Below are 144,179 nucleotides of genomic sequence, written 5' to 3'. Positions count from 1 at the left end.
TTCTTCTTGTGCTAACATGCGAAACTGGCCATCTACTATCTTGTGGAAATTGATCATATACTCTCTCCTTTTGTGCCAATTATCTTCGTTATCAGGGGAGCGACTTCTAACAACAACAAAGGTACCAAAAGCTGCACCCAGCATGTTCAATTAATAAGAAAAAAGAAGGTTGAGATGTTCTGATATAGAACTTGACATAGAACATAATTCTATGTAGATTCTGCAGAGAAAAAAACCTCCCATCCCAAGCATTCTAACCCAAGGTTACATTCTTGGAAGTGTCTGAGATACTAATTACGTGCAAAATAAGGAAAAGGGAGAAACTATATCGAAAGGGGAGATGAGGTGCACATGACCCTCCATTAGAAATTTTAAGTGAGTAAAAGAATTCCCTTCATTAGAAACTTTAAGTGACAAAAGAATTATTTTATGACTACAATGCTCCTACTTTAAATTTTCAAAAAGAAACAAATCCTCTCTATATTATTTATTGAAATATGGACTACTCTAATTTTTCTAAAGAGCACAAAGAGAAATGCGCACCTATTTTCTGTATCTCTTGAATCACATTCTATGTACACTGAACATATACCATCATACACAAAAGTATCTAAGTGGTTCTTGTGATTAGCAGTTAGCAAACTTAAAGAGCAGAGCAATTCAAAAGGGTAACCCGGAAGCATTTTACCATATTCCACTAGAAACAGATTTAGATTATTCATTCTGAATTGGCATGATAAGATGATAACCACAGAAGCAATAGTTATACATTTAACTAACTGCAAATTACTTAAACTACAAGAAAATACCAAGAATTTAGTCCGCAGACAATAAAAACCAACAAATCACCAAGAATTTAACCTTGTAAGATTTAATATCAAGATCAATAAAAATAGATTTGTTGCCATTTTTTCATATAGGAGTCCAATGAGTTACTACATTAAAAGTTTTAAGTAAACTAAGCACTGGCATAAGGTCTAAACAATTCTTGGAGACAAGTGAGCAATGAGATGCAAAAAATAAATTTTGTTTGGTGGTCCCCAAGTAAAACATATATTGGATGGATACTTGTTCTGTTATCTATCTATCTATCACAACTTTGCATCTTTAGGAGTCACAATTGCCTCAGGTAGTCCAACAAAGGAAAAGCAATTACCAAATTATTCCGACTGAGCATTTAGAGCTACAAATACATTATATATAATCAATGTTTCTTCCCCTGACATAAGTACTAGCGAATAGCTTTCTAAAAAAAGAATTCATTACTTGTTCAAAACAGGAATTACAAGTAACTACTATATCATGAGAAACCAAAACATACTACAGATCAGTAGAATAAAAGTATCCAAAAAAGATCTGAAGATTGTCTAGCATGTACTGCCAACCAGTTGGCTATATATGTCTTCCTTATAGATGTGTTTGACTTTGTAAAGTCGCAGTGAGGGAGCTCAATATGTGAAAGATAGTTCCAAAAGTGTTGCTCGGTCTCCGCAGCACTTTGTGATTGTCTTTACTAGTGTTAAAACGACTAGAAAAGATAATTTGAACAATTATAGTCATATTTTGTCAGTTGCCTCCACCTTTTTTCGTAGTTTGCTAAAGATCCAATAGGCATATCTAAAAATCAGTTTTAGTAAGCAACCCTAAATGCTGTGGCCCTATACAGAACTTCCAAAATAATTATCCTATATCACTCATCAACATTGTCAAGGACAAAACCTTCCAAGTACAAAGAGCTCTTCTATAACAAAAAACATTCACTCAATCACAAATATCATCGACATGGCTCAGAATAAAGGGAGAACAGTTGATAACATGTAAAGACTGATAAATTCATTTCAGATTTTTAACTGTTCAGAAATATGTTCAGTACCAAGACCGATCTGTGAATTTAGGAAGTGCATCATATTATGGATTAACTCTTTCCAATCAACAGATGTTGTCACCCTGCAAACTGATGCTAACCACCATGCAAGGTAGAAATAAAGACCACATTATCCTTTTCCTCCAGCTCAGTGTCGAGGCTGCCGCATAGTTCCCAGTCACAATCGTTTATGAGTACCAGCACACCCGGTCTCCTACACACCCAACAACCAAACACCACTCACTAACTCAAGAAACGAAGACAACGAAACCCTAACTTTACACAAACACATCATCAAAATTGGATTTTTCTCATCTAACAGAAAAACTTACACCGAGTCTCCTTTCATAAACATCTCTGGCCGTTCCTTGATCAAATTCGACTCGACCCAAACCAATAGGTCACGCATCGTTAGCTGCGAGTTACGCCACCCACAAGATCACGAGCTATAATGATCTTAAAATGACGGCAGCGAAATGATAGATTCGTACCTTGTCCTCTCCGGGCTTTGGTTTCACATCTACGCTGTGGATCTTAGTGGATTGGCAAAGGAGCTCCAGGCCGCCGCTAAAAGCGAAGCAAATTGGGAAAAGGATGAGATGAAACCAAGTAATAGAAACCAAAACAAGAAGCAGAGGTGAAAGAAAGATACCCAAACTCCAGAGTGAGATGCATTGAAGCTAATTGGACGAATCGATTGGAGGAGAGAAGACGAGCGGAGAACACGAAAGGCGAGAGGCGATTGAGATAGAATTGGGTTTAGGGTTCCCGATCCCTGTGACAGAGGCCCACCGAAGTAGCCTGCGTAGAACGGAAATAGTCTTATATACTCAAGAATATTAGCAATAACAAATTCGGTCAATAAAACAATTCATAAGTCATTATCAACAAAGATTAACTATTATTAATAATTATTATTATTACGAGGAGGCCAAATGGAGCTGTCGGGAGAGAAAGAAGCTGAGAAGGGAAGAAGCAGACAGAGACAGTGAGGACGGTTCGGGTGGTTGAGGGAGGGAAGCTGTCGGGCAGGCTCCGTCTAAAAGGGAGGCTCGGCGGCTATGGTGCGGAGAAGCAGAGAGAGGGGGTGAGGATTTCAGCAACGGACTGATCGCAGCAGAGGGCTGTCGGGGGAGAAGCACGGAGGAGGAGGACGACGACGACGAGGCAGGAGAGCGACAGCGGGAGGGAAGGAGAGGGGGTAAGAAGCACGGAGGAGGAGGAGGGAGGCGGGCTATCGGATGGCGGCAGCGGAGGAAGAGGAGACAGGAGAGGCGGGAGGCACATTTCCGGAGAGAAAAGAAAGAGGAGGTACGTTCGTGAGGCGGTAGGAATCGCCGGAGGGCTGCCTTGCGCACGGATGCCGATCGCTGGCCACCGTTCGCCTTAGCAGGAGGAGGATTGCCGATTGGACGGATTAGGTTTTGCAGCGGTCGAGCCGGGCGCGCGGGGGAGTGATGGGGGCTCAACAGGGTCCGACCGAACCGACATCAACAAACGCCCAAATCGATTAGGTTTAGGCGCGCCTGGGCCTCACCCAAATAAAGAGGCCCGACCGAACCCAATATAGCAGAAAGGAGCTGATTGATGCCCTGTTAGGGTTTCATCTTCCCCAGGTAACCCAAGTTTCTCATTTGCGTTAATTGTGGTCTGGTATTAACAATCCCGCAAAAGGAGAGTTAATTGTGGGTTAAAACAGTCACAATATTCGTGCTAATTCAGGGAATACACCATTTACGTCACCAAACCAAAAAGAGGATTAATGTTAGAAAACTGGGATAGAATAATAATATTCGTATCATACTTGTTTATTGTTCACAATATCAACAAGACTCTCATCATATCAAATGGAATTAAAGATATATGTATGTAGTATGTGTTCTAAGAACCTACCCACCCTGTTGTTTGACTTATTCTGATTTATGTATGAATTTGCAACCTTTTTGTTTTTTTTTTTTTGTGTCTTTTAAATGCTAGTTGAACCATCTCTTGTATGTATCAAGAAGACTTTTTGCTCGTAGGGATGTTATGCTAGTAAGTCTAAATCTATTATTTCTTTTATTTATGTTGACTTAACTGCTACTAACTCTGTCACTGCTGGCTTGCTGCGAAACTCGCCTCGAGTGGGTGTTATTGATGGACACGATGATATGATAGATTCATTTTTCTTTCCTTTTATTTAGTGAAGGCATGTTTTGTACATGCAATCATTTCTAAAAATCTGATCAGATATTACTGTCATGATTAAGCTCTGTGAGATGGAGTTTTTACTGTGTTCTTGAAGCTAACAGTTGCTATCAAGCATCTTGAATTCAGATTTTTTTTTTCTTTTTTATAGGATAAATGATAAAAACAGGTTTTACTTTCATGGTTAATAATTAAGGGCTATGAGATGAGATGATGGTGTTACTGTCTTCTTCTTTAGCTTAGTGTTGCTATCAATCATTTAAATTTAGGTGATGATTTGCTTAAGTCGTTCCACATAGGAACAACCTAAGTGCAACCTGCTCGAAAAGAATCTATAAAATAAAATTTTGATTAGTCCTAATGCCTCAGACAGAACACTCGAGTAACAACAAATACTTTGAAGATAACAAAAATAGGACTTTAAATAGTAAAAAAAAAGATAGTTACAAATCTAGCAATGATAGATTAACTAGGCATGCGGTCATTTGGCAAGCTTAGGCACGATCCATGCACACGCTCAAGTTTTCTAAATTGATCATCGACATCCAAATTTTATCTACTCTGCTTGCCTTCAAAATGTTTATTGTTTTTCTTGAAGTGTTACACATTTATCGGTCCGGACTTATCCATCAATAGCTTTTAAAATTAATTAATTTGTTATTTTATAGATCCTTTCGACTTACCTGAAGTTGTCCTCTGAGCTGATTCTTTATGGACTATGGTAAGAATGCCTCATGACATAGCTAATATAACAAAGATAAATTTAGCTAAGATAAACCTAGTTTTATACGATAAATTCAACACATTTGTGTTAAGTAACTTGATATTTGATGATGACAATTGGTACTGATGGATTTGCTATTGTATTTGAAGCAGCAAAAATTTAGGAAAGAGACTCACGAGTACAATATGTTAGATTATATGATCTAATTAAATTAGGATAAAATATATTAATGATCTAATTAGATTATTATTATTTTTAGACCCTTTACTCTTGTCTGTATAATGATAGGACCTTATAAAGATTTAATCATCTTTTTTTGATAAAATTATAATGCTACTTCCTATAGATCGATTGGTAGATTGACGATATGTTACTTCACATCCAAGGTATTTTATTTTATCTCGAGAGGTACACATAATTTATTTTTAATCTATGATATTTGATGATTTATTTTTCATTATTATAGTTTATGCTTACACAAAAATATATAATTTCTTAATTTATTGTCAATCTTTATGTATTGTTAGTATCTATAAAATGTATTCATGGTAAATTATGAAATTGTTGGTGGGATTAAACCTCTTGCTTCCGTGAAACCTAAAATAAAAAATGAAAGGAAAAGGAAGGTTATTCCAAAGGTTTGATCTTTTTTAATTGTACTGCTGGATACTATTAGGTCGTCCTGAAGACGACCATGCTTCAAATTTATCAGTTTTTTCGCTTTTGGCCAAACTTACTCATTCAGCAATTATGAAGATGAACTAAATTGTTTTTGTATACTTGAACATTTAACCATTCAGATGGTATGTGTTTTTGTATTTTTTCCACGCTCTATATGTTTTAGGAAGTATAGACAATGCCAAATGATCGTCCTTTGCATTGTTTTTATACATGCTAAGGCGCGTAATTCAACCCCATGTTATGGATCGTTCTTCACCTTGTTCATTTATAGATAACTCAACCTTTTATCATGACCTGTTTCTCATTATTCCCATATGTTAAGTCAAATATCATGTGCACATCGGTACCAACTTGATGTCACATTCGACATCTAGTGATTCTGACGCATCAACCAAAGGTCTCTCATTTTATTAACATAAGTCTGCATGTGATGACTATAATGCTCAATAGTTTGACGAGTGTGTTTATAATGAAATAAAAATCGATGCTTTTACACAATTATCCTATGGCTTACCTTCTGATTATTTGAGATTCTTATAAAAAGTTCTTAGGTGCTTTCCTTAGATTATATCTAATAATTTAAATATCTTAATTGCTAACTCATCGAATAAGTCTATATTAGGCATACTATCAACATAGTTTTTGTTTTTTTATGTTCCTTTATTGAGCCCTCTCACCTCCTAACATCGACTTTATGACAAGATTAGATGTTGGACTCAGGTTAACTTCGAACCTCTGATATGTAAAATATGTAATGAGAATTAAGGCTTTGTTAGAGAATATAAGTTTTATAAGAACTAAAGTTTTATCTACTCTCATATGGACCAACCCCAAAAAGATAAAATTATGTAAAATCAACCCAAAATAGATAATTCCTTGTGGTCTTTATAACTTATCCAAAAGGTTTTGAGGGATAAGATAAAATCATGTGAGATCCATCAAAGCGGGCAAGCCTCTACGTTTGTTGATGAAGATCAATAATAACTTAGCAATATACTTATACAAATATATAATTAATATATTTATGTCCAATAATTTACTGGTAAACTGTAGTTTTTATTATACAATTATTTGCTTATAAGATTGAAAGTTATTAATTATTATTATCTATTATTTATGATTATACTGAGGAAAGAACATGTATATCTAAGAGATAGTTGAAATAAATCAAATAATTAGAGATGATCCCGACTCATTTTATATTGGATGCTAAGTATCATGTTTTAGCTTTGTGTATATTATGAACAAATAAGGAACTAATTCTTATATGATGCTAATTATTATCTTAGAATATGAATTATCCATGTTTTAAGTGATGCTAATTGTCATATTAGAACATCAGCTATAATTTTTTTCAAAATAAATAAAAATTTTATTAAGTATTTAAGTGGATATCTCCAAAATCGAGAACTCCGAAACCAATATCTCATGTAACTTGTATTTGATGAGATATAAAGAGAAATAAATTTTATATAGGAACAAATACTAGTAGGTCATAATAATACACAACGGAATTAAATGAAAATCACAATAAAATAGAATATCAAGATTTACGTAGAAAACTCGTTGAAAAATCATATGGCAAACTAGAAATAATTCACTATAAGAATAATGAATATACAAATCTTAATATTTTGCCTAAAACCTAGGCAACAATCACAAGAGAATAATTGGGATACAAGGATTATATTATTGTGCACAATATTCAAATTCTTTCAAAGTAATTACAGTAAGAATCTACTATATATCTGATCTAACCTGAGATGAGAACACTGCCTAGATGATTGAGAACAATCTTTCTACGTTGTCTTTGTCTTCTTCCCTTTCCTTCTTTTTGAATTATGTTGCTGCTATAGTTTTTTGCTCCTACTATTATAGTTTTCTTCTCTATTTTCCCGGTCACCACACCCTCTTTATTAGATCTAGGGTTAGGTGAAAAGGGGCATGAGCTATGGGTCGTTAAAGCCTACTATGGGCTGAACTTGTGGGTTGTCAGCCCAACAATCTCCCCCTTCAGCCCATAAGAAAGGTTGTCTTATGACTCCTCAATATGATGCCATGTTAATCAACTATTAGCATATCTCCTGTCTTTTGGTAAGGTCTTTGTCAACATATCTGCTCCGTTGTCATATGTGTGAATTTTCTAAAGCTGCAATTACTTCTCTTGCCTTTATGGTGGAGAGAGCAATATACATTTGTAATCTGGATTGCCATGACACAGCTCCCTCTGTAAAAATAAGTATAAAATCTAATATAGACTTCCTCGTATCAATATCTCTTGATATATTTACATCTGTGTAACCTATTAACACAGGTGGTCCACCTCCAAAGCTTAAACAAACCTCAGAGCTCCCTTTAAGATATCTAAAGATCCACTTCATTGTTGCCCAATACTATTTGCTTGGATTTACAAGAAATCTGTTAGTAACACCCACTACATATACAATATCCGGCCTCGTACATACTATTGCATATATTAAACTTCTAACTACTGAAGCATAAGGAACCTTTTGCATTTTCTCCTTCTTCTCATCACTTGACGGACTTTGTTCTGATCATAACTTGAAGTGACCTATAATAGAAACACCAATTAGCTTTGTATTGCTCATATTAAATCTTTTCAATACCTTTTCGATATATTTCTTCTATGACAAACAAATATTCTTATTTTTTTTGTCATGAGAAATCTGCATGCCCAATATTTGTTTTGCTCGCCTCATGTTCTTTATTGCAAAAACTCATTCAGTTCATTCTTCAACCTGTCAATTGTAGATATATCTTTTTTAAGGATAAACATGTCATTAACATAAAGTGTGAGAATAATAAAATCCTCACCAAATCATTTGATGTATACACAATGATCTAAAGCTATTCTTTTATATTTATTTTTAATCATAAATGAATCAAACTTTTTATATCACTGTCTTGGAGCTTACTTCAGCACATACACATACAAGCTCTTCCTCAACTTGTAGACAAAATTTTCTTTACCTTTGACTTTAAAGCTTTCGCTCCATATAAATTTTCTCCTCTAAATCACCATAAATGAAAGATGTCTTTATATCTAATTGCTTAACCTCCAAGTCCTGGCTAGCAGCAATACCAAGAGCAACACGAATAGAAGATATTTTAACAACATGAGAAAAAATCTATTCAAATTTAATACATTTCTTTTGATCAAAGTCTTTTACAACCAATCTAACTTTGTACTTTGGTTAAGAATAATATTCTTAGGTCTTTAACCTAAAAACCAACTTGTTCTTCAAGGCCTTCATTCCCTTTGGTAGTTACACAAAATCATATGTGTGATTCTTCTGTAGAGCATCCATTTCTTCCTATATAACAACTAACCACTTTTTTTTCTACTTATTTTCGACTGCTTTCTAGTAACTCTCTGGTTTACCTACATCGATAAGCATCACATACTCATTTGTAGAGTATCTTTTGGAAGGTTGACGTTATCTAGAAGATCTTCTCAACTGAGGTTCTATGAGAAGTTACTTTCCAACTTCTTCTTGCTGAATATATCCTGCAGTAGGTAAATCAATATCGGGCTCTACACCATCTTTCTACACATCTCCCCCATCACCTTGATATATTGGAGGAGTAACTGGGTCACAATTTACTAATCCTTCTATTGAAGCTTTGGTTGGTGCATTTTTCTTCAAATCCTCAAAGATTTGATCCTAAAAAAAGATCACATCTCTACTTCTAAACACCTTCTACTTTTCTGGATCCTAAAGCTTGTAACCAAATTAATCATGTGAATAGTCAAGAAAAATATATTCTTTTGTCTTACCATCCAGCTTGGACCTCTCATTGTTTGGAACATGTGAAAATGCACGACAATCAAACACTTTCAAATGCTTGTAAGAAAATCTTTTCCTAACCATGCATGATATGCAACATTAGCATATAGGGCTGTATATGATGATAAGTTGATCACATCAACTGTAGTCCTCAAAAGTCTTATCTTAAAACTTTTTATGTAGCTTAGCCTATGAAAGCAAACATCTGATCTTTTCCATGATGATGTGGTTCATCCTCTTTGTAATTGTATTATGCTAAGGTGTACTAGGAACTATCATCTTATGTTGGATGTTATGTGACCAATAATAATTATTAAATAATCCAGTGTACTTACCATTATTATTTGATCGTATTTCAATTACCTTTTTGTCTCCCTTTCAACCTTGGCACGAAACTCTTTGAAGACGTTAATAACTTGATCTTTTACCTTCATAACATAGGCTAAAACTTTTATGAAAAAATCATCTATAAAAGTGACAAAATAAAAGTGCATCACTAATACTAGGAACATTAATAGATCTATTAGGAGTTTTTGTCCTCAAATGATTACATACATCTGTATAGACATAGTTTAAGGCATGCATTTTTCTAGATAAAATAGGACTAGCAAATAAAATTCTATGATGTTTACTAGTCAAACAATCAATATAAGGGTTCATATGTGTACATTTGAGGTCTGGTAATATCTTTCTCTTGGAAAGAGCTTGCAGCCCCTTCTCGCTCTTGTATCCTAGTCGCCTATGCCACAACTCCATGCTGAAGTCTTTCTCTACAGCATTTAACTGCTCACCACAAGCTTTGGTTGCAACCTGTTTAAGGTGTGACATTTCTTTCCACTAGCTATAATAAGAGAACTCTTACTGAGCTTTCATTATCCTCTGTGAAATATGCTATTACAGTCTTCATCATCTAGCCTTCCACTTGAAATTAAATTCAGCCTTAAGTCAATCACATGCTTCACATCCTTAAATACCAACTTGCAGTCAAGGTTGATCTTTATATAGATATCACCTATGTCAATGATATCTGCCGTGTCATAGTTACCCATCTTGACAACACCAAAATTTTCAGACTTATAGATAGAAAAAACTCCCTCTGTGGTATAGCATGATAAGAAGCACATGTGTCAATCACTGACTCAAGATCCTAACACATATAAGAAAAAATATCATCAGAATGAGATAAAATCAAATAATCACCACTCTACATAGTACTCTCTTTTGGCTATATAGATTCCACTTCTTTTTCCTTTTTTTTTGCTTTTCTTAGGTTGCTTGCATTGGTTCTTATAATGTCATTTCTCATCAGAAAACAATATCTTTTCTTACTCTTAACTTACTTCTACCCATATGTGAACTGCTTCTATCCTTGAACTTTGACCTTTATTTGTTCTCTAAGATAATGCCTGTGAATCAATCTAAGATGTTACTGAGTTCTTTCTTTTTAACTCCTCATTCAATAAACTGCTTATTACTTGACTCATAGTAACAACGCAATTTGACACAGAATTACTGAGGAAAATCACAAGTGTCTCCCAACTTTCTAGTAATGAACTGAGAAGTAACAATACCTACAACTCATTATCAAAAGACATATTCATAGAGGATAACTGGTTAGTGATATTCTGTATTTCATTCGAATGCTCAGCAATAGAAGCACCTTCTTTGTATTTCAGGTTCATAAGTTTTTTGAGCAAGAAAGCTTTGTTGCTAGTTATTTTTCTTCCATAGAGACCTTCTAACTTTTTCTAAAGAGAATATATAGAAATTTAAGTAGAAACATGGTGAAAGACACTATCATCGAGTCACTATCGAATAAACTTGACTATTTTTTTATCTAACCTCTTCCACTTATCATCTATTATAGTTGTGGGCTTTGCACTATCCCCTTGCAAATGTCTATATAAATCTTTGCAATACAAGAGATCTTCCATTCTTAGTTTCCATATCATCCAATTGTTTCTATTTAAGCTAATCATACGAGAAATACTATCCACCTCAATGTTCAAACATAAAAAATTAAATCACCAAAACCCTGCTCTAATACCGGTTGATGGATATAAAGAGAAATAAACTTTGTATATGAACAAATACTAGTAGGTCATAACACGTAGTGCAATTAAATGAAAATCACAATCAAATATAACACCAAGATTTACTTAGAAAACCCCTTCAACATGAAAAGTAAAAGCCATGAGTCAAACTAAAGATCACTATAAGAAAAATGAATATACAAATCTCAATCTTTTTCCCAAAACCTAAACAACAATTTTAAGAGAATAACTGGGATACAAGGATTACATCACTATACACAATATTCAAATTCTCCCTAAGTAATCACAACAAGAATCTATTATAGATCTGATCTAATCTGAGATGAAAATACTACATAGATGGTTAAGAATAGTCTCTCTGCATTGTCGTTGCCTTCTTCTCTTTTCTTCTCTTATTTTTCTATCATTTTCTTCTTTTTTTGAATCACATTAGTAATCACAACAAAAATCTATTATAGATCTGATCTAATCTAATCTGAGATGAAAATACTACATAGACTCTTTGCATTGTCTTTGTCTTCTTCTCTTTTCTTCTCTTATTTTTTTTATCATTTTCTTCTTTTTTTGAATCACATTGGTGTTGTAGTTTTTTGCCTCTATAGTTTTCTCTCTATTTTCACAATTACCACACCCCCTTTATTAGATTTAGAGTTAGATTAAAAGGAAGTGGGGAGGCTGTTAGGCTAAACTTGTGAGCTGCCCAATAGTATTTTGGTTCTCTAGTATATGGTGCTAATTGTTTTGCTGCTTGATTAGCTTCTAAAAACATATGATAAGTAGAGAAATTTAAAAAAATACTTATATAATACCAAATATTTCTAATAATATTTAAGATACTCAAAATAATTCCTTTGTTTAATGTCTGACCCCACTTGCATTGGTGTCAGTCTCATCATCTTTCCTCTGAGCAACACCTATCTACTTCATATAACAGAAATGATAAAAAGCTATAATTAGATAGGACAAATGAACTATCTGACGCTAATTCTACTAAGTATCTTATCATCTTAGAACTATGCAACAGATGGACAATAATCCAAAGACAATTTCGAATTTGAATAAAAATATGTATTGCTCCATTCATACTTGTGGCAAAACTAGTACTTGACTCCGAAACTGACAATACACCCAAAAAAACTCAATTAGAAATTCTAATGTCCCAATGGATCACCTTAATCAAGCTTAATTCCTTATATAAGCATATTTATTAATACTTCCAAATGCTTTTGTCATGGAAATACACATTCTCATCGTACTTTCGATTCCATGATCGAATCTTTGATGGTCTGTAAACTGATCAACTTAGTGGCCGTGTGGAACATGTCATTGGTTACGTTTGCGTTGTTGACCCGTCCATTAGAGGGGATAGTCGCGTTGCGCCCGCAATACATTCCCCTCAAACCCCCGACGATACGCACGAGAGAGAGAGAGAGAGAAAGAGAGAGAGAGATGGGGATGTTGGGGACGGTGGTGGCATATCCGGAGGAGGTGTACCCGCTGGTGAAGCTGAAGCTGGCGGCGGATCGGATACGGCGCCAGATCCCGGCGGAGCCACACTGGGCCTTCTCCTACTCCATGCTCCAGAAGGTCTCCCGCAGTTTCGCCCTCGTCATCCAGCAGCTCGGCCCGCAGCTCCGCAATGCTGTACGCCCCTTTCTTTCCCTACCCACCCCCTCCATTCCCCTCATTCCTCCCTTCTTTGAATGTGAATCCTCCGTTTCTTGACGTCGTATGATCATGTATCCCATCTCTTGATATGCGGAGGCTTCTGCCTCTGAAGATCAATTTGTTATGGATTTGTTTTCTGCCTCACGAGATCTGAATCCGGTCTTCTCATTTCCTATCCTTTTCAGATTTGATGTTGATCTATAAATGTGTGCCGATTTACAATATATATTTATGGATTTATGTCGGATGTCAATGTGCCATCACGCTGGATCTCCTTTTTTGGTTTTGATGTTAATTTATGGATATGTTCTGATGTCGAACTGCTACAACATCGAACCCTTTTCAGGTTTCTCGTGAGGTTGTCCTGTCGGTGATATATAAGCCTGCTTGTGATGTTGGTCCGATAACAGTTAGTCAAGGATGTTAGAATGATACATATAGGATCGACCAATCAAGAATCTAAAAGATCACATAGGGCATTCTCTTGTAGCAGTTACTCAAGGATGTTAGAATGAGAAATAGATAGGATCGTTTAAGCATTGAAGTAATAACATGGGATATTCTCTGGTAGTAGTAAAGGATTTTAGAATGAGAAATAGATTTTTGGGTACTGGACCTGTTTCGGCAATCAGTCAGACCAGTATGTACCAATTTGTTCTGGCATACAGACACATGGTATATCGGTATGGGCCGGTGTTTTGGCTAGGAAGAAAAAGAGGGAAAATAGGAGGGGATGGTGGAGGAACAAAGGAGGAAGAAAGAGGAAGGAATAAGGAATAAGAGGAAACAGCGGAGGAGAAAGAAGAAGAAGGAAGAAGAAGAAGAAAGAAGAAGAAGAAAGAAGAGGAGGATAAGAAGCAGCAGCAGCATACCTGGGAAGCAGCGGCTCCAGTGGCATCGTACGCTAGAAGAGGGAATGATCATTCGATTAGTTTCCTTGAAATCAACTAGAATGAACTTATCACACCTTCTGTTTTCTCTGTGATATCCTCTTACAAGTAACCTCTAGTCATAGCTAGGGGTTGTCACTTGCAGGCTAGTACTGAAATTTAGTACTTTATGTGTTTGGTTACTTTTGAGACAGAATTATCATTAATCACTGTAATATCAACACAGCACGAACAAAGCTTAGCCAAATTCACTAAGATCACAAAGACTAACTCAATACTTCATCTCTTTTTTGCTAAATGGAAAATTTATCATCACAAATTTTAGGTGCTAAACTACTTACTAACAAAGCAATGCAAAGTTTGACTATGTGGTTCTTCTATATGGAACATGTCTATGAAAACAAAAGTTCCAGTAACTATGCCAGCAATCCTCAGGGATCCCTTCTTTTAATTCTCTCCGAGCAAATGTTCCAAAATGTGGTTGCGGTTATGCAACCTCCAAGCACAAGGTCTATGCAGCCTAAAATAAAGGAATATTTCTAAAATGCAGCTGCATGAAAGGTGGCATAATACTAGGTTCATGTATGCAATTCATGAAGCCAAGTACAATTCTATGGTTCCTTTTTCTCATTTATGCCACTATAATTTACTAGTATTGTTGTTATTAGTATGCAAAAATAAATGGGCCATCATTCTATCATATTAATCTCTAGTCTTATTTCAAAGTTTTTTTTCTTTACAGATAAACATTACTAATTAATAAATTATAGTTGAGGCAGTTGCCCCTGTAAAGTTGATAATAGCACATATCATATGCAATGCTATATCTTCTCTGAAAACCGGGTGATTGTTAGATAAAGATATCAAGATGTGAGGACTTGGTTCCCATTATCTTTGGTTCTCTACATATTTTTCCATAAGCATGATATTTTTGCCCTTTTTCTGTTTAATGAAGTACATATGGTTTAAACTTGTGAGATAATTTGATCCATTTCATAATCTAGCTAATTACTTTTTCCAGTGTCTTAGAGATTGTTTTGAGTTGTTACATACAGATTTTCCTACCTCTTGTCTTGTATGTTTGGAGTATATTGCTGTTCACCCTTTATAATTGTGTGCAATATACTATATATCCGGTAATGTATATATATGCTTATTTTTGTAGCTAAAACCTCTCACCTTTATGTTTGTTGAAATACATATGGTTCAAATTTGTGGGAGAATATGATCCATATCATAATCTAGCTTATAACCTTTATTGATGGCTTAGAGATTTTCTTTGAGTTGATGCATATGGATATTCCTAACTCTTGGTTTGTATGTTTGGATTATATTGTTGTTCACCCTATATAATTATGTGCATTATACTATTCTTTGTGAATGCATCATATGTCCAGTCATGTATGTACATGCTTATGTTTGTAGCTAAAACATCTCACCCTAATGCTCACTACTACAGGAATTCTAAATGCACCATGAAAAATGCTCTTGCTCATAAATCAACTTGAATGACTTTCTATGAAATGCAAACACAATTGTAGAAGAGAATGCATTATTTTAGTTAAACATTAGAAACAAAACCATCTTATAATGATAATCCTTGAGAAAATTCAGGCATTTAATATACTTCTTCAGCTTGGTTCAATTCATGTTTATACAGAGGTGTCTGAAATTCCTATAATTGCATTATATGGATTTTGCCTAAAGTCTTTAGCATCTAATTTCTTTATCTGCCTGGTAAGTTAATGCGTTTTTTCATGAAAGGCACTTGTTCCTTATGATGTGTACTTTTATATATAGGTTGGTTAATTGGCTTCAGTTGTATATGAAATTTGTTTGAGTTTGAAAATTAATGGAGATTAACTTACACTATTTGATTGTTGAAATGCTTTATGATATTCTGAAGGGCACTAGATCTGGATTTTGAATATATTGTGTGAACATCGCAAACAATTTCCCTAAATATGAAGGTTATCTAGGCCAAACTTGTGTAGATAGTACAAATTTCTATTGCCTTAAATGGAAATGCAAAAAAATTTTCCTTAACACGACCAAGAGACAAAACCTGGAGATAGAAGGTTCTATACTTCTATGTATAGCCTATTTATTTTAATTGGATAGAGTTGTCCCATAAATGACATGATTTGTTCTTGCTTAAGCTTAGATATTTACCTCGGCTTTGTATAAGGAAACAGTGTGACATTTGTGATAACTATATGCAGTATTTAGTTACCTTCTTTTTCTTCTTCTTAATTGTAGAGGAATACTTGAACATTTGCAATTATAGTTGGGGGGCCTCAAGCAAATTATTTATTTTTTATTCCTAAACTTTTTCGCTTGTTATATTAGTCAATTTTTGTTGCTTTATATAATTGGCATTTTTTTGGTCTTTATTCCTCTAAAGGCCTGATCTTAACACAAAGGATTCAAAACAACTTCTTACTTTCTTAGTCTTTTAGTTTCAATCTGAAAATTATGGTGTTAAATTCTTTTGCATGAATCAATTGCATCTTTCATATGACTTGCAGCCTCCATTTCATCTTCCCAAATTTTATAGCATAAACATGGTAAACTCAGTGAATCAAGTCCTTGTGAATCTACTGATAATTTCCTTGTGATGATTGTACTTTAATTTTCCTTGAGTGCATTTATGATTCTTGATAAAATAAATATAACAAAACTTATTTATAGCTCAAGAAATTATGAAACATCACAATGAAATTCTTTCATGCTCTTATGATGCTTTTGCTCGGGACTTATCTTGTGAACGTTGACCTATAAATGATTGAGAAGATAAATGCCAGCTCTAGACCTATCTGTTTATATATCAATATTGAGTACTAGATTATGGTTAACTATCTTAATTTTCCTATGGTCTTATTTCTTTTATTTTAATTTGTGACTCTTTTATTTTTAAATTGTTTTCTTTTTTTGAAAAATAGTTTGTCATGGTTGATGTATTTAATAACTTACGTTCGTCTTTTGTAGGTTTGTGTTTTCTATCTAGTTCTCAGAGCTCTGGATACTGTTGGTTCGTTCAGGCCCCTTTTATTTTACAACATATTTGTTCTTGCTGAAGTGTGTATCTATCTTTCATATCTGGAGGAGGTTCAGTGACTTAAGATTTTTTATCCTTGTATCTACTTTTTACCACTATCTGGTTAGATGTGCCAATATTGCTGACTAGAAAATAATTTGCCCTTGTAGAAGAAGCACATTATTATGCTGCAGAGAGAACATGAATCTAGGAATCATTTTCAAATCGCCAAACACTACAGTTTGCTAAAAGAAGTCTACTTTATTAAATAAGTCAAATTCATGGTTGACCTAGTGAAGGTAATTAGCAAAATTGGCCAAATGTCTTTAGAGTATTGATTTTCATAACTAATGGCAGTAAAATATTTCTGTGAGTTTATGAACATGAAAAAAGCAATGGTTCTTCTAACTTTATTAACTTCCCTGTACTAATACCCATAAATTAAAGTCCAAACAATTTGGGATTAGCTAATAGACTAAGAAAAGACTGAAGGTTTTCCCAGGAATGGTTCTGAATATGCAGTTCTTTGGTGTCTTTTCTCTTCAGATAAGACAATGATAAAACATGAAAAAAATTGCAATGCATCAGAAAAAGGGTTCTTTGCTAACTTTATCCTTTTTCTTAAACTAACATTCTTAACTTAAAACCCAAACAAATTGGTTTTAGCTAACAGGCAAAGAAAATAATTGTCAAGACTTTTCTAGGAGTCGTTGTGTATGTAGCAGTGATTTCAATAGGCGCTCAAGCGAGGTGAGGCGAGGCCCGAGCGTCTCGCTTCATGTCCAGGCACCTCGCTTCAAAGAGGCGTCGTTTGGGCGCTCGCCCGAGCCCAAGCGCCGGGCACTTCGAGCGAGCGCCTGGGTTAAACTAGGCAACCGAACCATATTTTTAGGTTTGGTTGGTCTTTGGTGCTTTAGTTGGTTCAATCGAACCAACTAAATCATCGATATCAGGCTCCCTCTCGCGATTTCCCCGACTCCCCTAACCCTAACACTCGCGATTTTGCCGTCGAGATTTCTTCTCCGCTGTCGCTGCTCTCTGCTGCCGCTGCTACTGTCGCTGCTCGCCGCTACTATTGCTACTCGCCGTTGCCACAATCGCTGCTTGTCGACTGCTCGTCGCTGCCACAATCGCTGCTCGCCACTGCTGTCGTCGCTCGCTGCTGCCGCTCGCAGCTCACGCTCCTACTCCCGCCGTCGCTTGTCGCTCCCGCTCCCGCTCCAGCTACGGCTATCGCCTGCTACCGCTGCCGTTGCCTCAGCAGCCTCGGTCTTCTTACACTCTTCTCACTATACTGTTAATAGTATATTAACAATATACTACTAACTGTATACTAAAAATAATATTTTTATTTATTAGATTAATAATATATTATTTTGATTTTAATACAATTAATTTTTATTTATTTTATAGTATATTTTTTATTTAAAAAATAAAAAATATATTATTATGATTTATTTATTTATTGTGATTTTGTACCCAATTTTCTTAATTTAATAGTATAATTTTTTTTATTTAAATAATTATATTTATTAATTATATTATATATTTTTATATTTTAGCGCCTCGCTTCGCTCAGGCGAGCGCCTGACACCTCGGACGTTTTTGGACCTTGGCGCATTTTGGCACCTAGCGCTTTTTAAATCACTGGTATGTAGTTCTTTGGTGTCTTTTACTCAAAAAATGAGGATGCTGAAATCTAATAAACCGCCTACATATTGATTTATTTATATAAGCTTATAAAATATAAATGAGTTCTCAACAGACTTTCAACTTAATTGGATATCATTACTGCATTATTTGTCATTTCTTTCAAGTTTCTGTTTGAGGATCTTGTGTCTTTTCTTTTTCCATCGAAAAGGAAAAACAACATTGTGGGAATATATTGGAAACAGCGACAACTGAATACAAGAAATATAACATGCTTACAGATTAAAGCTTCTGCATAAAGTACAAAATAGGCTTCCAAATTAATTTGGCTAATCTTACTATTAGTTACAATCTGCCAATAAAGTTATAAACTACAATATTCTGTGATTGCTAATCTGCACCTATGCATGGAAGGCATGTTCGCTTTCTTTAAATTCTTCTCATTTGCAATTAGCCTAAAATCATGTGACCATCTCTTAGCTTTTATGGGTATTGCAGAGGGTTTTACATTTGTCAGCTTGGTATATTCCTGAGAGATATCGTAGGTTTACATGTAACCTATATTTTAACAAATTGCAGAGGATGATACTAGCATACCTTCTGACATCAAAGTGCCGATTCTACAGAATTTCTATCGCCACATATATGATCGTGAATGGCATTTTTCATGTAAGTACTTCTAATAGAATGTTTTTAACCTTTGAGCATTGCTTGAGCTAAGATGCCAAAGTTTCCGTATATCATTAACTTTTGCATTACATTCCATATCTTGTTTCGAGGAATGTGTTCGGAGTTGCAGAATCTGTCAAGTGAATTTTTTTTTTTTCACTACATTGATGAATCCTATTAGTCCACTTGGCTCCTAAATGGATCTTTTTTTCTATGTGCATCTTATTGCTAAATATCATTTACAGTCTTACATAATGCTATGAAGTATGGACATGCACTACAAATAAAACAGATACGGATATCTGGAGGCCATGAATCTTGCAGAAGGAAACAACATGACAATTAATATACATAGTCATATAGTTTGTAAGCCATGGTTTTAAATCTCGATACTGGCATACCGGCGACACATGGTACGCTGGCATACCAGTCGGTGCCAAGAAGGGGGAGGAGGTGAAGAAGAATAAGAGGAGAAAAAGAAGAGGAGGAGAAGTACTAGAGGCAATGAGCATTGAGACATTAGGTGGCAGCGGTGAGCAGCAGGTGGTGCGTGACACAAACAGCATGAGCATCGGGTAGCCACGGATGATGTGAGCAGTAGACGACACAACAAGAATAGGGATTAGGAGAAAGGGAGAGAGAGGAGGGAGGTTTAAAGATTGTTGCCACTGTCAAAATCTAAAGAAATTGAAATGGACTGTGCAAAATTGAAAGGGGCTATTGGCTTAAATTAACCCGTACGAGCTCATTGTGAAGCATCTCTTGCCTATGGCAGTCATAATGCACCTTTAATGCAATAGCTTTTGCAATACTTATAACATGCCCTTGACCCTTGCTGTAGCCATAATGGCTGCTACTGCAGAGTTGGTCATGACCACTTTATAAAACCATCTTGTACTCTTAAAAGGGTATTTATGATAGTTTCTGAGTTTAAAAAATTATATATGCTTTTTCCTTTTCAATGTTTAAACTTGAAAATATTGTTCAATTATATATGCTTTTTACTTTTTATTAATCTATGGAATTTTGATTGTTATATATGAAAATATATGTTTTTTTTAAATTTAGATAACTTATGATAATCATATATGTACCTTATAATAAGAACTAAAACCATTCACATAGAATAAAATTTCACAAAATTACTTTGCATATGTACATAGAGGGTGAGCCTTGGTGCCACCATAAGGTTGCTCTATTGTGGCCTGAGCGATCAGGAGCTGACTCATCGAAACAACCTCATTAGTTACAAGGGTAGTATTGTGCATGGATCTAAATCTTGTGTGTACCAATAGATACTATACATGTACTTAAACCTTTGTCCATATCGATAGTATGGACTAGTATGCAGATCAAGTGATTTCACTCAATCCAATCTTAAACTAGGCTGCCATCTGATGAGCTCACCATACTGTGCATATGATATAGTAAGCAGACTGGTGTGTATTTGTATCAATCAGTAATCTACTACCTGGTATTGGTACTATTTTTTTTAATTTTGGAAGTCATGAATGTCTTTCCTTCTTTTTTTCCCTTTTTCTTCTCTCTTTTTCTTTTTTTTGTTAGGCACTCTCTGTTCGTCCACCACATTGCCGTTGCCACGTCATCTTCTGTGCATATTTTTTGCCACTGCCTCCTCCTCCTCCTCCTCCTCCTCTCTCTCTCTCTCTCACACACACACACACACTCTATAATTTTTTTGAAATTATTCATATTTATTGCAAGTTAAAATTTTAAACTATATAAAAAGATAGTGTATCAAAACATAAATAATTATAAATGATTCACATTTCATAATATATATGTTAAGGTGTCTAATAACTAGTTATGAAGTGTACAACAAGTATCAGTGTCCTAGATGAAGACAACATAGACACAGATTGTATTTTAAATTATTCATGCTTCGTTGACTCATATGCACCATGGTACAATGGATTGGCTGATCTAGGTTTACATTGGTTTATTCAAATCAAGGTATGCAATATCTTATCGTACCAGAGTTTCGACGTTCGCTCGGTACGGTACGATATTGTATACCGAGCGGTATACCACTCGATATATATATATATATATATATATATATATATATATATATATATAATTCGGCGACGTCGCTGAAGCGACGTTGCCTCTCTCTTCTCCCACGCAGGGCGATGCCGCCTCGTATATATATATATATATATATATATATATATATATATATATATATATAAAAGGCGACATCGCGTTGCCTCGACGACGTCACCTTTTCCTTCTCCCACGCGGGGCGACACGACGTCGCCTCGTTTATATATATATAAGGCGACGTCGCATCGCCTCGGTAACGTCACTGAATAAGGCGATGCGATGTCGCCTTTTATAAAATTATTAATATATATATATATATATATATATATATATATATATATATATATATATATATATATATATATATATATATATATATATATCGTTTTGTCCGGTAATGGGCGATCCGTGTACCGGTCAGCTAACGGACCAATACGTACTGTCCGTACCGGATGGTATTATTCGAAATTGCATACCTTGATTCAAATTTATTATAATATATCTTGATGGTTATGTACTGGTTTGAGATTTTAATGCATGGTAGTGCATACTTTTTGACTCTCCTGACTCCACATTTGATGGAGTTTTATTCACTAGGTCCCTCCTTTATTTTCATGCATGTACATAATTTTATGAGATTATTCATATTTATTGCAAGTTAAATGTTTAAACTATATAAAGAAAATAGTGTATTAAAGCATAAATAATTATAGATGATTCACATTTCATAATATATATTTTAAGATGTCTAATAACTAGTTAAGAAGTATACAACAATTATCAGTGTCCAAGATGGAGACAACAAAAACATGGATGGTATTTTAAATTATTCATGCTTCATAGACTCAAATGCACAATGGATTGGCTGATCTAGGTTTGCATTGATTTATTCAAATTTATTATAATATATTTCTTGACAGTTATGCTGGGTTGCCACTCGCCATTGCAGTAATCAGGAAGTCCCTAGTCCCAATCAACTCAACAAATTCCGACCATGGAAAATGGATATGAAAAAAGTAGATACAAAAATAGGATGTAAAACAGCACTGATTCAAGAAGATCCAACCAAATTTAGCAAAGTAGAGGAGAGTAGAGTAACAAAAATTGCCAGATGCCACCATTTTGATGGAGGCTACTCTTGTCATTGTTGTGGAATTGTTGGTATCGTCACTGGATTCACGATCACCATAAGATGTGTAAGGATGGGGGCAGGAATATACATCTTAATAGTCAACTTGTACTTGCATTGCCTATGACCATCAATATATAATATTATGTTATTATCATCCATTTAAAATTAGATCCATTGAACAGGATCCTCACCTGTTTAATTTAAAGGCAACTCTAAATCTAAATTAACTTGAGCAGATATCCTATTTTGTTCAAGCAAGACTGATATTCCATTTTCAAAATTGAATAAAAGTTGAGTACTAAGAGAAAATCTCTCATTTTAAAGTTCATTTTTTCTACATGCTAACATACATACAAACATATATACATACATATGTATATATATATGTGTGTGTATATATATATATATATATATATATATATATATATATATATATATATATATATATATATATATATATATATCAAAAATAGAGCCAAAATTTAATATATATGATTTTTTATTTGATTTTTTTGTTGCCTATTTCAATGCCATCAATCTACTTTGGGTAATCTCGATTTTTGATCCTACCTCAGTCTTGATAAACTTCAGATACATTGGTAAGTTTTCTCCTTAGGTTTCTACCTTTTTTTTGGAAATTGTCAATCAATTAAACTTCATGAAATTTGACTTTAAAAGTTGATTAATTTCTGGAAACTAGAATAATTAATATGTAAACTGAATTTACTAAAAAGAAATTAAAATTCTTATTCCAGCAAATCCTCTTTTTTCTTTGTCCATTGTAAATTTGTTGGAACTTGTAATATTGTAGCTAGATTAACGAATGAGATCAGCCAAGGTTTTGATAAGGTTCAAGCAAGTGGAAGTTTGCTGAATCGGCTATCCTCAAGATTCCAATTCTTTTTCCTGGCTTTTCCTCATATGTTTATTAATAGTGAATTCCATTCTTTATCTTTTTGGACATATATAATAAGTGTCAGATAACTTGGATGTGATATATACTAGGTCCTTACATATATGTGTCAAGTTGGATGTTTATGGATTGCTAGCATCGATTTTTGTTCAAGAATGAAATGTTATTATAACTGTCCATATTTGGTTCATTCTTCAGAATCATATTATATAGCGGAGATGAAATAGGATGAATTGAGATGATATTTTGTAAATACATAATTATCTTGAATATATCAATCATTTCTTTAATTTTGATTTTTTTATTTTCCGAAGGGACAAAAGAAACATCAGAACTGTGCTTTTCTTAAAAAAGTCAATGAGTGTCAGAATGGTTTAACTTGGGTTCATGGGTTTGACTTGACCTATTTGCTAGCCTTGTACCATTGAGAAGTATTCATATTGGATCTCATGACCTTTGTAACGACACAACCAAGTAATATGATGCTTTTTCTTATTGGCCTTGTATTGGTAAGAAACATATTATGTGTGACCTATTTGGTCTGTAATTATGTTTTAGATGCTTAGCTATGTACAAAACCGTAAGTTACTGTTTGAAACTTATCAAAAGGACTATGCAAGATATCTTTAGTTAATTTATTTAGAGAAGTACTTATTTCTGTGGATCCATATCATATTCTTGGTACTATTTCTAATCATGTCTTTCTTATTAGGTGGTACAAAGGACTATAAAGTTCTGATGGATAAACTTCATCTTGTCTCAACTGCTTTCTTGGAGCTGGAAAGAAGGTCATTTTGTTTTAATATGTTTAATCTATTTACATGAGAACAAAGTGTTGTCATAACCAAGTTTACTTTCTTTTGTCATATATGTGATTTCTACTACTTATATATGCTTGTTTGTCTGGAAAATTCAGTAAACATTTATGATATATGAACACTCACATAAGCTCATGGCTCAAGCTCTCACAGTTCATGCTTTCATGGCATATCCCAATAAATATATGACATATGTGGCTATCTAGGCAAATATATTGGACTACAAGGCATTGAATCGATGATACACAAGCTACACCACACAAAAAAATTCAAGTAACATAAAAGTGATTTGCTCAAACATCTTTGATCCCTTGAATTAGAAGAATCAATTGGTGAAGATTTGGTTGTATCACTTCCCTTTCTTAGGTGGGAAGCAAAAATGATCAGTAAAACTTTTTCTCTTTGGATCAAGTCATTCGTAGAATTGACTCTTGACTAGCACCCTTTAAGCATTGTGGTTCCTGAATATAAAGGCCCTCTGTCCCTGACATGCATTATCAGTTCTATTCTACGCTAGTGGATCTATCTTCAGGTACTCAAACTAAAAAAGTTTTATCTGCACATATCTACTGTGAACCAGCTGTGTTCTTGAATTAAGTTGATTTTGATATCATTCTTACATGGACTTACTAATGCTTAAATAATGCTAATGGATATTGAGTTTTTTTATTTTGAATTAGACAATTCTTTTGCCACTATTCTAGTTTTTAAAACTGTTATCCTGTTCTGTTGGCATTTAATTGAGTTAGCTTGTTATCCAATGGAATTCTTCATATGCTTTTAGCTTACATTCTTAAAACTTTTGCATATATTAAAAATCGTCACTCTATATACCATAATATATAAATGTTATATGACATAAAATTAAGAAAATACTCTCTCTCCTAGATAAATTGATTTCATTTTTTATGCTACCAATTCCATTGCTTTTGTGGCACCCAGTTATCAAGAGGCAATTGAAGATATTACCAAGAGAATGGGTGCAGGAATGGCAAAGTTCATATGCAAGGAGGTGTGTAGTTAATGCTGCAATATACCCTACATTCATGAACTCACACAAACATACAATATAGTCACTTGTATATTGCATTTCAAATATGGTTTTGATCACAATATGCTACACAGTTCTTATCTAATTATTATTAGTACTTGGATTGGTAAAAAACAAAATACATTTTCCAAGTGATGCAAAATTTATTTTAATATTTTCATTTGTTGATGCGAGTGGAAAAGTATTGTTTTTATATTTTAGTGACATCTTCGATTAATGTGAAAGATGAAATTATATTTGTTATTGAAGGAAATCAATTTATTTCAAGATAAATTGTTAAGGAAATTAGTTTTCACATTATCTATGAACTTATTAGTCATTAAAGGATAGACCTCTCCTTGTTGTATATTATTTGCTGATGATATTATTTTATTTATAAGATTAAAATAGAATTAATTCTAAACTTAAGCTATGAAGGCAATCCTTAAAAACTAAAGGTTAAATGTTTTAATTAAGTGGGACTAAAGTTGAATAAATAAGATGTGATTTTAGTAATACTAGTTACAGACAAAAGGATATAATTAAGTTGGATGGGCAAGAAGTTCCATTAAGTAAGTGTTTAAGTATCTTGAATCAATTATTCAACAAGATAGATAAATTAATAAAGATATTATTTATAGAGTAAAAACAGAATGATAGTTAGATTTTAATATTCGAAATAGGATAAGCTTAAACAAATGTCATACTAGTAATCATTTCATCTCTTCTAACTACTGCATTTAAAAATCTTCTCATAAAAGAAATCTTTTAAGTTGCAATGATATGTGCTTAAGATATTCTCAAACGTAGTACTTAGAAGAAGTGAAATGATTACGATTAGTAATATGAGGAGAGATAGGGGAAGAATTAAAAATATTTTAATAACAATTATAAATAAAAGATTTAATACTCTTAACTTACCTAAATGTATGATTTGTCATATATCTCAATGGCAGCAAATGATAATAGTTGGGATTTTATGGCTTTGTTGTTGGTTGTATTAATTCTTAAGGAATTGCTATGAGCATTTTCAGTTATGTTTAGCTATTTCAAAATTTTATAATATAACTCTGCCATTGGAGCTAATAAATTCTAATGGGCTACCATATTGTGGGATTTTGAGTTAAGTTTTTGCTGCATTAACATATTATATCTTCTGATGAGATTCTTCATTGTGGAATTAAAGTTTAAAAGTTTCTTTATCATTGTTTTAGAAACTGATGATATTAAACCAACAGCCAAGGATCTATTCACTCTTGAGCCATTACAAATTTGTCTAGGCAGCCACACAATAATCAAACTGGTTCAAAACATTTTCGAATTCTAAAAATAAAAATTGAAGAAACGAATATGCATGAACTTGATCCATTAATATAACTAATCTTTGCTCAATCATGACAAAACTTTAAAATCTTAAGAGAAAAACAACCTGAAGTACCCAGTAAAAATTATCCAGAGATAAATGGAAATTTCTTGCAAAATTGTATATTGGGTAATTCACACAGTGCAGGAATAAGGTAGAAGTTGTTCTTCTGTTTGGTGATAGATATAGTGAAAGTAATTGTTGCCTTTCATGTTGCACTAGTAAACTTGTGGTAATGCCCTAACTACAGTGGAAGTTGTTCCCTCTGGGACATTGCTATAGTCAACTCATGTTTCTGCAATCATTAGCAACAGTAATAGCATTGGATACCATCTGTTATGATTTCCATCTTTCAATGACACAATAGTTTTGACCTCCTATCGTTGGAGTTCTGTTATTTTCAGTCAGATTAGGATGTCTACACTCAGAACATATGATGTTATCATGGTATACTGAGGCAATGGTATACATCTGATTGGAGACACTATAATGCAGGTATTACAATACAGAGCCATATATACCAAACTTAAAATCATTTTAGTTTTCCTTAGGTCTATACTGATCATATTGGTATTGTATTGACTGACACATACTGGTTCGAGTCCGACCTGTTTGCAGTACTAGGACCAAACCAAAATTTTAAACTTTTTCAAGGTTTCTATGAATTCTATATAAGTAATCTACAACTTTTTCTCACATTATACTCTTCCATTGAAATTTTATTATATTGCTCTTTACTTATATGCAGGTAGAGACAACCGATGATTATGATGAATATTGTCACTATGTAGCAGGACTGGTTGGATTAGGACTGTCTAAACTTTTTCATGCTTCTGGTTCAGAAGAACTTGCTCCGGATAACCTGTCCAATTCCATGGGTTTGTTTCTTCAGGTATGTGTCAGGCCTTTATGGCATGGTCATGTTCTGATTACTTAAAGAGTTCTATTCTTTTGTTTGCAGTTTCACCATTGAATAGAATGTAACTTCTTCTGAAATGCAGAAAACAAATATTATTCGGGATTATCTGGAGGATATAAATGAGATTCCAAAGTCACGCATGTTTTGGCCTCACCAAATCTGGAGCAAATATGCCAATAAGCTTGAGGTTCATTTGTTATCCATCTTTGTTGCTTAAATATTATTTTTCAGAAAAATAAGCAATAAGAGAAAAACATACCCACTCCTCTTGGAAAACGCACAAGAGATGATGCAAGTTGTATTTGTTGGTTGTATATCTGCGAATTGGACTTGTGTATGAGTTCCAATTTCAACTAGGAATCAGATTTTTCAAATGTTAAGTGTAATTTAACTTAAAGACAAAAAGTGGACCTGCTCAGTTTTTCCAGCTTGAGATGAACTCATTCTTACTGTTGCAAAATTTCACAACAGTCAGTCAATGACAATAAATAATCTGTTCCAACATATATTTTTCCCACACATACTTGTACCTCATTTTTCCACTATTCATGAGGATAAATCTCATTGATAGAGATAAATCTCAAGACAGTTGTTAACTATTCATGCAAACTTGTCATTCCTAAAAAGTAACTGCAATATCACTCTGCCAGGTCCTGGTGGAGTTTTCCCATGGATAGGGCTTTCCCTTGGTCAATTATGGATCAGATCTTTATTCTGCATAACAAGATACATTTTGAAAATGTAATTGAACCAAAGAGTAATTTTGTATATTTTCAACCTATAATTGTCTTTTTATCTTACTCCTATTCAGAGCTTATGTAATTTATGTACTAGAAGTTTACAGTAGGATCAAACCCACAACAATGTGTCACTATGATGTCTCCTCGGCATCAAACTACTGTTAATACTTATAGCGTCACTATGATGTCTCCTCAGCATAATTCTTTCTCCTTTTTCTCAAGCAATTTTATTTCCTCTTACTGGGGTTCAAGGCATAGTGTTTAATTCAAGATTAATATGGCCACAATAAGCAAATTAAAGTGTAACTTAAAGATGCAGTCATATACACATGATGCTGTAGATGATAATTCTTATTCCTCACTTCTGTTGACATTCAGGATTTCAAATATGTTGAAAACTCAACTAAGGCAGTGCAATGCTTGAATGACTTGGTAACTAATGCTTTGATCCATGCCGAAGATTGCTTGCAATATATGTCAGCTTTAAAAGATCTCTCTATCTTTCGCTTTGCAGCAATTCCACAGGTACGTAAAAAACAAAATGGTTCTTTCCAAGACTATAGTACATTTATGGCAAATTTGATACTTGGGTTTAGTTTTTCCTAGCTTATCATTTCAATCAATTAGATTAGTAATAAACTATTGGGTTGCTGTTGCTTCTTATATCTTTTGCTGATTTTAGTAGTATGACTTTCCTGAGGCAAGCATTTCAGAAGTCGGGAGACTGTTGCTTAGATTTTTATTTTGTGATTGAAGATACGATATTGGAACCCTTCGATGGGCTTGAGGGTATCCTTCTGCAATGTATAACAAGCAACCTACTGTCAGCTTAGTGCTTTATTGTGACCTAAGCATAAATTTTTACATTCTATTTCCTAGTGAAACTACTTGGGATTTTTGGGGACCAATGGTATCTTTCAATGATACAAATGTCTTTGTTCAAAAGAAACCATAAGTACCTCACTTTCTTTTACTTTTTTGGTGTATCTATGAGTTTTTAGGTTGAGAGAACTTTCATGTTAAGAGCTTATGACAGCTAGTTTTACATTTTGAAGGGTACACAGCTGACTCATCACATGCTTCTTACACCATGAACAATGAGTTCCTCTGAATAATGAATCAATGAATCAATTTCTCTTTTCCAGATTAGGTTACCTAATGTATCCAAGCTGAATTTTGATAGGATGGTTCTATCAGGGAGCTACTTCTCTTTTAGGGAATTGGTCCCTTGAAAGACCAAAGAGATGGAAAAGAGAGGTGATTTTGGAGCAAAGAAAATTATCATCCAATTATACCTTCAGAGTTCAGGACTTGTATGTTTGTAGGAGTTCTAGAGTGAACACTCTAAAAACTAGTAAGATGATATTTACTGGTTTGGTCAAAGACTAATAATAGATCACTGGCTGATATTCATTTTTTTAACTTTTTTACGATACTTGATGGTAGATCAGTATATTCCCTGCTTTGTCAATACCATATGATCCAGCAAGATGCCAAAATTGATATCAGATTAAGATTTTAAACCCTGGTCTAGCCTTATACCATATTTATATTAGGAATTTTGAACACTAATTAGACAATAAATTTGATTCTAAAATCTCTAAACAGTAAAAATAATAACAAAAATATTGCTAAAATATTTTCATATTTTGACTCATAGATGTCTTCTTTCTCCTGCTTATGGTCTTTATCTTCCTTGGATACAAAAATGGCTCTTTGAGCCTTTGCTATATAATCTATCAATCCTTTGATTGTCTAAATATTTGTTACCGGACAATGGTTGATCGGACAATTGGTGATCCAAATTAGGTAGCATGCTGAAATTCTGCATAAGTTGGAATTCTATCCCATTTCACATAAATTACTACTTCACAAACCTTGCAAGTCACTACACAAGTTGATCCATCCACCGTGGAAGCTGTACCATAACAAGTAAACATAACAAATTAGTTTGAATGTTGATCAGTAGAAACAGTAAAGTCGACACAAAAGTAGCAAGCACATTTTTTTTCCGTCTTAGGTTGTGCTCTTCAAAGTTCCCACCATACCTAAGAATATCAAATTGTTATTGCCAAGGGAATGTTATTTTATCTATATTCTCTAAATGACCATTCTCTTGGCTTTACCAGGATGTGATCAAAACATTTCCGAATAAGATGTAGAGTGATCTTATTCTCGATCATTGAACTAAGTTTTAACAATTATTGACTGGGGTTCTCCTACTATTTTGTAGCATCACATAGTAACTTCCATATGTCACTATTCTCAGATTGACTATCCAAACAATATTTGCATAAACTATTGGTACTTGAAATAAGAAACAATGTTATGTCATTATGAGTAATTAACTTTGGTTGCTTTATGTTTTTACATATTTGGCATGCTATGATGACACATGCCAGATAGATTGTCACAAAAATCAATTGTACATGCAGAATTGTAAGTACTAGAGCAAAAATTTTGACAACTGCTATGTTGTAATCACTATTCCATTTTACATACACAATTTACAGACGATGTTTCATTTATCACAAGTCACCAAAATTTCATCACATTAACAATTTTCTTATGACATTGGAAAAATCTTATGTTCAATTGTGAAATCATTATTCATAAGAAAGAGTTGCTTACATACAATGTAGGATGCAGTCTGCCTTTGAGAGCGAAAATGCTGCCTATGTAAATATGGGAATGTAGAATAGATATGTTATCTTGTAGTTTGGTGAAACTGTACCATATAAAATTGAACAAGTAGGTTTTGCAATCCTTCTGCTTCTTTGTTAACTGTCATACTATGATTGTTTATGATGTAAAACCATTTGCATTTTTTTGAAAAAGATTATTACCTCTACTTTTATATTGCAAAACATAATACAAGGAACTCTTGCAGGTGAACTGTATTCTACACTTTTGTACAGTTGAACTAAATATTCATTTAAAAAAAATCATAAAATTTGTACCTCATAGTAGATATGCATTTTGTAAGTGTGATCTTGACGCTGCTTTTCTCTTTTTAAGTCAGTATGATTTTAAACATACATGTCAGTGAATTATACAGAAAGTTGTGTATCTCATCTTCATGTTTCAGGAATAATGCACTACAATATGATTTTTCATCATTTTCATACTGAAAAATGTAAAACAAATAACTTTGAATAAGTCATGGTTCTGTGCCAGTCCATTAAGGATCTGCATATATCTTAGGATGGTAACATGTAAGAATGTATAGGGCTATAGGCCTGTATCAAGTTGCATAACCTTTATGGTTGCCTGCACTAGGCATCCAGGGTAAAAGGTGCATCAATCTAATTGTCTAAACTGATCTTGTCGTTTAATCATGCTTGATGCGCCAATTAGTTGGTTTTAAGTTATTTTACATTATTATAAATATGCTTGTTGCATCTAGTCCTTGCTTTTACTTGGAAAAAAGAGATATTTTAATTGAATGAACATTTTTTAGCTGGAGATTATGATAACTGTCTGTCTAGATCAGCGTATATGTAGCATAGTGCTCATGTTTTCTTTTCCGAATTCATATTTTACTCTAGTATTATATGAGATGCTTTGACCTTTATCTTTCTATTATCGGTTTGTTGCTTTCCCTTCATAAAACCTAAGTATGCAACATATTGCTGATATCATGATGGTTGAACCTATGTAGTTTAATGTTACTGAATCGGAGCACATTTTAATGGCTACTGTCACCTGTAACAGATTATGGCAATTGGAACCCTAGCTTTATGCTACAACAATGTGGAGGTTTTCAGAGGAGTTGTAAAGATGAGACGTGGTAAGAATCTCTTGTTTATGATCATTTAACTAAAGTATTGTAATTGTATATGTTCTTTGCAACTTCCTGATTAATTTCCCCCTCATGTTCACTCTTAATGGTTGAGTCAGTTTTGATGTAGGAATTTTGTTTTACATAGCATTCTGTTGGTGTGTGAAAATAGAAAAGTTGTGGATTTTTTAAGTGAAAACTCTCTCTCTCTCTCTCTCTCTCTCTCTCTATCTATCTATCTATCTATCTATCTGTGCATATCTCTTTTATCTTATCTTTCTAATAAATATTTTTTGATGGGTTGATTTTCTTTATAACTATGTAATTTTACTATCTTGATATTCAGTGGGGTGGGGATGGGAGGGGAGGGGAGGGGGGCGGAAATCATTTAAGATATATGAACATGTATTTCAAAGAGACCTCAGATTCTCAATAGATGAATATAGTTGATTAGGATCAGCAATCAAGGAAAGATGGAGGGAGACCAAAGCTTTACTAGAAACAATGGATGGTGAATTCACTGCTTAATTTAACAATAGATAATTCCTTACAGAAAGTTCAAATGGTGAGAGAGGTTCAATATAGCTGATTGCAAAGAATTGGAACATTACACTAGTTATTTCCTTCTTACTTTTGATTTTGTTTGAATCCTTAAACACTTAGGAAGACAACTATTGAGGTAGGTTTGCAATTTTCAAAAGAATGTGGGTATTTGCAAAATGACATGCAAAACCTTCCTATGTGATTGTACTTGGCTCTTGGCTACATGGGTTTTATCACAATATTGAGCTTTATTCTTGTCATTATCTGTATGTCTCAGTATTTTTCTCATCGTTTTATATTATTCCAATCAAGCATTTCCATAAATCTATAGAAATCTTTAATGTAAATTAACTTTGCCTAATTGGTGCACTTATAGCCTCTTTTGGATATAGAAAAACAACTAATGCATTTATGTGTAATTATGTGGTTAATTAAAATTATCCATAATTTTTCTCGTATAAAATATTTCTTATTTTATCTTTTCTGATAACTCCAGACATTAATTTTTAATTTTTGAAGGTATGTTTCTTAAATACCCAATATTCTTACCTGTAAAGTATATGATTTATGTCTATGTCATGGAACATACCTTAGCCATCATTCCTTGTATTTTTAGTAAGAAAAGGTGAGTAGAAGATTTAACAATTTGAGATCTAAAAAGATTAGCCAGTCTTAGAAATCATGACCACTTAGATGGTTTCTTTAGGGTTGGTTATTAAACATTGCTTAATCACCATGTACACTTCTTTACTCTGTCTGTACAATTTTCGAGGAGGACAACAAAAACAAATAATGTAAATATCAGATGATGAACAACTAAAAATAAGCTGAGTACAGTTGGTTAGCCAATGCAAGGACTGGTGAAGGTTATTATTGAAACAACAATTCACTTGAAAGACATTCCACTTATAGCACTTATTCTTTCATTTAGTTTCTAAGATTGATGATAAATGATAGCATTTATTGAAATAAATCAATAAAGAAAATGTAGTTTCTAAAATAGGCTTTTTGTAGTTTATTGAATTTGATTCACTTATCTATGAAACCTTAGCAGTATTGAATCAATGAAGATGCAATAAACCTTAACATTATTAGAATTTGATTCATTTGCCATCTTTATTGAATCAATAAAGATGCAATTTGATTCACTTACCTATGAAACCTTAGCATTTGTGTAGTTTCTAAAGTAGGTTTTCATGATTGGCTTTGTGGTTTGTAAGCATTTAGTGCCATGACTAGTTTACAGCATAATCCTAATTATTTCATAGACATATATCTATTATATTTTTTGGCCATTTTGTGCCTGCAGATATCAGAATTAGTTTTTGTCATTTTTTGTTTAATTCTGTGATTTGTATTATGATAGTGTGCTAAACTTATATATCTTTTTGACTTCTTTTCCAGGACTAACAGCTAAGGTTATTGACCAGACATACTCTATGTCAGATGTATATGGTGCTTTTTATGAATTTTCTTCTTTGCTGAAATCAAAGGTAGGTAGTCCTATGTTATGTAGAATAATTATCTGACTTTTTCAAAATTCAATATTTTGAAAATAACATCTAGTGTTTAAAAATGGCATTTATCCACTCATGAACTCAAAATATTTACTAATCCTAAAAGATGGATCAGCATCTTTTTTTTGTTAAAGTTTTTATTAAACAAGTTTTATTGTAACAAAAGGTATTTTGATTTTCCTTTTCCTTTTTGCTAGTCAAGTGCCAAGTGGTTTGAGTTGGTGTAGTGTTTAATTAGTGCAAAAATTGTACAAGATTGTAAAAGCCATATCAGCATCCTTTTTAATTAAAATTTTTAATAAGCAAGTTCTTATAATAACAAACTTTTTGTCTCAGGTAGTCGAGGACTAAGCAGTTTTGAGTTACTGATCAGTATAACTGTGTACTATAAAGTATCCATCAGTTGTATTTTTGTAGAAATAAGTTGTACCTATTTATCTAAGTGCTCTACATTTAGTAGCGCTAATCTGGGCACGCAGAAACATATAGCTATGAACTTTGGCAAGAAGCAACAAAGCCACCTCAATTTGAACTCATGTAATAACTTCTAGCTTCTGGTATTTTTGTAATATTGGAAATAAACCAGAAGATCAAAGAAAAACTTGATATTTTCCACAGATTCTAATCCTATTTTGCCTGTCTTTTTAATAAACCAAGTAACAAGAAGACCAGATCAAGGTGTTAATTAGTACGTATGAAATATTGCTAGTTAAATCTACATCAAGTTTCTGGGATGTTGACCAGTGCTAATGTTTACACCAAAGCCAAAACATCCATAACATCAGCAAACGATGTGTATGCATGTGAAAACTCACCAAGAATCAGCTTCAGATCTAGTTGATAGGACAGAATCAGAATCAGATGAAGCTGGTGTTCAAGCAGGATCAGTTTTCGTATCTGCGTCAGCTAATGTTGGGGCAAGACTAAGTAGAGAGGATAGAGGTTCAGGTGCTTGTGTTGGTTCAGAAATCTCAGTACTACTTTAATCTAAGGATTCTTAACAAGCAGTTTGAGTTGACAACTTAATATTTAAGATCATCTCTATCTCTGCCCTTACATTATACGAGGCGAACGAAAGATTCAATTAATTCTTTGATGAGAGGTCGGGTATGAAAGTGGCAATCTGGAGGCTCCATATCTTTTTTGACATTGTTTATTTGGATCTCATTTTTTGATAAAATTGGCTTGTAAGATGAATTTGTTGGGCTGCCCTATAGTTTGTTTCATATTATGACTGATGTCCTTGGTTCTGTTGTACATCATTGACTAGAGTTACAACTGGTTGTGCAGATTGACAATAATGATCCAAATGCCAGTCTAACACATCAGCGTGTAGATGCCATACAAAAGACCTGCATATCTTCTGGGTTGCTTAGCAAAAGGTTTGTTATTTTCTCGATATCTTTGTTAAGATATCTTTATATATTTTAACCGGTTTGCATCGTCTGGCCTGTTATAGGAGTTTGCATGTATACGAGAGCAAATTCCACTATGTTACGTTGCTGGTGAGCCTCACTCCATCCACTAGATTAATTATTATTTAAGTCTAGATTTCCACATAAATTTCATGCTGATATTCATGCAGATTATGGTGGTCTTCCTCCTAGTGGCTATGTTAATTCCTTTCGTACTGCACAAATGATCCCTCTGTTTGTAAGGATCACTGTGAAAGGTTACTGATATCTTATTGACAGAACATTTAACATTCTTTTAGTTGTTGTCAGAATTACTTTGCTAAGCTTTATAATTATCTGATTGATGGTTGCTGATAAATGCAGGATTCATTTGAGGGTTCTATGTTTGCCGATGGCTTGTGTTTGTGCCGAGGTGCTCTTGTTTAAGCTAGTGTGGGTTTGACATTTTCTTGCCATGAAGATAACTGACCCAATTAGCGTATGTGTTTTGTAGGAGCAAGTGAAGATCCATTGTAATTTGAAACCATATAGGTAGATAAGGATAAACAAACAATTTCCACCCTGATATGAACTAAGTAAATGCAAAGATTTTGGATGGATATATTTGAATGATGAACTAGTGCAACAAATTCTTTTTCTCCAAGTAGCCAAAACATGCAATAGCTTTTCTCGTATAAAAATATGCTCATACTATTTCCCAGGGCATGTCTTAACATATATAATTCCCAAAAACCTGTGTAAACTAAACGAGAAATCATGTGGCTGGGTTTGGCAATGGCCTGTTGTGTTTAGATGAAGCTGTTAGGAATGAGTTGGCACTAAGAGGGAGGGTGAATTAGTGCAGTGGATAGAATCATCATTGGTTTAAAAATCTTTCGTTCGTTGAAATCGATTTTGGAAAGATGTTACCTTGAAATACGTTCAGAAGGGTGTGTAGCAAAAGTAATAAGTAAAACGATTTGCAATAAAGATAAATAGCAAAACAGAAATATAAATTATTTTTTAATGGTTTGATCGTTGTGACTTATATCCATTCCGTTGATTCCCCTTTCGTCGAGGTCATCGACATCTACTAATAATCTTCTTTCAATAAGCGAAGATTAACTGTTCTTTTACACTCCTCTTCTCCTTTTCACAGGTTTAGAAGTCAACCTTTTACCAGCATTCGTTCTTTCCTAAACAGAATTTTAAACTCACTTTTAGATGAGAATTCTCTAAGTGATTTTTACAATATTTTCTTACTTTTAAGCTCTCTATGCTTATGTCTGTTAACCAAGGATGAGAGGGGTATTTATAGGCCTTAAGTGGATTCAAACTTGGAGCCTAAAAATGTCTCATCCTAGGTCCTTTCGGTACTAACAGTACCATCGCTTGTGTTGGTGGTACCATCGCTAGTGCTTTCTGACACTAGGTGGTACCACTGCCTAGCACCATGTCACTAGATGGTACCATCGCCCAATCTGGCAATACCATCACCTGACAGCCTCGGAGATTGAGTTTGAGCGGTACCATCGATCTGGGCCCAACACAGTCTCGGAGATTGTGTCACGACGGTGTCACTTGTTGGGTCACTGTTTGGGTCTTTTATTGGGCCCAACACAGTCCATACATGGGCCCAACTGGCCCCTAATTGGGTTGGCCCAATTTCAATCCTAATGATGTGCTAACTACGAATTCTAAGGCATACACTAAGCAAATCCATTCTAGTTAGTCTTGGTTTCTTCCAGCAAGCTTCCGACAATCTTTCGACGAACTTCCGACGATCTCTCAATAATATTCCAACGGACTCCCAACAAGCTCCTGGACTTCACAACGATCTTCTTGGTGAGTTCTGACGAGCTTCTTCGGCAAGCTTCTAGACTTCTTAGTCAATTTTGGTAGAACTTCCGATGAACTCTCGAACTCCCAACGAAATCTCGTTCTCGACTCCGGGACTTTATTTTGCTTTATGCCTTGATCACTATCGTAGTTAATCCTACACAATTAAAACCAACTTCGATATAGATAATTATTACAAAGCTTAAATCATGTTGTTCGACATGTCATTAGTTCATCGACACTTCTTCCGATTCTTCGGTATATCGTCCTCTCTTGTGGCCTATTGCCCAATCGGTTAGTTGTCCTCCGCAACTCCGATATCCTTGGCGTAATTTCCGCTCTTCTTGGCCCGATGCCCGAACCCATGGCCCGAAGCCTTATGCCGATACATCGATTAATTCTTCGGCTCGACGTCCAATCTTCTGATATGTTCTACTCCGACCTAACATGATTTTTTCTGCTTTAATTGTCTCTCCCTAATCGAAGCTTCCTACATCACTCAAAATGTAGATCAAATCATAAACACTCTCAATTGGTTTCATCAACAAAATTTGAGATTCAATAATCTCTCCCTTTTTTATGATGATAACCAATTGATGATTGAGTTAACCTTAACTCCCCCCTATCAATATATCTTATTGATAGAACTCTTGGATTCTAAAACCCAAGCAACGTGTTATGATAAAATTATGCATAACATTATCATACTTCTCCTCTTTGTCATCAACAAAAAAGAGAAGTGCAACTTTCATCTGGATGAGATATAAGCTTTACAACATTACATAATAAACATAATCTCAATTTTTATCATCATTGCAATTTATAAGCTAGCAAATTTAATAAGTGCTACATCATATTAGAACATGTAAGCTAGCAGATTTTATATCATTTCAAAGCATGCAAGCTAGCAAGTTTTATGTTGGGTAGTAAGATAGCAAGTTTTACAACATACAAGGTAGCAAATTTTTTTATCATTTTAGAAAATGTAAGCTAGTAATATTTGAGATGTTCAAGAAAGCAACTTTTGCTTCTTGAAATAAGTAAGTTAGCAATCTTTGCTTCTCTTTTGAGATGAGCAAGCTAGTATGTTTTTGCATCTTCTTGAACTGTGCAAGCTAGCAAATCTTTCTCTTTTGAGATGTGCACACTAGTAATTCTTTCTCCCCCTTTGGCAAAAAGAGGAGAATAATAATATAATGGTCAATTCATCAATTTTCAAATTATGATAAATGTAAAGTATCAATTTTATTTCAATACGTTTGTGCATCATTATAGTTTCAAATTAAAACATTCACAATTTCAAACCCTTACATTTGCATCCTTACTTCAGGAATGATACAAATAAATCAATCATCACTATGAGCATATCATACATGATAATAAGATATTAAAATTTTTAAGCATTTATCACTTCATGATTGTTGGTACCAAAGATTCATCATTTATCAAATCATCACATGAAATATATCAAGAAAAAAATTAACTTGGTGATGAGGTATACAATTCATGAAGACAAATTATGAATATCAAAAGACAAATTATGATTCTTTTGGATAGTAAAAAGAAGAAACATATTAAACAATCTTGATTCATAAGAATCTTAAGTTGTCAAGGTCATGATTTATATATTAATGAAAGATCTCAAATTATAATTCAAAAAATCATGATTCAAAAAAAATCTCCTCTTTAAATAAAATACCAAGAAAATCGTAAGAGTCATATAAAAATCATAACATGAAGGATATTAATATGAAAGATCAAATTCGTGAATGATTCCTCTTGACAAATCTCTTTTTAATAAATAACGAATAGAATTATAGGAGATCAAATAAGATATCTTGATTCAAATAAATATCAAATTATTAATGTCAAGAATCAAGATTCATTTGGATAAATCTTCTCTTAGATAAGTAAATCATACGTGAATCAAGAAAATAATATTTCATATAAAATATATCTCATTATTAAAATAAATCATATGAAAAGGAATCCAAAATCATTATCAAAATCACTTTTGAAAGGAACGTAGATAGATTCCTATAACATTAAAGATAGCTTAAGTTCTTTTAAACAAGCGATTTGATTTATCATTTTGATTTTAATGATAATATATTTTCCTTTTTATATGTTTCATTTTATGTGATTGATTTCATATAAGCATGTCTAAATTTTTATGTCAAATAAAAACAAGCATCAACGTTTAAAACAAAAAAAAAACTTTCATTATGACAAAGATCGATAATCCATAAATCATAAGAATTATCATGCATAATTTTGAAGGATAAACTCATTAAGCATGATCATTATACATCATTACTTTAGGCATAATACCAAAATAGTAAAAAAATTTAAAACATCATTACTTGGGTATGCATGATACGAAAACATGATTTCAAAATTTCAAGGTATAACATGCACATTTTCAAACTATAAACTCATTAAGTATGATTTCAAATCATCAAGCATGGTTTCGATTGAACAAAAAACATTTTCAATCAAAATAAAAAATCAATATGAAAATTATTAAGATACACATTATTACTTCGTTACATCATTAAAACATCAAGCATTATTTCATTAAATATAAAGCATTTTTCATCCAAATCATTTTGTTTGTTTTAGTTATGCATTTTTCTTTTTAAGTGAATCTAACTTTTCATTCTTAGTTTTCGATACAAAAGGTATGCATCATCATTTATAAACGAAAGACAATATGAAAATTATTATTGCTTCTTAAAACATGCATAGAATTAATATTTTATTATATTTTTATAAAACATACAATTATCAATTTCAAAATTACTAGCATGATCCTAAATTTTTTTTTATTTTTAAATTAAAAAATAACTTATGAAAAGCATCATGTAATTTTGAAATAAAGTAAAAGGGTTTCATTTGAGTTATTTACCTCGTTGACGAAAGCTGTCAAAGCGTAATTCGCCACCTTACCCTTGTTGGTTTGCTCCTCGTCTTCGGAGGTACTCGTTTCGTCCCAAAGTGCTTTCTTCTTCTTGTATTCATAGTAAGTAGTTGCATTCTTTTTAAGTTTACTTTTAATTTTTTATTCTTGTTTTAAAAACTTTTTAATCTCTATTGTGAGAAGTTCAAGTTCACCATCACTTGAGCTTTCGCTCGAGTGGTCTTCTTTTGTTCTAAGTGCAAAATCCTTCTTGTTCTTTGGAAGGTTGTTCTCAAGTTCGTTATATGCCACATTGGTCATTTCGTAGGTTATCAATAACCCGATAAGTTCTTCGATCAAAAAAGTATTCAAATCCTTGGCTTCTTGAATGACCGTTATTTTAGGATCCCAAGTTTTAGAAAGAGATCGTAAAATTTTGTTCGCATGTTCAAGGTTTGAAAAACTTTTACCAAGAGTTTTTAGACTATTGACGACATCCGTAAAACGGTTATACATGTCTTCAATAGTCTCACTTGGCTTCATTCGAAAAAGTTCAAAATCATGCATCAAAAGATTTATCTTAGAATCTTTTACCTATTAGTGCATTCGTGTGTGATTTCAAGAGTGTGCCAAATATCGAAAGCCGTTTCATATATAGAAATTCGATTGAATTCATTTTTGTCTAAGGCGCAAAATAGAGTATTAGATTAGAAGACATTTTAAAATTATTTAAAGAAAAAGTTTTCTTCTCCAAATCATTCCATTCTTTTATTGGATTAGAAGATATTTTAAAATTATTTTCGATAATATTCCATAAATTCAAATCTATAGAAAGCAAGAAAACTCTCATCCGAGTTTTCCAATAAGTGTAGTCCATCCTATTAAACATGGGAGGAAAAATAATTGAAAAGCCCTCTTGAAAGCCGAAAAGAGCTATTTCTCTTGGGTGTTAAACCAAGCGAGAAATAACGTGGCTCTGAAACCAATTGTTAGGAACGAGTCAGCACTGAGAAGGGGGGGAGGTGTGAATTAGTGTAGCAGATAGAATCACCGTCGATTCAAAAATCTTTCGTTCGTTGAAACTAATTTCGGAAAGATGTTAACTTGAAATACGTTCGAAAGGGTGTGCAGCAAAAGTAACGAGGAAGTAAAGCGGTTTGTAATAAAGATAAATAGCAAAACAGAAATGCAAACCGTTTTATAGTAGTTCGATCATCGTGACCTACATCTACTTCGTCGATTCCCCTTCTGTCAAGGCCACCAACATCCACTGATGATCTTCTTTCAACGAGCAAAGATCAACTGCCCTTTTACACCCCTCTTCTTATTTTCACATGTTTATGAGTCAACCTTTTACAAGCACTCACTCCTCCTTAAATAGAATTTTAAACTTGAAATTAGAGGAGGGATTCTCTCAAGTGATTTCTATAGTATTTTCTTACTTTTAAGCTCTCTAGGCTTATGTCCATTAACCAGGGATGAGAGGGGTATTTATAGGCCTAAAGTGGATTCAAACTTGGAGCCTAAAAATGTCTCATCCCGGGTCCTCTGGGTACTGGCCGTATCACCACCTGTGCTTTCTGACACTGGGCGGTACCATCGCCCAGACCGACGATACCACCGCTTGACATAGTCTCGGAGACTGTGCCATGACGGTGCCACTTGTTTGGTCATTATTTGGGCCTTTTATTGGGCCAACACAGTTCATACATCGGCCCAACTAGCCCTTAATTGGGTTGGCTCAATTCCAATCCCAATTATGTGCTAACTATGAATTCTAAGGCATACTCTAAGTAAATCCGTTCCAGTTAGTCTTGGTTTCTTCCGGCGAGCTTCCGGTGATCTTCTAGCGAAATTCCGACGATCTCTCGACAATGTTCTAGCGGACTCCCAACAAACTCCTGGACTTCACGATGATGTTCTTGGCGAATTCCGACGAGCTTCTTCGGCAAGCTTCTCGACTTCTTGATCAATTCCGGTAGAACTTTCGACGAACGTCCGGACTTCTGACAAACTCTCGAACTCCTGACGAACTCTCAACGAACTCTTGTTCTCGACTGCGGGACTTCATTTTGCTTCATGCCTTGATCACCATCGTAGTTAATCCTGCACAATTAAAACCAACTTTGATATAGATAATTATTATAAAGCTTGAATCATGTTGTCCGGCATGTCATTGGTTCATCGACGCTTCGTCCGATTCTTCGGCGCATCATCCTTTCTTGTGGCCTATTGCCCAATCAACCGGTTGTCCTCTGAAACTCCGATATCCTTGGCGTAATTTTTGCTCTTCTTGGGCCGAGCCTTCTGTCGATACGTCGGTCGATCCTCTGGCTCAACGTCCAATCTTCTAACATGTTCTATTCCGGCCCAACATGATTCTTCCTACTTTAATTGTCTCTCCCTGATTGAAGCTTCCTGCATCACTCAAAATGTAGATCAAATCATAAACACTCTCAATTGGTTTCATCATCAAAATCCTAGATTCAACAAAAGTAATACAACTTTTTTATACAAAATTAAGATGCATTTGCTGGTACATGAAGCATACAATGAAATTATTTTGCATGGATTGTGATCAAATTTGCCTAAGCCTATTTTGATAATTTAGATTTTGAATGTTCCATACAATGAAATCATCTTCTTTCAGTATATTCCATACATGGATTCAACAATGCTGTAATAACAAAATGAGTGAGCATCAGGGTGCATGTCAACAAAGACAAAAATGAACAAAAGCATCAAAACATGGGCTTAAACCTAACACTTATCATTTGTATACTAGTCAGAAAAACATTAAATGTCTCAATAAAAGATTTTATAAACTCGAACTTGTGATTTGTCATCATTGTATCGAAGTATGGTACTCCATGAAAAAAGAAATGATACTTTTTTGGGAAAAGTAAAAGTAGCAATGTCTCCCTGATCTTATATCATAAGATGCTTCAATGACAGTCGAAGTGCTCAATAGAAAAAAAATACTTCGTTAGCGATCTTCCGAACATCGCGGATCGCTTCGGCTTCAGCTTCAGCTTTATCAATGTATTGCATGTGCCAACTAAGCATTCTGTGAATGTATTGCAAGGTCATCATAGGGTCAGGTATCAATGTATTTCATCTTCCTTTTTCCTCTTTACAGAAAAAGAAGAAGACTAGAGTATCAGAGTCAGATCACTTTGAGTTTTGATGAAGAATGAGCAGAATAGAGGCAAGAAAGAAGACACCCCTTTAATTTATAGATCACGGGGATTAACGAATCCAGGACAGGTAATGCTACTCGTGGAATTGAAGCGTATAAAGCAGCATTATGTTACAGCAACATGATTCGATCCTTATCTGATTCGCCGTGTCTGAGAGTGCAGGCTTGATCGATATGATCGGAGCAAGGGATGGTGGCGGCGGTGCGTGGAGGAGGCCTCATACACGTAAAGAGAACTGCGAAGAAGCCGCCCCTCGGCTTCCTCGCCGGCGAAGCGACAACCGGTTGGACATGCGGTGGGACGGCAGCGGCCGTGGAATCGATGCAGGGCGTGGGCTCAGTCGCTGGCGCGGCGGCTTCGTCGAACTCCGTTGCGGCGTTCCATATTTGGCCCGATGACCCTTGCCTTCGGAACGACACCGCTGATCGCTGCAGCCTCGACATTCTCCTTCTCGTTCTTGTTCGTCTTCGGTTTTCGTTACGCGTGGGTTGGAGGGATCATTACGGAGATTTTTGTGTCACGCTTGGAGAGCCGCGAGGGCTGTTGCTGCTTCAACCGTAAATGTTCTAATGATAGCAGAGAGAAACGGATACCTACGGATAATTTTGTGCAGTCTATATATATATATATATATATATATATATATATAAGCTTTATTATCAGCTGAAAGTTTTATAATGATGCACTCAATTCACATAAAATATAAACTGTGCGAGATACAGCACACAAAATTTCACCAAATAGTCCAGATATAATCAATCAGAAGGTAGCGTTGCAGAAGAACATTGCATATGAATCATTCACTTTGAGTATTAGGTTCTTTAATCATGACATGGTGTGATCCATCTAAGTCTCCATATCCGAGAGAGAGACAAGATGGTGGTGATATGACAAGTAGATCATTGAGGTGATGTCCTAACAAATCTGTGCACAAAGGCAAAAGGACGGGACAAATTTTTGCCCCCACATCATTTTTTTTTTTTTATTTAATCTGTGGTTTCTTTCCATCCTTCTTTTATTATTTCTTTCTTTTTCTTTTAATTACTGGGTACACATATGGCCCTTTTATCTTTTCATTATCATATATCATATGTTTTCAAAAATCATATAAATATGACAATATTCAAATATTCTCATCTTAAGCAAAATAAGCATTCCTCGTCCTATACGAGCCTATAAGATAATTATTATCATCTTATCTCTAAGAAGAAGAATAAGACTTATTAATATCAAAATTTGATCCATATCACAAAATTAAGCATCCATTTAGGATGCGAATGTTCTCTTAAAATGACTTCGCTTGATACAAGCCCCTCGTGTCATAAACATCATATGCAAAACTAATCTAAAGAGCATACTCAACACGATCATTCTAATACCCAAATCAATTTGAGGTTAAAATAAAGTTTTGAATGTTAAATCATTTCTCAAAAACTCTTATTTATAAAATGGTGAGAAAATATTTTTAAAATTATAAATATTTTAAAGAGTATTTTCTCTCCGGTGTTGACTTGGTCGATTCGGCTTTGCACGTTGAATCTAGATTGAGCCAAAAATATTAACCATATGATATGTAGAATAAAGGGATTAGTAATTCGATTCTCTTTTGTAAACATCAAGTCTTATTTTAAATAATATTATATATATATATATATATATTCCCAGCTTACTCCATGGATGATTAGGACAAGTGTTACATTTCTCTTTTTGAAGTCTTCAATTTTATAGTTAAATTTTTATTTTAAAAAAATATTTTATAGTTAATTTTTATTTCTTTCTTTCAAGTCTTAAAATTTTCATGAGTTATTTTTCACTTGGTATGTCGAGAAACCATTGGAGAAGGACCCTCATATGTGCATTCTTGATGACTCCCCTTTCAGGTCAGAGTTGACACGATCTATACATCGGAAACTTCCATATCAAGTTTTCTTTCTTTCACACATATTTACTTAAACGCTAAGGTTAGATCGAATTTGATCACCGCCTTGTGATTTAGTGATTTTGACTCATAATTGATGTAAAATATATTAAGTATTTGTGGCGTTTAAGACATACAATCAAAATTTTCTAGATGAGGATTCTAAACTTAATCATCAAGATTAAGGATTGAAAGCCTCATCTGATAATTTCTTGAAGATGTTATTAACTAGCCTAACTAATAAAAATCATATAATCAAATCTTATATTCATCATTTATTTTTATATAAAAAAAAAACTCTAAGATGTCGATCAATAATTAATTGCCAAAAACAAAAAAATGTCTCATCCTCCTACTCAATGAGGCAAATCTTATACTAGCTAAGACTCTCTCTCTCTCTCTCTCTCTCTCTCTCTCTCTCTTCACATCTTCATACATGAAACTACAGTAGACTATGGATTGCTACTTAATTAATTCTAGAGTTCACATGATATTTACTAACTTGGAGTCAGAGTCGAGGATAAGATCCAAACTTGTGGGCCAGAGACTTAATGATTCGTGCTGGTCCGACTCAGTGATGTGATAGAATAATAAAGATGACCGCGTGCGTCTCCATCGAGACACATGATAGAAGAAAATTAATGCAAGAATAATTGAGAGAGCCTCCATGGATGAAGAATAAAAGCGAGCAGAAAAGGGAATAAAAATCATCATTTGGATGAATCATAAAAATATTATCTATCTTTCCGATAATTATGTGGCATGATAAAACATTGTTCTTCAAGAAAATATTCACTTTGCATGAACTATAATTCTCTTCTTCTTGTCAGCCTCCCACCCATATCTCGTGTTCCAATTGATTGATTGTCCACTCGTGGGACCCTCAATTATTATTCTGATGAGAGAAACAAATGGCGTCTACATTGCTCTTACGTAGACAAAGAAACCAAATGACCTCGCTTTTTGACATTTATTAAGGTATAGTTTTGCTTTCTTCGTCGTGTGAGATGTGACAAACAAGATTGATTTATTTGGACATTGGAGATATGGGAGAAGAATTATGAATCATCCTTCCCATCTCATCTCACATTTTAAATGTTGATGATTCACGTAAATCCTCCGATCCTTCACCATCATGTATGACACGTTTAAATGGACGATCGAGATGGGAAATGTAGTTATATTAAATACTCATTGTTGTCCCATGCTAAACAAAATAATATCATTTATTTGCGTTGTTACTTTTTTGGTCCTAAAACCTATTTATGTTGTTTGATTAGTAAAACATTTGATTTTTCTAACATTTTACGAGTTTCTTAGTCTATATAAATACGAGAGATATTAGGAATTCGAATATAGATTTGATAAAGAGACAAAAGGTCATGAATTTTATTCGTCGAAGAAATTACTCTAATTATTATGAACCCCAACTATAAAAAGAATAATTGACTTTCACTAATGAGAAAAATCCAGATATTATAAATTTGATTTCATATTTAGTCCCAACCATTTCATATATGTTTCAGACACGATCATAAATTATATATTTTTATGAGTTTCGATTAATCTTTAGATAGAGAGCAAAAGTAATTAGTCATTTTAAATTTATTTTTTTCAATAACTATAACCAATATTTTATATTATGATCAAAATAGATGAATGATTTTTAAAATTAGAGGAGATTTAAATAGGGTATCATCAGGTGGCAATGGAACCTCACATTTAAGTTATTTTATCTGTTCTTTTGGTTCCAACATCATTTTTGAGATTTAAATATATTAGAAGGATTTTGGATACATATGGAAAGAGAAAAAAAAAAGGAGTGAATTTTTTTCTGATAATGAAAAATAAATACATATATAATGGCTAATGTATGCATGCTCATATTTTTGCATTTACCAATAACACAATATGAAATTTTTCACAAAAGGAGGATATTTCGGATGATTTTTTTTTTTTTTTTTTGGGTGGTATAATATGGTACTATGATAATTATTTCTTATTATTTTTGTATTTTTATTTTATTTATTTCATACAAACATTTGATAGAAAAATAAAATTGCAAGCAACCAACCACACTACGAAGTCCAGTGGTAAAATTGGCATTTTCATATTAACGGAAAATGGAAAGAAGAATGTTCATATTTTCGCATTTTCCAGTGAAACAAAATGAAAATTTTCAAGCAGGAGGAGGACATTTTGGATGAGTTTCTTTTTTCTGTATATTGGGAATAATAATTATTATTTCAAAGAAAAAAAAAACATTTGATTAGAAAAGAAATTATACCGGGAAAATAAAATAAATTCCAAGCTAACCAACAACGCACACTTTAAAAATGGAGGGGTAAAATTGGACATTCAGATACGGAAAGCTCCGCGAACGGCGTCGAATTATCTATTAAGGGGACAGATTGGCATTCGTTCCTGTGAAGCGCCCTTCCTTCCCAAGTCGTCGGCCGAAGACCATCCATGGCGATCTCCCTCCGCCTCCTCCTCCCCCTTCTCCTCCTCCTCCACCTCTTACACTTCTCGGCCTCCTCGTCCTCGGGGGTGCACGACGTCCTCAAGGATCACGGCCTCCCCAAGGGCCTCATCCCGCACTCCGCCAAGGACTACTCGCTCGCCGACGACGGCCAGTTCGTGGTGCATCTCAAGGCCCCCTGCTACGTCCAGTTCTCCGATCTCGTCTACTACGACCAGACCATCACGGGCAAGCTCTCCTACGGCGCCATCACCGACCTCGACGGCATCCAGGTCAAGAAGCTCTTCGTCTGGTTCCCTGTCTCGGCCGTCAAGGCCCACCCGGAATCCAAGACCATCGAGTTCAAGGTGGGGTTCCTCTCTCAGTCGTTTCCCCTTAAGGAGTTCAAGGACGTTCCCGATTGCGAGAAGAAGACGACGGCCTCCTGCCGTGGCGCCACCGGCTTCTCCCCTGAGGAATTGCTTCCGGTTGCTGCGGTACAACAACCGTTTCCCTTATCTTCTGCCAGTTTAGTAGATGTGTCGTACAGTTCTATTGCTAATTTAAAGATGAGATCCATAGGAAAGGAGTCGGCTTAGGGGGGTTTTAATAGAGAAATAGGTGATCTGATTTGAAATAAGGCAAGCCTTTTCCTCTCTATGTAACTTGAGAGACTGAGAAAGTAGACTCCTGCATCTTCTTAAATTGGTCTGTTTGGCTTGCTAATCCTTTTCCCCCTTTTCCCCTCCCTATTTAGGGTGTGCTTTAAGCATTCAAACTCGCCTTAGTTCACCAGCATCCACTAGTGTTTGCTATGGTAGATTTAATATTTATGCCAGGAGTCACTATTAACGTTGACATCATCTCTATTCTTTTCTATAAAACCGCATCGCTAGAATAGAAACATAGTAGAAAATTACCAATCGATCAAAGTTGCCAACCTTCAGCAACTCTAAAGTGAGGAGCTCAATCGAAATTAGCTCTTAGGGCTTAGTGGATAAGACTTTGACTGCAGCTGAAGAGTCTGGTTTATCAGTTAAAGAAGCAGGCAAATCAGCTTATTTGGTTGGGTCCTTTCTTTTAATTTTTCAACCAAAAAAAAAATTATAGATTAAAACTAGACAAGTCTGATACACCCATTACCGTTCCTGTCACTGCAAACCAAAAAGACGAGGTCTGGACGAAGATCTACCCGCCCGTTACAGTCCAAAGAGGAGTTTCTAGCTAAGTCAACACACCAGTTAACAGAGCAAATGCCTTCTCGCCAAGTATGGACGAAGGAGCAATCCAAAAATCGTGTTGTTAGGGTGTGAATGTTTTGACGCACCACAGCAATGCTCCAAGGAGGCGTGGAGTGATTCAAAATAGTATCGATAATAACTTTGGAGTCAGATTCCACGATCAAGTGAGTGATCCCCAGGTCCAGAGCCTTCTGCATTCCCTCCTTAATAACCCACACTTTACACAGCAAGCCATTGCTCCCTTTCGACCTCATGCAGCCACAAAACACACAAGCAGCATCAGAGTTCCTTAAAATAAACCCGCAGCCTCCCATCTGATTTCGATCTCCAAGAACGATCACAATTAAGCTTAAAGAGCCCTCTAGCTGGTGGAGTCCATTTAACAAGGATCTGCTCTATCCTATCATGCCTTACCCCACAAAGTTCCATTCTTGAAATCTTCAGCTGTCTCTTTGTGATAAATTTGGCTGATTTGGTCTCTTTGTCGGAAGCACTGCTCTTTCCTGTACATGTAGCACATGTTAGAACGGTTGGGTTTTAACTGGTTTACATAATTATGCTTATGTGAGCCATCAAGAAAGTGCATTGCATTTTGTTACCGCTTTACAAACAATCAGTATTAAATGTGGAGGTCTTTGATGCTCTCTCTCTCTTTTGAGTTTGCTGCATACTGAGATGTAAGTTATTCATGAATTAAGGCAATGTAACATTAATCATATAGCAACTTTACAATATGCTAACCCATAATGCTGGACTCACCTATAAAAGTGAGTTGTAATTTAAACTAAGTTTTTCATGTGATTGATCAGCATCTATGTGGCCTAGAAAATTAATCATATAGGGAATTAACAATATGCTAACAAAAATGCTGGACTCACCAATAAAGGTGAGTTGTAATTTAACCTAATTTTTCCGTGTGATTGATCGGCATTTAGAAAATATATCTCGACTTTTTCATACTTTTGTTTTTTGTTCTTGGGAGGGGGGGGGGGCATCGGCATATATTTAAGCATTTTACATTAAACAGCAGCATCTGTTTCAATGAAGAGGTGAGATTGGGCCATAACTTCACTTCTCATTGTTGGCAGAAGGTGTTCTTATGTTGTTTCTCTGTATTTTATGTAATTAATAGCTGACTAATTCAGGTCTTTTGATGCTTACTTGTGATGCCTATTTTTCTGTCTGTAGATTTTACAATTAAAGTTTGGTGCATCTAAGCTTATGCTGGACAATTGTTGTTACTCCTATTTCCTGTTGGTAATGACTTTTTTTTTTTTTTTGCATCATTTTCAGGTTTAAGCTGGAAGTTGCCATGAAGTTCTAACGATGCAGATTGTTCGGTATGTACAAGCATATGGTTACATGATAAATGGTTTGTATCTATGGAATAAATGGATACTTAGATCTTGAGGTCCAGAGAACCATATTTATATGTTGTCTGTAAAACTATTATCGCATAAAGTGATACAAAACCCTTTTATGTCGGTGATGCTCGATGACTGCATTCTGTGTATGGCAAGGATGTTGCTCGATGACCGAAGGGAGAACAACTTCTTAAAATGGGAATTTTTTGCTAGTAAGATGATTCAGACTAACCATCACTTTCCCTCTCTCTTTAGTTTGTCTTTCTTTTCCTCTGGACTTTTGTTGTGTTTGATTTATAACGTTTCTCCTAGCAAAATAAAAGCTGAGAATATTTCCTTCGTCATGAAACCAAGATTTGTAATTTCATATGTCAGATACTTTATCGGTCAGTATCGGTCCGGGCTACTATATCGGTCGGTGCTGACCTAGCCGGAGCCAATACCATATCTAAAGAGTTTCGGATAAAGAGTTTAAAAAATAAACTTGTCTAGAGCTGTACTGTACGTCTTGTGCTGTCACATTCCATTTTTTCAAAATAAATAATTATTTTAATATTTATAATTATTAAACCAACAAAGAGGAGAGCATGGAGGATTTCTCACTCATGGAAGCGATCATATCATGATAATTTTGAAATTATTAATTAAACAATTTAATCTTATCCCTCAATTATATACATGAACTAGGAATTAGATCTCCATTAGGAACCAACTTGCTAATGGTTTTTAATATTTTAATTTTAATTTTTAATCTTTTAATTTTTAACAAATGAATTATTTATTTGACTGTTACAATATTATTCTCTTCTCATCTTCTTTTCTTTCTCATTCTTTCATACCCTTCTCCACTTTTATCCTCCATCTCACCATCACCTCCGCCCCTTGATCGACCAAGGAATCACCATATGACATAGCAGCAGCTACTGCCAATGCAACCAGATCAAAATGTTGGGGCTGCAAGGATCACCATCAGAAACAAGTATGCTGCTATCATTCGATTACAGCAGACTCACTTGCAAGTTATTTGTTAAACATTTAATACTTTTAGATTATTTCACAGGGAGAAGAAGATAAGGAAAACAAACTTGTCGGTAGAGCCCAATAAAACAAAAAGGGTGTCCAGCGGTAGCTCCGCTGTATTGGCGGTGCTACCGCCAGTATTCCTTATCCAATTACTGCCGGTAACCCGACCCCAATCCCTCTTTTTAAGTTTAGGGCTCACGGGTAGAACTGCCAACTCTCTCCAAACCTCTCTCCTCTTCAGAGCCGACCTCTCACTCCTTTACCCCTCTTCTTCCTGCCTCTAAACCTATCTCACAACATTCTTTTACCCTCTTCCTCTCTTCTCTTCGTAGCCGACCTCTCCCTCCTCTACCCCTCTTCTTCCTCCCTCTAAACCTACCCAACAACATTCTTTCACCCTCTTCCTCCTAAATTTTCTCCTCCTCTCTAAACCTCCCTCTAATCACTCCTCAAGGTCTCTTCTTCCTCTTCTCTCATAAGCCCAGGATTCTCATCCCTCCTCCTTCTACCAGGCTAAGGATCAAGTTAAGAGCATAATCAATCTTCTTGGTGATTAAGAAAGAGGCTTAACTTGGCAAAAGACTAGACTACAAGGGTAACTTCTAAATCTTCTATTTGTTCTCAGTTTATAGTTTGTTATTATTCTTATTTTTGTAATATATGTTGTAGTCATGGCACCTAGAAGATTCTCAAGGGATAAAGAAAAGAGGAGAATAGATGAAACTTATGATACCACACTATTTGATTCCTATGAACATGCTTTAAAATTTTCAACATTTGAATCTAGGAATGTCCACAAAGGAAAGTATGTTGACTTAGAAGATTTGGGTGAACTAGAAACAATCCAATGGTTTGCTAACTTAAATGCTCTTCCGATTCTTCAAATTAGTGAACCTATCTATCCAAGACTAGTTAGAATGTTTTACAATAATTTACATGTAGATGAAAATGATAGGACATCTACTTATCTTCTAGGACATCATATACCTATCACAAATGGTATAATCTGTAACATCTTAGATATTACTAAAAAAGAACAAAATTATTTTTTTCGAGGACAATGGAACATCGAGACCATTGGGGTCACCTATCAGAAGGCCATTAGCACTATTTTTGGAAACCCCAACCTATCTATTGTCCCAAAGAGTTGTGAGCATTTTTTACCATTTAACACTAAGTTGCTTCATCATATCTTGATTAGTATCTTGCTTCCTAAACAACATCATCTGGATGAAGTTAATACTTTGGAAATAAATACCATGTATTGGATTATGACAGGACGTGATTATTGCTTTGGTTATCTCATACGTCAAAACATGATTGATATATCTAGGAAGGATATAATGCTTCCATATGGAGGCCTGATTACCAGACTTTTACATGCACATGACATAACTATCTCACCAGATGAAGAAATCATGAAACTAGATAAATTCAATATCATTAATAGAAATCTATTGAGAAGATTGAGGTGTATTGTAATTAATGAAATATGGACTAGAATACCTAGAAGAATTGATCCTCCTCCACCCAAGCCTGTACCAAACACACCTATACATAGGGGCAGTCATTCTCCTCTTACTAGTCCCTTTGAGGCGATACCTCCAACGGATGTAGCACCTTCTTCATCATATGAGATTATAGCAGCTCGATTGGACCGTTTAGAGCTTCGTCAAGACCAGATTTTGACTGAGATACAGCATATTCATCGGTGTCTTGATATCTTTAATGCACACTTTCATACTTTATTTAGACTTTTTGGATTGCCAAAATCCGAGTAGATATTTCTCCCTTTTATTGATGAGAAAGTGGGAGAAGTAGTAACTATGCTTGTCTTTACCTTTTGATGAAGTAGTACTTTTTTTATATTAAATTAGAAAAATTATGTTATGGCATATTTAACTTATGATGTTTTTAACTTATGGTGATGTCTTATGATACTGTTTAACTAAAATTATGCCTCTGATTTTTACTATTGAAAATCACTAAATTTATGATCAATATTATTTGAATTTAAATTCAAGACTAGCACTAAATGGTTATTATTTTGAATTTTAGTTCATTATATTTTAAGATGACATATAGATAAAGGGAGCTTGGTTAAGAATCTATCATCAATTAGTTATCATCATAAAAAAGAAAGAGATTGTTGATTCTTGAATTTTGATGATAAAATTAATTGATGAGTTTATTGGACTAAATATGTTTTTGAGATAAGTGACATGGGAAATATTTTGCTCACAGACTTAGATCATCGAAGAGCCAACTATCAAGAGTCCGGCATTGCGTCGAAAAATTATCATGCCAAAAATTAGACGTGAGTTGAAGGATTAGTCGACGTGCCGAAGATCGGACTTTGTATTATAGGTTTGGGTATCATGCCGAAAGGATCGAATATTGCGTCGGAAGATCGGATGTCGTAGGAAAGTCGACATGTCGGTGGAATGAGCAATATATCGAAGGAAAGGGTGATCTACCGAAGGTTCGAATGAAGTGTCGAAAGATCAGTTGACATGCCGAAAGAGTGTACAATGTGCCAAAAGATCAATAAATGTGCAGGATATGTGGATGATTTATCAAAGTCTTGATTGATATTATTTTGGATCAATTTAAGTTGGCATTGGGTCGAAACAATATCAACTTGTCAAGAAAACCATTAGGCTTGAAGTTAGGCTAAATTGGGCCCATTAGAAGACCAAAATAGTGGCCTAAAGTAGACTTGGGAGGTGGTACCATCATGATCGAGTGGTAGTACCACTTGTCAATTAACAAGCACTATTTATACTTATCAAGCTTTTCAACGGCAGTACCACTTATGGTAGTGGTAGTATTATCCAAAATTTAAATATTGTGATGGTAGTTCTGCTAGAGTCCAAAATTATAGTTCACAAGTTTCAACAATAGTACCACCCATTGTCAATGGTAATATCGCTCCCACCCCAAAATTTTAGGGATTTGAATTTTTTGGCTCCATTTTTGAAACCTTTTAGGGCTTATAAATACTCACTCAGGTTTAATTGATGGAGCATTCATTCTTGAGTTTGTGAAATATTGTAGTTCTTTTTTTTAGCATTGTTTGAGTCTCTTCCTCTCTCTTAAGTTTAGTTATGATACTAAATTGTAGGAGGTGAGAGTTTTTTTATAAAAGAGTGAGTATGAAGGATCTCTTATAAGCCTATAAAAATGAGAAAAGCTATAACAAGAGTAGTTGATCGTCGTCCGTTGAAAAGAAGACCAGTAATAAAAGTCAGTGGCCTTGGGAGAAGAGGAATCGGGAATAGATGTAGGTCGAGTAGACTGCGGTTTGCATTACTTATCTTGTTTGTGACTTTTGTTTATGATTGCTTATTTATTATTATTCACTTTACTTGCACTTAATATTTTGTTAATCATGTTTTCGATATAGAATTTATGATTAAGCTTTAAATTCGACTAAAAATTTTTTATAGAATTAATCCACCCCCCACCCTTAATGCCATTAAGATCCTAACAAAGAGAATAAAACAAAGTCATAAATAAGAGGAAAGTAATGAGAGGCAAACTAATTTATAGTGGTTCGATCTTTTCGACCTATATCCACTCCTGATTCCTCTTTTCTCGAAGCCATCAACTTTCACTAGTAATCTTCCTTCCAATGGGCGAATATCAATTACTCTTGTTACAACTCTCTCTTCTTTTTCAGGCTTAGGAGAGTACTTTCATACTCTCTTTTGATACAAGATCTCTCACCTCTTATAACTTAAAATTATAATCAAATACAAGAGAAGGAGAAGACTCAAACTATGCTCAAAATGAGAGCTTACAACACTTCACCAACTTAGTAATTGATGCTCCATTAATCAACCTGAGTAGAGTATTTATAGGCCTCAAAAAGTTTTAAGAATAGAGCCAAAAATTTAAATCCTCAAAAAGTTTGGAATACGGGTGATACTACCATTAACATCGAGCAGTACTATTGCGCATAACTTTTGATGTTGCAAATCTGGACTTTGATAGTACTACCACTCAAAAATTTGAATTCTAATCGATACTACCATCGCCATAGGCGGTATTACTGTTGGAAAGGTTAACAAAGCATAAACAATGTTTGTCGATTGACTCAAGTAGTACTATCACTTGGGCTTGGCGGTACCAACACCTAGGCTTAGTTTAGGCCATCGATTTGGCTTTCTAAAGGGCCCAATTCATCTCAACTTCAAGCCTAATGATTTTCACGACAAGCAAGCTTCGTTTCAACCTAATAACGACTTAAATTGATCCAAAATAATCTTGATTAAGACCTTAACAAATCAACTATACCTTGGCACTTTTACAAAGGTTACAACACATTGTATGCACTTTCGACATGTCATCTAATCTTCTAGCTCTCCGTCCGAACATCCGACATATCATCATTTCCTTCGATATATCGCTCGTTATACCAACATGTTAACTTTCCCATGACATTCAATTTTTTAATATAATATTCGATTCTTTCGACACGATCAATCAATCCTATGGCTCGACATCCAATTTTTGACGTGATAATTTCTTGGCATGATGTTTGACTCTCCTATAACAATTGGCCTTTCAATTGATCGAGTCCATGATCGAAATATTTTTTGTGTCGCTTATATCAAAAGCATATTTATTGCATAAACTCATCAATTTATTTTATCATCAAAATCCAAAATTCAACATAATCTACTTATAATTTATAACAAAATTATATGAAAGAATTCTAAGTCCCCAACATGAATAAACTATATTCGAAAAAAAATGCTACACAACTTATTAAATAAACTTTATTTTTATAAAATAAAAATCTAAATTTTTCATAGTGAACATCAGCATCATATAATATTTCTAGCTAGATTATCAAATTATTATTTTTAAAGTATTAGATAAAATCCAATATGTGACTCTTCGTGAATCACCAAGTCAATTGATATTTCTTTATTACAAATCAATCAATCAAAAAAATAATATATTATATAATCATATTAACAACACTTATCTTTCAAAAACTGGATAAAAGTATCACGACAAAATTATACTCAAAATATGAAATTTTATAAGAGAGTATGAAAAAACATGATAACTATTATTGCAATATAGAGAAAATATACTAAAATTTTGGTCTCTTACTCAATAATCATAGTTTAAGTCATTTAATGACACTATCCTTGAGTAATTTTTAATTAATTATTTTTTTAAAAAAAATAAATCATATTAACTCAATAAAATGACTACCTATCTTAAAATCATTACTACCTAAACCCAAAATTTAAATCTCAAAACTAATTGAGTTATCCAATATTCTAATGGCTCAATATTCCAATAGGTCCTCAAAATCGTTACTCAAATATCATTAAATTATCAAATCTCAAATTTATAAAAAAATAAATTATTATTTCAATATTCATAATTTATAGAAGATCTTTTTTTTCTTTTATTTTTGAATTCAAATCCTTATCTTTACAATAATATTTTTTTTTACTAGAAAAAGTATAACATCTTCTTAGTATGACCACGAGTAGCGATAAAGTCTCTTCTACCTAAGCCTTAGATCTACTACAAAGTAATATATTTTTTAAAAAATAAATATAAGATAAAAATATATCAACAATCACACAGGTAGGAACCTCCAAAAAAATCATATAAATAATTTTAATATTTATAATATATATCAATAATTTAATATAAAATGATAACATATCAATTCATTATGAAACTCATGTATCAAAAAATTAATTATTATTATTATGTAATAAATAAAATCATATATTGATCGCATGTAACACATCTCGATAATATACATAATAATCAAATAACAATGGTGTACATAACACACCCAATGCTGTACTCTCCTAATAGTAGATGGAGAGGCATACATCATAGGATGAATTCCTCCCAACAGCGAATAGAGAGAACCCATATCGCACTCCCAAAAACGGGTGGAGTGATATCTCTCACCCACCTAAGTGGGAATGCGTTCCTCCTAACAATGGATAGAGGAATCATCTAATCGTCATATTTGATGGTCTGCTAATCCTTAAAGGGAATCATCCTACCTGCCCTTAGTAGGTATATATAAACAACTATGTCATTCATTTACATTCATTCATTCACGCATACATCTGAGAAATAACTCTTTTCATAAGTTGTATACATCTAAGAATCATTTATGATCTACTAGACTATGTCCATTGGTGGCTTCACACTATGATGGGCCCGTAGCTTTTTTCATAGGTTGCACTTCCAATGTAGACCATTAGCATAGTTACATATGCCACATGGTAATAATCACATCAATATTATAAACTTAATCTAAAAGAAACAATAGAAAATTAATAATCATTTCCAAATGATACCTTAAGAGTCATGCCTAGCCACATGGATTAGACCATACCTAGCAACATGAGCTGGGTTATGACTTACGATATGTACTAAGTTGTACCTTACCACATGCGCTTGCATAATCAATCAATTTAACTCGGGTAATATCGTCAATTTGATCGCACTTATTAAATTAGATTTTAATATTTTTAATTATTAAAGAATAACTCAAATCTATGATTAAACAATTTAGATTTATAATCTTAATTTTGAAACTAATTAAATTATAAGAATTCACAAGATTCTTAAAAAAAGATATATCTAATTAAATGAATTAGAATTATTATGTTAATCTAAAAATAAGAATTTAATAATTAAATCAATCTTAAAATTCATTTAAGCCTAAGAGATCATTATAAATCAAATTAACATCACAAATCAATTATCATTATTTATTAATTATAAAATTTTAAATTTTAAATATCACTATGTATTATAAACTTCTAACAATGCTAATATCAGATGTTAGAATCTACCTCTCCTCGAACATCTTTTTTTGGAATAAGAGAGAGGGAGCTCCCATTATATCAGAGAATATGAAGAGATAAATAATGATTTAATTTTTATTTTTATTTTACTTACACACACAAAGATAAAATTATAATATTTATTTCTTATGTTTTATACACAAAAATAGAATTTGAACTATTTACTTTTGAAAAATTATATCACTCATTAGAAAATAAATCAATTAATAATTTAATTTATCGATAAAATTCTTAACCTATTCATATGATTAAGGAAATCAATTTTAATTATTTTTAAAAAATTATCGGTGATTACATGTACAAGAAAGTATCGGGTAATACTAATGAATACTACCGCTCGATAAAAGTCTGGTAAGAACGGACTGTTTGATTTATCTTACTCTGCATACTGGTAACTTAACATTAGATACGAGAATTTTGTTGGGTACATGACATTCTTGTTTGTTGTGGTACTTCCAAAAATGATGGGAAATATACAGCAGTTGCTTTCTTTTGGTAACGAAAGATAAATAATAGATTAGGATAAAGTTGTAAGGTGTTGGGCATAGTTTTTCCCTTTTTCCTGTAAACAACAAGTAGTCTCTACACAAATTTCAGAATGGAAAAAGAGCGAGTTCGCATGTTGATCTCAATCAAGACCAATAACCGCCGGTGGTAAAGCTTTGCTTAAGTCGATTGGCATGTTGAATTGAATGGCATTTAATTTAACAGAATAATACGAGGGCAGAAAATCTAGTATTAAGAACATAAAATCATTGATCATATCTTATCTACTGACTTCATCTTTAGATGGACTGACCAAGAATTTAAATGAGTGACAACAAAATTGGTTTTTCAGTGGCAGAACAAAGTAGCAAGCACTTGATTTATATGTCAACTTCAAAATATAGATCGGTTTTTTGTAGCAAAATATCGCCTCATTATTTTCTTGCACTCGCACAAATGGAATAAAGCGTGCAGAATAAATAAATAAATAAATATGAAGTTGTCTCACGGAAATAATACTTTTTCAGTAATTGAGTCACTTAGCACACAAATTATAATTCAACAACATCAATTACCTAACAGTAATTGATGCTGTTTGGCTACTTTCTTCTAAAAGCATCATCGTTAACACCATAAAATCAATCCTCATCGATCTGAACAAAAGTAGTCTTAGTACTTACTGCATCACCATGGTCCTGCGGCATCAAACTATACAATCAACATACAGCTGAGTTATTAGTTGCACAACATGCTATTTACTTGCCATTCACTCAGATTTAACCATTTTGGCATTAGGATTAACCAATACACATTATCTAATTGACAAACAACAAATATTTTCCCTCCATAATATAACTCTTTTTGAGAAGCGTGCATGACATGAACCAACGTGAAAGCACTCACAAGAATGAACACGGTCTGAAGTTGACGGGCTTCAGTGGTAAAGATCTATCTAAGGGGCACTCCATAAATAATTGAACCTAATTAAATATTACTCAGAAAACAGTCCTCCATTTATAGCGAGAAAAATGAGCACAATTCAACATCTTGCGCAGATGTAACACCTGTTTCTGATGACTACTTGACCGGCCACTCCTTTTCCTTTTCTGCTTCACAGGGGCTTCAATACCTCAGAAATCTATCAAGAACCCAATGGATATATGCGTACAAAGCAGAAACCTGGCTGGCTCCTGTTTGCTTCTCACAGAAAGAAACATTGCCAAGATGAAACAAACAGCCCAAAAAGGACCCTCGAAGTCTCATCACATATTCTACAACCTCCGAGTTACATCCTGGAAAGAAACAAAGGGAAACAAAAGAAAATAAATTTAAAATGGGGCTACCTGTGAGACTTATAGTTGACCATTCATATTTGATTCATCCATGTAGCACTCTCATGAGTGGGGAACCAATAGAGAAACTGCTAGCGACTCAGCAGGCAATGAAGAAGAGAGGGATGACACAAAATATCTAAGCCCTCAAGTGCACAATGCTATCAAAATTATGGCCCTCGTACAAGGGTGAATAGATCTAAGCTAAGAAATAATGGAATGGTGCTAATCCCAAGCACTTAACCCTGGATTGCCATAACCACTGCCATACCCAGAGGATGCACCATATGCCCCACCTCCATACCCACTGCCTCCATAATAATCACCACCTCCCCCACTCCTGGAAGAGGAATCCCTTCGAAAGTCACGCCCCCCAAAGCGTGCTCCACCAGATCGACGGTTTCTACCACCATAGGAAGAACGATCAGCAGCATAGCGAGAAAGCCACTGCGGCACCTCCTGGTTCGCTTCCTGCATAAGCTCTGCCAATGACCTGGCTAGAGATGAATTATTCTCGTTGAAGAAGGCAGTGGCCAGACCAGACTTTCCAGCTCTCCCAGTTCTTCCAATGCGGTGCACATAGTCATCAATGTCATTGGGCAGGTCAAAGTTGATGACATGTGCCACATGAGGAATGTCAAGCCCACGGGCTGCAACATCAGTTGCAACTAGAATTGGAGTTGTACCACTCTTGAAGGATCTGAGTGCACGTTCCCGTTCCTGAATAATTTATAGCACTTTGTAAGACATGACGTAAAAGAATAATTTATAACATTATTGTGAATGACTACTAAAGGGAGAAGCAACAATCTTAGCTGAGCAAAGAAAATAACTACCACCAAACCACATTGGTTAAATTTCTAGCTCAAATGGAAGACAGGAACAATTATACGATCATCAAACAACTTCAAAAACAGACCAATCACTAGGGTTTAATTGTATCTTACATGTACATCTCACAATCAACAACATAAATTCCAATTCTACAAGTTGTCATCAGTGACTTTAGCTCAAGGAAATTCCCAAAAGTTAAATCATCCAAGAACTGTGAGCAAGATGTAGATCGCAAAGAACATCAAGCAATTGTTTTGAAATCCTAGCATAATTTGCTCAAAATCCTAGCATATGGTTCATTCCTTTTGCTATTTAAAATTTCGACTATTTACTTTCCCTTTAAAGGCCCATTGGGGTTTTCTTTTGTAATTGTTGCATCGTATTAGAGGTGAGCCCCATGGCATCGTAAGTCTGCTCTTTGTGACTTGAATGATAAAGGTGTGATTCATGGAAATAGCCTCTGCTTGCAGGGATCAGACTGCACAAATTAAATCACAACCAATCTCACATTGATCGGAACATCATGCACTATGATGCCCTCTTATGTTTCATACTATTAACAAAAACATATAGATTGATGCCACCCCCACTCCCTCATCCACTTCCCAAAAGAACAAAAGAAAGTGCATAAATTTTCAAATAAAGGAATCCTGAGGTAATAAGAATAGGTCGTCAGAACACAAAAATATTACATAAACATAAAGTTATCAGATGGCAACATCATCTATAATCCTGCATTAGTTATCAACATTGCCCCAAAAAAAGGTAAAATGGATGCCAAACGCAAAAAAAGGAAGCAAATTTTATGCTTAATTGGATATTTCTAAGGCTTTACTTAAAATTCCATGATTACAAGGAAGTTTAATTATGATTAAAGACTCTACAAAAAGGGTAAGTCTATCAATAAGTTATCTTGTCTATGAGAAAGATTAATTTCCCCAATGAAGAAAAGAAATGATCAATATGCCTTGATTTATGGGATGCAATTTTCTTGATTGTTATTTCTTTTTCATAAGTTTTCTTTTCCTTTTTGTACTGAAGGATCTACCGAAAGGGAAAAGGATTGGAGTTTAAAGTTTAAACATCAGATAATGGTTGAATGAAAGAAACTTTTTTGCCACAAAATGTATGAGTGTGAACTCACCACTAGCATGACTTCATCATCCCACTATGAAGGTTTAGGACTTCCATTCATGGGAATAAATCCTTGAGCTATAGTGAGTCTAGTAGATTCATTTCTTTTTCTCATGTAAAATCTTCTTTTATATTCCACAACTATCAAATTCTAGGAAAAAAATATACTTTCTTTACCCATCCTACAACATATTGGTCACAAACTATCCTAAAATAGTGTTATTAACATAGTTACAGGAGTGCACGACACTACCTAAATGCATATAGGTAAATGGTGTCAACCAAAAGCCAAAGGGATCCAAAAAAACCTTACAGCATGCTCATGGAATTGGTATTGCCCAATCTAATTAAGCTATTAGTTATCCATGGATAAGTTATTTTACAGAAATTATATCAACATTCTCATTTGTCAACTACCATCCAAAATTTAATAATAGATACCATAATAGTCAAAAGCATGACCATAAATCAAGAATAAGATCATTTAGTCGACTAATTGTTTGACTATTATGATCATATAGCATTAGCGATTGTTGGAAGACTGCCATGTTACTTATACATATATACTCAAAATATCCAAGTGCAGACTCATAATAAGAGAGGTTTTCAAATAATACTACGATTGGCTCATTATTCTTAGTATGTCATTGTTTATCTAAGAGTATATTGCTGCAGTACTTGTTATCTTGCAGTACCAATTTCGCACTAGTCCTTTTAGTATAGAATGAGTTGATCACCAAAAAAAGGCTGCAGAATGATGAGTTCTGAAATTGATAAAAGAACTATTATAGAGGCTAATAAGATAAATTAGGGGTGGGGTAGCATATATTTTGAGAAGGGAGAACTGACAGTAGTGATATAAAAAATGATCGCACAAAAGCAGATTATACAGCAAGAACAAAATGGAAAATGGAAAATAGAAAACAAATATATAAAAGGAAAATAAGTTATTATTGAGGCTAACTCCACAGCATATGATAGTTTTTGCAAAACAATAAGTAAAAAAAATAAAAAGTAAAGATGAAAATAAAGGTATGCATGGCTCACTGAAGGGAGAAAAAAGAGTGGAACCACATTAGATGCATAAATAGTAAAATGAAGTTTATTATGATTAACAAAAGATAAAAAAGTTATTTTCATTTAAATGTTAAGTGTCTGGGCTCAGTTGAGGACCAACCACTTGCATGGATGGTATAAAAAAACGGGTGCCACAGGCTCCAATGATGACACCCATAGCTCTCTTTTTTGGGTCTGGCCCAATATCTTTGAGTTTTGAGGAATGCATCATCCACACCTAATAAGTTACTTCATGGATAAACTAGGATAAGCCAATTAAAGGATAACATAGCTCTAGAACTTATAGCATTATGCATAAGTTATAAAAGTCAACTAAAGGATGCCTTAAGCATGGAAGTACTGGAAAGATCCAGGGTGAATTTGGCAAACTTCTTGAAAAAGACAACTAAAAGAGGCCTGGTGAACAAAGGGAATGCATGCCACATCATAATATATAAGAACAAAAGAGATGTTCAAAAATATAAATAATCAGAGAATTAATTTATGAGCCATACTGAAAAGGGCATTTTCGAAGATTGAAAGAACAAAACTTCAGACATGAAACCAAGATTCTAAAAATTGATCCCCACTCCAATTTGAGAATCTTGTCGGACAAGTGTGGTACTGAGATACTGAGCAGTATACCATTACAATTCAGTACCATTTGACAAATAATAAATTGATTAAAAACAGTGATATACCAAGGAAACCAAGTTGTATGGTCCATTTAAGTTGCTTGACTGGACTAATACCAACCATTATGTACCATGTTCGACCAGTATTTTGAACATTCATGAAATGAATATACAAAATTAAGTTTAGAATAACACAGGAAGATCCAGCATCATAATATATTCCTTTACTGAACAAATAATTAAAATTTTTTTTTTTTAAAAGGAACTACACATTTTTTTTTAAACCTAGACAAAACAAAAGAAATTTTCCTATATAAAATGTGAATGTTGTATGTAGATACAAGTGGAAGGACATCGTGAGGAAAATCATCCCACAAACACCCGAGATTGCATCAAGGGTCAAACTAGAGTCCTTATTAGCAGATGAAATTACTAGACACTCAAAATGAAGTCCCAGGACATGTAATATTTCCTAATGGTGCCATTTATATTGACAATAATAGAGAAAAGCCAAATCTAAACTAAAAAAAAATGATATCTTTAAGATTTGAAGGTTTTAGTATAAGCGAAAATATATAATAAAATACAACTTTATGTCTAAATTGAAGGTTTTATATAAGATGAAATAGATAATACAAAATCTAGCATAATCTAATAATGGATGAATATTAAACTTTAACAAAGAATGTTACATATTCTACAGACAGTTTGTTATCACATCCAGTAAAGGAATTTTGATGTATTAGTCTACGTCGCATCATATCCATATATTAATTTTGTATTTATGCTTCAAAAGTTATTCTTATTAGGACTTGAACCTTCCAGAGCAAAATTAATACAATCTGATTGAAGTAAATTTTCAGAAAAATATAACTACAGATTGTTTTCTAGCAGTGTTAAGTTCAAAAAAATGCAGCACAGCACTCACGACAATTCAAAGATGAAAACTGCAAATTGGCAAAAAAGAGACAAACTATCACAAAAAATGGAAATACGTTTGTGGCAATTTACAAACTAACAAACAATTGAACTAATATTTTCTACATAAAACATTTGATCAATGATAGATTCACTTGCCTGCTGTGTCCTATCACCATGAATGGTGGTTGCAGGAAACTCGTTCATGCATAACCAGTGCTCCAAGGAATCAGCACCTTTCTTTGTCTCAACAAAGACCAAAGTTAGAGCTTGCTACATAAGAATTAGAGCAACAATATCAGACACATTGATAACAGCACAATCACAAATGCAACTAAACGGAACAAATAAGTTGTCTCATGAAAGAGATATATTTCTGTTCAAGAAAAGCCATCCTATTCTTAAAGAAGGCAAAGACTTTCCGTGGAACAGTCGTACCTTTCCATGGGCACCATTAACCCTTTGGGCATGAAGAAGGTCCATTAGGTGGCTTCTTTTGTCAGAGTCAAGAACAAACTCTACCCTTTGGACAATCAGATCCGTACTGGAACCGACCCTTCCAACAGCAAGAAAGATGTAATTGGAAAGGAAATCAGAAGCCAATCTCTGCACATAAAAAATATTTAAAACAATAATTCATAAAAAAAATACAAAGAAAATAATGTTGAACATTAGCAATAAGAATAGATTAGTTGAACTGCTTGAAGATAAATCAAAACCAATCAGCCTTATAGACAGTGACATACTGAAGCATGCTCTATTTATTTACAAAAAAACTCAATTTTTCAAGCTTTCATAATATAAAAGTACTTGGAAACAGTAATAAGCAGGACAAATCAAAATAAATATGTTGAATAGATTCTAACCTTAATATAAATTCAATGTCTCTTGATTCACCTCAATGGAGATCAATAAAGGAAATCATGGCCTTCCTAAGATAATCTTACAAATTGGTTTGACAATTTTTTATAATAAATCAACCTCCGAAAGGAATTTTTCCATTACAAAATACTCTGGTTTAGGCCACAGATAAGAGTCAGGTCAGGTTAGAGCTTGGGCCTAAATGGATGCCAATAAATAACAACTAAGGATTTGGCCTAGTTCATACTAGAGTTTGGTTTGACCGCAAAAATGAATCAAGAATTATCTGACCAAAGATCTAACAAATAATTGGGTCGAGGATCAAGATCCACGAGGATCCATACTTTCTCCAACATCAATTAGCAGGTAAATGGTATCATACACAATCTGACCAACATCCATAACTCAAACGATCAACAATATTTGTAACCACCCAATAATTAATTCGTTTTTCAAAAATTAAAATATTGTAATCATAATTTTATCTTAATAAGGTTAACAATTTTCCTGTTTGAATAAATCTAGCTAGGAAGTTAATTCCTGATGGAGATCTAATTCCTAATTTATATATATCTAAGTCAACCTAGGAAGTTAATTTATATAGGTTTGATGGAGTCAATTAAGGAGATCAATGTTCTTGCTCATAGAGATGGCCTTGGGCATCAGCACACCTTGCAGACCTGTTGAATTGCGAGTGAACCAAAATTTCAAACCTTCACAAGATCTTCGAAAGAAGACCTTGAAGGCTACCGATGTTGATTATATGGCAGCCTCTAAGATACCACAAAATACACCTGGTAGTCCCACAGCTGTCAATGCCCCGGATATGGTCAAATAGGTCCTGAACTCTATGAGAGATTATTTAACTGCTTGTCACCACCTCTGCGAGATGTGAAACAGGTTGGAGCTCACCAAGGAGACAACTCTAGTTTAGAGCAATTCAAAAGGTCGAGAAGACATTCGAAGCTATCAACAATGTACAGTACATTTAAAATGTTTTAACAAAAATATTAATTAATGACTGTTAACATTGGTATGTATTTTCTTAAATCAATCATTCCTTTTTTTTTATTGTGGGTTCCTTGAAGATCATGAAGATCCTGGATTTTATGAAATAAAAATGACATGAGCATCCCATGGTAATATAATATTTATCAGATATATATTAATAAGTATTACATTATCTTTACTATTGGTAGATATATATATGCATGACTATCAGTAGGTTAGTAACCAATAGATTTTTCAAAGAATAATTATTTTGGGTAATCACATTTTTTATTTTATTGGATGAATAATACATCTATCACCCAATAATAACCATATCCAAGAAATACATCTCATTCATAATTTTTGTTACACAATATGTTCATCAATTATATACAGAATTATAGGTAATTTATACATTTTTTAATATTTTTATTACATTTATATATTGATACTAATAACTTTTTATTGAGTGTATGTGAGATATATCTTATTGAACATCAACCATGGAATATGATTGCTTTCATTACAGTGATACACTTTTAAATTCTATAATGAAAAATATATATATTATATTCTTTATTAAAACTATAATTAACACATTACAATTTTTAACTTGAAATAATATTATATTATAAATAAAACATAAAATTACACTTTCTTTTCTTTTCCATATTATTTATGTGACATACAATTTGGGTTTTCAAGGACAACCATTACTTATATCTTATTTGAAGACCCAAGATCGTCTTTCTAAAGAAGTATTAACTTATATTCTATCTTAATACAGTTACAATCTAAGTTAAAAATAAAGATATAGTCATAATATTTTTAATAAAAAATATGAACACACTTACTTTCTATATATAATCCAAAAAGTCCACCCAATAATATCACTGTGAATAGAAACAATCATCTTCCATAGCTCGATTAATGAATATTCTCTTTGAAACTCAACAAGATATATTTCATATATACTCGATAAAAAAATATTAATATGAAAAATATAAACTCAGCAAGATATATATCTCATATATATTCAATAAGAAATTATTAATATCAAAAACATGTAAAATGCAATAAAAATATACAAATTTAATATCCTCTGATACATATAAATGATGAAGCCACTGCAGTAAGATTTTGAAAGCATAATTATTTAGTTTATGTATTTCTTGGAAATGGATGTTATTCGATGATACATGTAGTTATTCATCCAACAAGAAAAGAAATATGATCACCTAGAGTAACTGAAAAATCTAATAGTTATTATCATACAAATAGTGTATCTACTAATAAAAAAGATAGGATAACACTTATTAAAGTAGCTTTAATTACTACTACATTATCAATAAATTTATTTTCTTCATCCATATTTATTCATCAAATTCAGAATTTTCATAAACTTAATGGGCACTGACGAAAAATTATGATCATTAGAAATAATAAACTTTAAAAAATACATATCAATTTTTATAATCTTTAATTATTATTGTTTTGTTAAAATTGATGAACCTGATTAAGTATTAAAAGTTAAAATATAGATATGAAGTATTACAAGTATAATACTAAATTAAAAACGAGACAAAGTTATCTAAAAAGTAATATTAAAAAAATAACATGAAGTAATATCTAAAAAATAAAGAAACATTTTGGTATTCTAATTTAGATAAACTGAGTTACATGCAAATTGGACTAACTTTAGCTTTAACACAAGGCTAGCACAAAAATTAACTATACATTTCATAGAACTCTATGCCTCTTGAAGTTTCAACCATCGCCTAACAAAATAATGTTCACAGTTATTAAAATAAAAATAAGTACTATAAGAACGAAGATCAATAAATCTAAAGGTATTCACAATTCAAGAATATTATGTTTTGGATCAGTATACTAACAAGAACAAAAATGAATAAATATCATTTATATTGCTTCATTCTAGTTTTTATTTTGTATCTATTTCTCACTAAGCATGCTTGTCAATATTTTCAAGTGGAGTAAGCTCTTGAATATTACAACAATGGTAAAAAAAAGATTGAAATTAATCCAATTCATTTTGTGACAATGGTGACATGAATTTTATCATCAACTAATATGTTATACTATAAATTTTTTAATTAGTGGCATATCAAATAATGCTTAGCATACATGTTTATCTTTTAATTCTCAAATAATATAGTAGATGCTGATTATTTTTACCTTTGTAAGAACAAGAGCCAATAAAAATTTCATACCTAATAATTATTTGACTAAAGCCATTGTTATTGAAATATAATAATGTAATAACAATACACAATTAAATCATACATATTCGCATAGGCCTTGTTTATTTAATATAGATTTTGTTTTATTTGGGTTCAACATTTTTTCCATCGATTCCATAAAAACAAGTATCCAGCCACTATACCATGGCCCTTGTTTCAGACCCAGTCAAGCCTAGGACAGCCAGCTAAATGGGTTGGGCTGGCCCGAGTCCAACTAGCAGCCTGATTTGAGTCAAACGCAGTCCAATCTGATGCAACTCCTTTTAATTTCAATCTATTTTCAACCTTGTCTTTTACAGAAAAAAAATCATATAATCAACCACTTAAAATGCGTTAACACCAAAAAGATTATGAATAAATATCCCAAACATATTATTAATAATAAAATTTTAAATATGCTTTTCATGAATTAAAAATTCTAACAAATTCATAAATTCAAATTTTAAAACAAGAAAATCATGCAAATTTTGTCTATAAATCATACAAACACAACTATACATCTAATCTACCATATAATTTTGATAAATGTTTTTATTTAATCTGCAAACTAAATTTTGTTAGTATAATCATGTATAGAGTCAAATTCTGGTACAGATTCCCATCAAGGAAACAAATATAGACTTCATAACATAATAAACTACTCAGCTAATTATGTATTTAAGACAAAAGTTTGAGTTTAACTCAAGCTCTATCACAGGAGATTAATGGATCATGTAACAGATGGTTAAACAAACCACAACATATTAAAATCAGACAAAATCAAGCCTAAACTCAACCAACAATAGATCATAACTCTGAACAAATCGATTAAAGAAACAATAAAAGACAAAAATGAACTCTTCAATGATGGTTGATCCATCTTCAAGTTGCATCAAACAATGCCCACAAAAATAATCAAGTGAAATTAATATGATTGCTCATTCCTTGTGGCCTGACAACTAACAGTTTGCCAGTGGTCCACTTCAGAAAAACATATGACAACCCAAAAGAAACTACTAGAAGCAATACACACAATCAGACATCAAAAGAATGAGCAATAGTTATATGAATCAAAAACAACAATTAAGACCAAAATTGACCAAATGCTAAGCTATGAATCAAAATAAAAAAAAAACTTCCAGTATATCTGGTCGACAATTAGGCATATGCCTGTGTAATTTCAACAACAAATAGTTTAAAAGTATAAAGTTATTATCATAATATCACACTCTTAAAAATAAAAAAAGTTAGTTCACGCATAAAGTGTCATCCCAACAACTGAATTAAGGAGAGAAAACATATAGAGACAAAAAAACATTCTTTAACTCATGTTAAATAAGCGCCAAGATCACTGATCTTAACCAAATAGCATTAACAAAAAAAGACACCAAAGGGCCATTTAATATGTGGAAAAGCAAACCTGTATCTCGCTAGGGAATGTGGCACTGAATAACATAGTCTGTCTTTGACCTCGAGCAGGCATGTCCATCTGCTCAACAATTCTACGAATTTGAGGCTCAAAACCCATATCAAGCATTCTGTCAGCCTCATCCAAAGCTAAATATCTAATACTTTGTAATGAGACTCTAGCTCTCTCAAGCAAATCAACCAGGCGACCAGGAGTTGCCACAAGAATGTCAACACCCCTTTCCAAGTCACGCAGCTGCCATTATTTATGAACAAAGAGGAGGAGCAATCATCTTATCAAAGTATCCAGCAAGAAAATCTCCCAGTAGCATGATTTAGCATATAAGAAAGGAAATCCATGGCTTTTACAAATGTAGACAAGGATTACACAATGACAAGAAGAATTACACAAACTAAAAGAAAGGACAGGAAAAAACATTGTTATTTGGTGCTACAATAATAAAAGAGCACTCTAATACTAATCATTAGCGAAGAGGAAAACTTCCTTGTTCATATGGACCAATTAATCCAGCAGATAAAGACCATCAAATCTACTGAAGCAAATAAGCTGAGAAAGTTAACAATTCATCAGCAAGATTATTCAGTTAATTAGAGTAGCAAGTTCTAAATTTGTATTGACAATTCTACGACTGAAGTACTTGGCACCTAATACAAAGCCCAATATCCAAAAACTAATACAAAACTCAGAAAATGTCAAGGTGAATCAGAAGACAGAAGACCTCAGGGAAACAAACAAGTAGACAAATTTAACAATTCATAACAGTTTAAATTAAGTAATTAGAGTAGCACTAGTAAAGTTGTACAACTATGCCAAGAATCCTACACGTTTAACACCGGATTTTAAGGCCTAGTATCTTCAAGCAAGGAAAGGTATAAACCAAGGATTTAAAAACCGGTTAGATCAGTCCATATCAACGGATATTTACCAATCCGACCAAAAAGCCAGACACAGTCCGAGCAATTTCACCCGGTCCTATGAAACAGAGGTTAGCAATTGGTGATCTGCCAACAGGCTTACCGCTCAGTTTTAGTGAATAAAAAGAGGGATTCCAAGGTAATCCAACCACTCAATACCTGTATCTTTTTATATTTTTATAGCTTTTTATGACAACTATCTCTTTCATTTTTTTCAACTTCTTTTTATTCCTTGATCCTCTCTATCCCTCTTTCTTTCTCTCATCACTCTCCCCTCCCTTTGTTTATATCATCGCTCCGTCGCTTCAACACCACCACTGCACTGCCTTGTCACTCCCCCCCCCCCCCCCCCCCCAACACCTCTCTCATATACTCATCTCTCCCTCCTCCTCCTGATTCTTCTTCTCCTTCTCTCCTCCCCTCTTCTCTCTCTTTCTGCCAACCAATATGACAGCATTATGTGTCTCAATATACTCATATATACTTGACCTGCACCAGCCTGGCCAGTGACTGGTATGAGTCTCGAACCAAAACTTAAAACGTTGGCACAAACAAAGTCAAACATATCAAAGTTAAAGAGAAGTCAGGAAGCCAGTAGAAAATAATCCTCAGGAATCATTTCCTCAAGAAACAAAAAAAAGAAGAGATCAAGTCCCAACTAAAAATAAGAGCATTCCAGGATCTCATTATGGATCCAAATTCAACTCATTTATAAGCACATGCACGATACATTCAACTATGAATAAATATATGTTTCTTCATCATTTATGCTCCTCTTTTACTGAAAACAAAGTGAAATGACTAAAATTTACAAGGAAGTTTATTTCACAGTATACCGCTCGTACCAAGCTTCATGGATTAGGATGCAGACCACCTAGTTCAAGCAATATCCAAATGTTTTAAATAAACCAATTTATTTTACTGGATTTGAACAGGTCAGTTACAACCCGAACAAGTTGAAACAAATTGGTTCAATATATCAATTGTACCAAAATAAACATGTCTCACTTAAAATACAAAAAAAAATTAAAATACTAAAAGAAGCTTCAAATTCAATCTGAACCAGCTAAAAAAATTACATCGGATGGCTCAAACCTCACTTAAGTTACAAATAGCAACCTTGCCATAGAGCAATGGATTACCGTCAATTATAACATGTGATCAAGGTTCGAGCCATGAAAATAACCGCTCTACTTGTAAGGGTTGTACATTGGCCTTCCTCAAACACCACATTAATGAGAAGCTCATGTAACACAACACCTCTTTTTTGTCAATTGTACCAAAACCCTAGAGGTCTTTTGTGACCTGAAAACAAGGTTTTGTGATTCTTCAAAAACCTAAATAAATAATGGTCTAAACCTTAAAGCTGCCACAACATGGAAAGAAGAGGTAGAGGCAGAGGAAGAGGAGACAGTTAACATGGAAAGGGAACCAATTAACAGTGCCACAAGGGAAAAAACAGGCTTTTTTTACATTACTGCTTTTTCCCTTGCCTACCATTCTTCTTCTTGTTCATGTTTTTTTTGTGTGTGCAGTTGTATCAATATCTTCTGATATACCCACCAGAGTGGTACAAATAGACCACTGAAACCAAGATACACATCAATCTTCAGACGTGGCATCAGGTAGCAAGTACCATAAATTGAGTTCCAAAAGTTAAGCAAAGAACCACACTTCTCCAAAAAGGGTTTTTCAATATGTCGATATTGGAGATTATCATGTCTACCAAATCCAACTGATAAATATTTATCCACTGAACCATTAACATTTTCCACTTGTAAAACCAACCAAGATCAGTGCAACTCAATTTTAAGGCAATTTACCATGCAGTGTAAGGAAACCCACACCCAATTGCGACCAGAACAAAGGCCATAACAAACCAAAAAATCCATAGTTTCTAAAGCTAGCAAAGGACCTCATGCTTAATAGGAATGCAGACTAAATGCTCAATAATGGGTGTTTGACGATAATAGCACATAGATCAATGTCATCTGTGTAATAAGTTTCATACTCCATAATTTTCTAGCGTAAAGAAGAAAAAGGTGAGAAAGGCAAATGTTTGGGAATGGACAGAATAAAAAAGTCATGGAAAAGAAGAAAGCAGTCATATTCAGCCTAAATAGTATTTTCACTAACGTAAATATCAATAAGATGACATAAAAAATCTTCCTGTATTTATATTTTCTTTTATTTTTTTCTTTTGCATACAGGTTCTTAATAATATGTATAAATTACTTGTTTAATATAAAAGTATCTAAAAGAATTGTTTTGAAGTTATTTTGCATACAACTACATTAACCTCCATTAACATTGTTTATAACAGTCTAACCATTTACTTTTGTATAAAAGACTCATTTTCTTTTAATTTTTGTATAAAAGTCATGTACAAAGAACTAGTTATTTTCAATAACTTCGGGCATTTGATAGGACTACAAGAAGTAAATGCTTCCAATCTTTATTCCAAACATGAGTTGCAGTCTATACTGACATGTTTTAGCCGTGTAAAACCTACATGAGGAAGGAAGGGGCACACTGAAAAGACAAGATTGATGAGACAGCAATCAATGCACATAAGGCCTTCATCTTTTCCTTTGTTACTGATTTTAGCCTAAGGATCGCCTTTAGTCCAAAAATACAATTTTTCCACAACCTAAGTGAATCCTAAATTGCATCTACAGCAGAAATACTCTCTTCTTCGTGTTCATATCTACCTGCATTAGTTCCTAGAATGAAAAATAAAAGATAAGATACAAAATATTAGTGACTGTCACTAAATAGGTTAACAGCAAAAAAAATCACAAAAAACATTTATTACGATAGGCAATTCAGAGTCAGAACTCTATTCAGACTACAAAATAAGAACCTGTTGATTGATCGGAGCTCCACCATAGGCAACAACCACCCTGACACCAGTTTGGTATGAGAACTTCCTGGTTTCTTCATGTATCTAACACATCAACAACAGAAAATGATTGAGAATGAATAAGGTGCACTAGAGATAAATAAAAAATAAAAAACTGGGTAGTTCATATCTTGACAAATTTAAAGAAATTAATAGGAGAACACTAACAAAATTATATAGAGAAAATATTGTTGATCAAGGATTGAAGGATTTGTGCAAACATTTCTATGTACATAGACAGGGCATTAAATTATCTAACAAATAACCCAAATGCAATAACTTATCCAACAAGATTGTGAATATTCAGTGAATTGTAAAGTTTGGCACTTCTTTCTTTAAAGTTCATTTGGCTGTAAAGAAAAAGAAAATCAAAATCTACTTCTTTTCTTTCAGCTTGGAGTGAAGGAGAAAGAAAAAAATTTCTTTTTTTTTTGGAGATATATGTTCAACGTGATAGAAATAAAGTTTTGGTGAAGTTCTCTTTTTGTTAACAAGAGAAAACATTCGGAGAATAAGAACTGAACTTTTCCTGAATTCTGGATGATAGATTGACATGCTCTTAGAGTTTCCCCATAAAACAAAAATAAAAAAAGGAATCTTCATTAACATGTGAAATTTCTCATGCAAACAAATACACTTTTAAGGAAACATATTAAATACAATGAAACAGAAGTTTCATAATGACTGAAAAGCCTTCTGATTTCTGATAATTGAGAAAGATGCAGCTACAAAGTTCACATGCCTAATAAAAAGATTCTGTAATATTCACTAAATGAATAAAGTAACCTGTCAATACATTCCAAAAGACTGAACTTTTGTTAATTACTAAACTATGAAGAACATAATATTAAGGGTTCATAAAAAATAGAGATCATACTTGAATTGAAAGCTCACGGGTAGGCGATAAAATCAGTGCAGATGGATACGCTGTCCTCGAAACGCGCTGCCGCTGTGCAGGTGGTCCCCTCATGATCCAACTAATGATCGGAAAGCAGAAAGCTGCAGTCTTTCCCGACCCAGTTTGAGCACAGGCCATCAGGTCCCGCCCCGCAAGTAAGATAGGGATGGCATGGCGCTGGACTGGGGTTGGCTTGACATATTTGCACCTCCTAATGTTTTCATTCACTGCATCCCCTAAATCAATCTCGGAAAACGTACTCACAGGTGGAGGGACATTCTCACCACTGGTCTCCACAGGGATATCCTCGTAAGCATCAAAATTTATCCCAGTAATCTCTGGGCCATCAAAAGCAGCCTCAGTGGTTTCGTCCTCGTTTGCGAAAGGGTTGATCTCCCGGTCCCTGCGGTCCCACCCGCCGCTCCTTGAACCCCAGCCATCACCCATACCCCGGCCACCACCAACAGAGCCAGCGCGTCCCATCTCTCGGCTGGGGCCACCACCCCAACGGTTTCCACCAGAAAGTGCAGCAGGCCCAGGTGGTAATTTAGCAGCAGAAGAACCATCAGCAGGAGACGGGACTGGAGGTTCCGAGGATGCTGTGCGGTTGCGAAGATGAGGAGGGACATAGGCAGCACGACCAGGACGAGGTGCAGCGACAGCAGCAGCAGCAGCAGAGGCGTCGGCAGCGTTCGAGTAGGTGGTGCTAGCAGAAGCACCTGTCGCAAACGCCGAGCTATCGGCGTTCGCAACTGAATCAGCCCATGAAGTTCGCATAATTCAGGAAACAATCTCACTCTTCAGATCGAATCTCCAGCCGGGCAACAGATCTAACGCGACAGAGAACCACAAAACCCTAGATTAAATATTCCCGCCCAAAAAAAGAAAGATACACAAAACAAAAGCAACAAAATACGAGCAATCCAATTCTCGTCACAATGGAAGACAAATCAGACGATAAAACGGGACAAGGCACCAAAATCCAGAACTTCCCTCAAACCAAAACGAACGATTAGGGATGCGGATAAACCTGGAAAATTGGAGAGGAGATGCCGGCAGAAAACCCAGAAAGAGTGCGATCGAAGCGTCGTGCGATGGATTCGTGGAAGAGACCTAGGAGAGGAGAGCCACGAAAAGGAACCCTAATTATAAGCTATTCCCCAAGCAAGAGATAGAATAGAGAAGGAAATAGACTCCTGACCAAGCGTGGAAAAGAGACGCGGACAGAGGGCAACAAATATCTCCCCATAGTTTGCGCACCAGCACGGTTATATTGTAGGGTTTAGGATTCTCTCCAAACCTATCCCCAATTAGGAGGATCCAATTCCTGTATCGGAGTCGTCCAAAGAACGGGACCCACTGATGCTTTTGATCCGAACGGTCCGATCATGATAGATCCGTGAAATAAAAGGATTCGATCCCATCTCTATTTCCCCTTCGGCGGTAGTTGTGGGTAAAAGGAATCGGGAAGGTTATTTATGTGAGGAAAAGTGGATTGTCGCCGTTGGGGTCGGTACAGAAGTTTATGGTCGCCATTCTTTGTCCTCTGATTGGTGTTAGATGCAGGACCCACAGTGGGTCCACACATGCTTCCATGTTTATTCCAATCAATAAGGGTGGGTAACGCTACATGCGTGAAACAATGGAGTTAAAGAATTACCTTCTTTTTCTGGGACGACACCTCCGAAACCCACTTAATTTATCATCAACTTTTTTATTTCTTTTTTCTCACGAAAAATATATATAATTATATATAGATATATATATATATATATATATATGTGTGTGTGTGTGTGTGTGTGTGTGTGTGTGTTTTATTTAAATTTATCTTAAATTTCATTAAAGGATATTTGAATCAGCAATTAAAAAAGTAGTTTAAACCCGAGAATCCTGAAAAAAAACACACCTTAGAATTAAATTGAATTATTTTCTCTTAAACTGGTAAATTATAGACCAACGACAACATAGTTTATCATTTAAGTAAAATGTATTTTTAAGATTTACAATCTATCTGATTAAATAGCCCCTTAAAATGCTCATCAGTTCCATTAAATATAATTCTCGACGTAAAACATATAAATTGCTATTTTGTAGTTAAGGATCAAGATGAATAACCCTAATCTAACTACCATGGATACATAAAGAAATGGATCGATATTGCTTTATTTATTTTTTGTCGCTACTTAATGTAAAGATCGTAATGTTCAAAAAATATTTTTTATTAATAAACTTTTGGATTTAATTGGCTATGCCCAATGGAACTTTTTCTTTTGGATTTTCTGTAATTCTCCTGATGTGATTTTAGCGCCACTTACACCGTATCCATATGATCATATTAATACAAGTTTAAATACGTTGGAATCCAATATTTTCATCAAATTTTTTATTTAGTCCATAATATCATATTATTTGTTGCAATTATATTAATAAATTAATTTTTTTAATGAGGACGCACATGCGATAATAGGGACAAAATCTTATCAATTCGAATCTTGCAAGCATATTAATCTTTTGACTAATTGTATGGAGTTGCAACTATTCCTTGCTTAGACATATTTATGTTGATTATTTTTTGATATAATAATATATTACAAGAAATTAAATTGGACATACTCAAAACACATACGAAATGAATTGGATAAAAATTTGGATTATTAATATCAATAATTTTCTATTTTATTTTCGTCCTATATTTTTATTGTAATATCTTTCCTATTTAGATAGGCCATCAAACCACTTAAAAATACTATTGTTCCTATACAACAACAATTTAAGTCAATGGTTTTTCCTATGTATTTCGGTATGATAATAAGTTTTGATCCTTATGTTTATGTATTTTCCAAAGGATCCGTCGGACCAATGTTGTTAATGTAAAACATTAGCACCAACATCATAAATAAGATTCATCGATCGATTAATAATATCACCACACAACAAGAATGATGAACGCATCGGGCGATCGATGAATCAATCCATCAAGAACATCTCCCAACCTCAGCGACAACTTTGCTGCATCCATCAAAATTAGCAGTACGTTGAAACCGTGCCTTGGTTGTCACGTAACACACATCTCTCAGCCGTCAACTCCCAAAGCATACTGCAGCAGCAGCTGGCCACAGGTCTCGAGCGGCTTCTCCTTGAGGAAGCCCAAGGAGTTGGCATAGCGGACGCCGGAGGTGATCCCAACGTTGTGGGTGACCACGACGAGGGCGCTGTTCCTCCCCTCGCTGATCTCGGAGCAGTCGCTGCGAGGGCTCGATATCAGCGTCACTTGGCAGGTCTCTTCCTGGTGGTCGTCAACCACCGTGATCTGATACTTTCCCGTCGCATCTGTCGTCGCCTGGTTGGTGTGGATGATCTCCCCGGTTGTGTAGTTCTTGCACTCCAGCTTCACCTTGGCGCCTGCCACACCACAAGGACTGCTCAGCATTAAGATCTCAGATCAACCTGTAAGTGTTTAGTTTGGTAGATGATGACCTGCAATGTACTCGGTGGCGGTGGTCTCGAAACCAGCACGGCAAGTGTCGCAGTACACGCGGCCTTCGACAACGATGTCGGGTGTGGAGACGACGCAGACGACGGCGTTGAGGAAGGCGAAGAGGAAGCAGGTGGCAGCAAATGCATGAGAACCGTTAGCCATGGCTGACACAGGTGTGCTTCCAAGATGGTGCCGAGGAGGAAGAGAGGCAAGTCGAGGGCGAGAGGAGGGAGATGGAGGCTCATGTCACACGCCATCCCCTTAAATAGTGTAGCACTAACGTGTGCGTGTGGGTGTGTGTGGTGGAGAGTGATTTGGGGGGAAGGATGGATGGATGATGATGACTCGGTCTACAAACCATTGGGGTGAGGCACGTATGCATGGGTTTCGCGAGGATTATGGATCGGTTTATGAGATCTTAATGCGAGTGTATAATATTCTTATGAGGAGCTTTTTGTTTACGTAATTTATGATCATCATTAAAGCTAACATTTTGCTTATGTGTAAGGAGCGTAAAATTTGAGCTTGATTTCTGGTTGGCAATTAAATATTCCATTATATGGATAAACAAAATAAGATGTTGAACCAAACTAGTGCTCCTTTATGATCTTAATATCCATTTTATTTTTTATTATTTTTAATTTAAAAGGAACCTTTTACTAACTTCCCCATTCATAAAGAAAATGCTCTTATATAATATACTAATTTACATGAGGTCACCAAACTATGAGATCCATGGATTTAGTGGCCCAAACTCTTTAAAGTCATACATTTTATATCCCATTGAAGAAACGAATGGCACCTTAACATTTCGTATCTGTCAAAATATTTACGAGCTGAGCTGAGCTGGTTAGTACCTTAACATCAACATGCTTACGTGATCAGTCACCTTAAAGGAAAAGTTGCTGCTGCATATTTAAAATAAATGAAAAAGGAAATAGATTTTGAGAGCTACTATAATTAAAATAATTAACTAGAATAAATTAAACAAATACTTTATTTAAAAACACACAGAGTTGATATGCTAATTGATGTATAATGATTTTGAAAGCAGTACTTTTGAGCTTCTCGGAAACTAGTCTTACTTCATATCCATTTAAGAAAACAATGGATATCGACATGGTTGCATGATCAATCAACTTAAAAGAAAAAAAAAAGATTTTGAAAGCTTTCATAAAAAAATAAATACATAAATAAATGAATGATTTTTTTAATCAAACATGTATGTAATTTGATTTATAATGATTTTGAAAGCTGTGCTTTTGAATTTCTTACAAATTGAGTCCAAACTTAAAGGATAAATTTGCTAATGTGTTAGCAAAATAAAATAAAAAGAGATTGCATCTAGGATAATTAAAATGAATTATTTAAATGATCTAACTAATGTATAATGATTTCGAAAGCTATAGTTGTATCATCTCCCTTCTTGTCAGTCATTTTGCCTTTCTACTCATTATTTTCTGAGCTTGCTGTAATCATATTAATTTTGGGAGCGACGTTTAGAGTTCAGAGTGAGAAACGTCTGTGACATTCAGCAACTCTTTGCCCAATATAAAAGCATCAAATCAAAGATCAATATTCGTGGTTTTGTGCAGCCGTTGGATTCCTGTTCAGAATATAAACATATATAAATACACACTACATATACTGGACACTGCAATTCAGATATTCCAAAGAACTAATTTGAGGGCATCAGACCTGTAAATTCCCATTTTTTACAAGCTGCAATTCACTTTTGTCACACCAAAAAAGAAGAAAAACATGGCAGAAGGTGAATGGTAATGGATCATCCCAAGCAATTAATCCAGTCCGTTTATATTGCTTTTACTGCTAGAGGCAGTAAATGTAAACACCAAACATAGCTAACCAATCATATAGCATGTAGATGAGAGCAAAGCCCTTATATAGAGGAATAATGCAGTGAAAAGCCAGTCTGAACATCCAAACTAAGACATAAGACACTGAAGGTTGGCTACAAAGCTTTCTCCTAATTAAGCGAGGCATAATGGCTGTAATCTCCATGTTTAATCTACTTCCAAATTACAGCATGCACCATGCTGCCACCATCTGCCTATATACCTCGTGGCATTGCAGTGAGCATAGCAGGGTAGGTGAAATTGCAAAGTGATGATGGCTGACCAACCTTTTTCTGATGCATCTGAAGCCAAATTATAGGGTCGAGTCCTCCAAACTGATCCTGTCATAGTCTGCTGTAAGTTCGATACTCTTGTTTCAGCTGATCCCTGAGGACTCTCCTCAGCAATTTGTTTGAAGCGGTACGAGGAAACTCTGGGACAATTTTCACAAAGCTCACCTGATAAGTGGAGTCAGGAAAAGCACAGAGTTTTTAAAACCTTAACATAATATAAACATACTAATTTCTGCTTCATTGGAAAAAAAAAGAAAAGACTACTGGTATGGTCAAGAACTGTTCTACTCTTAATTATAGCAAAATGGATACAAATAGTTCAGATAGACAATATATCACCATGAAGGTTCTTAGGAGGGGCATTAATACCTTGAACAAAGGATTGAGATAGTTCTGGATGGCTTTCTGGAATTTAGTCCTCAGGAACTCAGGATCGCACTTTGCCGACTGATTCTTAGGAACTACTAACACAACCAACCGTTCAGGGCCTCCAGTATTGGATGTAATGGTGACTGCTGCTGTCTCTAACACATTTTCATCAGCTCTGTTGCATACACGTTCTATCTCCACTGAACTTGTCTGGTAGTCACAGGCATTTATAATTTACCATTTAAGAACATATCTGATGCTATGCTTACTTCAGAAATGGGACAATACTTGGAATATTTTGGCATGGTTGTTACCTTAATGCCTCCAAGATTCATGGTGTCATCAACTCGGCCATGGACAATGTAATAATTACCCACTGTTCTTTGAATTATATCTCCATGTCTTCGAAGGTTCTGGAGCCATATTAGCACGTTAGAAAATTTAAGAGAGAGATAACATCTGATGGTTACTGGTTGCCATTTAATATTCATTTAATTGAGGTGTTAAATTGAGTAAATTTCATGATCCACATATGGCAAGACAAATGACCAATGGAGTCATCACCTGAACCCAGTTCAACTGTTGCAGTCATGTGAAAACTTTCATATGAGAATCACTAAGAGATGTTGAAATACTAAGGTCAGTCAAATCAGATATTAATTTTATGTTTGAAAGTCATAAAGATGGGAAAGGTAAACAGTGCGTTCCAGCTTAAAGTTGACATGATTCAAGTGTGTACTGCAGTACGATGCATTGTAACAAGTGAAGAATGAAACAAGATGATTGCAGCGATGAAAATAGTAACAGAGAAACTAAAATTGAGAGATTTGTTTAAAAACAGTCATGTGTGCAGTATGACATGCGCATGGTGATGCCAATCATTTCTCCTTGGGGATCCAACATCAATCCTCTCATCCCTACTTAATTATGATTACCCAGTTGATTCAACCACTACACTACTCACATGAGCATTACAGAGGTCGCAATTGAATAGATCATTCGAGATACAGCATACCAGCATGCTGGTCCTTGTTAACTGATCATGAGCACACGCTATGAGACTAAACATTACTAGAGCCAATCTGGTAAACAATTTTGTCATACATTTCTTATGAGCATGTGGTAGCGACTACCATGTCATTGGCAAAAGCAGAACATCCCCATATCTTTTTCTTAAAGTATTTCTTGATGAGCATAAGTTGATTATCATGACATGCTCCATTCTGATTCGGACTATCACATAACAGGAGCTCTTGAGTTAAGAAAGTGTCCACCAGGAGGGCCAATCTCTTCATGACCTGCCAAATCACCTAACGTGATGGCATAAAATATAGAGTTGCAAAAGATGGCTTAAAGATTTAATTTCCATAGTGTGACCATGTATTGGTAAAATGTTGAAACGGTACATATTTTGTGAAGATCATATGTTTAAGACCTAAGAACAAAACCAGGCGGCCTTCAGAAGGTGCTCCTTGAGAATGGGTAGTCATTTGCACTACCCACATCTTAGTCCACATCTAATGTGGGACTCTTGTGAAACCACAATTGATCTACTCAAATCCATGACATCCTCATCAGTCCACTTAGCTCTCTATGATCCCACAAGTATTACGAAATATTAGGGGTACCATTGCCATCAAACTAATACTACCTCATCAATCTTTGTCTCCTTGTGCTCTAGAAGTTCATCATGATTCACAAGATTTGACACACAGACCACAAACAGTTACTGCTCTCATACTACAGTTTTTGTGTACTATGTGCAAAAACTTACGGATATTGTTTCCAAAAAGATAAATAAAAAGGTATAGAACCTACTAGAAACTTCAACAAGTAATAAGCAACAAATATAAGTGATAAAGACCAGGTTACAATCCCACTTGCTGAAGCCATGTTAGCATGATGATCCTAATACTCACCTGTTGAAGCAATGTCAACAAAAATCAGGTTCCTGTTGTATGTGCTCATGATAGAAGTATTTTTTATTACTAGGCTACTCAAATGTTCCTTGCCTTCTCCTTAATAAATATGATGTTTATGATTCTTTAACATATTATTAAAATTTGGCCCCAAAAAGAGGAGAGTGTTGCAGTTTAGTGCGCAAGACTCCTGCCAACAGGGTTTGGAGAGGGTATAAAATTTGCAATTGGATATTTTTTTGTGATAAGAAGTATAATCCTGTGGATCATTTTCTCCAAAAACAGTGTAATATAGGGAGGTAGCATAAATCATCTGCAAATATCAGAAGAAAACTTGGATATTAAGTTCTTGCAGTGGGGACTATATTTCAAACTGTTGATGAATAGGGAAGCGGATAATGTAAACAGAAAAGGCAAATATGTAGTAAACAACATACTTTAGCTAAAAGTAACCTAATTACATACCATTCCTTTGTATGTAGGCATTCCATCAAAGTAAACCTTCTTATGATTGGCGTTGAGTAACCTATCAGTAGATCCCATGTAGAGAGGAAACAAACCAACTTCTCCAACACAAGGTTGATCATCCGGCTGTTATGTAGGCCACAAAATATCATTTGTATTTTCTAAATGCAGTTATCAAGTGCTGTTCTTCCCATATATTTAATTTTTATAGGGAAACATCTTACATATGGAATTCCTTGTTCATCAAAAATGATGAATCCTGTTGACATTGATGGAGTACTAAATGTTGCGAAAGCTTGCGGCTGCAACAAGCTTCCCTGGATGTAGCTAGATGCAAGTTCAGTCCCACCACAACATTCTATAATTGGTCTGTAGGAAGCCCGGGAAGAGAGCCATAGGTCATCATCAATATCAGAGGCTTCCCCTGTAGAACCAAAAATCCTGCAAGGATGATTGCATAGAATGCTATACTATTAGGCATGCATTGGAGAAAATATATAGTCATCAACACAAAGTACCTGATCTTGGTCCAGTCAAGCTCTTCCATGCATTTGCTGCTTTTCCAATATTTGACTAGGCTTGGTACTGTTCCTAACATTGTCACAGATGCATCCTAGAGAATAGTTTCAATGATCACCCAAAATTGATTAATAAATGCATATGCACATTGGTACAATCTTTTGCGGACATTACCTGGACAAACTTTCCAAAACCACGTCCAAGTGGAGATCCATGGTAAAGAGCCAGAGTAGCACCATTTAAGAAACACGAATACAATATAATCGGTCCCATAACCCATCCTAGATTTGTTGGCCAGCAACAAATATCTCCTGCTTGGATATCAATATGTGCCCACGAATCAGCTGCACATCTTATTGGTGAAATCTGTGTCCAAGGAATAGCTTTGGGTTCTCCTGTATGGGTTGATAGAAACAGAAAATGAACCATCTGAATAAAAAGGTTCTACAAGAAGTAAAACTGGAAATATACTAGAGTACCTGTTGTTCCTGAAGAAAAGAGTATATTGGTCACACTGTCTGCTGACTGATAAACAGGAGGATAGTTATGCCTGCTGTTCAAAAGCCAAGATTGTCAAATAACAGATTTTTTTCTATTAATGATGTTTCCATAAATAAGACTAAATCCAAATTTCTGGAAAGTAATTTTTAATGGTGAACAATAAAAACATTACGAACCTTATATGTTGTATAACTAAAAATGAAACATTTAGTCAGTTAGATAAACCTGTATATTACCAATTAGTAAACAGTATTTTCAGGATATTGACCTTAATATATGAAGTTAGGATACCCAGAGCACGAGGAACATCTATCATAGATGCACCTGCAAGAATCCCTTTGTTGGATGGAGACAGACTCTAACAAAAGACAGCTGAGCACATTTGCAACCAGCAATGAGGTGTAAAATTTTGGATTGAACATACGCCCAACATATTGGTGTAAATATTTGAAACCACAACCAGGTAGGCATGACCAACAATTGCAATTAAGTGGACTTCCAACACTAACAAGCAGGTAACTCTTTAAACATGTATGTATGACTATAAATACATAAGAATTAGAAGCAGAAACAGTTGTAACCAAAATATGATGGTAAAAAGGGCAGACCTAATAAAGTTCTTCCCCAAAATGTATACTTATTTATATCACGAGAGTGGTAAAATTAGCATACAAATTAATTAACAAAACATCTGGTGACTTGGAGTCAAAATCCTAGGTATATATTTAAGAAGGGGTCAGGAAGCTTCTATAAATTCTAGGTAAAGCAAAAAACACTCAGTAACAACATCATAAACTTGAACAAAACTAGTGACAAGCACCAAGGTAAAATGATCATCTATATTAGGTTACTGTCCTAAACGATTTAATAAGATAAGAGTTGCAAGACAAACCTTGGAAGTGAACCAGCAGAAGAGATAAAATCTTTCCATGACAAGTCATGGCTTCTTAGTTGAACTCCCACATCATTGCCATGAGCAGGAACAACAATAACGACACATGACGTACCCTTTATAACACGACTGAACAAAAACACTAATCAATGAACATTTTGATAGCCATCAATTTTCAATGTGGCAAAATAATGAACAACATTCACAAGTTATTCATGGGGCTTGAAAACATAAAAAAGTGAAAAAATAGCCTGTTTATGAAATTACATGATAATGCTCTGGAAGACACGTATAGCTGCAATAAGAAAGCAATAAAGATTTTATGAACTTTTAAGTATGACCATATCCAGTGAGTCATATATTGGGTTGTGATTTGTTTTTAGCAAAAAAGTCACAAGATCACATTAAGTTATTCAGGCACTGGGATGTATGTATCATTCCTTTTGTAACAAAACCTAAAACTAGGAATTGTACAGAACAAGTAATTGAAAGAGGAGAAAGAAGGAAAGAGATGACTCACAGAAACATGACGATTTTATGTAGGTTAAAGTTAAACATTGAGCCGATGGAAAAGTTTACATAGGTGAATGTAGGTTGACAAAATAAGTTCCCTCGAATGCAAAAGCTTCCCAATCTGTAGATTCCTCACTCAGAACCTAAATAACTAACATTGTGAAGAATTTATAGATATTGTGTTAAATTGTACATGCGGCAGGTGCACAGCATCCTAGGTCAATCAACTAACAGTCAGAATTAAAGCAAGACAATAATCCATTGACATGATCAAATCAGTTAAGCAAGGGAATAAGGAAAAGAGAGGGCATCATAAACCTAAAACCAGTTTTAATGTTGGAATTAGAAAAATGTATTGACGATGGATGCATCCATTACCGTGAGAGAAAATTTACAACATGCTCTACTTTCAAATTTGGAGGTCACCAAACAATTTAAGGCAAGAAACACATTGAATTGATTTTAAAAAATCTTAGGTAGTTACACATGCATGTAAATTTGCAAAACTTTAAAACTGAGTAAACTGATTAGTCTTACCTGTAAAGAGAAAAGTTTGTTACCAAGTAAAAATTACAATATGCTCAACATAATAATTTTGAAGTTCCTAAATGATCTAAAAGAAGAAGCATGTTGAACTGATACAATTTTGTGAAACAGATCAAAAAGCTAGGGTATTGACATATGCATGTAGGTTTGCAAATATTTAGAACAAATTGAATCAACTAATCAGTAATCTTACCTGTAAAGAGGAATTTTTTTATCTCCTCGAAGAATGAAGTCCTGAAATGTCCTAATAATTACAAGGTTAGACAACTTAATAAATGAGGAAAAAGAATATATATCACGTTGTTTTCACTGCACTGATCAGCAAAACTACATGACCATGATGTTTGAAATTATTTTTGAGAGCACAAGGATCAATTACTTTAAACATCATTTAAAAGCATACTTTACCTTCTTTTCTGTTACTTGTGTTCTTATTCAATGAAGCAATTTTTGATGCAAAGAATTACACTTTGAGAAGCATATGCTAGAGCAAATCCACATGCTTTACCAAGTAAATCTAAGATTAGTGATTTGAATCAAAATAATCTTCATGCTATTGACAATTTGCTTCATACTGATTAAGTTAACATGAATGCACTGGTTTCTGAAAGCTTATGAATCATAGTATGGGGCAGTCCAGCATACGATATTCTCACTAGTGAGTGCACGAGACTCCATCCAATGCGCCCGGCATGAGGCTGGGGGGGGGGGGGGGTGGGGTTGTGGGTGGGGGTGGGGGTGGGGGTTCCATTTGTGCAATCTTACGCAGCAGAGTCTTATTTCTGTGAGTGGAAACTCATATTCTGTGGAGAAACCTCAGTATGAAACCAAAGCTTGCCCTCAGCTTCAGCATCAAAGTAATAATATTGAAATGCTTCTACAGAATCCATATGTTTGTTTGATGTTTATTTCTTCAAAAGCACTATATCATGCTTTGTTGATTCTATCTTTCATACAAGACATTCTAACACACAAAAATAATATTAAATACAAAAAGATCTATATTGGAAAAATGGTACTTTGCATGGTTAGGGTGTCCATCTTTGGCCAGCACAGGTCAAAGATGTGGAAAATGGTATTTTGCATGGTTATGTAGTCTGTCAAATGCTAATAGGACTTTTGGTCCAATGAATGAGGATACCATTATATAATGCTTTAGATGCACTTGTGGTATATCATGCATGCAGTGGAGGACAAATCATGTAGACTGACCAGAATTGTAATGCAGATCTAGTGTTGACCATGCTCATTAAATAATTAAATGGTCAAAAGACTCAAAACAAGCATTCGCCTGCTCCATCGGCTCCTGCCACACTCTCAGCATGACTTGGAGTTTTGACAAAGTATATCATGCTAGCATGATAAGACAGATGAAAATCATTAAAAGCCTTCAAAATGTTTTTGCCTAGTATTCATGAATAATATTTTCATTGGCATCTGCTCATGTTTTATTTGAAAAGAGAAAAAAAGGTGTACTATCATATGCATATAGATGTGTATGATGCACAAGAAGATTGCATCTAAACGCAGACACCATTTTACATATGATATATCAGTGATAAGTACATTACAAGGACTAGGGAAATGCAAATTATAAGATCTCCCAAGGGTCCCAATGCTCTTGATCTTTTTGTTCAATAATAATCTTGATGATGCTCACCTGCGTAAATATCCCTTTTGCTTTAGCCACCTCCATCCGTTTTGCAATTTCGTTTGCTGCAAAGCTGTCAGCTATTGATACAACAACACATCCAGCAAGGATGATTGCTAGGTATATGATTACTGCAGTGCATGTCATTGGCATGTCAATGGCAATAGCATCTCCCTTCATAAATATTTTATCAATTGCACGTGCGACTAACCTGTGACTCATAGGGTAAACAAATAATCAGCTATTTTGCATACATCTGACAGTATTTAGTATACATCTGTTAGAGTTCAAATATGATAATTTTGATAGATTTCAGTAATCTATATAATAATTGCAAATTGATAATTCCATTGAATCATACATGACTTGATTACGAAGTTCCTTCAGTGACAAATAGTTTATCGAAGAATCATCAGAACCTTCGTTTCTCCAGAGAATAGCCACACTTTCATCTGTCCTTTTCTGGGATTCCATTGGTAAGAGACAACACTCAGCAATATTCAGGACTGCACCTGGGAACCATGCTCCACCATTCTTAGAATTTTCTGAAGTATCCAGAACAGATTTTGGGGCCTCATGGAATACCACAGAGAGCTCTTTTATCACAGCTGACCAATAGACCTAAGAAAAAATTTCAAAGTTCACTTAGTGGAGGATATTCAATTGCAACCTTTTGGGGAAATCACTGCCTGTATGAGCTGTACCTGACACCTTACAAAAAAGCACTAACGTTGATACAGAAAGTATTGCCAGTTCCTATAGATGCAGTTAAAGCAAGTTACCTCTGGACGGTGAGCTGAGAACTTCTGGAAGAGGCTGAAGCTCATAAGTGGATCATGATATGATGATCCTAAAAGCTTCGGACCATGATGTTCCATCAATTTCCAAAGATTTGTATGCTTAGAGTTTATCCTGCCAAGAAAAAATAATTGAGTACTATATTATAGGACTTGCACATGAAAGTTAATATATGTTGATTTGAATATGAATATTTAGTAGAAATTTTCACATCATTAGCATTATAGGTTAAAAATCTTAACAATGCAAAATAAAGTAAATGAGTGTAATCGATAGCAAGGTTCATCATTGTGAGAACTGGACCCGTCTCAAGGATTTGCTTGGTCGGTACATACCGATCCGTATTGACGTACCAACACAAGGTACGTTGGGGCGTACCGACGAGGACTCGAGCAATCCATGCCTTGATCACTAGTCGCATCGGTCTATACCACTCATACCATACCAACTCAAGCGGTACAACAAGCATTGATCGATAGAGTGACAAATCACAATATACTAAAAAATTATGATAATTTTTTGAAAAATAATAAAAAGATATGAAGTTGCTAAAAATTCAAAATGCTCATAGAAATATCTACCATAAATGCAAATAAAATTAGGACACTAGAGAAGTTTGAACATAGAGGTGTTTCCTTTTGCATAGGACATCATCAGTGTACCATATAGAACTTCTTAATTGTGAATAATCTATTTAGAAATCATACTATGGTATACATCTTCTAATGCATTGCAATTCACAGAATTTCTGGTCCCCAACGAGTTACTAACAAATTCTCTCTAATGTTAAGAAAGAGAGGTATCAGTTGCAACTCTAATTATGACCGTTGATTACATCATCTTTGGTTCACTAAGGGCTCTTAATAAGCTCAAAAAATTAAATTAGAAAAAAGTAAATCAAGAAACCATGTATTTTTAATAGAATATAAAACAACTAGATTAAAATTTTAAAAAAAATAGTAAGGTTGTGTGTTACAACCTAAGTGACCATTGTCAACATTACAGAAATAGCCTCTGTTTTAAGGTTTAGAGTCTAAATTTATTGAGTCTTCCAAGAGCATGGATCAGCGCAAAGCTCACGCACGGGACCACCCTTTTTCTTTTATATACACATTCACTATGAAAGCATAAATACCCTTAGTTAGCCTAACATAACAAGTGCTACTTCACCAAGAAAAGCTCCTATCTTAGCTAAATGATGAGCACCTTGTTATCACAAAGGCCATCACTTTTACAATATTATAATAATGCCCAAAAGTGTGTAATTGGTTGCACATAGCAAAAGATTACACACAGACTAATAGGACATAGATCATGATTGTGAAAGGCACTTCTTGTTGAACTTGAATCCTTTCAACTATCAGTCCCCTTTTAACACATATTTTTTTGTTCTTCATTTTCCACGTCGGACTCGTGCATCCTACCAACACCAGATCATGGCGAGAGAGAGAGAGAGAGGTTTACGGGGAGGGGAACCAGTAGGGGGGCGGGCCGCGGGCGGACTGGTCCCACGTGGCATAGACGGAGTAGTAGACGAGCTGGTGGAGGGGGTGGGGGTGGGCCGGCAGCAACAGGCCGCTCTCAGCCACGGCCCGCCAGACCTCCGCCTCCGCGCCCTCCCGCGGCTCCTCCCCGACCAACCGGCGGAGCCCCTCGTGGAAGGCCACCGCCTCGTCCGCCTTCAACCCCGCCGCCACCACGTCCTTCACGCCGATCTCCCACACGCTCCCCTTCGCCATCGCCCCTCTACCAGATCTCCCTCCCTATATATATATATATATAATGAGACGTGCAATGAGAGGGGGGCGAGGGAGGGAGGGAAGGGTTGTGTTCCGGTAGTTGGGGCGTGCGGATGTGGGAAGGACAGGTAGCAAAGCAGAGTAGTAATTCGGTGAGGAGGAAACGAGGCAGGTCGGTGGAAGGAAGCAGAAACCAAACAGAAAGGCTGCTCAGTAAGCCAGCCTGGGCTTCTCCGTGAGGTCTTTTGCTTCGGTAGTTGTTATGCTTCTAGAACAACCTTGGTATTAATTAATCATCAATTAATAATTAATGCCGATCAATAAAAATAATAATAATAATAATAATAATAATAATAATAATAATTAAGCACCGTTCATCTAACTCATGTTGGTTTAGAAAAGCAAAATCTCATCTTACACCCAAATTATCGATGGATGATGGTATATCACATCTATTTATTCTCGTATCAACGGTTTAAATCGATTTATAGTTGGAGATTCACTGTAATGCAATGAATTACAATCATTCTTGTTCAAATCTCATTACATCACTGTGATGCAATGACAGTTTGAAAACTAATGCGATGAATTTTCAACCTTGTTTTTTTTTTGAAAAAAAATTAAAATTCTAAAATTGACTAGCAAAGATATTTCTTGTTTAATAGTAAGTAATAACCCACTCTTTTAATAATAACAATAATCATAATCATAATCATAATCATAATCTGCATAAAAGTTATTCTTTGGTCGTGGGTTTTTTATTTGGGGGCGGGGGGAGGTGTGGGAATGAATGACTCGTTCAATTTGTTTAAGTCTCTTGCTATATTTATTTATATAACGCCTTCACCACATTAAAACAACGGTAAGTGTCAATTTATTGTCTATTTACGAGGATTTGTTATTAAGATAACGAAGTTGACAAACACTTACAATTGTGTGTACATTCGCTCTAAAATAGAACATAAATGTGAATATGGTTTATGTAACAAAGAAGAAGTAAAGTAGTGTATGGATGGACCAATCAAGCTTTTCCGAGACTTGTAAACCGCTGTTTCAATGGAATTGGTATGACACGACACTTGTTCGTTCCATTGATGTTGTCAATCGTATTACCAGGAGGGCAAAGAGTTTCATTCTGTCAAGCATGCATGCATGCATGCATACTTGGATTAAAAATGTCTTGAAGAAAGAGTATATACAAATATTCAAATACCACAAAATAATAAAAAGTCAACGCCTCGTTGACATACAACTTGACCTAATCTTTTAAAAGATATATATATATATATATATATATATATATATATATATATATGATTAATTTTAATTAGTTATTTTTAGAATCTCGATCTTTGTATTTTAAAAATTATAATAAAAATCTTATGTTTAGAAAAGTAAGAACATTTAATCTTATTTTCTTTATGTTATCCATTTTATTGATAAAAATATTATACGTGTACAATGATAAATCTTATTATATTTTAGTTAATAGAACGGAAGATATAAGAAAAAATAAGAATAAATGTTTCAATTTGATAAATATAAAGGTCATAATGAAACTTTTAAATATATAAGGATCGGAATGCTAAAGGTAGATAATTACGAAGGATAATCTATAATTCTATTTTTTTTTTATAAACAGTAAGTAATAAAAATCTAATATCTTGTTCTAACCATAATCATAAAAATAGGATTGCACTGACCGAAAGGATCGGAAGAAAATTAGAAATCGAACCTTCAAGTGGTTCATTTGATTTATGTGGTACGAAGGACATTTATCATTTCTCTATTCGCTGCTATCATTCTCTTTAATTATATTATATGTATTTTTTTAAATAATACTACTCATATATTTTATATTTCAAATATTTAATAATTATATTATATTTTTTTAAAAAAATTAAATCTATCATTTCAACCAAGGGCCTAACGATTCAAGACTTAACTAGTTTTACCATGTAACTTGTCAATTTCCGGTCTAATTATATTATATTTTACCATGCACACAAGTCAAATATGACTTTTTTTTTCTTTTTAAAGAAAAAAAATATCTATTAATTCCTCACAGACCTACAAAACGACTCATGCAAGTTGGTGTCCAAAATGATTGATAAACAACACAAGTGGAATGCGATCCACCCACATAAAATAATTCTCAGAAAATCTAGTCTGCTTGATTGCATTTTCTAAAATAACGAACATAGACAAAATAAAAAAAATTAAAAAAAAAATTGTTACACAAGCAAGATATGATGAATGCTCGCGGTAAGTGACGACGGAGTTGGCGTCGTTGGAAATTGCGTGTTAGAATGACAGCTTAAGAAAAGAAAAGCCAATAATTGAGTTTGGAAAAGGAAAGCCAATAATCGAGGTTGCCAAGAGAACCATCCATATCTCTCTCTCTCTCACCTAATGGTCAACTTTTTTGTAACATGAGGATTTTTTCTTCTTGTTGTTTCTGTAGAGATCTTTGGTAGAGATCCATCCATATTCTAATGGGCTATTTAATCTGGAAACAGTCTTTTTTTTTCCACATTTATGATATATATATATATATATATATATATATTACTGCAAAGGGCTTCACTTTTTCAGCATATAATTAATTTTGTATCTTAAAAAATCAATTGTTTTTTTTTTTTCGTTTCTTTGCCTATTTATTACTCTAGAAATTAAAAACTAAGAGTTCTAGAGCATAAAAAATAAGAAGAACAGAAAAAATAAAAATGAGTAAAACGCTTTTTAAGGCATTAAACCCAAAAAGATAAGGTCCCCATGATTTCTAAACTCAACCTGTTAGGCTTGGTCTGGAATCAATGACCCGTAATAACCTTTCTTTAATGATGTAGCAATGTGACTGACTCCTGACATCTTCATACATCTGCTTCACGCCAATGGAACATGCAAAGTCGTATAATAGATTTGATAAGTTTCAAGCATAATTTAAACAAGTTATTTTCTGATTCCATACATCTGATTAGTGCCAATCCTGTGACCATTTGCTTTGCCACAGATAAAGAGTTATAAATCCAAAAAATGATTTGAATGCCAACCACCAATTTGTAAGATTTGGATTCTGTAACAAATGTTCTGTGATCAGTTCACAAGAATCAATAAGAGTTTAAAAAAGGTTGATGTTCAATGTATAATAACTGTTTATTATATTCTCTATATTGGATTCCAAAAGTACTTACTCACCTTAATAATCTCGAACATAAATATCTGATATCTGATAATTTTGTGGCTAAGGGATTGGACCCAGCAGCATCAGCTTTGGGACATTATCATAAAATCCAAAGCTAATTCAGATTACAAAGTTACACAGAAAAAAAGAATTACCCTTGCATCAGGACATTATCATAAAATCCAAAAAAGAGATTTGGAAGGTGCAGAACAAAGATGTATTTATCATGAACAAAAACACTAGGCATGGCAACAAGTAAAGAACACAATGCATTAACATATACTACTAGACTCGAATGACGACTACATTAAAGTGTTTTGAGGAAGAACAAGTTACGATTACAAGTTAAAGTTAAAGGACATGCCGTCCTCCTTCGCTTGGTCTTACAAGAGGTGACACTCTTCTCCTGAGTTGATGCTTGATCCTTTTTTTCTAGTTTCATCTACCTCTATAGGTGATATTGAGGTGGATACATATGGTGGGATCTGAACGAATACGTGTTCAAAGGCTCTGAGCTCCCAACCCAACATATGTCTAAGCTCGACTTTAAAGGGATATAAAGTGAAATAACTTTTGTATATAAATAAATACTAGTAGGGCATAACATATAGCAGAATTAAATAGAATCATAATCAAATAAAATACTAAGATTTACGTAGAAAATCCCTCCAACGTGAAGGGTAAAAACCATGGTGCAAACTAGAGATAATCCACTATAAGAATAATGAATATACAAATATGTCTTTTGCCCAAAACCTAGCAACAATCACAAGAGAATAACTGGGATACAAGGATTACGTCATTATGCATAATATCCAAATTTTCCTTAAGTAATTACAGTAAGAATTTATTACAGATCTGATCTAACTTGAGATGAGAATACTGCATGGATGATTGAGAACAGTCTCTCCGTATTATCACTGTCTTCTTCCCTTTCCTTCTTTCATTTTTCTATCATTTTCTCCTAATTTTTGGAATCATGTAGCTACAGAAAAATCTACCTCGTTGCTATAATTTTTCTCCCCCAAAAACCACAGCTACCACACCCTCCTAATTTGGATCTAGGGTTTGAAGAAAGGGGGGTAGGCTATGGGCTATTAAAGGCCACCATGGGCTGAACCTATAGGTTGTCAACCAAATAACCTCCCCCTTCAGCCCATAAGGGAGGCTGTCTTATGACTCTTCAATATGAAGTCATGTCGATCAACTGTCGGCATATCTCCTATCTTTCTTTTGATAAGTTCTTTGTCAATATGTCTGCTTCATTATCATATGTATGAATTTTCTAAAGCTATAACTGCTTCTCTTCGAGTACATTTCGAATCTAGTGGTATCTAACATCTATATGTTTTGACTTGGAATGAAAAGTTAAGTTCTTACACAAATGGATGATACTCTTGCTGTCACAATTCACTACATAGTTTTTCTATTTCAGCCCCAATTCTTGTAAGAATTCTTTCATTCATAACATTTCTTTGTAAACCTCTATAGCAGCAATATATTCTGCCTTTGTGGTGGAGAGAGCAATATACCTTTGCAATCTTGATTTCCATGACACAGCTCCCCCTGTAAAAGTAAGTACAAAACATGATGTGGACTTCCTCGTATCAATATCTCTTGCCATATCTGTATCTATGTAACCTGTCAACACAGGTGGTACACCTCTAAAGCTTAAACAAATCATAGAGATTCCTTTGAGATATCTAAAAAACCACTTCACTGCTACCTAGTTCTCTTTGCTTGAATTTGCAAGAAATCTACTAGTAACACCTACTGCATATGCGATGTTCGGTCTTGTACATACTATTACATATATTAAACTTCCAACTACTGAAGCATAATGAACTTTTTACATTTTCTCCTTCTCCTTATTACTTGACGGACTCTATTCTAAGCATGACTTGAAGTGACCTACAAGAGGAGAATCAACTGGCTTTGCATTGCTCATACTGAACCTTTCCAATACATTATCAATGTATTTCTCTTGTCACAACCAAATCTTCTTGGTTTTTCTGTCACGGAAAATCTACATGCCTAGTATTTGTTTTGCTGGGCCTATATCCTTCATTATAAAAGACTCACTCAGTTCTTTCTTCAACCTATCAATTGTAGATATATCTTTCCCAAGAATAAGAATGTCATCAACATAAAATTAGAGAATAATAAAATCATCACCAAACTGTTTGATGTACACACAGTGATATGAAGCTATTCTTTTATATTTATTTTCAGTCATAAATGAATCAAACTTTTTGTACCATTATCTTGGAGCTTGCTTCAGCCCAAACAAGCTCTTCCTCAACTTATAGACAAAGTTCTCTTTACCTTTGACTTTGAAGCCTTTTGGTTACTCTATATAAATTTTCTCTTCCAAATCACCATGAAGGAAAGCTGTCTTCACATCTAACTGCTCAACCAGTCCTAGCTAGCAACAATACTAAGAGCAATATAAATATAAGATATTTTAACAACGGGAGAAAAAATCTCTTCAAAGTCAATACATTTCTTTTGACCAAAGCCTTTCACAACCAATCTAACTTTGTACTTTGGTTGAGAACAATATTCTAGAGTCTTCAACCTGAAAACCCACTTGTTCTTTAAGGCTTTCATTTCATTTGGTAGTTGCACTAAATCATAAGTGTGGTTTTTTTGAAGAGCATCTATCTCTTCCAGGATAGCAACTAACCACTATTGAATCTCAGATTTTGATGATGAACCAATTGATAGTATTTATGATTTGATCTACGTTTTAAGTGACGCAGGATGCTTCGATCAGTGAGAGACAATTAAAGCAGGAAGAATCATGTTGGGCTAGAGGATTGGTCGACGTATCGATAAAAGGCTTCGAGCCAAAAAGAGCAGATATTGCGCCAAGGATATCGGAGTTGCGGAGGTCAACTAACTGATTGGGTAATGGGCCACAAGAGAGGACGATGCGTCGAAGAATCGGACGAAGCATCGATGGACCAATGACATGCCGGACGATATAATTCATGCTTAGTAATAATTATCTAAATCGAAGTGTGTTTTTATGTGTGCAGGATTAACTACGATAGCAAGGTATAAAGTAAAATAAAGTCTCGAAGTCAATAACGTGATTTCGTTGAGAGTTCGAGAGTTCATCGGAAGTCCGAACGTTCATCGGAAGTTCTACCGGAATTGACCAAGAAGTCCTTGAGCTTGCTAAATAAGCTCATCGGAACTCACCAAGAAGATCATCATGAAGTCTAGAAGCTTGCCGGGCGTCCATCGGAACATTGCCGAGAGATCATTGGAAGTTCGCCGGAAGCTCGCCGAAAGAAACCAGACTTATTGTGCTTAGAATATGTCTTAGGAATTATAGTTAGCACATAATTAGAGTTAGGATTGGGAAGTAATCCCATCAACTCTGTTAGGGGCCAATTAGGCCCGAAGTTGGGTTAGTTTGGGTCGAATTCAAGGCCCAACTAGAGTGCTGAAAGCTTGGCCGACGGTGGCACCGCATGGGGAACAACACCCCAGGAATTCTGGGCGGTGGTACCATCGACAGTGAATGCTGCCAGTGGTGGTACAATCCCTATCAGGCGGTGGTACCGCCAAGTGGCAGATCCTGCGGTGGTAGTATCGCCCAAGAACGACAATGGTACCACTAGTACACAGGAAACCTAGGATGAGACCTTTTTATGCTCCAAGTTTGAATCAACTTAAAGCCTATAAATACCTCTCTGATCCCTGGTTAACTAACACAAGCACAAAGAATTTAAAAAGGGAAAAATGCTGTTGTAATCTCTTGTGAGAATCCTCCTCTAGTTTAAGTGTTAGTATAGTTTGAGAGAGGAGTGAGTGCTTCTAAAGGTTATCTTCTAAACCTGTGAAAAGGAGAAGAGGGGTGTAAGAAGGAGGTTGATCTTTGTCTATTAAAGGATGCTAGTGTCCTCGACAGAAAAGGAATCAATGGAGTGGATGTAGGTCACGACGATCGAACCACTATAAAAATCCGGTTTGCCTGTACTTCTTACAATTTACTTTTATAAACAAACCGCCTCTCCTTCTTACTATGCTTTTACTATGCCTACACTCGAATATGCTTTTAAGTTTTCGAAATCAATTTTATCATATGAAATGAAAGAATTTTCTTAAACCGACATTTTTATCGCTGCACTAATTCACCCCCCTCTTAGTGTTGACTTGTTCCTAACAGTTGGTATCAGAGCCTCACATTTCTCATTTGGTTTAACACCCAAGAGAATGACTCTTTTCGACTTTCAAGAGGGTCACTCTCTTATTCGTCCTCCCTTGTTCAATAGGACATACTTCACATATTAAAAAACTTGAATGAGAGTTTTTTTTGCTTTTATTATATTTAAATTTATGAAATATTATCGAAAATGGATTTCAAAGGTCTTCTCTTCTGATGAACCATTGGAATGATTTGGAGAAGAAGACATTTTCTTTAAATGTAAAAGCTATGAATGCTTTGTTTTGCGCCTTAGACAAAAATAAATTTAATCATGTTTTTATGTGCGAAACGACTTTCGATATTTGGCACAATCTTGAAATCACACACAAAAAACACTAGTACAGTAAAAGTTTCGAAGATTAATATTTTAATACATGATTTCGAATTGTTTCATATGAAACCAAACCAAACCGTTATTGACATGTACACCCGTTTTACAGATGTCATCAATGGTTTAAAAGCACTTGGTATAAATTTTTCGGATTTTGAACTTGTAAACAAAATTTTACGTTCTCTTAATAAGAGTTGGGATCCGAAAGTAACTACAATATAAGAGGCAAAAGATCTTAATAATTTTTCACTTGAAGAACTCTTTGGTTCATTAATGACATACGAAATGATGCACAATGCACGTGAAGAACTTGAGAACTACCTTCCAAAGAACAGGAAAGATTTCAGACTTAGAACGATTGAAGATCACTCAAGCATAAGCTCAAGTGATGGTAAACTTGAACTCCTCATGAAAATTTTAAAACAATAATCAAAAATTAAAAATGAACTTAAAAAGAAGAAGAAGGCAACTTTGGATGAATCGAGCTCATCCGAAGATGAGGAGAAAATCAACAAAGGTGAGATGGCAAACTACGCCTTAACGGTATTCGACAATGAGTTAAACAACTCAAACGAAACTCTTGTAATTTATTTCAAAATTACATAATGCTTTTGATGAGTTATTCTTAAATTAGATTAGCAAATTTATATTTATTTTGAATTGAATGTTTAATGATAATGCAAATATAAAATTGGATCATGCTTACCTTTCTAGTGGTTTTAAAAATAATCATGTTTTATGATAAACAAACAAAATGATTTTGATTAAAAAAAATACTTTATCATGATGAATGTTTTGAAAATAAATGTTTGTATCATACTTGATGATTTTTATGTATGAAAACTTGAAGTAATGATTTGAAATCATATGTTTTGGAATTATGTGTTATACTTTTTGATCTTGATGATTTTTGATTTTTTCGTTTTAAACGTTGATGCATGGTTTTGACATAAGAAGGAATATTTGGGCATGCTAATATAAAGTCAATCACATAAATTGACACAAAAGAAGTTTAGATATCTTTAAGAATCATTCAACATTATATTCAACGAAACCATGCTTGATGTCTTAATGAAAATGTAATGATGATTTGAAAGCATGCTTAATGAGTTTATATTTTGAAATTTTGCATGAAAATTTTTGTGATATTTTGAAAGTTATTTTTCGGTGTTAATGAATGATGCATGTTTTTATTTGACATAAATGAAAAAGACATGCTTATGTGAAATCAATCTTATAAATTAAATCACTAAAAAAAAGAAAACTTTTTCCTTAAAATTTTTTTTTACTTTATCGACTTTTCAAAAAGGAGAGACTAATGAACTTATCTTTATTCTTAGAATCTCTTGAAAATGATTTTGATTTGATAATTTGTATTTGAATGAGCTTTATCTTGATTTTTCAAGATTTATAACTTGAGATTTCTTATGCATGAATCAAAATATTGTATCATTTGATCTCCTATGTTTCTTTTTGCTATTTATAAAAAGAAGAGATTTGATGAAATATATCATGTATTGCGGCATTCATAATTTGATATTATTATTTTTCATGACATGATGTGTAAATCCCTTTGTATTTATGGTTATAAACCTCATGTTATAAGTAGAGCATTGATATAAAAATTATATTCTTCCACTCTACTTCTTCCTTGTTTACAATAACAAAGGGGAGAAAGAAAATTGCTAGCTTGAATGATAAACTTAGACACGTTAGATTTTCCAAATGCATAAATTCTTCTTATACATTTTTTGGATTATGATCTTGATCTCTTGAATTTTAGACTTGATCTTTCATTTTTGATAATTGAAATAATGATTGGAGTATTGATGTAATTATGAATGATGATTTGGAATCATACATTTTATATTTTGGAAATATACATGATGATTTGGTTTTATGCATGTTATACTTCAACTTATGGTAATAATGCATGCAATGATGAAATATTCATGATAAAAAATTATTTTGACATTCATGACTTGATTTTTCATCTTTGTTATTTATCCTTTGTCATGATTTGAAAATTATTGTAAAGGAAAAAAGAGATACAAAATTGTATTCTTCCCTTCTTTTTGATAATGATAAAGGGGGAGATAGCTAGCTTGCTCATCTCAAAAAAATATAAAAATCTTGCCAACTTTCATATGTGTGTAAAATTTGCTAGCTCACAAAATATAAAATTTGCTTGCTATCACATCTAAAGAGAAGATGCAAATATACTTCATGTAAAACATTGTATTTTGCTTGCTTGTTATCTTACATTATTTTTCAAAAACTTGCTAGCCTTCATACTTCAAAGAGAAGTGACACTTATCAAATTGTTAGCTTATATGTTGTAAAATAATATAAAATTTTGCTAGCTTGCACTTTGTAAAAGAAGTAAAAATGACACTTCTCAAAAGAGAAAAAGAGCTTGCTATCTTAAACATCACTAAAAAATTGATAGATTGCCTATCTTAAGAAGCAAAAATGCAAACTTGCATAATTTACAATCTTGTACATCTTTAAAATTAATGATGATTTAGTGATTATGCATGTTGTAAAGTGATGAAAAATTTACTAGCTTGCATGATGTAAAACTTGCTAAATTTTTTAGCTTACAAATTGCATTATGATAAAACTTGATATCATGTTTATTATGCAATGGTTTGAACTTGTATGTCTAAAACACTTGATAGTTGTACTTCTCCTTTTTGTTGATGACAAAGGGGGAGAAGTATGATGATGTTATGTATATGTTTATGATAATATGTTTCTTGGATTTTTGAATCCAAGAGTTCTATCAATATGACATATTGATAGAGGGAGTTTGGTTAAACTCTAGGAGTTTGTTTAAACTCAGTCGTCAATTGGTTGTCATCGTTAAAAAGGGAGAGATTGTTGAATCTTGGATTTTGATGATGAAACCAATTGATAAGTGATTATGATTTGATCTGCGTTTTGACTAACGCAGGATGCTTCGATCAGGGAGAGACAATTAAAGCAGGAAGAATTATGTTGGGCCGGAGGAAATTATGTCAGAAGATTGGACATCGGGCCGGAGGATCGGTCAACATATCGACAGAAGGCTTCGAGCATCGGGCTAAGAAGAACGGATATTGTGCCAAGGATATCGGAGTTGCAGAGGTCAACTGGCCGATTAGGCAATAGGCCGCAAGAGAGGATGATGTGTCGAAGAATCAAATAAAGTGTCGATGGACCAATGACATATCGGACGACATGATTTATGCTTAGTAATAATTGTCTAGATCGAAGTATATTTTTATGTGTGTAGGATTAACTATGATAGCAAGGCATAAAGCAAAATGAAGTCCCAGAGTTAAGAACGTAATTTCATTGGGAGTTCGAGAGTTCGTCGGAAGTTCGAACATTCATCGAAAGTTCTACCAAAATTGACCGAGAAGTCCTAGAGCTTGCTAAAGAAGCTTGTTGGAACTCGCCAAGAAGATCATCGTGAAATCCAGGAGCTTGTTGGGAGTCTACTAGAACATTGTCGAGAGATCGTCGGAAGTAACCAGACTTATTTTGCTTAGAATATATCTTAGGAATTATAGTTAGCATATAATTAGAGTTGGGATTGGGAGGTAATCTCATCAACTCTGTTAGAGGCCAACTGGGTCCCAAGTTGGGCTGGTTTGGGTCGGAGTCAAGTCCCAACCAGGGTGCTGAAAGCCTGGCCGACGATGGTACCGCTTGAAAAACAACACCCTAGGAATTCTGGACAGTGGTACCACTAATAGTGAATGCTGCCAGCGGTGGTACCGCCCCTATCAGGCGGTGGTACCACCCAGTGGCAAATCTTGCGACGGTAGTACCGCCCAAGAACACCGGTGGTACCGCCAGTACCTAGGAAACCTAGGATGAGACCTTTTTAGGCTCCTAGTTTGAATCAAATTAAAGTATATAAATACCCCTCTCATGCCTGGTTAACTAACACAAGCATAGAGAAGTGTTAGAATCCTCCTCTTGTCGAAGTGTTAGAATAATTTGAGAGAGGAGTGAGTGCTTGTAAATGTTGTCTCCTAAACCTATAAAAAGGAGAAGAGGGGTGTAAGAAGGAAGTTGATCTTTGCCTATTAAAGGAAGACAGATAGTGGATGCTGGTGGCCTCGACGGAAGAGGAATCAGCGGAGTGGATATAGGTCACGACGACCGAACCACTATAAAAATCCGGTTTGCCTTTACTTCTTGCAATTTACTTTTATAAGAAAACTGCCTCTCCTTCTTACTGTGCTTTTACTACGCCTACACTCGCATATGCTTTCAAGTTTCCGAAATCAGTTTTATCATACGAAACGAAAGAATTTTCTTAAACCGACATTTTTACCACTGTACTAATTCACCCGCCCCTCTTATTGCTGACTCATTCCTAACAACCACTTCTTTTTCTACTCACTTTCAACTGCTTCTTGGTAACTCTCTGGTTCACCTACATTAGTAAGTATCATATATTCATCTGTAAAGTATCTTTTGAAAGGTTGACATTGTCTAGAAGATCTTCTCAACTGAGATTCTAGGGAAAGTTGCTCTCCAACTTCTTTTTGCTCAACATGTCCTACAAGTAGATTAACATCAGACTCTACACCATCTTCCTACACATCTCCCCCATCACCCTGATATGCTAGAGGAGTAACTAGGTCACAATATACTAATCCTTCTGTAGAAGTCTTAGCTGGTATCTTCTTCTTCAAATCCTTACAGGTTTGAACCTAAAAAAAGACCACATCTCTACTTCTAAACACCTCATGCTTTTCTGGATCCCAAAGCCTGTAACTAAACTGATCATATGAGTAGCTAAGAAAAATACATTTTTTTGTCTTACCATCCAGCTTGGACCTCTCATTGTCTAGAACATATGAAATGTACGACAACCAAACACTCTCAAATGAATGTAGAAAACATCTTTCTCTGACCATATATGCCTTGCGGTTTATCCTCTTTGGAATAGCATTATGTTGAGTTGTACTAGGAACTGTCATCTCATGTTGGATGCCATGTGACCTGCAATAATCATTAAACAATCATATGTACTCACCACTATTATCTGATCTTATGTATTTCAATTGTCTTTTTGTCTCTCTTTCAACTCTAGCATGAAACTCTTTGAAGACATTAATAACATGATCTTTGGTCTTCAAAGCATGAGCCCAAACTTTCTTGAAAAAATCATCTATAAAAGTGACAAAATAAAGTGCACCACTAATACTAGGAACATTAATAGATCCATCAGGAGTTTTTGTTCTCAAAGGATAACATATATATGTATAAACATGGTCTAAGGCATACATTATTTTAAACATAGTAGGACTAGCAAATGAAACTCTATGTTGTTTACCAACTAAATAATCAATATAAGGGTTCAGATGTGTACATATGAGATCTGGCAATACCTCACTCTTGGAAAGAGATTGCAGCCCCTTCTCGCTCATATGTCTCAGTCACCTAAGCCACAACTCTATGTTGAAGTCTTTCTCTATAGCATTTAACTGCTCACTATAAGCTTTAGCCTATAACTTGTATAAAGTATGATATTTCTTTCCACTAGCTGTAACAAGAGAACCCTTATTGAGCTTCCATTACCCTTTGTGAAATCTACTATTATAATCTTCATCATCTAGCCTTCCAACTGAAATTAAATTCAGTCTCAAGTCAACCACATGTCTCACATCCTTAAGCACCAACTTGTAGCTAAGGTTGGTGTTTATGTGAATATCACCCATGCTAATAATGTTTGCTATGCTATAGTTACCCATCTTGACAACACCAAAATTTTCATACCTATAGATAGCAAAAAACTCCTTTCGTGGTGTAGCATAATAAGAAGCACTTATGTCAATCACCCACTCAAGATCTTGACACAAAAAAAAATATCATCAAAAGGAGACAAAATCAAATAATCACCACCCTACACTATAGTTATGATATTATCCTTTGACTCTGTAGACTCCACTTCGTTTTCTTTTTTCTTGCTCTTCTTATGTTGCTTACATTGATTCTTGTAATATCCGTTCTCACCATAATTATAGCGAACATTATCTTTTCTTAATCTTGACTTGCTTCTATCCATACATGAATTACTTATATCCTTGAACTTTGACCTTCCTTTGTTATCTGAGATAAGTGCCTGTGAATCATTTTGAGATGTTGAATTCTTTCTTCTCAACTCCTCATTCAACAAACTGCTTGTTATTTAACTCATGGTGACAATACCATCTAGCGCAGAATTACCGAGGGAAACCACCGGTGTCTCCTAACTTTCTAGCAATGAACTGAGAAGTAACAACGCCTACAACTCATTATCAAGAGATATTTTCATAGAGGATGATTAGTTAGTGATACTCTGCATTTCATTTAAATGTTTAGAAGTACCCTATTTATATTTTAGGTTTACAAGTTTTTTAATCAAGAAAGCTTTGTTGCTAGTTATTTTTCTTTCATATAGACCTTCCAACTTTTTCCAAAGAGAATATGCAAAACTTTCAATAGAAACATGATGAGAGACATTGTAATCGAGCCAACTGTGTCTAACCTCTTCCACTCATCATCTGTCATAGTTGCGGGTTTTGCACTATCCCCCTACAAAGGTTCATACAAGTCTTTGCAATATAAGAGATCTTTCATTCTTGGTTTTCATATTATTCAATTATTTCCATTCAAACTAATTATGCGAGCAACACTATTGACCTCCATGTTCAAACACAAAAATTAAATCACTAAAACCTTGCTCTGATACCAGCTGATAGAATATAAAGAGAAATAACTTTTGTATATGAACAAATACTTGCAGACCATAACACGCAGCAGAATTAAATAGAATCACAATCAAATAGAACATTAAGATTTACGTAGAAAATCCTTCTAACGTGAAGGGTAAAATCCACGAGCCAAACTAGAGATAATCCACTATAAGAATAATGAATATACAAATCTTGATCTTTTGCCCAAAACCCTAGCAACAATCACAAGAGAATAACTGGGATATAATGATTACATTACTGTGCATAATATTTAAATTCTACTCAAGTAATCACAACAAAAATCTACTATAGATCTGATCTAACCTGAGATGAGAATACTACCTAGATAATTGAGAACAACATCTTTTCATTGTTCTTGTCTTCTTCTATTTTTTTCTCTTATTTTTCTACCATTTTCTCTTAATTTTTTGAATCAAGTAGCTGCAACAAAATCTGTGCTATAGTTTTTCTCCCCAAAAAATCATAGCCACCATACCCTCTAATTTGGATCTAGGGTTTAGAGAAAGAAGGTGGACTGTGAGCTAAAGCCCATCATGGGCTGAACTTATGCGTTGTCAACCCAATAGGTGCCTAGGGGGGTGCGGGGCAGCGACAATGGTGGCAACACTGTTACAAGCTGATAGCGTTTAGATTATATGTATACACATATGAAAAAAAAAAAAAAAAATATATATATATATATATATATATATATATATATATATATATATATATATATATATATATATATATATATATATATATATATATATATATATATATATATATATATATATACTTCGGGACATTATGATTCGTGTAGAATATAACCATTTTTAATCATGGTTAACATTAATTTGTTTGAATTAAAAGCATATAAAATATAAATACCTGAAATATTCTGAACCTTTTAGCATCATGATATAATTTTTATGATTATTAATGTAGTTTAGAGTTTTAACTAACAGTAAACCATATTAGTGATTAGAATGATATGAGGGACGACACAAGAATCATTAACTGTTTGCATATCATATTTGACGCAGTGTGAGCTTGAAAATTCATTTTAATTACTTAAAAATGCTTAAAATGTGTTATTAAGAGTAGCATGATGACTCTTTTCTAATGGACGATGAGATCAAGCTTTAGAATATTTAGTAGGATTGATGAGCAATTTTTTTGTCCTAAATTCATATCATTTTACATGGTGAGACGAGAATGATCTTTTTTTTTTTAATTCAGATAATATTGATAAGGATAATTATAGGTAGATTAGTGCTTCACAAAACTAATATTCGTGGGAGTCCAATAATCTCTTTATTGATCCTCCTATGAGTAAAAATAATGTAGATCTATATCACATTCAAGATAAATTATTTTTTCTAAACCGCCCACTCAGATGATTTATAACATCTCATACTCCCATCTGTTGTCGACACCAGCCCTTATCCACGGGTAAATAGTTGCTCTAATTGTTTGGATTGTCAATCTACCTATTTTATTATCCTAACAATCACCACCTCTCGTTGAACTCCATTGAACTCCATGGGTGATTGATTACCTCATTATCTTTGGGAGTACATCACAAGAACTACTAGTTTACCCTTTAATTATCATGCTATCTCTTAATTAATCCCAAGTTATTCACACTAGCTATCAAATATAAAAAATCATTACATAATAACAATAAAAAAATTAACAAAATTCAAATGGTTAGACTTATAAGATGGTCAAACAGCATGTTGCATGCTTTTACAGATATATAGAGCTTTGATACTATAATATATATAACACAGTACTCCTAATTTTACTCAAATCATATATGCTTAATTGGAATAGATTGTCACCTTTCTATTTACTTATATTGTCATAAAAAATATAGTAGAAAAGTGGACAAATTTGAACCATTGCACTACTTCGAGTATGCTATCAACACATAAACTCGAGTATCATATATGCATATTTTGTCTGAAATTTATATATAAATAATTATGCCTACATCTCATCATCTATAATTGTATCGTCATAGGTATATGAGTGAGATATTAGTATTCTTATCTATAAAATAAGATTTATAATGAATAATAACTTAGTAAGTATAAATCTTTATTATTTTATTTAAGTGAGCATAGCTCGTATTACTTTTTGAAGTTCATATGCATGAAACTTTTTATAGTAATCTCCATCTTCTTATGATTTCTTTAGCAACTTATAATCTTGTGACATGCTAGAATGCTAGATGCATTGTAAAGAGGTAAAATTATAATTCAAGTAATTTATAAGTCATGTGTGCACTGGTTGGTCTATAAATAATAGAAACTCATAGTATGCAAATGGACTCTCAAATCACATATCATGGTATCTATGTGCACTCCCACACTGCACGTCTCTACAAATACATAGAACATTTCATAGTGAACTTCTTCTTATGACCTCTTTGGCAACATACCACCCTATAACATGACATACATATAATAAGATATAATTCTTATTCAAAGTAAATCATAGATCATAGCACATGCAAGAGAAAATTATAGTATGCTAATGAAATCTATCATCATATATCATAACATATATGTACATTCCCACACCGCATATTATATATGTGAATGCATAAAATCTTTTGAAACAAATGCATCATAGCATAATACATGCCTAATAAGAAGGAAAAAATTTTATTTAAAGTGAATCAGAATACTAATGTGTAAGAATAATTTGGAGTACATGCAATAGAAAATCATAATACCTCTATAAACTTTCACATCACATTTCATAATATGTATATGTACTCTCATATTACACATTGTAACATATACGTGTAATCCCACACTACACATTATAATATATATATGCACTCATACATTGTATATCGTAATATATATGTAAACTCTATTAACATACGTCATAACATATATATGCATCATACGCTATAACATATCCGTGTACTCTCATATTATATATCATAATATGTACATGCACCGTATGCCATAATATATTTATGCACTCTTATACCGTATGTCATAATATGTATATATACTTTTATACCACATGTCATAATATGTATGTATACTCCCATACTATAGTGGCAACATATACGTGCGCTCCCATATCAAACATCATATTATATATATGTATTGTATGACATTCATTTTTATTGCAATTCATATATCCTTATTCTTATGCAATGCATACATTAATATCATAATTATAACTATCTCATGATAATCATTTCATTACATACATACTTTTAAAAATATATTTGAATATGCATAATTCATATGATCATTATTTTATAATAAGCTAAGCTTATATTACCCTATTTGACTTAAAATGAAGTTTCTGTGATATCTATTATATTAAAATTGGGTTATGGTTGCTTGAACTTCTAAAACTCACATCTTGATATATAGGGATGGTATGTATTCAATTCTAAAGCCTACAGAACATAAGGGATCCTTTTATAATATATTAAAAGAACAAGCTAATTGTATCCTTAATAGTATCAATTTAGCTTGACCAAAACCTCATTACTAAAAATAGAATATTCTAAATACTTCATATTGGAACACTCCTAACTCTATATACAAATTTCAAATCAAAGCAATAATAGAGGCTTTAGAATCTTAACAGATTCATTCAACACATATCCAAAAATTAAAGATTAAATTAAACTCTAGGTTACTTAAAAGTACCTAAAAGTATCAGTCTATAATCTGTTGAACTCAAACCCTAGGTTATATCTATGAAAGGGTTATGATTTTTTTATTTTCTTCTTCATTAGCAATAGGGTCTTTGGCCTTAACAAAAATAAGGTGAAGAATTAAGAGGATTGGTGAAGAAAGAAAGAAAGGTTTTGTGGTTTATCAAGTTGGTAAGGAGAATGTGGCCAAAATAGAGTAGAGGTGTTTTATGAGCTGCTTAAGAGACAACCAAAAGGCTTTGGGTTCAATCCTATTAGGTCTCATCTCAAGTTTTTTTTTTTTAAAAATATAATTTTAGGGTTGCTGTAATATAATTTGAGCCTAATTTGGATTGACAACGGTGATGAGTTTTTGGTCTAAATTCATTCTTCAATCTCACTTATATATCTTAACATTTTTAGTACAGCACTTCTCTTTTATTTTTATCTCTACTTAATTATCCATTTGTCTATCTATATATAAGTAAGTTATTATCTTCTATGATATTTAAACCTTAAACTCACTTTAAATATGATTAGATGTATTCAAGTCTTAGAAACACTTCGGGTCTACTACATTAGGGTCTACTACAATATGAAAGTATCTTCTAAATGCTTATTGCTATAACTTCATCTCATACAAAATCCATTAGCTCACTTAGGCTTATTGGACTAGAGGATCATGTATTTTCACTATAGAACATACTTAAAATATATATCAATGCTAATGTATATTTTAAATAGTATTTAGAAGAACTTTGTATATAATATTCTTGATAGAGAAGAGAAAGAAGTAAAAACAATAGAGGAAAAAGAAAGAAGAATAAAAAAACGTAGGCAAGGAGGAGAAGGAAAACAAAAGAAAAGGGAGAAGGAAAAGAGAGAGAGAGAGAGAGAGGAGAAGAAAGGAAAGTAAAACAAGAAAAAGAAAAAGCAGAATCATGCATGCCGAGAAAGAAAAAGAGAGGAAGTGAGAGAAAAGAAAGAAAAAGAGATAAAAAAAGAAAAACAAAGGGAAAAAATAGAAAAGTATAGAAAAATTATTAGGGATTCATTTTGATATCAAACTCAGATCAAACCCAAAAAAATTATATGAGGTATGGTTTTGAATTTTCTTATATTCTTATTAAATAAATATGTGTTTTGAAGTATAGATTGATGAATTTTAATTTGTTTGGTTAATTTGATATTTATATCATGAAGATGACAAAAGAATGAAAAATGATAATGTCAGAAAAATAAAGAAAAAAATATAGAGCAGAATTGTCTGTTTGTATCAAGGATATGCGATGAGGGTAAGTATATGATAACTCCAACTAGTTTGTTTTCTAAAGTATTAATGTGTGTGTTTGAAATTTATTAATAAATATGATTTACTTAAATTATAAACCATTTTATTATGTAAAAGCATTGCGAAAAGAAATATATGTTTGACGATTTGGAAAAGCATATGATTTGAATAGTATTTATTATATTACAAGCATTGATTGATTTATGTTATCTAATTCATATAAAAATATTTGTCCAACATTTCATTTAAAAAGGATTGAAAAGTATGTGAATATTATTAGTTTCGAATGATATATGATTGCATCAATTTTGAAATGATGTGCAAAAAATTATTAAAAATTCTAATTTTTTTAAAAAGTTAATAATATATTATTTTTAGTAAAATGATAGTTGTTTGATCTAGTATGACCATGATCTAGATCTACTAATAAGAGTTATACATTGGAATATATTTTAAAAACTAGTTTTTTCTATGTCATGACATAGGAAGATACGTGTTATCTATATATACTATGGGGGTTAAATATAATATGATCGTAGCCATTGATATTACCATGAATTTTGCTTTGACCTATACACCGTAGCTATATTATGTGTATGGATAATTAGCTATATTTATATGAATAATAGTCTTTACACTATAATGTTTTATACTCTCATATATGACATTAGTTGTACTTATACTTTAATTATAAAAATATATTTATATGTATCTTACTTTGAAAAATATTTTTAGCAAGCCATGATTTGAAATGCATGTATATTGTTCTGAAAAGTATTCAAGCATTTAATGTTAATAAGTAATGATTTTGAAATGCATATAAAGTTAAGTTTTATAAATTATATGACCATAAAGAAAGTATTTGGTATTCATGTAAATTTTGAAAGCATGTGTTGAATGTATAAAATAAATATGTATTTTTTAAAAATATCTATTTATGATAAGATTTGACTAGCAGTAGAATTGTGATGTATTCAAATGATTATATTATGATTTTTAGATATGCAGTAGAAACATGAGAGATCAATTATTGATTAAATTATATAATTAATCATCTTGTGGATAAATTGATTATTGATTGAAATATGCAATAATTAATTGTGTGGAAGTTATTTGTTTTAGTTTTGACCTTACATTCATATATAAAAACCTATAGGAATGAAGCATTATACTGTCTTCAGCTTTCTGCTGAACTAGGGACATTATAATTAATGGTATCACAGCAGTGGTTTAAGGTCTTATAAAAAAAAAAGAGTTTCAAAAATATTTTGAAGACTTTTGATGATTTAAGTTGTCCTGATATTAAGTAGAAATACATAGGTAATTATGTAATACCCCAAATTTTACAAAAGAATCTAGATGGAAAAAATATAAATTGTATGGAATAAATTGTAAAAATAATAAAAATTAATGGTTTTCACCCCACCGCCTCTCTCAGTACAAGAGAGGCCGTATTGGAGCGTAAGAGAAAGAAAGAATTCATGTGATGAAGGGAAGAAAGGAAAGAAAGAAAGAAGAAGAAGGAAAAGAGAAAGAAAGGAAGAGGGAAAGAAGAAGAAAAAGAATAGAAGGGAAGGAGGAGAGCGAGAGAGAGAGAGAGGAAAAAAAGGGTTCGGGTGTGAGAACAGAGAAGAGAAAGGGGAAGAGAAGGAGGGGGAAAAAAAAAAAGGAAAGAAGAAAGAAAGATAAGGGAAGGAGGAGAAGGAAACTTAAATAAAAGGGAGAAGGACAGAGAGAGGAGAAGAAATGAAAGGAGAAAAAAAAAGGGCAATCGTGCATGTGGAGAAAGAAACGGGGAGGAGTAAGAGATAAAAAATAAAAAAAGAAGAAAATAGAAAAATAGAGAAAAAAATTATTGGGGATTGGTTTTGATATAAAATGAATTGGCATCAAACCTAGAAAAATTATATGAGGTATATTTTGAATTGTCTTACATTTTTATTAATTAGATTTATGTTTTGGATTATAGATTGATGAATTTTGTGTTAGGATCAAGTTGGCATTAAGAGGAGGGATAAATTAGTGCTATCGTAAAATTTTACGTTGATTTAAAAATCTCGTTCGATAAAAGTCGATATCGGAAATGAGCTTAACTTAAATTGAACATTTGTAGGCGTAGTGAAAGTAATAAGTAAAGTAATTTGCAATGAAAGTAAAGAGCTTAAAGTAAATACAAACTGAGTTTTATAGTGGTTCGGTCATCGTGACCTACATCAACTCAGGATTCCTCTTCACTCGAGGCCATCGATTTCCTCTACTAGTCTTACAACCCTTTCTTCTTTTCATGGGTTTAAGAGACAACCCTTACAAGCCTCACACCTCTCTTTAATGATCTCAAAACTAGAAAGGGAGGAGGAGGACACTTTGCAATTTTATAACCCAGAATAACAATCTCTTTATGCTCTAATTCATGCCTCTCCATGCAGGAATAACTGGGGTATTTATAAACCCCAAATGACTTCAAAAATTAAGCCAAAAAAGGTCTCATCCCAGGTTTCTCGGGTCTTAGCGATACTACTGCCTGTGCTAGGTGGTACTATCTCTTGCAGTACTAACATTGGATGGTACCACCGTTTAACACTAGGTGGTACCACCGCCCAATTTGACGATACTATTGCTTAACATATTCTCGAAGATTGTATCTTGGAGGCTGAGCCTTTAGCGGTGCCATCGCTTCGACTAGCGGTACCACTGCTTCACTCAACTTTTGGGTCATTGAATGGGCCTTTCTCTTAGCCTAAAATAACTCTAACATAGGTCCAATTGGCCCCTTAATTGAGTTGGCCTAATTACAACTTAAAACTACTTCGATCTAGACAATTATTATAAAGCATTAATCACATGTTGTCTGACATGTTATTAGTTCATCAGCACTTCGTCCAATCCTTCAGCGTATCATCCTCTTTTGTGACCTTTTACCCAATCGATATGTTGATCTCCATAACTCTGATCTTCTTAGCGCAATATTTGCTCTTCTAGGGCCGATGCTCGAACTCATGACACGAAACCTTCTGTCGACACGTTGACCGATCCTCCGACTTGACGTCCAATCTTCTGACATATTCTACTCCAGCCCAACATCGATTCTTCCTGCTTTAATTGTCTCTTTATAATCGAAGCTAATTCTATGTTACTCAAAACATATATTATATTATAAACTCTATTAATTGGTTTTATCATTAAAATCTAAGAGTCAACATTTTGGTATTCTTAGTTAATTTAGTATTTATATCATGAAAGAGATAAAAGAATAAAAAATTGGTCATGTTGAAATTATATTTTCGTATCGAGAATATATGATCAAAGTATCAATGCATGTGTTTGGAATTGATAAATAAATATGATTTATGTGATTTAAAAATTATTTTATTATTTAAAAGTATTATAAATGAATTTAAAGCATATTATCTGAATAATTATTTATTATTTTATAAGCATTCATTGCTTTATATTATTTGAATTTATGTGAAAGTATTTATTCAACATCATATTTAAAATGATTAAAAATATCTTATTATTATTACTTTCAAATGAAATATGATTTCATTAGATTTGTCGAAACTCTTAATTTGTAAAAAATAATTGATATGTTATTTTTCATGAAATGACAATCGTCCATTGGATCATGTCAGTAGGGGTTATATATTAGTTATATGTTCTGAAACTAGAATTTTTATCTATACCATAGGGTTAAATATGGTTCTGAAGTTTATCACGAGAATGTAATGTGATTGTGCCGTTGACTTTTACTGTGACACGTATGCCTTAGTTATATTTATATTTATGAACTCTTAACTATATTTATATTAATGATAGTCTTTGCACTATAATGACTTATGATATGATAATAAAAGTGTTGTCATGAGCGTTGTCATGGGCCTTTGCACTACAATTACTGCACTATATGTTTATGAACCCTTAGGTATATGTATGATTTTATTAAGAAAATATATTTAAATATATATTATTATGTAAAGTATTCTGAACATTTTATGTGATTTGAAATGCATGTAAATGAAGAAAATCTTTAATTTTTATACATATTTTGAAAACCTGTATTGAATGCCTAAAGAATTCATATGTTTTGATTAAAATACTTATTGTGATAAGTTTTGCTAGCATGTGAATTAAGGTACTTTCTAAGCTGTGGTTGCTTATTTGATTATTTTTTTAATTTTTTAGATTTTAAGGAGTAACCCATTTTGGATACGAGGAGAAGAATGATTTAAATTTGTAAACACTATTTTGTATTAAAATTATCTTTTATATATGTCATTTAAACTGAAATATTATGAACTCTAATGGAGTTGTTTGAATTTATTGAAATATCTTATGGGTAGATTGAATTAAGTAATAATTATTCTGTATAACTTATTTATTTTAGTTCCAACCTTGCATTTCTATAGGAAAACCTATACAATTGTGATGTTGTTGTATTGTCACTGTCTTTCCGATAGGTTGGTCAGGGTTCTTAATTTCGATGTGTATTGTCTACCATGGGTAATATGTATCAGTCCGAAAGGATACTGAAATGTGGATCGTCCACTACTGGGCAATACCAATGATTTAATTAGTATCGAGGTGTACCAATTAGTACTGCATTAGATTTCGACCATTACCGAGATGTATCAATCGGTACACCCTAACGTGGTAGGTGAAGATATTTTTAAGGTTTTAGGGTATACCATTATTATGCTCTAGCGTATTGATAATATATACCAATACGTATTGTATTGAGTAGAGCTCGGTACGTCGATATGGACCGGTATTCAAAACCCTGGATGAGTTTATTATAATTTATGATATTAGAACAATGGTTCAAGGTCTTATAAAAAGTATGTGTTTCAAAAATATTTTGAGAATTTTTGATGATTTAACTATGTGATAATATTGAGTATAACCATAAATATATGTGTTCAAGGATTATTTTTGAAAATGTTTGATGTTTATTTATAAGTCTTCAAATATAAAATGAGATGTGATATTATAATATGATTGATGTCATGAAGATATATTAATATTGATTATTTTTAGATTTAGATATGTGAAGTTTAGGAGATTGAACTTTTTATTTGGGGGAATAATATGATATTTTTAATTTTGATTATTTGAGAACCTAAATGTAAATATAAAAATAATAGGGACTAAATTACAAATGGGAAGAGGGAGAGAGGAATGATCCGTCATGACAAGAGAAAAGAAGAAAATAGAATAAAAACAAAGAGGACAATTTTGTTGAGAATTTGGTTTAATATCAAGTGAATTGAGATCTAGCCAAGATAATTATGTTAGGCAAAAATGATTATGTTGAGAAATAAGAAAGGGAAAGAAAATATCATGATTCTATGTTTGTATCGAGGATATGTGATCAAAGTATTCGATGACTCTGTTTAGCCTATTTTTAAAAATATTAATTCATGTGATTTAAATTTTTTATTATTTCTATAAATATAACACATCATATTTGAAAATAATTAAAAAAATCTGATTATTATTAGTTTCAAATGAGATATGAGTTGGTTAGATTTAAAATAATATGCAAAAGGATTTTATAAAATTTTTAATTTTGTAAAAAATAATTGATATGTTATTTTTTGTTACGTGACAGTTGTGTGGTCAAAATTGTTATGATCTAGACCTTATCAATGAGGTTATACATTAATTATATATTCATAAACTGGTTTTTTTTTACATGACAGTTATATGGTTAAAATTGCTATGATTTAGACCTTACCAATGAGATTATACATTAATTATATGTTCATAAACTAGTTTTTTTTTACCTACATTATGAGGGTTATATATAATTTTGAGACTTGTCACAGGATATAAATGTATGTTTTTATGATCTGATAAAACATTCGCTATATTTATGATTTTATTATGAAAATATATTTAAATGTATGCTATTTTGAAAAATATTCTGAGTATTTGATGTGATTTAAAATGCATGTAAGGTGAAGAAAGTATTTGATATTTTTGCATATTTCAAAAGCATATATTGAACGCCTAAAGAATTTATATTTTTTAAGTAAATAATTATTAGAGATAAGTTTTGCTAGCATGTGAATTACAGTACTTATTGAGTTGTGATTGCCCATGTGACTATTTCATAATTTTTCAGATTTTGAAGAGTAGCTCATTTTCCATATAAAGAGAAGAATGATTTAAAGTTCTGGACACTATTGTATGAATATACAACTACTAAGCACTCAATTCAGATATTCTTTTGTATATGCCATTTAGACTGAAATATTATGAAATCTAAGGTAGTTTGTGAATTTATTGAAATATCCTAACGGTGGTTCGAATTATGAAATGAATTACGTAAAAATTATTCTTATTTATTTTGATTCAGGCAGTACATTGGTACATGAAAACCTGGAGGATTGCAAGGTTGTAGCATCTCCAATTTTCCTGGGTAGGGTTTTTTACATCGACAAAGCTAAATCTATTACGACATCAAATGTAATGGACAAAACAGTAGGATAAGTCAAGCAAAATGATGCTCGACTACATAACGATGACGAGAAAGATCAAACGTTTAAGACGTCAGTATGAGACGCAACCGATGGAAGAGACGTCCACTGGATCGATCATATTTCTCCATTCCTCAAGTCTGAAAGCTTCAAGGAATCAAGAGATGGGAGGTTTCGGTGCGTCTTCGGTGTCGACAACTTGTAGAAGATGTGCTTCATCGTTGGCCGGGATTCTGGGTTGTCGTCCACGCAGCGAATTGCCAACCTTAACACTGCAACCACTTCGTCCGCAGCTTCGGCAGTAGGAAGCGGTACGCGCTGGTCTAATATAGTTTTCACAGAGCTGCTTTGGGCGGCGGAAGAAGGAAGAACAGAGATGAACTCTCCCGGATAAGTTCCCATCAGCAACTCAAGCGTGACCACTCCGAAACTGTACACATCGCATTGGGTAGTCACACTCATTCTGTAAGCAAGCTCTGCAAACACAAGCCAAAGAAAAATGATCACACGACTTCCAACGTAGAGAACCATGATTGTCAAGAATTAAGGACAACAATCTTACCAGGTGCTAAGTAACCATGCGTCCCAGCAATCATGCTCCAATTCGATGAATCCGGCTGCAGGAGTCGAGCGATGCCGAAGTCAGAAACACAAGCCTTGAATTCTGAATCGAGCAGAATATTGTTGCTGGTTATATCCCGATGAACGATGGGTTGGTCGCAATCATGATGCATGTAGGAGAGAGCACGAGCCACATCCTTGACAACATCCACCCTCTTCACCCAGTCCAGTTCAGCTGCTGCAGCTTCGCTTCTGAGGATGGATCCCAGACTTCCTCTCTCCATATACTCGTACACCAGAAACTTGTGCCGAGTAGAGGAGCAGAATCCGTAGAGCTTGACGATGTTCCGATGCCGAATTCGAGTGAGTGTTTGTATTTCGTTTTGAAAGGGTGTCTCATTCGATGTATTCTCGATCTCCTGTAGGTGAATTTTCTTCACTGCTAGCACCTTGCCGCTAGTTAATTCGGCTCTATAAACACTGCCACAAGCACCGGTTCCGATACAGTATTTGTCGTTGAAATCTTCTGTGGCTTCAATGATGTCCTTGTACGCGTATCTTCCGTCAAAACTCAGTATGCAGAATGCACCTTCTCTGTTGCCGTTATCTTGAGCAGGTAGCGACTGTTTCTTCCTCTTTCGGAATTGCAAGGCAGCTCCAACGATCATGAGTGATAGAAGAACGAAGACCATGGAAGCAGTGATAGCTAAGATAACGACTACTTTGTGGTGCTTGCTTTCATCATTTCTTCTCGTAGCGGATGAAACACATGGAGGCAAGCCTTTGACGACCCCGCACAAGCCTTTGTTGTGGAGGAACCACTCCAGTGGAGCTTTACGGAAAAACGGGCTATCAGGCACAGGCCCCTCCAATTCGTTGTGTGATACATCTATGATGGACAAGCTAACCATGTCCTTCAAAGATGATGGAAGGCCACCGGTGAAGCCATTCTGCGACAGATTCAAATACTGCAACATCGACAACTTGCCGAGTTGCGACGGTATCTCCCCTGTCAGTGAGTTGTGGCTGAGGTCGAGTGCTTCTTGAAGGCACACCAGATTGCCGATCTCCAAAGGGATGCTTCCACTGAGATTGTTGTTGTTCAGCTTCAGAAGTTGGAGTTTCATGCAGTTGCCGATTTGATACGGTATCCTTCCTGTCAATCCGTTTCTCGACAAATCAAGAAGTAGAAGATTTGACATCCTTCCCAACTCTATTGGTACCTCTCCAACAAGTCGATTGTTGCTCAGGCTCAGGTTATAAAGATGAGCCAGGTTTCCCAAGCTCTTTGGGATCTCTCCTTGCAGGTGGTTCGAGGAAAGGTCCAGTTTTTTAAGGTTCGACAAGTGCCCAAACTCTGGCCGTATCGCTCCGGTGATGTTGTTATTTGAGATTCTTAGGCATGTCAAGTTGTACCATCTTCCCCAGTCGGGTGAGAGTGTACCAGACAATCTATTGAAGCTGAGATCCACATACCAAAGATGCGGATAAACTCCCAAATACTGAGATATATCTCCTGTGAGTTGGTTATGATGAAGGTAGAGCCTGCTTAATCCCGTACAATTCTTTAAGGTCATGGGGATAGGACCTTGGAAACTGTTGTTGCTCACCGTGAGGTACGATAGGGCTCCTTCTTTGCATATGTTTGCAGGCAAATAACCAGAGAAGTTGTTGTTTGACAATTCAAGCGTTGTCAAACGTATGATGTTGTTCATCTCCGGAGGTAATGATCCAGATAGTCTATTTATGAATAAACGAAGGTCGGTAAGGTTCCTTAAGTTTCCAAGAGATGGAGGTATAGAGCCTGACAATTTATTCTCAGAAAGATGAAGGAGATTCAACTTGCTCATATTTCCCAAAGAGAAAGGGATAGAACCTGTTAACATATTGCTCGAGAGGTCAAGATTGAAAACATCAATTAGATTTCCAATATGAGGAGGGATAGAACCAGAAAGTTGATTTTTCCATAGAAACAAAGACTGCAGTTTGGTTAAATTGCATAATGAAAAAGGGATGTGACCTCCTAACATGTTCATTTGGAGAGAGAGATTGGTAATCTTTACGAGATTTCCAATCTGAGGAGGAATAGAGCCCGATAACTCATTATCAAAAAGATGAAGAATGTTCAAGTTACTCATGTTTCCTATGGTGGAAGGGATAGGACTTGTTAATATATTACTCGAGAGATCAAGATTTGAAACCTCAATTAGATTTCCAATTTCAAGAGGGATGAAACCCGAAAGATGATTTCTCCACAAGAATAAATACTGTAACTTGGTTAGGTTTCCCAAGATGGAAAGAAGGGTACCAGTTAGACTATTATTAAAGAGTGAAAAGTAAACCAATTCTCTTAAATCTCCTAATTGTGGAGGGATGGATCCAATTAACTGATTTTGATCAAGAGCCAAGTGATACAGTCTTGTCAGGTTCCCTAAACTGGGAGGAATGGAGCCAGATAGTTGGTTGTCCCCAAGTTCCAAAAATCTTAACTTCTCGAGTCTCCCCAGCTCCCTGGGGATGACACCCCTAAGCTTATTTTGTCCCAGGTCCAAGTGCGTAAGGCCACTAAGGTTACTCAACGATGGAGGTACTGAACTCATTATTTGATTTTGACTCAGGCTTAAGAATTGGAGCCCCTTCATTGAGCCCATCTCGATCGGGATTCTGCCCACGAACAGGTTGCCAGTGAGATCAAGCGTTACCAGCTGCGAGAGGGTGGCGATGGCAGGGGGAATAGTTCCATTGAGCCGGTTGCAACTGAGGTTGAGATTGGCGAGCGATCCCAACGCCGAAAAATTAAATGCATCAAGTGGCCCTGCTAAGCTCATATCTGGCAGATGCACGTCGGTGATGACAAAGCGGCCCTTACGTGTGACGCTGCATGCAACCCCAGTCCAGTTGCAAGGACGAGAGTCGATGTTCCAGGATGCCAGCAATTGCCCACCTTGGAGGGTGGACTTCCAGTGTAATAGAGCCCTCGCCTGGGACCCTAGTGAAGTTGCTGTTACAAGAACAAGAAAAGGAGAGAGAAATACCAGTAGCCAGAGGAGGTTGGCCGGAAGAGAACTTCTGTAGAGTTGAGATGGCATGACGGTGGTGCAGCTGAAGCCAGCAGTGCAGAAATGTTGTTGTGGGTTTGAGCAAAGAGATGAGGGAGGGGCCCTTTATTTATAGGTTTTACTCCCCTGACATTCGATGTTTAGGCATCAGAGGACACAGTGCCTTGTGAATTCTATGCCGTGTTATTCAAGGAAAAAGAAAAGATGGACACAGTGCCTCGAGTCAACATGTTTAATCATGTGTCAAATCCCCCATCATGCTCGATTGAATTAATGATTAGCTAGATTGATTGGAATCTTCTACACGTTCAAAATCACCTTCTCGATGACGTGACTCTTTCACAAGACCTGCCCAGACCACTATTGACCGATTCTATCTTATCAGACGCTGGTTGAGCGATTCATCTCATCCAAAATTGAGAGTAACATCTTTCATATAATTTTTTTTATTTATTTGAGTGTCAGAGGAGAGGATTAAGAGTAAATCGACAAATTAGATGAACAAAGTTTCAATGAAGTGGTCAAGTCATTTAAAAAAAAAAAGATTGAAAAGTATAACAAATACAAGAACTGGGAAAAAAAAAAAGACTTACAACATATGGCTGAAGAAAAGTCAAGGCATGCACCGATCAGCACGGCATCTCAAGTCAAGTCGAGTCAAGTTGATCTTATCAAGTTCAGTTAGGAGTCACTTTATAAATAAAGTCGACCTTATCAGCTTCAATAATGGCTTCCTTTAAAGAACCCGGGTCATACAAAAAGAAGAGATGATACCAGAGTGATGGTTGGTACTCCTCCAATGATATTATACCGCCTTTGTGTTTCCAACGAAAGATTTGCATCACTTTTATGATAGACATATCTCAAGTCAAGTCAACCGTATACGTCATCCAACATCACCAGGGTAGTTTGAAAGAGACTTCAGTTAAATTTGACCTCCTCATCAACTTCGTGTTTTATTTTATAATATTTTAAATTAATTTTTATTTTAAATAGAGGTTAGATTATTTTTTCTTGATCTAACTCAAACAAACCCTCGGTTTTCTTCGACTTCAACTAATGCAGTCTAACATTTTTGATATCCGGTGAGTGAATCAAAAGCATGGAAAAAAGTGACACAATTTGTCGACCCGATCATTGACGATTAGCTACGCGATGCAAATGATGTGGGATGAGTGTACAAACGAACACATCTTGATATTGAAAGCCTTGGGCTTAGTACAATAAAACTTTTGTCCTATATTTTATAATAAGTTGAACTGGGGCAAATCATACTCGATGTGTGCCTATTAAATGAGTCAAATTACACAATGAGATTTGCACCAAGATTGATCGACTCAACATGTCAAAATTGGCAGGCCCAAATGTATAGCAATAGTTTTGGTTCCACAATTTAGATGGTGATATTGGTTTTGTCATAAGAAAAAAATAATATATTAGGATTTTAATAGCATGAAGAGAGGATGAATTAATGTTATAGTAAATTTTAATTGACTTTAAAATTTGATCCAAAAAATATATTGAAAACATGATTAACAAAGTATCAAAGTATAAGCAAAAATTATGAATAAAATGAGTGATAATAAGTAAGCAATTATGAAAAAAGAGTTATAAGTAAGAAAAAACACACAAATTGATTTACATACATCCACTCCCAATTCATCTTCCCTTTATGTCTCTGGCTTTTACTATCGTTTTTCTTTCTAATGGATAAAGACCAATTTTCTTTATTACAACTTTCTCCTTTTCCAAGTTTATGAGAGAACATTCACTCAATCTTTACAAGAGACCTCTCATCTCTTATAACTTAATATTACAACTAAATTTAAGAGGAAGAGACTTAAAAATTGCTCAAAGAGAGAGCGATAACACTTTGTAAACTTAGGAATAGATGATTCATCAGCTAAGCTTAAGTGGGGTATTTATAGCCCATAAAATCTTTAAAAATAAAGCTAAATATTTAATTTCTTTAAAATTTGATGTGCAGATAGTACTATCGTTAACTCTATGCAGTACTATTATCATAACTTTTGACACAAAGTCATAAAATTAAATTTCGACGATCCTATCACCATAATACTAGACTCTAGGTGATACCACTATCATCCTAGGAGATATTACCATCAACATAAGTGATACCATCATTGTAATTATTGACGATGCACAAATAATGCGTTGATTGACTTAGGTAGTGCCACCACCCTCAAGTAGTTTAGTCTACGTATTTGATCTACCAATAAACCTATTTTTAGTCCAAACTTAGGCCTAATGGCTATTGTAAACTTAGGCTCTAACTCAGCCTAATACTAGCTAACATTGGTTCAAAAGTGATATCGACCAAGACTTTCATCAATCACTCATTCGGTTTTTTGAAGCTTTCAACATGTTGTTCACCCTTCTTGCATATCGTATGATCTTCTGGCGTGATACATGTTCCTTTTGGTATGATGTTTGAACCTTTAATATAAAGTCCATTCTTCAACACATCAATCAATCATTTAGCTCGATGTCCAATTTCTAATATGATAGTCTTCTAGCACAACGTTTGACTTTCCAGCTCAACATTTATCATTTGGTGGTTTGAGTTTATAGTCAAGTATTTCCTATATCATTTATCTCAACAATACATTAGTTTATCAAATTTATCAATTAATTTCATCATCAAAATTTAAGATTTAATAATGATTAATAATAGGGTTTTAATAATATTCCTCCTATCTATATGTCATCTTAATAAAAGTCATGATAAACTTGAACTTAAAATTAAAAAAAAATCTCTTTACATGCTTGTCTTGAGTTGAAGTTGAAGGAAATTTGATCTTATCAATATTATGATTTAATTATTTCAAGCCCAAATATCAAAGTATAATTAAAGTTTAAGTTTTAATTATAAATAATATTCAACCATTATCAATGTATAATGTTAAGCAAAGGATAAATGTAAGTTAATCATTTTTTTCATAAGCATATGAGTTGTATAATAAAAAAAATCATATGTCAAAACATAAGTTGCTTCTCCCTATTAGCACATAAACTAAGGAACAACAATGACATAAGCAAAGCATGAATTACTTTCCCCCTTTGTCATCAACAAAGAAAAATATATAAGAACAAATCAAGTTATTCGGGTGGTGGTAGTACAAAATACAAAAATAAAATCTAAAAATATTTATCAAAAGTGTCAAGATGTTGTTTTCTCCTATTTTTTTTTTAACCTAGCATTCTAGTGAAGGCTATGTACCATTATTTAAAAAAAATTAATAGGTTTAGTTCTCTTCTAATAAAATCAAATTATTTTTTACTATAAGATTTTATAAAGATATCTATCAATTAATATTTTATATTAATAAAGTCTAATAATATATCATAATTGCTAACATGATTGTCAATAAAATGATATTTAATACCAATATGCTTAATTCGAGAGTGTTAAATATGATTTTTTTGACAAACAAATTATATTAGTATTATCACATTTTATAAGTATATTTTAAAGTAAAGTCCATAGATTTTTAAATTATGCTTTATCTAAATTACCTATATACAATATACACTTGTAATAACATATTTTACTATAGTCGTAGAAGTGCAATAGAATGTTACTTTTTTGGATGATGGAAAAATAAGTGCATAGTGTAAGAATTAACAAATTTTAGAGGTATCTTTTCTATCTATTTTACATCTTATAAAGTTAACATAAGGAATCAAATCTTGTAGCAACATTTGATTTTTTAAAAAAATAATTTAAGCTTAAAAGATATGAGAGCTCTTATGAGAATATATTATTCCAATAAATAGTGGTTCTATTGGATCTGGTAAAGTTTGCCAGCCAATTAGTAATCTTGTTGCCTTCACAATAAATATATTTAATAGTGAAAGCCTCAAAAGAGTGAATTATATACAAGATGCTGCTAGTAATGTTTAAGATGCTTCATAGTTCAAAAGTTTCTTTCACAAGTGGATCCACCAAGACTTGGGAGTCAATTTCCACAATAATACATTAAATACGCTCATGCTTGGCAGCATTAAATCCTTCCAAAAATGTAGTAACTTAACAGTATAGGATGTTCTTATTCTCCATAAATCTACAACCAGCGAAACATAGAAACCATCGACCAAAACATAGAAATCATCGTATCATCTGATAAAGAACCATAGCCCATATCCTCAAGATCGTTCCAAGAACCATAGCCAACATCTGTTAGGTTTCTCCCATATAGGGGGGGGGGGGGGGGGGGGGGGGATGATAATGAAAGTGTAATTGAATTAAAGTAAGTGAACGAAACAATTATTCAGAATGTAATATCAATGAAATACATAAAGAAAATGTAAATCAGATTTATAGTGGTTCAGTCATCGTGACCTATATCCACTTCTGATTCCTCTTTCGTTGTGACCATCGACGTTCACTAATGATCTTCTTTCAAAGGATGAAGATCAACTACTCTCTTACAACTCTTTCTCATTTTCATAGGTTTAGAAGACAACTTTTACAAGTCTCATACCTCTCTTAGACTAAGCCTGAAATTTAAAAAGGAGGAAGACACTTAGAACTTTTTCAACTCAGAATAACAACCCCTTTTTGCTCTTTTTTTCTTGCTACCCCAAGCAGAAATAGTAAGGTATTTATAGACCTTAAATGGATTCAAATTTGGAATCAATTAGGTACTCATCCCGGGTTTTTGGGTACTGGCGGTACCACCGCCAATACTGGATAGTACGATCGCTAGTACTGGATGGTACCGCCACTAGTACTGGATGGTATCGCCACTAGTACTAGGCGGTACCATTGCCAATATTGGGTAGTACCACAACTAGTACTGGTTGGTACCACCACTAGTACTAGGCGGTACCACCACTTGCAGACTGACACTGAGAGGTGTCATCGCTTAGTTTGGCAGTACCATTGCTTGACACTAGGCGATACCATTGCCTAGTCTAGCGATACCACCACCTGACAGCCTCGGAGATCGGGCTCTCGAAGATTGAGACTCTAGCGGTGCCACCGCTTGACCCAACTTTTGGGTCACTAAATGGGCCTCCCAATGGGCCAAAATCAGCCCTAGATTAGGCCCAATGGGCCCCTAATTGAGTTGGTCTAATTAGGTTCAAAACCAACTCAATTACAACCTAGACTACTTCAATCAAGGCACAATTGATTATAAGCATGAATCACATGTTGTCCGGCATGTCATTAGTTCATCCGGCGCTTCGTTCGACCTTTCGGCGCATCATCCTCTTCTTTGACATATTGCATAATCATTATATTGACCTCCACAACATCCAATCTCTTTAGCATAATTTTTTATTCTTTTGGCCCGATGAAGCCTTCTACCAATAGGTCGATCAGTACTCCGACCCGACATTCAATCCTCTGACATGTTCCATTCCGACCCAACCTCTAATTTAACTACTTTAATCGATTTGTCTTTCCCTAATTAAAACTAGTTCTGCGTCACTTAAACATATATTAGATCATAACTTTATCAATTGGTTTCATCATCAAAATCTGAGATTCAACAATCTCCCCTTTTTTTATAATGACAACCAATTGATGACAAAGTTTAACCAAACTCCCTCTATCAATATGTCATGTTGATAGAACCTTTGAATTCATGAGTATCATGAGTGTTTTATCATTACATGTATCATGAATATTGAAAGTGTTGAATCTCGGATTTTGATGATGAAACTAATTGATAGTGTTTATGATTTAATGTGTGTTTAAGTGATGCAGGACTAGTTTTGATCAGAAAAGGTAAATCAATTAAAGTAGAAGGAATCAGACGTTGGGCCGTAGCAAACATGTTAGAAGATTGGATGTCAGGCCGGAGGATCGATCGACATGACGGCAAAAGGCTTCGGCCTATGAATTCGGGCATCAAGCTAAGAAGATCAGACATTACACCAAGGAGATCAGATGTTATGAGAAGATAACATGCTGATTGGGCAATACATCTAAGGAGAGGACGATGCGCTGAAGGATTAGATGAAGTGCCGGAAGAACTAATGATATGCCGGACAACATAGGATTCGCTTGTAATCAATTATGTTTAGATCGAGTTAGTTTAGAGTCTAATTAAGTTGATTTAGAATGTAATTAGGCCAACTTAATTAGGGACCAACTAGGCCCAAGTTTGGGCTGTGTTGGGCCAAGTTGAAGGCACAAACAATGATCTAACAAGTGGAACCGTTGTGACATAGTCTCTGAGACTGTGTCAGGTGGTGGTACCACTCAAACATAGTCTCCAAGAGACTGTCAGGCGGTGGTACCGCCAGACTGGGCGGTGGTATTGCCAGATTAGGCAATGGTACTGCCTAGTGGTAGGGTGCCAGGCGGTGGTACCACCCAGTATTAGTGTTGCAAGCGGTGGTACCACCAATACCACGAAAACCGAGGATGAGACACTTTTAAGCTCCAAGTTTGAATCCATTTGAGGTCTATAAATATCCCTCTTATCCCTGGTTAACATACATAAGATTTGAAAGCAAAAAAGAAGAAAAACACTATTGTAATATTGTGAGAACTCATATAAAAGCTCTAAATGTTAGTGAAGTTTAAGAGAGGAGTAAGTGAGGGTGTAAAGGTTGTCTCCTAAACCTGTGAAAAGGAGAAAAAGGGTGTAAAAGGGTAGTTGATCTTTGCCCATTAAAGGAAGATCGTTAGTGGATGTCGGTGATCTCGACGGAAGAGGAATCAATGGAGTGGATGTAGGTCACGATGACCGAACCACTATAAAACGGTTTACATTTCTATTTTTCTATTTATCTTTATTATTTTACTTACTTTAATTCCATTACGCTTATGAATACGCTTTCAAGTTATCTTCTGAAATTAGTTTTTATCGTATGAAGATTTTTCAAACTGACATTTTTATCCACTGCACTAATTCACCCCCCATCTTAGTGCCGACTCGATCCTAATAGTTGGTATCAGAGCCACATTTTTCTCCTTTAGTTTAACACCTAAGAGAAATGATTCTTTTCAGCTTTCAAAAGGGCTTTTCTATCGTTCGTCCTCCCATGTTCAATGAGACAGACTGTTAGGATCGATAGCACTAAGAGGGGGGGGGGGTGAATTAGTGCAGCGGAAATCTTACAGCGATTAAAATCAAAAGCTGCGTTCGTTCAAAAACTATTATGATGCAAAAGCAAATTCTCAGTTTGTATCTAAGTGCAGTTTGCGTCTAAGCGCAGATTGCGTCTAAGCGCAGTTTTGCGTCTAAGCGCAGTTTACGTCTAAACTCAGATTTACGTCTAAACGTAGTTTTACGTCTAAACGCAGATTTACGTCTAAACGCAGATTTACGTCTAAACGCAGATTTACATCTAAACGCAGTTTTACGTCTAAACGCAGATTTACGTCTAAACTCAGATTTACGTCTTAAACTCAGATTTACGTCTAAACGCAGATTTACGTCTAAACGCAGTTTTACGTCTAGACGCAGATTTACGTCTAAACTTTGAAACTTGTTTGTATACTCGCAGAAGGCAGTATGCAGTTGAAATCAAGACGTAAACGTGAACTGAAATCTGATGATTGAGCGAGGAAAGCCAATTTACGTCTGAATGCAGTTTTACGTCTAAATGTTGAAACTCGTTCGTAAAATCGTAGAGGAAAGTTTGCAGTTATCAATAGGATCAAAATGTAAGTGTAAACTGCAAAGAAGCTCGTTCGTAAAAGCACGGAAGACAGTTCTGCAGAATCAAACGTAAACGTAAACAGTAATGTATGAAAATACGAATTTACGTCTGAATGCAGATTCGGAAGAACAGCACTTAGAACTTGTTCGTGAAAGCACAGAGAGCAGTAGCAATGGAGGAGGTTTGCAGTAATGATAAAGTGCTCGAAAATAAACGCAAACCAGAGATTTAGAGTGGTTCGGTCAGCCTTGACCTACTCCACTTTTGGCTCCCTCCACCGACGAGGTTGCCGACGTCAACTAGGTGCCTTCCTTCAATGGGCGAAGGCTAACTGCCCTTTTACAGTTTCTCTCCTTTTGACAGGCTCAGGAGACAACCTTTACAGACCTTTCTCTCCTCACTTTACAACTGAAAACTTGAAGAACAGAAGGAGGAGACTTAAAGGATTTACAACACTTTTGAGCTCTTAGAATCACAGAAAAGATCAAGATTTCGGTGTAGGTCTGTATCTTTTCAGTGCTGAATGGGTGGGGTATTTATAGGCCTCAACCCAATTCAAAATTCGAGCTCAAAACGATCAAATCGATCAAATCCCAGAATTCTGGGATCAGGCGGTTGCACCTCTCGACTGGAGAGGTGGCACCGCCTGGCAGAGCTCGACGACTGAGCTCTGCCGATTGCTTCTCTCTGCCAGAGCTCGAAGACTGAGCTCGATGGTTGCATCACCTGGCAGAGCTCGAAGACTGAGCTTGGTGGTTGCATCACCTGGCAAAGCTCGAAATCTGAGCTCGGTGGTTGCATCACCTGGCAGAGCTCGAAACTGAGCTCAGGCTGATGCACCTATCTGCCAGAGCTCGAAGACTGAGCTTGGTGAATGCATCACCTGGCAGAGCTCGAGACTGAGCTCAGGCTGATGCACCTATCTGCCAGAGCTCGAAGACTGAGCTTGGTGGTTGCATCGCCTGGCAGAGCTCGGAACTTGAGCTCTGGCGGTGCAACCTCTTGGCTGGGGCGGTTGCACCTCCCAGCCTCGCAGCCCAGGCGGTTGCACCTCCTGGCTGGGGCGGTTGCACCTCTCAACCCCACAGCCCAGGCGGTTGCACCTCCTGGCTGGGGCGGTTGCACCTCTCAACCCCACAGCCCAGGCGGTTGCACCTCCTGGCTGGGGCGGTTGCACCTCCCAACCTCGCAGGAAGACATAGCCTGGGCGGTGCTACCTCCAAGCTGGAGAGGTGGCACCTCTTCACTATTCCAGCTCACTTGGTTTGGCTCCAAACTTGGTCCAAACCAGTCCGAACTTGGGCCTAATTGGCCCCTACTTGGGTTATAGGATTAACACCTAATCCTAACCCTAATTAACATGCTAACTATGAATTTAAAGATATTTTCTAAGCTATTACAAAGTCCGCAAGTCAAGACTTCTTCTAGCGAGCTTCCGGCAAACTTCCGGCGGTCTTCCGATGAACTCTCGGAAACCATTCTGCGGACTCCCGGCAAGCTCCTAGACTTCACGATTTGTTCTTAGCGAGTTCCAACGAGCTTCTTCGGCAAGCTCCGATCTTTCTCGGCGAGCTCCGCGAACTCCCAACGAATCTTCGGACTTCCGTCGAACTCTCGAACTCGCAACAAATCCTTCGCGCTTGACTCCGACACTTTGTTTCGCTTTATGTCTTCATCGTTATCATAGTTAATCCTGCACAATTAAAACAAAACTTCAATCGAGACAATTAATCCTAAGCAATTAACCAAGTTGTCCGACATGTCATTGGTCCCTCGACGCTTCGTCCGATTCTTCGGCGCATCGTCCTCTCGTGCAGCCTATTGCCCAATCGGCCAGTTGACTCCGTAACTCCGATATCCTTGGCACAATACCCGCTCTTCTTGGCCCGATGCCCGAGTCCACGGCCCGAAGCCTTCTGTCGATACGCCGACCGATCCACCGGCCCGACGTCCAATCTTCTGACATGTTCCTTCGGCACAACATGATTTTCCTGCTTTAATTGTCTCATCCTGATCGAAGCATCCTGCGTCACTCAAAACGCAGATTAATTCATAAACATATATCAAGTAGTTTCATCATCAAAATACGAGATTCAACAATCTCCCCCTTTTTGATGATGACAACCACTTTATGACGGAGTTAAACTTAACTCCCGGAGTTTAAACAAACTCCCCCTATCAATATGCCATATTGATAGAACCTTGAATTCAAACTGAATTCAAGTCATTGCAATATTCATCATGAATACTTGCAATACGTCAACATGAACTTATGCATAAACTTATGCATCACTTGTCATGTCATCAACATACTTCTCCCCCTTTGTCATCAACAAAAAGGAGAAGTACTACAATCAAGTGTGTGTGATATTGGTTCAACTTATTGCATGAAAAACATAGTATCAAGTTTTATCATCATGCAATCTTGGAGCTAGAAGATTTAGCAAGTGTTATATCATGCTTAGGACATTCATGCTATCAAGTTTTAGATATTCAAGTTTTATAACATATAAGATAGCACTTTTGGTAATGTTCAAGATAGCAAGTTCTATATCATGCAAGCTAGCAAACTAGAGATGTTCAAGAAAGCAACTCTTGCTTCTTGATAATTTTGCTCACTTTGCTAGATGCGCAAGTTAGCATTTTTGCCTCTTGAGATAGGCAAGATAGCATATTTGCTTCTTTTGAGATAGCAACTTTTTGCTTCTCTTTAGACCAACAAGCTAGCAATTTTTACGATGTACAAGTTTCACAATATACAAGCTAGCAAAAAACTTCGAAAGCAAATGGAAGATAGCTTTCTTGTGTAGGCTCATGATTATTGCTTCCTATTGTAATGTGCAAGTTGCAAGTCTTGCTTCTTGAGATATTCAAGATGGTGATGTTCAAGAAGACAACTTTTGCTTCTTGAAATAAGCAAGTTAGCAAACAAGTTTTTGCATCTTCTTGACTTGTGCAAACTAGCTATCTCCCCCTTTGTCATTGTCAACAAGGGAAAAACCCTTTACATCAATTTCTAAATCATGACAAAGGTAAGTAATCATTTTTATTTGTGCATCATTATAGTTTCAATGCACAGATTCATTAACATTACATTTCAAAAAATTTATGCATGATACCGAAAAATCAATCATCATCATGAGCATATCAAACATGATATTCAAGCATTCGTGATATATCATTTTGGCAGCATGATCATAGATATTCAAACGATGGTATCTAGAATTCATTACATCCTATTATGCATGATTATTAACTCCTCATTTGTATTTCATGCATTATTTCATTTCATCTCATAAGGAATATCAAGAAGAGTTATTGGATGATGAGATAAATATTTTATGAATACACAGAAAATCATAAGTGTTTCATGTATCCATATTATCACATGAAGCATATTATCATTTTTAAGATTCATAACATGAATAACGTTATTACTATTTCATCAAAATCAGTTTCGAGATTCACATAATATCATGAAATCATTAATCTCGATAAAATGGGAAAAACATTTTCTTTTTAAGTGATTCTTTTAACACATTATAAAAAAGAAAAACTCATTCATAATTCAAGTGATTTACAAGATATCATAAATGAATTTATCACTTGTATTTCACCAAAATCGAAAACTCTTAGAGATAGAAAATGATTGAAGCATTTAATCTGATTGAAGAATGATTCATATTTAAAGTGTAGCATTTGTCAGATTTGAAATCATTAAGTATAACTTTAATATTTTCATTGCAACATTAAGCAAGGTTTCATTGAACATAATTTTGAATGATTCTTATAAATGCCTAAAACTTCTTTAGTTTTAATTTATGATTGACTTTATAATAGCATGCTCAAATCTTTATTTTTATGTCAAAACCATACATTATATTTAATAAACAAAGACAATGAAAAATATCAAGCCTTCCAGACAAAAGCCATGTATCGTCATTGAAAAGCAATATGAAAATCATCAAAATATACATTCTTGCTTCTATAAGATTAATCTCACTAGGTGTAAAATCATTAGATTTCTATCTTGCATTAACATAAGACATGCAATTTTCATTATCATTTTCAAGATTACAAGCATGATCATATTTTTGCATTTTCATTGTTAAATTATTAAAAATATAATTTTCAACAAAATTTAAAGAAAAAGAAAAGTGCATCATGAAAAGCATCATGTAATTTCGAAGTAAATTAGGGGGATTTCGATTACCTCATCATTGTAGGCTGTTAAGGCGTAGTTTGCCGCCTTGCTTTTGTTGACTTTCTCTTCTTCGGAGGAGCTCGATTCATCCCAATTTTTGTTCTTCTTCTTGCGTTTAAAGCAAGTAGTTCCATTCTTTTTGCTTTTTAATTTTCGTTTCATTTTAAGTTCACCATCACTTGAGCTTATGCTCGAGTGGTCTTCAAATGTTCTATGTCCCAAATCCTTCCTGTTCTTTGGAAGGTTGGTTTGTTCATCATTGTCCTCATCACTTGAGTCATCGCTCAAGTGGCATTCATTTGTCCAGAGTTCCAAATCCTTCCTGTTCTTTGGAAGGTGGTTCTCAAGTTCTTCACGTGCATTGCACGTCATTTCATATGTGATCAATGAACCAATTAGTTCTTCAAGTGGAAAATGGTTCAAGTTTTTCGATTCTTGAATAGAAGTTACTTTTGAATCCCAAGTTTTAGAAAGTGAGCGCAAAACTTTGTTAACGAGTTCAAAATCCGAAAAGCTTTTACCAAGTGATTTTAAACCATTGACGACATCCGTAAAACGGGTGTACATGTCAACAACGGTTTCGCTTGGTTTCATATGAAAAAGCTCGAAATCAAGCAGTAGAATATTAACTTTCGAGTCTTTGACTCTACTAGTTCCCTCGTGCGTGATTTCAAGAGTGCGCCAAATATCGAAAGCCGTTTCACACGTAGAAATCCGATTGAACTCATTTTTGTCCAATGCGCAAAATAAGGCATTCATAGCCTTTGCGTTTAAAGAAAAATTCTTCTTCTCCAAAACCGACCATTCGTTCATCGGTTTGGAGGGAAGTTGAAAACCGTTTTCAATGATATTCCATAAATCCAGATTTAGAGAAATTAAGAAAACTCTCATTCGAGTTTTCCAATAAGTGTAGTCCAATCCGTTAAAGAACGGTGGACGAAAGACCGAACAGCCCTCTTGAAAAGTCATTTCTCTCGGGTGTAAATCCGAAATGAGAAATACCCGGCTCTGATACCAATTGTTAGGATCGAGAGCACTAAGAGGGGGGGGGGTGAATTAGTGCAGCGGAAATCTTACAGCGATTAAAATCAAAAGCTGCGTTCGTTCAAAAACTATTATGATGCAAAAGCAAATTCTCAGTTTGTATCTAAGTGCAGTTTGCGTCTAAGCGCAGATTGCGTCTAAGCGCAGTTTTGCGTCTAAGCGCAGTTTACGTCTAAACTCAGATTTACGTCTAAACGCAGTTTCACGTCTAAACGCAGATTTACGTCTAAACGCAGATTTACGTCTAAACGCAGATTTACGTCTAAACGCAGTTTTACGTCTAAACGCAGATTTACGTCTAAACTCAGATTTACGTCTTAAACTCAGATTTACGTCTAAACGCAGATTTACGTCTAAACGCAGTTTTACGTCTAGACGCAGATTTACGTCTAAACTTTGAAACTTGTTTGTATACTTGCAGAAGGCAGTATGCAGTTGAAATCAAGACGTAAACGTGAACTGAAATCTGATGATTGAGCGAGGAAAGCCAATTTACGTCTGAATGCAGTTTTACGTCTAAATGTTGAAACTCGTTCGTAAAATCGTAGAGGAAAGTTTGCAGTTATCAATAGGATCAAAATGTAAGTGTAAACTGCAAAGAAGCTCGTTCGTAAAAGCACGGAAGACAGTTCTGCAGAATCAAACGTAAACGTAAACAGTAATGTATGAAAATACGAATTTACGTCTGAATGCAGATTCGGAAGAACAGCACTTAGAACTTGTTCGTGAAAGCACAGAGAGCAGTAGCAATGGAGGAGGTTTGCAGTAATGATAAAGTGCTCGAAAATAAACGCAAACCAGAGATTTAGAGTGGTTCGGTCAGCCTTGACCTACTCCACTTTTGGCTCCCTCCACCGACGAGGTTGCCGACGTCAACTAGGTGCCTTCCTTCAATGGGCGAAGGCTAACTGCCCTTTTACAGTTTCTCTCCTTTTGACAGGCTCAGGAGACAACCTTTACAGACCTTTCTCTCCTCACTTTACAACTGAAAACTTGAAGAACAGAAGGAGGAGACTTAAAGGATTTACAACACTTTTGAGCTCTTAGAATCACAGAAAAGATCAAGATTTCGGTGTAGGTCTGTATCTTTTCAGTGCTGAATGGGTGGGGTATTTATAGGCCTCAACCCAATTCAAAATTCGAGCTCAAAACGATCAAATCGATCAAATCCCAGAATTCTGGGATCAGGCGGTTGCACCTCTCGACTGGAGAGGTGGCACCGCCTGGCAGAGCTCGACGACTGAGCTCTGCCGATTGCTTCTCTCTGCCAGAGCTCGAAGACTGAGCTCGATGGTTGCATCACCTGGCAGAGCTCGAAGACTGAGCTTGGTGGTTGCATCACCTGGCAAAGCTCGAAATCTGAGCTCGGTGGTTGCATCACCTGGCAGAGCTCGAAACTGAGCTCAGGCTGATGCACCTATCTGCCAGAGCTCGAAGACTGAGCTTGGTGAATGCATCACCTGGCAGAGCTCGAGACTGAGCTCAGGCTGATGCACCTATCTGCCAGAGCTCGAAGACTGAGCTTGGTGGTTGCATCGCCTGGCAGAGCTCGGAACTTGAGCTCTGGCGGTGCAACCTCTTGGCTGGGGCGGTTGCACCTCCCAGCCTCGCAGCCCAGGCGGTTGCACCTCCTGGCTGGGGCGGTTGCACCTCTCAACCCCACAGCCCAGGCGGTTGCACCTCCTGGCTGGGGCGGTTGCACCTCTCAACCCCACAGCCCAGGCGGTTGCACCTCCTGGCTGGGGCGGTTGCACCTCCCAACCTCGCAGGAAGACATAGCCTGGGCGGTGCTACCTCCAAGCTGGAGAGGTGGCACCTCTTCACTATTCCAGCTCACTTGGTTTGGCTCCAAACTTGGTCCAAACCAGTCCGAACTTGGGCCTAATTGGCCCCTACTTGGGTTATAGGATTAACACCTAATCCTAACCCTAATTAACGTGCTAACTATGAATTTAAAGACATTTTCTAAGCTATTACAAAGTCCGCAAGTCAAGACTTCTTCTAGCGAGCTTCCGGCAAACTTCCGGCGGTCTTCCGATGAACTCTCGGAAACCATTCTGCGGACTCCCGGCAAGCTCCTAGACTTCACGATTTGTTCTTAGCGAGTTCCAACGAGCTTCTTCGGCAAGCTCCGATCTTTCTCGGCGAGCTCCGCGAACTCCCAACGAATCTTCGGACTTCCGTCGAACTCTCGAACTCGCAACAAATCCTTCGCGCTTGACTCCGACACTTTGTTTCGCTTTATGTCTTCATCGTTATCATAGTTAATCCTGCACAATTAAAACAAAACTTCAATCGAGACAATTAATCCTAAGCAATTAACCAAGTTGTCCGACATGTCATTGGTCCCTCGACGCTTCGTCCGATTCTTCGGCGCATCGTCCTCTCGTGCAGCCTATTGCCCAATCGGCCAGTTGACTCCGCAACTCCGATATCCTTGGCACAATACCCGCTCTTCTTGGCCCGATGCCCGAGTCCACGGCCCGAAGCCTTCTGTCGATACGCCGACCGATCCACCGGCCCGACGTCCAATCTTCTGACATGTTCCTTCGGCACAACATGATTTTCCTGCTTTAATTGTCTCATCCTGATCGAAGCATCCTGCGTCACTCAAAACGCAGATTAATTCATAAACATATATCAAGTAGTTTCATCATCAAAATACGAGATTCAACACAGACTACACTTATTATGGGAAAACTCAAATGAGAGTTTTCTTGCTTTCTATGGATTTGAATTTATGGAATATGGTCGAAAACATATTTCAAAGGTCTTATCTTCCAATGAACGATTGGAATGATTTGGAGAAGAAGACTTTTTCTTTAAATACTAGAGCTATTTATGCTCTATTTTGTGTCTTAAACAAAAATAAATTTAATCGGGTTTCTACTTGCAAAATGACTCTTGACATTTGGCACACACTCGAAATCACACACAAAGATACTAGTAGAGTTAAAGACTCTAAAATAAATATTTTGATGCGTAATTTTGAATTATTTCGTATGGAACCAAGCGAGACTATTAGAGACATGTACACCTGTTTTACAGATGTCGTCAATAGTCTAAAACCTCTTGATAAAAGTTTTTCAAATTTTAAACTTGTTAACAAAATATTAAGATCCCTTCTAAAGAGTTGGGACCCTAAAGTAATGGACATTCAAGAGGCCAAGGATTTGAACTATTTTCCTATTGAAGAACTTATTGGGTCGTTGATGACCTATGAAATGAGTTGTATGACATATAATAAATATGAGAACTTCGTTCTAAAGAACAAGAAGGATTTGACACTTAAAACTCAAGAAGACCACTCGAGCGAAAGCTCAAGTGATGATGACTTTGAACTCTTAACAATAAAGCTTAAAAAATTCATGAAATAAGAATAAAAAAATAAAAACATACTTAAAAAGAATACAACTACTTGCTATGAATGCAAGAAGCTGGGTCACTCCAAAGATGAGTACATAAAACTGAATTAGAAGTTGCCAAAGAACGAATCGAGCACATCCGAAGATGAGGAGCAAACCGATGAAGACGAAGTGGTAAACTTCGCTTTGGCGACTCTCGACAATGAGGTAAACAACTCAAACGAAACACCTTTACTTTATTTTAAAATTACTTAATGCTTTTTCATGAGTTATTTTTAAATTAGTTAGTAAAATAAAAAATATAAAAAATATCATGCTTCTCTTTCTAAGTGATTTTGAAAAAATTAAAATTTGAGCATGATAATTGCATACTAATTCCTAGCAATAAGCATGAATAGTTAGATTCACTTAAAAAGAAAAATATATTACTACAACAAACAAAATGATTTCAATTAACAATGCTTCATATTTAATGAAATCATGCTTGATGATTTAATAATGCATAATGATGTAACAATGTAATGGAAATATTAAAAAGTCTTAGTATCATGCTTGATGATTTTATAATTATGTATCGTGATTTGAAGTAATGATGATTTTTGGGTAATTTATAATTTATTAAACTTGATGATTTCTATGATTTTCATATTACTTTTCGATTATAAATAATGAAGCATGGCCGTTGTATGAAAGACTTGAACATTAAATCAATCACAAAATTTGGAACTAAAAAACTTGAGCTATCTTTAATCTTATAGGAATCTATCTACGTTGCTTTCATTGAATTTTTCGAAAAGTGATTTTGATGATGATTTTGGATTCCTTTTCGTATGATTCGTTTTAATGATAAGATGATATATCCAATCGAATCATTTATCGATGATTGTGACTTGAGATGTATTTTATATGAAATATATTTTCTTGATTCACATATGATTTACTTGTCAAGAGAAGATTTATCCAAACGAATCTTGATTCTTGACATTAATAATTTGAGATTTATTTGAATCTAGGTATCTTATTTGATCTTCTATGATTCTATTCGTTATTTACTAAAAAGGAGATTTGTCAAGATGAGAATTGATCTTTCATATTAATATCCTTCATGTCATGATTTTTATATGACTCCTTTGTAATTATGATTTGTATATCTCATAATATAATTGAATTATTGTAAAAAAAAAAAAGGAAGAGATTAATGAATCTATGTATGTCTTTTTTATGAATCTCTTGAAAATAATTTTGATTTGAAGATTTGAATTTGAATGAGCTTTTTCTTAATTTTTCGAGATTTATAACTTGAGATTTCTTATGCATGAATCAAGATATTATATCATTTGATCTCCAATGTTTCTTTTTGCTATTTATAAAAGAAGAGATTTGTTGAAATAAATCATGTCTTGTGGTATTCATGATTTGATATTAATATCTTTCATATTATGATTTATTAATGATCTTCTTTTGTATTCATAAATTGTATATCTCATCACCAAATTAATATTTTTTGTGATGACTTAGAACATTTACACCATTATGTTCTTCTCTTCTTCTTTATTGTTTAGAATGACAAAAGGGGGAAAGAAAATAGCTAGCATCTCAAGAGAACCAAATTTGCTAACTTGAATTATAAACTTAGACATGTTAGATCTCCCAAATGCATAAATTCTTCTTATACATTTTTCGAATTATAATATTGATTTCTTGATTTTTAGACTTGAATCTTCTTTTTGAATCAAGATCATTTCCTTATCATTCCTTCCTTATACAAAAGAAGAGATATGTCAAAAATCATGACTTGATCTTTCAGTTTTGAAGATTGGAAAAATGATTGGAATATTGATGTAAATTTGATATTTATCTTTTTCATGCTTTGAAAATTATTATAAAGGGAAAAATAATTATAACATTGCATTCTTCTCTTCTATTTGACAATAACAAAGGGGGAGATAAATTTACTAGCTTACAAATTACGAGGATAAAAACTTGCTAGGAAGCAAAATTGCTAGCTTACACTTCTTAAAAGAGAAGAAAGAAATTACTATCTTGAACATCACCAAGAATTGCTCGCTTGCAATCTCAAGAGAAGCAAAAGTGCTATCTCAAGAAGCATAACTTGCTAACTTGCAAAGGAAGCAAAAAAATTAAACTTCTCAAAAGAGAAGAAAGAAAATTACTAGCTTGCATGATGATAAAACTTAAGATTATGTTTATAATGTAATGATTTGAAATTATATATCAAAAACTTGATAAGTTTCACTTCTCCTTTTTGTTGATTACAAAGGGGGAGAAGATATGATGATATGAGAATCATACATGGTAGGATGTAAAATACTTTGATATTTTGATATCATGATGATTTAAAATATTTATGATGATGCATGCAATGCAATGATATATAATGTGTTGCATATATTCATGATCATGATTGCTTTGACTTGAATTCAACTTGAATTTAAGGTTCTATCAATATGACATATTGATAGGGGGAGTTAAGGTTAACTCCGTCATCAATTGGTTATCATCATAAAAAAGGGGGAGATTGTTGAATCTCGAAATTTGATGATAAAACCAATTGATAGTGTTTATGATTTAATATACATTTAAGTGACGCAGGATTAGCTTCGATCAGAAAAGGTAAATCGATTAAAGCAGAAGGAATCAAACGTTGAGCTAGAGTAAACATGTCAAAAGATTGGACATCGGGCCGGAGGATCGGTCGACATGTCAGTAGAAGGCTTCAGTCCATAAATTCGGGCATCGGGCCAAGAAGATCGGATATTACGCTAGTGAGATCAGATATTATGAGAAGACAACATGCTAATTGGGCAATACACCGAAGGAGAGGACGATGCGCCGAAAGATCAGACGAAGCACCGAAAGAACCAATGACATGTTGGACAATATAGGATTTGCTTCTAATCGATTATGTCTAGATCGAGTTATTTTAGAGTCTAATTGAGTCAGCTTAGAATGTAATTAGGCCAACTCAATTAGGGGCCAACTAGGCCCAAGTTTAGGCTATGTTGAGTTAAGTTGAAGGCATAAATAGTGACCTAACAAGTGGAACCGTCGTGGCAGTCTTCGAGACTATGTCAGGCGATGGTACTGTCCAGAAATAGTCTCTGAGAGACTGTCAAGTGGTGGTACCGCCTAGTGGTTTGGGTTTCAGGCCGTGGTACTGCCCAGTGTTAGTGCTGTAGGCGATGGTACCGTCCAACACAAGCGATGGTACTACCAGTACCCAAAAAACCAGGGATGATATATTTTTAAGCTCCAAGTTTGAATTCACTTGAGGCCTATAAATACCTATCTCATCCCTAGTTAACATACATAAGAATTGAGAGCAAAAAAGAAGAAAAACGCTATTGTAATCTTGTGAGAATTCCTCTAAAAGCTCTAAGTGTTAGTGCAGTTTAAGAGAGGAGTAAGTGGGGGTGTAAAGGTTGTCTCCTAAACCTATGAAAAGGAGAAAAAAGGTGTAAAAGGGTAGTTGATCTTCACCCATTGAAGGAAGATCGTTAGTGGATGCCAGTGGTATCGACGGAAGAGGAATCGGTGGAGTGGATGTAGGTCACGATGACCGAACCACTATAAAACGATTTACATTTCTGTTTTACTATTTATCTTTATTGCCTTACTTGTTTTACTTCCACTACTCTTACAAATATGCTTTCAAGTTATCTTCCGAGATTGGTTTTTATCGTACAAAAATTTTTCAAACCGATGTTTTTATCCGCTGCGCTAATTCACCCTCTTAGTGCCGACTCGATCGTAACAGAAATAACTAATTGATCACATTATTACATGCATCATAAAATCATGCATAATAATTATAAAATATAAAATTTTATCGTACATGCATAATCATCATCATAACTTCTCTCTCTTTATTATCAACAAAAAGGAGAAAACTACAACTAGCAATATTTTGAAACATGCAAGCGAGCAACAATTTTGAGTTGTGTAAGTTAGCAACTTTTTCTATTCTTGAGATATGAAAAGCTAGCAAATTCTTTCTTCTCTTTTAAGAAGTACAAGCTAACAAGTTTTGTCTTTCTTTATAAGCTAGTAATTTTGCCTTTCTCTTGAGATATGCAAGTTTAGCATTTTTTGCTATTCTTGAGAAGTGCAAGCTAGCAAATTCTTTCTTCTCTTTTGAGAAGTGCAAGCTAGCAAGTTTTACCTTTCTTTGCAAGCTAGAAATTTTGACTTTCTTGAGATGTGCAAGTTTAGCAATTTTTGCTTCTTCTTGAAGTGTGCAAGCTAGCAATTTTATTTTTTTTTGTGATGCATAAGCTAGCAATGTTAGATTATATGCTAACAAGCAAGATTTTCTCCCCCTTTGTCATTGTAAAAAAGAAGGGAAGAATACAATAGTGCAAAATCCTCTTTTTTTACATCAATGATTCAATCATATAAATAATAAATACAATGCAATTGTATTTAATAAAATTCAAGTTATAAACATCAAGAAGTCTAGTGATGTATCATGGTTTATCTATTTTTTAACAAATACCAAGAAGAACCGTTGGAGAATAATTAATGAAAAATCTTGATTCATATAAAATTTAAGTTATAATTTAGAGAAGTCAAAAGAAACATAGGAGACTTGATTCATGCATAAGAAATCTCAAGTCATCAAGATCATGATTCATAAAAAATAAATCTCAATTCATAAATATCAAGGTCATAGTTTGTTTGCATAAGTCTCTTCTTTGGTAAATGATAAGAAGAAATAATCAAAGATAGAAAAGATTTTGATTCTCATAAAAGATATCTCAAGTAAATAAATCAAAAGAAAATTCATGATTCAATTGGAAAATTCTTATTCAAATTTAATTTGTCAACTCTAAACTCATCATCAAAAATCACTTTTCTTACATTCGAAAAATTCATTGAAAACAATGTACATTGATTCCTACAAGATTAAAAATAGCTAAAATTCTTTAGTTTTAATTTGTGTGATTGATTTTATACTACCATGCCCTAGTCTTCCATGCAAAAGTATTACATTATCATTTAAAATAAAAAAGCAATATGAAAATCATCAAGATCAATAGATTATTATTTGTGTAACCATAAACCATCTTCAATCAAAAGATTTATTATAACAAAAATCATCAAGTTTCAATCATGATCTTTCCTTTATTATTGTTTGTTGTAGTAATACATTTATCTTTTTTAAGTGAATCTAACTCTTCATACTTAATGCTGTTTAATCTCAGATTTTGATGATGAAACCAATCAATATGTGTTTATGTTTTAATTTGTGTTTTGAGTAACGCAGAATGCTTCGATTAGGATGATACAATTAAAGTAGGAAAAATTATGTTGTGCTAGAGGAACATGTCAGAAGATTGGACGTCGGGCCGGTGGATCGGTCGACGTATCGATAGAAGGCTTCGGGCCGTGTACTTGGGCATTGGGCCAAGAAGAGTGGGTATTGCGCCAAGGATATCGGAGTTGCAGAGTCAACTGACCGATTGGGCAATAGACCGTATGAGAGGACGATGCGCCGAAGAATCAGACGAAGCGTCAGGGGACCAATGACATGCCGGACAACTTAGTTAATTACTTAGGATTAATTGTCTCGATCGAAGTTTTGTTTTACATATGCAGGATTAACTATGATGGATGTAAGACATGCAGCAGGAGTTGCTCCAGAGTCAAGACTATGATCACGTTGGTAGTTTGAGAGTTTGACGGAAGTCCGGACGGTCGTCGGAGGTTATGCAGGAACAAATCCGAGAAGTCCAGGAGCTTGCCAAAAGAAGCTCATCGGAACTCGCTAAGTGGATCGTCGCAAGTGCAGGAGTTTGCCGAAAGTTCGCAGGAGCATCATCGAGGGTTCATCGGATGATCGACGGAAGTTTACCGGAAGAAGCGATTGATGCATCGGAGCAAGTTGCAGTAAATGTCTTAAGAAATATTGTAGTTAGCATATAGATTAAAGTTAAGAATGGGAGGTGATCTCATTAACTTAATCTGGGGGCAATTGAGCCCTTGATAGACCCAAATTGGGCCGAATGGATCAACCCATTCGGACTAGAATTCTTGCCAAGTGGTGGCACCGCTAGGGTCGGCGGTGGCACCACCCCAGTCAGGCGGTGGCACCGCTTGGGCTTAGTCTCTGAGCGAGACTGGGCGGTGCAACCGCCCTTGACAGGTAGTGGAACCGCTTGAGCTCGGTCTCCGAGCTCAGCCAAGCGGTGCAACCGCCCTAGTCAGGCGGTGGCACCACTTGGGCTCAGTCTCCAAGCGAGACTGGGCGGTGCAACCGCCCTTGTCAAGTGGTGGCACCACCAAGAGGCTCAGTCTCCGAGCTCTGCCAAGCGGTGCAACCGCCCCAATCAGGCGGTGCAACCGCCAGACCCTAGAATTTCGGGAGATGATAGTTTTGAGCTCTAAATTCAAACTGGTTTGGGGCCTATAAATACCCCTCTCATCCCTAGTTAATTCACATAAGCATAGAGAGCAAAAAAGGAAAGAAACATTGTAGAAATTAGTTGAGAAATCCCTCCTCTAGCTTAAGTGTTAGAATTCTATTTTAGAGAGAAGAGTGAGTGCTTGTAAGGGTTGTCTCTTAAACCTAGTAAAAGGAGAAGATGGGTGTAAGAAGGAGGTTGATCTTCGCCTAGTATAGGAAGATCATTAGTGGATGTCGGTGGTCTCGACGGAAGAGGAATCAGAGGAGTGGATGTAGGTCACGATTGACTGAACCACTATAAACTCCTGTCTTCTCTAGTTTGCATTTTGTTTCTTGCTATTATCTTACTGCAAACCCCTTCAATAGCTTACTGCCTTCAATACATTTATGTATACTTTCAAGCTAAGTTTTAGAAATCGGGTTTACGTCGGAAACAGTTTTTATCGTACGAGAGATTTGATGAAGTTGACATTTTTATCTATTGCACTAATTCACCCCCCGCCCCTCTTAGTGCTCTTGATCCTAACAATTGGTATCAGAGCCCAGTATTTCTCATTTCGGATTTATACCCGAGAGAAATGACTCTTCATGGCTTTCAAGAGGGCTTATCGGTTGTTCATCCACCATTGTTTAATGGATTGGACTACACTTATTGGAAAACTCGAATGAGAGTTTTCTTGATTTCTATGAATTTGGATTTATCGAATATTATTGAAAACGGTTTTCAACTTCCCTCTAAATCGATGAACGAATGGTCAGATTTGGAGAAGAAGTATTTTTCTTTAAACGCAAAGGCTATGAATGCCTTATTTTGTGCTTTGGACAAAAATGAGTTCAATCGGGTTTCTTTGTGCGAAACGACTTTGGACATATGGCACACTCTTGAAATCACACACGAAGGCACTTCTAGAGTTAAAGATTCGAAAATCAACTTTTTAATACATGATTTTGAGCTTTTTCGAATGAAGCCGAGTGAAACCATTGTTGACATGTACACCTGTTTTACGGATGTCGTCAATGGTTTAAAAGCTCTTGGCAAATGTTTTTTGGATTTTGAACTTGTAAACAAGATTTTGCGTTCTCTTAATAAAACTTGGGATTCAAAAGTAATCACTATTCAATAATCAAAAGATTTGAACCATTTCCCTCTCGAAGAACTAATAGGGTCTTTGATGACCTATGAATTAACGTGCAATGCACGTGATGAACTCGAGAACCACCTTCCAAAGAACAGGAAGGATTTCAAACTTAGAACATTTGAAGACCACTCGAGCATAAGCTCAAGTGATGGTAAACATGAACTTGAACTCACAAAGAAATTTTAAAAATTAATGAAACATAAATTAAAGAGCAAAAAGAACGCAACTACTTGCTTTGAATGCAAGAAGAAGAATAAAAAGTGGGATGAATCGAGCTCCTCGGAAGACGAGGAGAAAATCAACAAAAGCGAGGCAACAAACTACACCTTAGCAGCCTTCGACATTGAGATAATCAAAACGCCTTTGGTTTATTTTGAAATTACTT

At 34.6% G+C, this 144,179-nt stretch overlaps 7 protein-coding genes and 1 long non-coding RNA gene across 11 annotated transcripts; 3 read left to right on the top strand and 5 right to left on the bottom strand.

The window, feature by feature from the left end:
- Positions 1 to 1,811: 1,811 nt before the first annotated feature.
- On the bottom strand, positions 1,812 to 3,336 carry LOC135635966 (ubiquitin-related modifier 1 homolog). The gene is made up of 5 exons (XM_065147451.1): positions 3,180 to 3,336; positions 2,517 to 2,665; positions 2,356 to 2,431; positions 2,197 to 2,279; positions 1,812 to 2,078 (listed from the first exon to the last, which is right to left on the bottom strand). The coding sequence occupies exons 2-5, from the start codon at positions 2,537 to 2,539 to the stop codon at positions 1,961 to 1,963; spliced, it is 300 nt and encodes a 99-aa protein (XP_065003523.1). The 5' UTR covers positions 2,540 to 2,665; positions 3,180 to 3,336; the 3' UTR covers positions 1,812 to 1,960.
- Positions 3,337 to 12,678: 9,342 nt separating this feature from the next.
- On the top strand, positions 12,679 to 36,109 carry LOC135584176 (squalene synthase 1-like). Of its 2 annotated transcripts, none has more exons than XM_065146439.1 (14): positions 12,679 to 12,963; positions 16,866 to 16,908; positions 19,144 to 19,233; positions 24,058 to 24,133; positions 25,106 to 25,175; positions 27,305 to 27,448; positions 27,558 to 27,662; positions 28,594 to 28,740; positions 31,930 to 32,005; positions 33,944 to 34,032; positions 35,347 to 35,438; positions 35,516 to 35,561; positions 35,642 to 35,709; positions 35,835 to 36,109. In XM_065146439.1, the coding sequence occupies exons 1-13, from the start codon at positions 12,769 to 12,771 to the stop codon at positions 35,696 to 35,698; spliced, it is 1,230 nt and encodes a 409-aa protein (XP_065002511.1). In that variant the 5' UTR covers positions 12,679 to 12,768; the 3' UTR covers positions 35,699 to 35,709; positions 35,835 to 36,109. The 2 variants fall into 2 exon arrangements, with proteins under 2 accessions (XP_065002511.1, XP_065002510.1); XM_065146438.1 differs by having other exon boundaries at positions 35,642 to 35,728.
- An 11,615-nt stretch (positions 36,110 to 47,724) lies between these two features.
- On the top strand, positions 47,725 to 50,497 carry LOC135634606 (uncharacterized). Its single transcript, XM_065145021.1, has 2 exons — positions 47,725 to 48,264; positions 50,302 to 50,497. The coding sequence occupies exons 1-2, from the start codon at positions 47,776 to 47,778 to the stop codon at positions 50,305 to 50,307; spliced, it is 495 nt and encodes a 164-aa protein (XP_065001093.1). The 5' UTR covers positions 47,725 to 47,775; the 3' UTR covers positions 50,308 to 50,497.
- Positions 50,498 to 51,518: 1,021 nt separating this feature from the next.
- Positions 51,519 to 53,301, top strand: LOC108952538 (uncharacterized). Its single transcript, XR_010496218.1, has 2 exons — positions 51,519 to 51,990; positions 52,065 to 53,301. It is a non-coding gene; the product is annotated as an uncharacterized LOC108952538 (long non-coding RNA).
- Positions 53,302 to 59,972: 6,671 nt separating this feature from the next.
- On the bottom strand, positions 59,973 to 76,109 carry LOC135636274 (DEAD-box ATP-dependent RNA helicase 37-like). Its single transcript, XM_065147918.1, has 7 exons — positions 75,920 to 76,109; positions 74,869 to 75,719; positions 73,953 to 74,036; positions 70,167 to 70,409; positions 65,094 to 65,261; positions 64,815 to 64,928; positions 59,973 to 60,798 (listed from the first exon to the last, which is right to left on the bottom strand). Exons 2-7 carry the CDS (start codon positions 75,664 to 75,666, stop codon positions 60,304 to 60,306), a joined length of 1,902 nt encoding a protein of 633 aa, XP_065003990.1. The 5' UTR covers positions 75,667 to 75,719; positions 75,920 to 76,109; the 3' UTR covers positions 59,973 to 60,303.
- Positions 76,110 to 77,836: 1,727 nt separating this feature from the next.
- Positions 77,837 to 78,596, bottom strand: LOC135636090 (pollen-specific protein C13-like). Its single transcript, XM_065147643.1, has 2 exons — positions 78,367 to 78,596; positions 77,837 to 78,291 (listed from the first exon to the last, which is right to left on the bottom strand). Exons 1-2 carry the CDS (start codon positions 78,527 to 78,529, stop codon positions 77,963 to 77,965), a joined length of 492 nt encoding a protein of 163 aa, XP_065003715.1. The 5' UTR covers positions 78,530 to 78,596; the 3' UTR covers positions 77,837 to 77,962.
- A 1,533-nt stretch (positions 78,597 to 80,129) lies between these two features.
- Positions 80,130 to 90,620, bottom strand: LOC103981891 (probable CoA ligase CCL12). 3 transcript variants are annotated; one of them, XM_065149610.1, is made up of 14 exons: positions 90,154 to 90,620; positions 88,674 to 88,803; positions 88,253 to 88,512; positions 87,901 to 88,102; positions 86,434 to 86,474; positions 85,182 to 85,310; positions 84,268 to 84,341; positions 83,963 to 84,183; positions 83,788 to 83,882; positions 83,494 to 83,710; positions 83,270 to 83,395; positions 81,200 to 81,298; positions 80,886 to 81,095; positions 80,130 to 80,681 (listed from the first exon to the last, which is right to left on the bottom strand). In XM_065149610.1, exons 1-14 carry the CDS (start codon positions 90,426 to 90,428, stop codon positions 80,568 to 80,570), a joined length of 2,193 nt encoding a protein of 730 aa, XP_065005682.1. In that variant the 5' UTR covers positions 90,429 to 90,620; the 3' UTR covers positions 80,130 to 80,567. The 3 variants fall into 3 exon arrangements, with proteins under 3 accessions (XP_065005682.1, XP_065005684.1, XP_065005683.1); XM_065149612.1 differs by having other exon boundaries at positions 80,130 to 80,656; XM_065149611.1 differs by having other exon boundaries at positions 84,268 to 84,338.
- A 25,575-nt stretch (positions 90,621 to 116,195) lies between these two features.
- On the bottom strand, positions 116,196 to 120,063 carry LOC103974890 (probable leucine-rich repeat receptor-like protein kinase At1g35710). Its single transcript, XM_009389795.3, has 2 exons — positions 116,914 to 120,063; positions 116,196 to 116,827 (listed from the first exon to the last, which is right to left on the bottom strand). The coding sequence occupies exons 1-2, from the start codon at positions 119,999 to 120,001 to the stop codon at positions 116,469 to 116,471; spliced, it is 3,447 nt and encodes a 1,148-aa protein (XP_009388070.3). The 5' UTR covers positions 120,002 to 120,063; the 3' UTR covers positions 116,196 to 116,468.
- Positions 120,064 to 144,179: the final 24,116 nt, after the last annotated feature.

Source organism: Musa acuminata, chromosome BXJ3-4 (genome assembly GCF_036884655.1).
Source record: "Musa acuminata AAA Group cultivar baxijiao chromosome BXJ3-4, Cavendish_Baxijiao_AAA, whole genome shotgun sequence".
Lineage (NCBI taxonomy): Eukaryota > Viridiplantae > Streptophyta > Magnoliopsida > Zingiberales > Musaceae > Musa > Musa acuminata.
Note: the sequence above shows the minus strand (reverse complement) of the source record. Positions and strands in the feature narration are given on the sequence as shown.

Coding starts and splice junctions, on each gene's coding strand:
- LOC135635966 (XM_065147451.1), bottom strand. CDS start 2,539: ATGCATCTCACTCTGGAGTTTGG. Junction 2,280..2,355: donor CAAAGCCCGGAGAGGACAAG/GTACGAATCTAT, acceptor CGTAACTCGCAG/CTAACGATGCGTGACCTATT. Junction 2,079..2,196: donor TTTATGAAAGGAGACTCGGT/GTAAGTTTTTCT, acceptor TTGGGTGTGTAG/GAGACCGGGTGTGCTGGTAC.
- LOC135636274 (XM_065147918.1), bottom strand. CDS start 75,666: ATGCGAACTTCATGGGCTGATTCAGTTGCGAACGCCGATAGCTCGGCG. Junction 74,037..74,868: donor CCCGTGAGCTTTCAATTCAA/GTATGATCTCTA, acceptor TTGATGTGTTAG/ATACATGAAGAAACCAGGAA. Junction 60,799..64,814: donor ATGGTGATAGGACACAGCAG/GCAAGTGAATCT, acceptor TAAATTATTCAG/GAACGGGAACGTGCACTCAG.
- LOC135634606 (XM_065145021.1), top strand. CDS start 47,776: ATGGCGATCTCCCTCCGCCTCCTCCTCCCCCTTCTCCTCCTCCTCCAC.
- LOC103981891 (XM_065149610.1), bottom strand. CDS start 90,428: ATGGCGAAGGGGAGCGTGTGGGAGATCGGCGTGAAGGACGTGGTGGCG. Junction 88,804..90,153: donor CCCTACTGGTTCCCCTCCCC/GTAAACCTCTCT, acceptor TTTTCTTGGCAG/GATAAACTCTAAGCATACAA. Junction 83,711..83,787: donor CTTGACTGGACCAAGATCAG/GTACTTTGTGTT, acceptor TCATCCTTGCAG/GATTTTTGGTTCTACAGGGG.
- LOC103974890 (XM_009389795.3), bottom strand. CDS start 120,001: ATGCCATCTCAACTCTACAGAAGTTCTCTTCCGGCCAACCTCCTCTGG. Junction 116,828..116,913: donor GCATGGTTACTTAGCACCTG/GTAAGATTGTTG, acceptor TTGTGTTTGCAG/AGCTTGCTTACAGAATGAGT.
- LOC135636090 (XM_065147643.1), bottom strand. CDS start 78,529: ATGGCTAACGGTTCTCATGCATTTGCTGCCACCTGCTTCCTCTTCGCC. Junction 78,292..78,366: donor CGCCACCGAGTACATTGCAG/GTCATCATCTAC, acceptor GTGGTGTGGCAG/GCGCCAAGGTGAAGCTGGAG.
- LOC135584176 (XM_065146439.1), top strand. CDS start 12,769: ATGGGGATGTTGGGGACGGTGGTGGCATATCCGGAGGAGGTGTACCCG. Junction 12,964..16,865: donor GCCCGCAGCTCCGCAATGCT/GTACGCCCCTTT, acceptor CGTCTTTTGTAG/GTTTGTGTTTTCTATCTAGT. Junction 25,176..27,304: donor CAAAGTTCATATGCAAGGAG/GTGTGTAGTTAA, acceptor ACTTATATGCAG/GTAGAGACAACCGATGATTA.